At 49.9% G+C, this 138,714-nt stretch overlaps 7 protein-coding genes and 1 pseudogene across 28 annotated transcripts; 2 read left to right on the top strand and 6 right to left on the bottom strand.

Moving 5' to 3' along the window:
- Positions 1–33,970: 33,970 nt before the first annotated feature.
- On the top strand, positions 33,971–34,213 carry LOC109457859 (cytochrome c oxidase subunit 7B, mitochondrial; annotated as a pseudogene).
- Positions 34,214–50,295: 16,082 nt separating this feature from the next.
- On the top strand, positions 50,296–81,224 carry SLC6A9 (solute carrier family 6 member 9). Of its 5 annotated transcripts, none has more exons than XM_019751060.2 (14): positions 50,296–50,530; positions 56,452–56,566; positions 68,116–68,272; positions 68,862–68,993; positions 69,366–69,636; positions 74,932–75,064; positions 75,292–75,426; positions 75,525–75,628; positions 75,986–76,223; positions 76,312–76,446; positions 76,553–76,652; positions 76,729–76,829; positions 79,676–79,846; positions 79,962–81,224. In XM_019751060.2, exons 2-14 carry the CDS (start codon positions 56,537–56,539, stop codon positions 80,154–80,156), a joined length of 1,902 nt encoding a protein of 633 aa, XP_019606619.1. In that variant the 5' UTR covers positions 50,296–50,530; positions 56,452–56,536; the 3' UTR covers positions 80,157–81,224. The 5 variants fall into 5 exon arrangements, with proteins under 5 accessions (XP_019606619.1, XP_074190694.1, XP_019606622.1 ...); XM_074334593.1 differs by lacking the exon at positions 50,296–50,530 and adding an exon at positions 50,683–50,701; XM_019751063.2 differs by lacking the exon at positions 50,296–50,530 and adding an exon at positions 51,298–51,319.
- On the bottom strand, positions 81,181–85,612 carry CCDC24 (coiled-coil domain containing 24). 5 transcript variants are annotated; one of them, XM_019751069.2, is made up of 9 exons: positions 85,202–85,612; positions 84,874–85,046; positions 84,477–84,652; positions 84,218–84,334; positions 83,422–83,499; positions 82,810–82,864; positions 82,046–82,115; positions 81,859–81,937; positions 81,181–81,776 (listed from the first exon to the last, which is right to left on the bottom strand). In XM_019751069.2, exons 2-9 carry the CDS (start codon positions 84,997–84,999, stop codon positions 81,545–81,547), a joined length of 933 nt encoding a protein of 310 aa, XP_019606628.2. In that variant the 5' UTR covers positions 85,000–85,046; positions 85,202–85,612; the 3' UTR covers positions 81,181–81,544. The 5 variants fall into 5 exon arrangements, with proteins under 5 accessions (XP_019606628.2, XP_019606626.2, XP_019606629.2 ...); XM_019751067.2 differs by having other exon boundaries at positions 81,181–81,772; XM_019751070.2 differs by having other exon boundaries at positions 83,422–83,496.
- A 145-nt stretch (positions 85,613–85,757) lies between these two features.
- On the bottom strand, positions 85,758–95,721 carry B4GALT2 (beta-1,4-galactosyltransferase 2). 4 transcript variants are annotated; one of them, XM_074334597.1, is made up of 8 exons: positions 95,344–95,481; positions 94,933–95,138; positions 93,449–93,804; positions 92,990–93,225; positions 89,781–89,971; positions 89,479–89,601; positions 89,263–89,367; positions 85,758–86,631 (listed from the first exon to the last, which is right to left on the bottom strand). In XM_074334597.1, exons 2-8 carry the CDS (start codon positions 94,938–94,940, stop codon positions 86,481–86,483), a joined length of 1,170 nt encoding a protein of 389 aa, XP_074190698.1. In that variant the 5' UTR covers positions 94,941–95,138; positions 95,344–95,481; the 3' UTR covers positions 85,758–86,480. The 4 variants fall into 4 exon arrangements, with proteins under 4 accessions (XP_074190698.1, XP_074190701.1, XP_074190699.1 ...); XM_074334600.1 differs by lacking the exon at positions 94,933–95,138 and having other exon boundaries at positions 95,344–95,721; XM_074334598.1 differs by lacking the exon at positions 94,933–95,138 and having other exon boundaries at positions 95,424–95,563.
- A 912-nt stretch (positions 95,722–96,633) lies between these two features.
- ATP6V0B (ATPase H+ transporting V0 subunit b) lies at positions 96,634–99,976 on the bottom strand. 2 transcript variants are annotated; one of them, XM_019751071.2, is made up of 8 exons: positions 99,800–99,976; positions 98,985–99,033; positions 98,669–98,752; positions 98,462–98,539; positions 98,197–98,266; positions 98,032–98,083; positions 97,629–97,819; positions 96,634–96,934 (listed from the first exon to the last, which is right to left on the bottom strand). In XM_019751071.2, the coding sequence occupies exons 1-8, from the start codon at positions 99,864–99,866 to the stop codon at positions 96,908–96,910; spliced, it is 618 nt and encodes a 205-aa protein (XP_019606630.1). In that variant the 5' UTR covers positions 99,867–99,976; the 3' UTR covers positions 96,634–96,907. The 2 variants fall into 2 exon arrangements, with proteins under 2 accessions (XP_019606630.1, XP_074190703.1); XM_074334602.1 differs by lacking the exon at positions 98,985–99,033.
- A 1,590-nt stretch (positions 99,977–101,566) lies between these two features.
- On the bottom strand, positions 101,567–106,485 carry DPH2 (diphthamide biosynthesis 2). Of its 4 annotated transcripts, none has more exons than XM_074334595.1 (6): positions 104,525–106,485; positions 104,202–104,314; positions 103,707–103,961; positions 102,854–103,537; positions 102,589–102,765; positions 101,567–102,507 (listed from the first exon to the last, which is right to left on the bottom strand). In XM_074334595.1, exons 3-6 carry the CDS (start codon positions 103,744–103,746, stop codon positions 102,383–102,385), a joined length of 1,026 nt encoding a protein of 341 aa, XP_074190696.1. In that variant the 5' UTR covers positions 103,747–103,961; positions 104,202–104,314; positions 104,525–106,485; the 3' UTR covers positions 101,567–102,382. The 4 variants fall into 4 exon arrangements, with proteins under 4 accessions (XP_074190696.1, XP_019606623.1, XP_074190697.1 ...); XM_019751064.2 differs by having other exon boundaries at positions 103,738–103,961; XM_074334596.1 differs by lacking the exon at positions 103,707–103,961.
- Positions 106,486–106,622: 137 nt separating this feature from the next.
- Positions 106,623–126,724, bottom strand: IPO13 (importin 13). 4 transcript variants are annotated; one of them, XM_074334592.1, is made up of 20 exons: positions 125,750–126,724; positions 123,207–123,943; positions 117,868–118,008; positions 117,619–117,760; positions 117,345–117,511; positions 117,008–117,128; positions 116,777–116,924; positions 116,139–116,320; positions 116,032–116,058; positions 115,728–115,862; positions 115,342–115,485; positions 114,168–114,248; positions 113,288–113,425; positions 113,004–113,100; positions 109,999–110,051; positions 107,744–107,810; positions 107,597–107,655; positions 107,354–107,443; positions 106,887–107,068; positions 106,623–106,795 (listed from the first exon to the last, which is right to left on the bottom strand). In XM_074334592.1, exons 1-20 carry the CDS (start codon positions 125,831–125,833, stop codon positions 106,699–106,701), a joined length of 2,892 nt encoding a protein of 963 aa, XP_074190693.1. In that variant the 5' UTR covers positions 125,834–126,724; the 3' UTR covers positions 106,623–106,698. The 4 variants fall into 4 exon arrangements, 2 of the variants coding, with proteins under 2 accessions (XP_074190693.1, XP_074190692.1); XM_074334591.1 differs by having other exon boundaries at positions 115,728–115,934; positions 125,750–126,691; XR_012497201.1 differs by lacking the exon at positions 109,999–110,051 and having other exon boundaries at positions 125,750–126,690.
- Positions 126,725–130,148: 3,424 nt separating this feature from the next.
- Positions 130,149–138,460, bottom strand: ARTN (artemin). Of its 4 annotated transcripts, none has more exons than XM_074334589.1 (4): positions 137,591–138,460; positions 136,135–136,196; positions 135,663–135,801; positions 130,149–135,586 (listed from the first exon to the last, which is right to left on the bottom strand). In XM_074334589.1, exons 2-4 carry the CDS (start codon positions 136,192–136,194, stop codon positions 135,123–135,125), a joined length of 663 nt encoding a protein of 220 aa, XP_074190690.1. In that variant the 5' UTR covers positions 136,195–136,196; positions 137,591–138,460; the 3' UTR covers positions 130,149–135,122. The 4 variants fall into 4 exon arrangements, with proteins under 4 accessions (XP_074190690.1, XP_074190688.1, XP_074190687.1 ...); XM_074334587.1 differs by having other exon boundaries at positions 136,135–136,259; positions 137,591–138,459; XM_074334586.1 differs by having other exon boundaries at positions 136,135–137,740; positions 137,935–138,459.
- Positions 138,461–138,714: the final 254 nt, after the last annotated feature.

The following is a 138,714-nucleotide window of genomic DNA, read 5'->3' as shown; positions in this document are numbered from 1 at the left end:
TCAGGACGCCCAGGTGACCTCGGGGATATGTGCAGGCAGGAGAGAAGAATGAGCTGAGGACAGAGATGGGCAGGGTCTTGAAGATCCTGGCTGGTAGTTTGGATTTTATTCTAAGTGTGACAGGAAGCCACTGAAGGATATTAAGCAGGTCATTGATGTGATCTAAGTTTTTAAAATAATCATTGGGTTACTTTGAGGCTTATGGATTATAGGGGACAAGATGGAAGCAGGAACACGAGTTAGAAAGCAAAAGGATCTCTCCAAAAAAATATGTCAGTATTTGGTGGAGGTTGGTGATGGTGATTAGAGAATATTTTTAAATTAAATGAGATAGGACTTAATAATGGGTTGGAATGGGAAAGGGCTGGGAGGAAAAGAGGCATCAAACATGATTCCTAGATTATTGGCTTGAGCAACTGAGTGATGACTGCACCAATGGGGATATGGAAATATGGGAAGAGCTTTGGAAGCAGCTGAAATAAGAATTCCATTTTAGATACGTTGGTTTTGAGATGGCTATTAAATATCCTCAGGGAGAGGCTAGAACTGTAAATGTAAGTTTGGGTGTTTTCAGCATAGACATGGTGGTTATAAGGCCATTAGAGTGGATACATATTTCAACATGCCTGTATTTAAAAAAGGGACTGTTGGGCCGGCCTGGTGGCTCAGGTGGTTGGAGCTCCAATCTCCTAGTGCCAAAGGCTGCCGGTTCGATTCCTACGTGGGCCCGTGGGCTCTCAACTACAAGGTTGCGGGATCGACTTCCGCAAGGGATGGTGGACTGCGTCCCCTGCAGCTAACAACAGCAACTGGACCTGGCGCTGAACTGCGCCCTCCATAACTAAGACTGAAAGGACAACAACCTGACTTGGAAAAAATCCTGGAAGTACACACTCTTCCCCAATAAAGTCCTGTTCCCCTTCCCCAATAAAATCTTAAAAAAAAAAAAAAAAAAAAGGGACTGTTTGACTGCATCAAATGTTGCTAAGAACCAGGTGAGTGCCTATTGGATTTAGCACGATGGAGGTCTTTGGCGACTTTGACAAAAACAGTTACAGAGGAGATAGAAGTTAACTGGAGTGGGGAAAAGAAAACAGGTAGGTGCTGCTGAGATGGAGACACTGAGACACTATAATCAACTCTTTCAAAGATGTTTTTCTATGAATGGGGGCAGAGAAATGAGGTGGTAGTTGGAAGGGGGATTAAGGGAGGCTGATGGGGATCCACCAATAACGAAGCAGAGAGAGAGAGAGAGAGAGAGAGAAATTATAGGAGCAACAGTGATAATTCAAGAAAGGACAGGACTCAGGGTACAAACAGACAAGTGGGCCTTTGGTAAATGCAGGGACATTTGCTCTGTTGTAACAGGTTGGATAACAAGAGTCTTAAGTACCTTAGTGTCTCCCGCTACTAGCATGGGGTGGGGCTGAGAGCAGGCCCTTGAGAAATAGTGGCTCTGCCTCTATGGAGAATACCTGCTCGGGTATCACCTCTAGGGGCCATGTCTGATTTCCATTTGATGCCTCTTCCAGTTACCACGCACCTAGTGTTTCCTCCCATCACAGCACTAAGAAAATATTTGTGGAATGAATCATATTTGATACATGGAGCAGATCATTTTTTAACACACCACTCTTCTATAGGATAAAACTACTTTCAAAATTCAAATTTCATATTTTCAAATGATTAGGAAATGAAATGAACAATAATAATGGCCAGAAAAGAAATGTAGAAGTGAAAAATTTTCTTTTACAAAGTTTTATATGTACATTCATGCCAATAAAATAAATAAATAAATACAATTAGGATTATGGTTCAGAAAATGAAAAAAAGTACAACTATTTATTTCCACATCTATCTAATTGTTTGAACTTTGATCCATTAGTTATAGACTGATATAATGTCCTATGTAAATGATCCTCCAATAATTAAAGTGAATTTTAGTTCACAAAACTGCTGAACTGTACCACTGATATAACATTTATTATTTTCCTGATTTATCTTTCATTTTAAAACAACTAACAATATTTAAAGAATAATTTCCGTTTTAAAAGTATGATTTAAATCCAGTAAAATAGTTCATCTATGAACTAAAATTGGCACTTAACCAAACAAAAATATTTTGCCTCTCATTTTGCACTGTTTCACTGTTTTAACCCAAAACTCCAAATGGTTACATTGAATGATAGAATTGAAATAAGTCAAGTTCTGTCTCTTTGCCTTTATAATCACTGACTGTAAATCATGATTGTTTGTTTTGAAGCTACTGTGTAAATGCAGGGATAACTAATAACACTGGGGTTGGAGATATGACCTATGCCTAAAGTCAGCTCCAAACATATGTGGCTGAGTCTGTGTGTGTCCGGGCAACCATAAAACAGCATTCTCCAAATTAACTTCTATGTAAAATACAATGTTTATTAAATGGTCTGTAATAAAAGTATGCTAATGTAAACTTGTACCAATTTTTGTGGGATTTTTTTCTTTATTTTTTATTGAGATATAATTGACATACAGCATTGTATTCATTTCAGGTGCACACATATGTAATGATTAGATATTTGTATACTTTGCGAAATGGTCACCACAATAAGTCTAGTTAACATTCAACACCATGGTTACATTTTTCTGCTGTTGTTGTGATGAAAACTTTAAGATTTCTCAGTGACTTTCAAATATACAATACAGTATTATTAACTATAGTCACCATGCTGTACATTACAGCCCCGGAACTTATTTATCTTTTTTTAAAATTAAAGTTTATTGGGGTGACAATTATTAGTAAAGTTACATAGATTTCAGGTGTACAATTCTATATTACATCATCTATATATCACATTGTGTGTTCACCACCCAGAGTCAGTTCTCTTTCCATAACCATGTATTGGATCCCCTTTACCGTCATCTACCACCTCCCTTATTTATCTTATAACTAGAAGTTTGTACCTTTTGACCACCTTCACTCATTTCACCCATACCCACCCCCTACCTCTGACAACAACCAATTTTTTCTCTGTGTGAGTTCAGTGTTTTGTTTTAGATTCCACATATAAGTGAGATCATACAGTATTTATCTTTCTCTGTCTGACTTGTTTTACTTAACATAATGCCCTCAAGATCCATCATGTTGTTGTGAATGGCAAGATTTCCTTCTTTTTTATGGGCGAATAATATTCCATTGTATATATGTATACAACATTTTCTTTATCCAGACATCCATTGATGGACACTTAAGTTACTTCCCTGTTTTGCACCATCATGTTCATTGCTGCAGTATCGTAAATAATGCAGCAATAAACCTGAGGGTGCATGTATCTTTTCGAGAATTAGTATTTTCTTTTCCTTCAGATAAATACCCAGAATTAGAATTGCTGGATCATACGGTAGTTCTATTTTTATTTTTTTGAGGAATCTCCATACTGTTTCCATACTGACTGTACCAATTTACATTCGCACTAACAGTGCACAAGGGTTCCCTTTTCTCCACATCCTCACCAACTCCTGTTTCTCGTCTTTTTAATGATAGCCATTCTACGAGGTGTGAGGTGGTATCTCATTGTAGTCTTGATTTGCATTTCCCTGATGATTAGTGAGTGGAGCATCTTTTCAAGCACCTGTTGGCCATATGCATGTCTTCTTTGGAAAAATATCTATTCAGATCCTCTGCTCATTTTTTAATCAGTTTTTTTTTTTTTTTTTTTTTTTTTGCTATTGAGTTGTGAGTTCTTTATAATTTTTGGATATTAACCCTTATCAGAGATATGATTTGCAAATATTTTCTCCCATTTGGTAGTAGGTTGCCTTTTCATTTTGTTGATGGTTTCCTAATTTTTATATATTAATAAAACTAAATAAACTCAACAATATCTACAGCGATTATTTAGAATTTGCACTAACAAAAGACTTTTTTTAGAGAGGAGTATTTTGTCACAGACATTATTTAAAGTTGCTAGCCCACAGTAATAATAAAAAGCAGACCAGTGGCCAGTTAGCACAGTTGGTTAGAGCATGGTGCTAATAACACCAAGGTTACTGGTTTGATCCCCGCATGGGCCACTGTGAGCTTCACCCTCCTTAAAAAAAAAACCAAAACAAAAAACAAAAAACAAGCAGACCAATTTTCAGTTGGGTATATTATTTTCATGCTCTCTACCTACGCATTCCCTTATAGCCTGCACCTGGGACAGACTGCTGCTCTTCCCTCTGTTTCTCCCATCTACTACACTTTTTTAAATCAAAATTTAATGAGTGTCTATTACAGGCTGCTCCCTTTTACTCAGCTTGTGGTCACCCCCTTTAGGAAGCCTTTGCTGACCCCATCCCACTTCCAAGCCCTTCTTCCGGAAGTGGTCCTTGGGTAAACAGTAGGGATCAGTTGGAATTTCCATGTGACCACTAACTGTGGTCAGGAAAATTTTCTAAATGCACCATTTGGTTAAGAAGTAAAGTCTGTTCAACAACATGAATGGACCTAGAGGGTATTATGCTATTATGCTAAGTGAAGTAAGTCAGACTGAGAAACACAAATACAATCTGATCTCACTTATATGTGGAATCTGAAGAACAAAATAAATGAACAAACAAAACAGAAACCGATTCACAGATACAGAGAACAAACTAATGATTTCTAGATGGGAGGGGGTTGGGGGATTGGTGAGAAAGGTGAAGGGATAAAGAAGTTAGATTGATGCAAAAGTAATTGCGATTTTTGCAATTATTTTTAACCTTTTAAACCGCAATTATTTTTGCACCAACCTAATACAAATTAGTAATTACAAAAGAGTCACGGGGCTGTAAAGCACAGCATAGGGAATATAGTCAATAATATTGTAAAAACTGGGCTGGCCCGGTGGCTCAGGTGATTGGAGCTCCATGCTCCTAACTCTGAAGGCTGCCGGTTTGATTCCCTCATGGGCCAGTGGGCTCTCAACCATAAGGTTGCCGGTTCAGGTCCTCGAGTCCCGCAAGGGATGGTGGGCTCTGTCCCCTGCAACTAAGATTGAACACGGCACCTTGAGCTGAGCTGCCGCTGAGCTCCCAGATGACTCAGTTGGTTGGAGCTTGTCCTCTCAACCACAAGGTTGCCGGTTCGACTCCCGCAAGGGATGGTGGGCTGTGCCCCCTGCAACTAGCAATGGCAACTGGACCTGGAGCTGAGCTGCACCCTCCGCAACTAAGACTGAAAGGACAACAACTTGACTTGGAAAAAAGTCCGGGAAGTACACACTGTTCCCCAATAAAGTCCTGTTCCCCTTCCCCAATAAAATAAATAAGTAATAATAATAATGTAAAAACTGTATAGTGTCAGATGGGTACTAGACTTATTGGGGGGGTCACTTCCTAAATTATATAAATGTCTAACCACTATGTTATACACCTGAAACTAATATAAAATAATATTGAATGTCAACTCTAAAAAAAATAGTCATGGGAACATATAGTACGGCATAAGGAATATGGTCAATAATATTGTAATAGCTATGTACGATGTCAGATGGGTAATAGACTTATTGGGATTATCACTTTGTGAGGTATATAAATGTCTATTCTCTGTGTTGTTTTGTACACCTGAAACTAATTGTTAAAAAAACGAAGAAGTGAAGTCTAGAGTCAGGACTTGGGTGTGAATCCCAGCATTGGCTTTGGTTCTCAGATTTTGGGATCTGTAATTTAATCTTCTTTATTGTCATTTTCTTTATTAGCTACCAGTACCTGAGAGGATTAGCTTCGTGATTTATGAATGATCCATTAATTCCATTCACAAATAATCCATGTATTCTATCAAACTCTCCAGGGCAAGGAAGGACAGGACAGAGCCAGTACCACCCTTCAGCTTTTTAACCTAGAGCCTATTTTTCTTGTGAACATCTGGAACAGGAGGGGCTCATGGGGAGACAAGCTTACTCGGGGGCCCTGCTTCCTGCCCCAACCTAAAACTATACCCCATCATCTGTTGACTATCCTAAAGAAAGATGCCGTAGGCCTGGGAATGACTCAGGGATAGGCATTTCCTCCTGTTTTCCCCTGTCACCCCCCACGCCAGAACCCAGGACTCTAGTCCTGGGTCAATGAGCTGTCCCCTCACCCACTGCTCCCAAGGAAAGAGGGGGTCATGAGAATCTCCAATCTGTAACCAGTCAGTCGGAAGCACAGGTAACAACCTGGGCTTATTATTGGCCTCTGAAGTGGGTGGATGGTTGCAGGGGTATCTTATAGGATTGAACCCTTACCGTGTGGAATCTGAGGCTGTCTCCAGGTAGATAATGTCAGAATTGAGTTGAATTATAGGACACCATACTGGTGTCCAAGAATTGCTTGGTGCTATGAGGATGTTACCAGGAATGATGTTTTGCCCGGTTCTTGTCTTCTTGGCCAGAATTCAGTCAAGAGACAGAGTTAAGCGAGTTACAGAAAAATAAGGTTTATTAATAAGAAAGTACACTCTGAGACATGGAGCGGACTGACCCAAGAGAGGGAAGCAGCCTTCTTACATTGTGTGAGGGTTGTTATTGCTATGGATAGAATTGTCTCCCTCTCTCCCTCTCCAGTATCTTTCTCTCTTTCTAGTGGCCTGTCCCATCCTCCCTTCTTGTTCCCAATGTTGTTTCCAAGGACGCAAATATGAACCTGTCAATTTCCCATGATTTATTTGAGAAGCTCATTTCAAAGGGCAAACTGTAATTGTATGGTCCTGAGAAGCAGTATGTACCTTTCTTTTTTTTTTAACTTTTATTGGGGAATAGTGTTTTTGTGTGTGTGTGTGTATTTTTTCCCCAGGACCCATCAGCTCCAAGTCAAGTCGTTGTCCTTCAATCTAGTTGTGGAGGGCGCAGCTCAGCTCTGAGTCCCGTCGCCGTTTTCAATCTAGTTGAGAGCGGAGGAGGAAGAGGGTGCAGCCCACCATCCTATGCAGGGGAATTGAACCGGCAACCTTGTTGTTAAGAGCTCACTCTCTAACCAACTGAGCCATCTGGCTAACCCAGTATGTACCTTCTGATAAGCGGAATGTTTTCCCTCCATCTCCGGCTTTTTTTTTTTTTTCCTTCTAACAACATATCTTCTGAAGTAGGAGCAGCGGCAAGGGGCCTCCTAACCAGGCCTAGTTCCCTCCTTCTTTGCTCATTTCTTCCTTTCTACCTACCCTATCATGGAAGCCTCCCCAACATACACACATTGGAATTGGGTCCAGGAAGCTGAAAGAGTGATAAAATGTTTGTACATGATGAATGGTTCTTAATGTCTTACCTCCCCATTCTTGCGCTGAAGCAGAACCAGTTACTTTAGCAAAAGTTATAATAAAGGTGATTGAGGCTGTACCAGGAGCAACAGTGGCAGAGGGGTGTCGGGTGGATTAGAATGTTTGTATCAACTATTCTCTTCATGAGAAAACAAAAGAAATCTTTAAAATCTAATAAACTAAAATGTGGGTTTGTATTATACTCTACACTGGTAAAATCAGGGGAAAGACATGTTTGTTTTTAAAACAAAATTTCAGATAAGTCTGACTTGTCCAAAATTTCTTGCTTGATCACATAAACTTGGGTTTTGTATAAAACTAAAACTGCTTCTGAGCTAGCATTTTCTGTGAGAAAGGGTTTGTTTTGTTTTGCTTTGCTTAACCCGTTTAAAGTGTTAGAAGTTCAGCCTCTTTGTTTCCTGGGAGTTTGGGCAATATTGGATTTATGTAAGCTCTTGTTAGTCTCTATAAACCAATCAGAAAAAAACTCCCTTAATTTGAGTCTTTATAATTGAATTTGTGAATACCCTTAGGAGGTAGGAAAATATTCCACACTTGCACAATGAGATTTAAGGCTTTTCTCATTTACAGTCTTACTGAGTTTGCAGCTTCGGTTTTATAACTTCAGTCACTAGTCGGAGTGGATGCAGAACTATAAAAATTCACCAGTCCAGATCTCCAGACTCTTCTTTCCATTGGGCACAAAATATTTTAAGTGATTTGGTCTCACAAATCAACAGTCAGACAAACAAAAAGAACAAACCAGATTCTCTGTCACCTCTCACTTTGCAAAGAGATCACCTAGCAGAGATTACCAATTGTCAAATTATAAAACCAGGTTCCTGATCATTGCTGCTCCCCATAAAGAAACCTCATCACTCTGCACAAATTAGAATCTTGCATACACAGAATGCTCTCAGCAATGCAGTCCAGCCTGGCCCAGTAGTCTCATACCCTCTTGGAAGGGATGGTTTTCCACCTCCTGAGGAGGGCAAAACCCAGTTCTTCCCTACTATGTCTTTCTTCCCTGTGTGTCCCCTTTACTTTTACACAGAACATGTCCCTTCTCCCCCACCAAGCCTTCGGTGTGATCCAAAAGTCACCTCATTAACACAACAAAAGACACCTTTATGCTCTCATCACTTAGGGAATTCCAAGGGTTTTAGGAGCCCTGTGCCAGACATCTGGATGAAGACCAAATATATATTTCTTTTTATAAATCACAACATCACAGTAGGGAACTGGCAGAGTAGCTTAAGCTCAAACATCTTCCTTGGTGGCCACTGGCCTACAAGCAGCTCCAAATCATAGGAGTACAGGCTGCTCCATGGTCGCACCCTCTTGTTGCCCTGCCATTGCTCTCCAGCTTCCTTTTCTCCTGCTCAACCAGTCACAGAAAGCAGACCAAATCCACTCACTGCACATCCAGCAGGGGAAAACTTTCCAGTCTCCTTCTGACTACATCCAATATCTCTACAAGTAATTCTCTTAGACCACTCCTCTTGGGAGGGGTATGAAATATCCTCCTCTTTGTTCACATGAAAAGGAAAGAAAAGTCATGGCTACTCTCCCAAGGCCAAGACTCATGTCTCTAACTTCCTCTTTCCTTCTTGCTTTTCTTCTGCTTACCTGGCTGGGGGGAGGGGGAAAGGGGTGGGGATGGGTTGGGATGGTGATTAGGGATAGTAGAGCTAGTGGGTTACCTCTTAAGTCCTCAAAGGGGTGGCTAGCCTTTAATTATTGCAGGTTTTTTTTAGAATCTAGTGTACTAAATGATGCTTTGTTCTCAACTTTGGGCCCTCTGGAATAACAGGAACAGTCCTTTTAACATCCTTTTATAACCATTGTCACCAGATTTATCTGACAAGTTGTTCTCTTCTCCAGGTACATATGTGAGTGGTTTTTCCCAGTATGAAGTGTGATTTAATCAGAACACGGTATGTTCTCATGAGATACAGTCATGAATGTTGGAGGGTCTATATTGACTCCACTTGCGCGTGCTCCTTGTATAAAGTGAGTTACAAAATCTCCTAGAAGAATGTCTCCACATGCATGTAGCCTGAGGCAGTCTCCCAGCTCTCATTAAGGGCACTTCTTCCAGACCTTGCTATCCTTCTTGAAGGAGAGTCTGTCTTCAGACTTTAGAAAGTAACATTTCCAAGGAAGACAGTGGTCTATGTGAGGAGGTGCCCAGGGCTGGCTAAACCTCTTGAGCAATGGGTAGGTATGGGTTTCCTCTGTCTAAACTCACACTTTTCCATTAACCAATCCCTACTTTAATACCACATTGTCTTAATTTCAATATATTTGTAATAAATACTGCTCCCTGGCAGTGTAGGTCTACAGCCTTAGTTTTCTCTGAAGGTAGTTGGTAATCTTAGCACTTCACATTTCCACAAATATTTTACACTATTCTCGTAATATTGGAATTTTCTTTGGGATTACATTGAATCTATAAATCCATTTTTGGAGAAACTTGACACATTTAAAGTATTGACTCTTCCAATCCATAAACATGCATTTCCATCTATTTAGATCTTCTGTAATGTCTTTCATTGGAGTTTTATAATTTTCCCTGAAGAAGTTTTGCACATATTTTGATAACTTGTTCCTAGGACTTCATTTTGTTTTTTATGCCACTGTGAAAAATTTTTTAAATAATTTTAATTTCTGTTTCTTACAAGAATGTAGAAATACAATTGACTTTTTTAAATGTTGATTTTATATCTAGAAACTGTTCTATGTTAATAGTTCTTTATCTTTAGATTAGAGGCATACTTAATTTTATTAGCACTTCACTTTATTGCACTTCCCTGATATTGTGTTGTTTTTTACAAAACAACGTTTTACAAAAGTAAGACCCTTCACCAGCAAAAAGATTATGACTCGCTGAAAGTTCAGACGACAGTTGGCATTTTTCAGCAATGAACTATTTTTTTAAATTAAAGTGTGTACCTTGTTTTTTTAGACATGATGCACCCTTAGACTACAGTGTAGTGTAAACATAACTTTTGTATGTATTTAGAAACCAAAAAAATCATGTGACATGCTTTATTGTAGTGGTCTGGAACCAAACCTGCAATATCTCTGAGCTGTGCCTGTAGTTAAAGTTTTTAAATACATATAATCATAGTATCTACGAATAATGCTGGTTTTATTTCTTCTTTTCCAATCATTTACCTCTTATTTAATTTTTGTCCTTTTTATAAATTGTAGGCTATGACCTCATGGACAATGTTGAATAGCAGCGATGATTGCAGATACCCATGTCTTGTTCCAATCTCAAAAGGGAAATCCAGTTTTTGATCATAAAGGGCAATTTCAGCTATTCTTTATTGGTTGATACTTTATAATTTTTTAAAAGAATGATTATTAATAATTGCTAGCAACTATCATAGCTTCCCCCCCTTATTAAAAAATGTCTCAAGTGCTTATTGTTTCTTTAGCCTAAGTAAACAGACTTTTTTCAAAGTGGAGAGGAACCATTTGGTTGCTTATGTTGAAATTAGCAGAAATCCTAACCTCTCATTCTTTTATCCAGCACCATACCCACCAGCCATAGTAGAGCCGCTTAAACAACTTGAATCTTGCCAGCTCTTTTTTTTTTTTATTAAGATTTTATTGGGGGAGGGGAACAGGACTTTATTGGGGAACAGTGTGTACTTCCAGGCCTTTTTTCCAAGTCAAGTTGTTGTCCTTTCAATCTTAGTTGTGGCTCTTTTAAACACTTTCAATATCTCAAAAGCTTTGAGTCTGTGAATGGACAAACAAAATGTGGTATATACATACAATGGACTATTATTCAGCCTCAAAGAGGAAGGAAAGGGGCAGGGGGTGGGGAATAGTATGAAAGTGGTTAAAAGGTAAACACTTCTAGTTATAAGATAAATGAGTACTGGAGATGTAATGGACAACATGTTGACTTCAAATTAATCTTAACTGCTGTTAAGATTAATTTGAAAATTGCTGAGAGAGTAGATCCTAAAAGTTTTTATAACGAGAGAAAAAAAGTGTTTGTAGCTATGTAAGGTGATGAATGTTAACTAAACTTACTGTCCAATCATTTCACAATACATGTATGTCAAATCATTATGCTGTACACCTTAAACTTATGCTGTATGTCAGTTGTAGCTCAATAAAAATAGAAAAATTACATTAAATTTTAAAAGCAAGGAAAGTCTGACATGTGCTATAACATGGGTGAACTTTGAGTACATTTATGCTAAGTGAAATAAGCCAATAACAAAAAGACAAACAGTATATGATTCCATTTCTATGAAGTATCTAGAGCAGTCAAATTCATAGACAGAAAGCACAGTGATGGTTGCCATGAGCTGGTGGGAAGGGAGAAATGGGGAGTTGTTGTTTAATAAGTATAGAATTTCAGTGTTACAAGATGAAAAACGTTCAGAGTTTGGTTGCACAACAATGTGAATATACTAAAACTACTGAACTGTACACTTAAAAATAGTTAAGATGTTAAAAAGAAACAACAAGCCCAAAATGGAGTCACTTTTGGTCATCTCCACCAAGACTCAATACCTAACCAAAATTGGTTTCAGCCTCTTCCAGGAATAGAATTTTAAACCAGTTTGGAAATAATTCACTCTTTTAACTTCCTTGTCCCATCCTCTTTCTACCTATAAAAACCTTCCGTTTTGTACAGCCTCTCAGAGCACCTTTCTGCTTACTAGATGGGATGCTGCCTGATTTATGAATCATTGAATAAAGCCAATTAAATCTTTAAGTTTACTCGGTTAAATTTTTGTTCTGTCATAGATGGTAAATTTTATGTTATGTGTGTTTTACCATAAATAAAAATAATAAAATAAAAAACAGAGTCTATAGTTGTATCAATGCATCTGGCTGTTGGTTAATAAATCAGGTGTTTGGATTTTTTTTTTCCTTTTGTGGCATTATCCATATTTTTTTAAAGAAACTAATCAATTTTTAAATAATGACAGCTGCACTTACAGTATAACAGCACTTAGGGGTATAACAGCTAAGCAGTACAATAGCACAGAAAATCCTTTGGTGGTAGGAGATTTACAACTAAAGATGAGGATTTGAGCTCTGAGCTGAATGCAAATTTTATCAGATTCTTTGGGGGCAGATTCTTTGGGGGTAGTGTTTCTCTAAGGGATGAATCAGGAGGTCATGATCCATCTTCAAACTCTTTTCCCACTCATATCCACGTCTCAAACAGCTATCTTAACCTGGACAGCTCCTCTCATTGTATTCAGGGTGAAATCCTTATGGCCTGGCGCAGTCACTAATGTAATAATTTGGTTTCCTACTTTGTTATATCCATCATTGCTTCCTTTTCCCTATCTTTGCTACTGTCAACTGAGACCGAATATGTGAACAAAGATTTGCCAGCCTTTTGAGACGGCTGTTCATACTTACACACAGTTCTTTTGCTTATATTACCCAGAAGAAGCCAATGGCCCATCAGTGACATCATCAACCAGACCTATGGCCACCAGGTTGAACAGCTGATATTCCTCTTAAACTTTCTCCAGTTCTGCAGGAACAAACAACTCTTACGTCTTACAACAGGATTTATTCTTCTTCATGTTAAATTCATGGCTGCAGTATTCCTATTTTCTTCATTCTGGAACCTAAATAGGTAAAGCAGCCTTTATCTAAGACTTCCTACTCATGTTGCAGAAGGCTCAATGGTGGAACCACACAATGGCTCCTAAAGCTTCTACTCAAGTCTTTTGACAACATGGATAGACCTAGATAGTATTATGCTAGGTGAAGTACGTCAGACAGAAAAAGACATATGATTTCACTTATATGTGGAATCTAAAGAACAAAATAAATGAACAACAATAGTGATTCGTAAGGGTTCTTTATAATATGCCAAAAGGAAATATGAGTCTCTATATGGTACACACAGAGATGCACCACCAACGTGCCCATTCAGGAAGAACTTGTTTTCCAGCTGCAGGGACTGCAGTAGGCAAACAACCTCTACCTGTCAGGCTATTTCAGGACCTGCCACATCTGCAGAGAGCTGCCTGCCCAAGGTCATACACTTGCCAGTACCAAAGGGCGAGGGAGGAGACTTCAGGACCTAAAGGACCAGATATTTTGGCCTAACATCGAACACTTTTATGTGCAATATGTGCTCCAGAGCGCCCTGCAAGGTCAGTTGTGGCTTTGTAGGACCTGCAGCATCATTCAGGTTCTTCCTCTGCCCAGTCCTGCTTCCTCCCCCTTCCTTTCATAAGTGTCCATCCCTAGTAAACAACCTCAGATTCCAACTCAGCATCTGCTTCTGGAAAATCCATCTGTGATATGGATTACAAATGTCTTCCTCTGTGATTTATGATTGGTTATGCTGCAGTTTTATCCCAGTAGTCCTGCCTCATTGCCATGATCTATTTACTTTAAGTTTTTCTCCCTCTTTCCTTGGAGATTTGACTCACACATGGCTCACTGTCACTTTCTGCAACACTACTCCTGTGATAATTACTAATAATTTCAATATGCAGATATCTTTCTTCTAATGCTTTGGCCTCTCAGTTCCTTAGCATCTGCTCCTCCAGTGTTCTTTTCATCCATCCTATTTCAGTTGTTGTTCATTCCTATGGATATACCCTAGATTGTGTCATTACAAATGATGGCAACCCTTCTATAATCCCAATTTCATACACTCTACTCTCCAATCAACTCCTCCTATATTTCTAGCTCACACCTCCTAACACTCCAACTCCAGTGATCCTTTGGTCTAACTGCTACCTACAATCCATTAAACTTACCACCTTTTCACTGTCCCAGACCCTGTCATATACATCCTTTCTTCCTGTCATGGATTGAATTATGTCCTTCCAAAATTCATATGTTGAAGCCCTAATCTCCTAAGTGATTGTATTTGGAGTCTTTAAGGAGACAATTAAGATTAAATGAGGTCATAAACTTGGGGCCCTAATCTAATAGGAAATGGTGTCCTTATAAGAAGAGAAAGACCCTATGCTGTGTGAAACAAGTCAGACAGAGAAAGACAAATACTATATGATGTTGCTTATATGTAGAATCTAAAACAACCACAACAAACAAACAAAAAACCAAGCTCACAAATACAGAGAAAAGATTAGTGGTTACCAGAGGTGGGGTGGGGGTGGGGGCAAATGGGTGAAGAAGGTCAGAAAGTACAAACTTCTGGTTATAAAATAAGTAAGTCTCAAATATATAGTGACGGAAGGAGAACTGACTCTGGGTGGTGAACACATAATGTGAGATATAGATGATGTATTACAGAATTGTACACCTGAAATCTATGTAATTTACTAACAATTGTCACCCCAATAAACTTTAATTTTAAAAAATGTCTCTTCTCTTCTTGCATTATTTTTATATACTTTATGATATAATAAAACAAATACTACTTTTTGCTTCAAACTGGGAACACACTGCTTTAAGTTCCAGGATGGTGTTTGAAGATGTAAGTAATAATTGGAGAGCAAAGGGGAAAACTATGTCCCAAAATAAAGCTTACAAATCTTATGTGAAAAAAAATGTAGTTATATCACAACAACAACAACACAACAACATAAATAAATCAATCAGTCCTGGGGATGTAATGTACAGCATGCTGACTATACCTAATAATACTATATTGCGTAGTTGAAAATTGCTATGAGAATAGCTCTTAAAAGTTCTCATCACTAGAAAAATTTTTTGTAACTATGCATGGTAAAGGATATTAACTAGGCATACTGTAGTGATCATTTTGCAATATACGGGGTGCCAGAAAATGTATGCAAGTGGACACTTTGGTCAACATTGCTCAAGCAGTAATTTGCCATAATCCAAAGTGTCTGGACGCTGGACATTAACGGTAACTACTTTGAGCACCTCTTGTAATTGCAGAGGTCAAATATGACTTGTATTCATCTTTTGTTATTGGTTATATTTAGTATTGCAATTTTAATACAGTTTTCCTTTCTTAAAATGTGTATTCATTTTTTTGGCACCCTCTGTATACAAATATGGAATCATTATGTTGTACACCTAAAACTGATTATGTTATATGTCAATTATACCTCAATAAAAAGTAAGAAGAGGAGGAGACACCAGATCTCTCTCTCTCTCTCTCCGTCTCTCTCTCTCTCTCTCTCCATGCACATAGCAGAGGCCATGTGAGGACACAATGAGAAGACAACTGTCTGCAAGCCAGGAAGAGAAGCTTCACCAGAAACCAACCCTGCTCGTGCTTTGATCTTGGACTTCCAACCTCCAGAACTGTGAGAAAATAGATGTCAGTTGTTTAAGCCACCCAATCTGGGGTACTTTGTTACAGTAACCTGAGCTGACTAATACATTTTCTTACCCAGTTTATATTCTTTGATCAATCATAGTCAACCATTCCAAACACTCTCAACTTCCTTGGCCAGATCTTAGTTTGTGTCACTTGCTTGGCAAAACCTAAACCTGGGTGAAATCCAGTTCTCCCAGCTACTCCTTATCTGCATCAATGCTGCCAGATATGGCTGAAGACAAGCAACTATGTTGACTGGACTACTTTAAATTCATGACCACTTATCTCCAGTGGGCACTTAACTTCCCAGCAATTATTCTACATTTTTCTAGTCCATTAACTCTCCTTCTCTCTTAGTTAATTATTTCACATTTTTTCCTCCCTTTTCATACAGGTTCCATCCTAACTCCCTGCTGATGACCTTGCTTCTTATTTCACTAATCAAGGCCACCAGGAGAGAATTTCCACAGCTCCTGCTATCAATTCCACCAATCTACCAGCATCTATCCACAAGCACTCTGCTGTCTCTCCTGGGCTGCCTGTGCCCTCGTTTTTGCACCTGCAATTTCCCTAACTTTCCTATAGCACGAATATTCGCTCTCTAATGGATAATTGCCACCAGCATTCAGAGATGCTATCTCCCACCTCCCCCCCCCCATAAAACCCTGAAAACAATAAGGCAAAGACTTCCCTTTACTCTATTTCCCCTTCTAACTATTGTACTGTTTCTCTGCTCCCCTTTAAAGCAAAAACCCTCAAAATAACAGTTTGTGCTCACTATCTCCAATTTCTCTCTATCTGTTCTCTCCTGAAGCCACTTCAGTCAGGTTTCACCCGTGTTGCTGCTCCAGAGCTGGTCCACTCTCTGCCCTCATTTTACTCAACTACCAGCAACATTTGACAGAGTTGGTCAGCCTCTTCTCCTTGAACACATTTTCTTTACTTGTTTTCCAAACCAACACAGTCTCCTTTCTTTCTACCTCAGTATAACTTTTACTGCTTCCTTCTCATCTCCCAGATCTCTAATAACAAGAATACACCAGACCATTTCTCTGTTTTTTAATGGAACTTAGGTGTATAGAATTTACTAATAATCTTGGAAAGCTCTTCCCTTAGATGTCCACATGGCTTCCTTCTGGCTTTACTCAAAGATCTCCTTCCCAGTGAAGTCTTGCCTTGGACACCCTATCTCAAATTGCAATCCTCTTACCATCTACCACATACATACTTTCTATCACCTTCCTTTGCTTTATTTTTCTCATCAGCACTAAGTACTACCTAGCATAATATATATTTTGCTTCTGTACCTTGTTTGTTTTCTGTCTTCCCCACTGGAATGTGAGCTCCCTGAAGGAAGGAATGTTTGCCTTCTGCTAGTCACTACTTTGTCCCCAGCATCTAGAACAGTGCCTGGTACATAGCAGGTGCTCAATAAATATTCACTGAATGAATGGCCAGTAATACCAACTTGCCCATAAATACAAGTAGCTCATTCTCTACCTCAAGGACATTTGCAACTATGTAGGTTATTTCTACCCATGCAAAGAAATGTTCTTCATTTGATTACAACTTGGTAATTCACCTATGGTTTTAGACCAGAGAGAAACTCAGCAATGAGTGAACGCTTACACAGTCACCATTAATCTAAGACTTCTAAAGAGCTTCACTCCCAGGTTTAGGCAACTTCCTCCTTCCACAGTGATCAGGACACTCAGTTTTCAGGTCAAATTGTAAAGGAAGTATGTAAAGCCTTATTACACTAATACTGTCACTGCTCTTATCACCCATGATTAGCTCAGGACGGTAGAAAGCCAAAATGAGATTTTGGAAAGTAAATTGGCTAAATGTAGAAACCAAAAATGGCCAGATGTTTTGCCAATAATACTCAAGATCAGGAGATCTATAGCCAACAGAGGAACTGGATAGGCTCATGAAACTCCCTGCGGTTATCCACTTGGAAAACATTTACATATTAAATGGCATTTTGCTACATTATTACGAAGCATTACTGAAGTGTGTCAAAACTTTGTATTCACAGGAACAAGAAGCCTAAACAATTTCTCTGGTAAAACTGAGCTATAATCTACAAACTGAAAATTGAATACACGTTAAGATTCATCAGAGAAAAGAAGCATCACTTGAACTTCACTGGAAGGGACCATCTCAGTTTGTACTTACTACTCATGTATCCTGGTCCATGTTTCCCATGTTAAGAAGACATCTGCCCCAGGGACATGGCAGCTTCTTATACCTATTTCATGGACTTTTAACCTTAAGAACAACTTGGTAGATACTTTATATTGGCTCATTATTTGCCCTCTGGAGGCCAACTGGTACTTATCCTAACAAAGGAGACTGGCAGTGGGCCAGTTTGTGAGCAACATAAGATGTTACAACTTTAAAGAGAATACTTCTGTCACTAATCTCTCTTCTGCAAGGAAAAAAGCTTAAGAAAATTAGCAATTTTTTTCCCCACTGGACAGAAAAAAAAAGTCCTTGCTTGATTCTTACCTCAAAAATTCAGGGGCGGCAGGATAGCTCAGTTGGTTAGAGCACCGTGCTCTTAGCAACAAGGTTGCTGGTTTGATCCCCACATGGGCCACTGTGAGCTGCGCCCTCCACCACCAGAATGAAACAACTACTTGACTTGGAGCTGATGGGTCCTGGAAAAACACATTTAAAATAAATAAAAAGTTAAAAAACAAAAAAAGTTCAAAGACATAGTGAGTGTGCTGGTCCCCTCTCCTCTGGTGAAGAGACCGAATGATGAGGTCAGCTCCACCAGGCAGTTACCACGGCATCTCCAAGTGTTGGATCAGTTCCTATGGGGACACCCTTAATACCAGTTTCCCTCCTCTAGAAAAATTTTTGAAGCCTAAGGACGCAAAAAAAAAAAAAAATTATTTTTGATTGCTGCTGGAACAGAACCAATAAAACCTTCCAAATGCACCCTGTTCCCGGTGTAATTTCCAATACTTCCATACCCTTTCCACAAATAGCTATCACCATTAAAGGGTTTTAATGTTTCATTCAAAATGGATTAGTTCCTGTGGCCAGTAGCCAATGTAATTATAATGAATGTTGTATTAATTCTTACGATATTTCCCTGAATTCAATACATCACTGTATCTTAATCTTCCGCTATTCAGTTGCTCAATTGCCCAATTAGACTGTTGGTGATCATTTATGGGGATTTATTTCATCTGTGGTACATGAGCTTACTTTTGGCACCCAAGGAATTGGTCTGGCGTATGTGATTATGGGGATATTATCCCGGTTATGCACCACTTCTAGTCTCTCCCCTAAGCAAAATTATAGAACCTCAGAGAAATAACTGAAACGGAAAGGCTCTGGACATTAACTTTCCCAATATATGGTGTTGCCAGGTCCATTAAGAAAAATCATCTAACATTTTAGAACAAGTTGGTAATGTCACACACTAGAAGATATTAACACTCTAGAAGATATTACAGAAAAAAGACTTCTGCTACCAGCAATAAAGCCCTCCTGCTTAAAAACATACTGATACTTGATACATTTCAAAAATATATGTTCATACACTTTGCTAGAACTATGGAAAATCTCAAGATGCCTAAAACAGATAGGAAAAGCTGGAATTAGTAATATGCTAACCTGGAAGCTAGGCTATCATGAGGAAATTGCCAACACCAGAAACCTAGAGCTTTTGGTGGTAAATAGACATCATGGGAAATGGGAGGTAAGTCTTGGGCCTGTATGAAGCAAAGTGATAAGAAAAACCTGTCTGTCTCTATTGTGACTTTGAGTGAAAAATCATAATAATAATAGCCTTCCTGGAGAAGTTTTAATCATGAACCTGTCCTCTCAGGAGTTTGGGGTTCAAGTTTATATAATCTTAATCTTACAGATTGTTTAGCCAAATGTAAGCAAACAATAAAAAAGAAAATTTACCACATAAAGAAATAAACTACCATAAGACAGAGTCAGCAGAAACAGCAACAACAGATTTAGGGTTTAACATTTGAAAAACAATCAATGTAATTCATCATAGATTAAAGAAGGAAAAATAAGATCATCTCATTAAAAGTAGAAAAAATCATTTGAGAAAAATCCAACATAATTTTGAAGAAAATGAAAAGGTGGAAGTATACGCTTTACTAGATACCAAGACTTATTATAAAATATGACAATTAAGACATGCAGGCATTAGTGCAGGCACCAACAAATAAAAAAAATGAGATAAAATATATATCCTAGAAACAGACTCAAGCACATATAAAGTGTGGATATGTGACAGAGCTGTCACTGAAGAGCAATGGGGGAAAGATGGTCTTTTCACTAAGTGTTGCTGAGACAGTTGGCTCTCTGTATGGAAAAGTGAAGTTGGACTCCTATCTCATACCATATACAAATCATTTCCAGGTAGATTATATACTTAGTCAGGGTTAGTCCCAGAGAGCAGTTTCCGGGCTCTCAGCCTCCTGTGGAAAGGTGCTGGCTCAAGTAGTAGATGGCCATCAGCTGTAACTGGTTGGTCATCAGCTGTTACCGATTAGCCATTAGCCACTGATAGAACTGCCGTGGCTAAGCTAGCAAATACGGATTGCAGTTATGAAGTGGGGTCGGTTGGCAGAGAAGCTGATGGCAGATTGTGGATAGTGTGGCTCCTGCTTCCTGTGTCTCCAACTCAGCCTCCAGCGAGAATATAGCGGTATGACTCCCCTATCTATGGCTCCGTGGGTGTTTCTTTCTGGACTCACCATATCCTGCGTTCTTATGCGGGGAGCAGGACCAGAGACCCCACATGACACCCCTTATGACAGGGTCCTCTCAAGCAAAAGAAACCACACCAGTAATTTGAACTGGGAAAATTTAATATAAAGAATTACTAACTAGTTACAGGGGATTAAGTACTTAAAGGAGTAGACAACTCCAAACAAAATGGGTATAGCAGTTGCAGGAAGCAGCCACCGCCTCTATGGCTAATGCAGAGTAACTAAGAAAGGAACAAATTAGAAAAGTCAGCCCTCACCCAAGGCTGAGATGCAGACCCTGTTAGAGACAGTGTAGCTGGGCTCCACTGTGAGTGCGAGAAGGTGCCACAGATCAGGACTGGCAGGCAGGAAACTGCCCACTGGGGTGGCTGGTGAAAACTGCTAGTAAACCATCTGTCAGGTGCCAGCAAAACTCAGAGAAGCCACCTGATGACCAAGAAGCCACTTACTGGCAGCCATGCCATTGGAACAAGTAAAAGCATCAGAACTTGGAAAAGTACCCTCCTTTTACAGTATCCCTCCAGCACCCTCTTCTGGCAAGAACTACCACTGTGTCAGAACCATTTATAAACACCAGCTCCAGTAGTACACAAAGAAGGGTAGAATTGGAGATGAGCAGTAATAAATTGATAACTACATAAATACCTAAATGTGAAAAGCAGAACTGTAAAGCTTTTAGAAGATACTATAAAAATATAACTTCATGGCCTCAGTGTTCCTAAGACAACTATAGCACCAACAATAAAGGAAAAGATTGATCATTTAACTAAACTAAAATAAACTTTTATTCAACAAAAGACATCAAGACAGTGCAAAACTAATTCTGCAAATGGTGGAAGAAATTTGCAGAAATATAATTAATGAAGGACTAATATTCAGAAATACTACAGTTCTAATATAAAGAACTGTATGTAGCAGATGTATTTTCCAAAGATTGCATCATCTCCCACCCCATGTGCTCCTGTACAATCTTTCTTTGTACTCCTCCATGGAGAGGTAAGGTCTGTGTCTCCTCCTCTTTAGAGATTGCCTTGTAACCAACAGAATGCAACAGAAATGATGCTGTATAACTCCAAAGGCCATTCCACTCCTGCTGGGTCCACTTGGGACACTTAGTGTTGGAGCCCTGCACTGACGTAAGAATTCTGATTTTCTTGGGGCCTGTGTGTGAAGAAGCACAGGTCACGTGGAGAGGCCCCATGAAGGTGTTCATCCAACTTCCCCAGCTCCCGTCCTAGTCAACAGCATCAACCACCAGACATGTACATAAAGACACCTCCAGATAGTTGTGCCACCACCACCACTACCACCCCCATCACTGAGTCATTCCCAGACTTCGAGTCCACAGCTGAGGCCCAAGACATCTCAGAGCAGACACAGGCCACACCTACTGCGTGCCGTCCAAATTCATGAACTGTCGTGAGCTTAGTAAAACGCTTGTTCTATTCCACTAAGTCTTGAAGTGATTTTCTATGGAGCAATAATTAACTGAAACATCTTACAAATCAATAAGGAAAAGACAAAACGATCAAGCTCATAAATACCGAGAACAGATTGGTAATTGCCAAAAGCAGGCGGTGGGGGTGGGAGAAGTGGGTGAAGGGGGTCAAAAAGAAAAAAGAAAAAAGACAGACAATTCAATAGTAAATTGGGTAAAAAAATTTAAACAGGCACTTCACAAATGAGGAAATCCAGTGGCCAATAAACATATGAAAAGTTGGCCAACCTCATTAGTAATCAGGAAAATACAAATTAAAACCATAATGAAATGTACCTGATAGAAAGACAAAATTTTTTCCCCCTTCTTCCGCCTCCACCCCCCAACTCCAGTTCAAGCTGTTGTTTTTCAGTCTAATTGTGTAGGACACAGCTCCCTGGCCAATGCTGGTATTATGAGCCTTGTGCTGCGCCCCCACCCCCCACCCTGCTGAGGCAGTGGGTCACCAGTCCTTGGTTGGCCACTCACAGCAGCTCACGGCAGCACACAGCAACCTACGGCAGCTCACGCTGGCTGCTGGTGACAAAATTTTTTAAGTCTGACAATTTCAAGAGCTGGTGATGGATGAAATGGGGTAATGGGAATTTTCTTAGCCTGGACCCTCTAGAAAGCAGAGCCTGAGACAAGGATTAAGATGCTTATGCTTTATTTGGGATATGCCAGCTGAGAGCAGTAAGATGAGGGAGGAAGAGAAGCAAGGCAAGGAAAGATAGAATGCAATGTGACATGTCACTGTGCTGATTATTGCTTTACAATGAGCTTCAAAGAGACATAGCAGGTTCTTCATTAAAAATGGCCATTCTTCATGTGGGAAGGGTTGCAAGGAAGAACTACACTTCAGAAGAGAGAAAGGAGGCTCCTGGCTCCCTCCTATTCCTGTTTCCATTAGTAAAGGTTTATGTCACGTGACGTTACTCCCTTTCACTCCCAGACTGCTTCCCATGGCTCTCTGGCAGATCTCCATGGTGAGGGACTTCATACAAAACTGGAAGTGGCCAGGTGGCCAGGTGTAGTTCGGGTGCTCAGAAAGAGAAAGAGACAAAAGGAGACGGTTGAGGGAATCTGAGAAAGCACATGAGGTTTGTGTCACAATAAAAAAACATTCATATACACTGCTGACAGGATAGTGAATTGGTACGACCACTTCAGGAAGACGTTTGGCAGTATCTGGTAAAGTTAAAGATGTCCACACCATGCAACCTAGCAATCTACTCCTCGGTTCATACCTTTTAGAAATCGGTGCACATGTGAACCAGATCACATGAGAAAACTTGTTTATAGCAGCATTATTTGTAGTGGTCAAAAGCTGGAAGTAACCCAAATGGCCATCAACAGGAAAACCATTTGTTGTTTGTTCTTACCGTGTTATACTGTACACACTGAAAATGAACAAACCACGATTACATATATCCATATGGAAAAACTCAAGAACAAAATGTTAATTGAAAAAGAGAAAATCACTGAAGCATACATATATATGACACCTTTATATACTACTCAAAGATGCACAAAATTTAACAATATTTTTTAAGATTATGTACATAACAAAAAGCAAAGGGATTATATTCACAAAATTTAGAATAGTCATTATCCTTACAGAGGAGGGAGGGGCATGAAGTTGGGAAGGATCTTCCAAAAGGCTTCAAAATTATTGGTGAGGTTCTACTTCCCAACCTGGATGATGGGTACATTGGTATCCGTTTATGCCTTATATTCCTTATACATTATCATTCCCTATAGTATTATTATTTGTTATATTACTCTTTGGGATGAAAAAATAATTTGTTTAATAATTTATAAGAAAAGTCTTTTCATTTGAAACCTATATAACTTCACTAACCAATGTCACCCCAATAAATTTAATTAAAAAAAATTTTAATATGTCAGTCTGAAGAATCTTGGTTAATATGGACCTTGAACAAAATAGGATGCTCAGAGATGGTTGTTAAGTGGGTGATGCTTACTCAAACATTTTGCGGAAGAGAAAGTGACGTGGCCTAAGGACTCTCTGTACTTGATCGCAGTAACAATGTATCCCTGCTTTAGAAATCATTTATTAGATCCTGATTCAAGCAAACAATCTTTTACATCAAATTTATATACAACAGTAATAGTAGCAAATTCAACCATGGTTTTTACAAAAACACGTCTATTGACTTTATTCTAGTCAAGGAAAAAGGAGTTTGTGCCCTTACTAGTAAAAAATACTACTATACATTCCAGAAATTTTCAAAGAAAATGTATTAAACACCAGACTGAAAACTGAGACCTATGATCTTGGGTTGGTATCTTCCTTTTTTTTAAATTAAAGTTTATTGGGGTGACAATTGTTAGCAAAGTTACATAGATTTCAGGTGAATAATTCTGTATTACATCATGTATAAATCCCATTGTGTGTTCAGTTCTCCTTCCATCACCACATATTGATCCCCTTTACACTCATCTACCACCTCCCGGTATCTTTATTTTTTACTGGAGTGACATTGGTTAATAACATCATATAAGTTTCAAGTGTACAGTTCTATAATACATCATCTGTATATTGCATTGTGTGCTCACCACTCAAAGTCTGGTCTCCCTCTGTCATTGGGTTGGTATCTTACTAAGAGAACTAGAAATAAAAGTACATAAGGAATAATAATTATATTGGGAGTAATAGTTTTGTTAATGACTTGTATGTTAATATGTGACAGTGAGTTATATGTTAATTAATTATAATACATAACTATTATAATATCTATATATATTGTATCATTCATGCATTCGTGTATGTACATATTTTTGTCCAGCCTTGACTAGAAGGAAATTCTAGGTCACAAATTGGTACGGGGAAAAAACTTACAAAGCGAGTACAAAAATCTCAAGAACCTGAGAATACTTTATTTATACAGGTGCTAGGGACTGATAATTACTCTTGAAGATAAGATAAAGAAGGCTACAGAGTAATTATAACCCAGTGAGCAAGGCAAAACCTTGTTAGCCGACTAGTCAGTCTGGGAAAAAGGCAGAAGTTCCAAGTGAGATTCAATTTGAGTTGCTCTGTTTTTATAACTTACAGATACTCTCCCAGTGTTTCCTGACATTAGGAATTAAGAAGAAAAGGGCCCGCTGAGAAGTCAGACTGTTTTTACTACACAGATTTTCTTAATCTCTCAGGCTCAGAACCCCTAGTCCCAAAGCTTGTGAGAATGCCAATACTTGTAAAATATATTTTAGAAAATTTCAGAAAGTCATTTATTATGTCTATTGTAGGGAATAGTGCCAGTTCATAAAATATGCTTGTTAATATTTACTTAAGTCACTATGAGGAGAAGCCGTTCCATATGTCTTTCTTCCCACAGCTGCTTGTATTAACCACAGTGTTGGCAGTTTCTAACTAATACACAATGGAAAGCTAAATTTCTTACCCACGGTGATAAGACAGATTAGGTGATGATGGTGATGTTGATGGGAAAAAGGAATGGGGAAATGATAATGATAGAAATGGAGACTGCATATTGATGGCAAGAGAATGGAATGGGAGAGAGGTGGAACAGAGATGGTATTGGCAATGGAAACAGGAATGAGGCTAGCCATAATGATAGGATCAAGATGAGGAGGTGGGATGTGGGTGGGGATAGAGATGAGACTGGGGTTAGAAGGGGAATTAAGAGGGGGTTAGAGGATCTAAGACATAGATGAGATGGGGATGGATACACACAGGATAAAGACAGTGTGGAGGAAGATGGTATCAGAATGATGGAGATGTCAATGGATATGAGACTGAATATTTTCTTGGGTGAATGGGAAAGGCGAATGGGAAGAGATGTGGGTTATAAAAGAATGGGATAAAAATAAGAATGGAATGAGAATTGAGTGTGTTGCAATGGGCATGAGTGAAAGATTCGCTACTTCCTTCATCCCCAAATATTTACTGAGCAGCTACTGTATGAAGAACTATTCTTGGTGCTGGGGATACAGGGATGAACAAGACCAAGTCTTTCCCCACATGGAACTTATATTCTAATGATGAAGACAGAATATACATAAATTTTTTACATAGTATTATTATGAGAAGTACTACAAATGAAAGTAAAGCAGGATAAAGCTTGTGGCAAAGGAGAAGCTCCAGGTAGCTGCATATTACAGGAGCAGAGAGTGGGTGGCAAATAGTGAGAGCTAATGCTGAGGTGGTATCAGGAACCAGAGTGCGGCAAGTCTGAAATGCTACTCTAAGGAGCTGGGGTTTATCCTGAGTCAATGAGGAGTCATTGAAGCCGCATCAGACTGGCTTCAGCATGGAGAATAGACTGAGCAAGTAGAGACAGGGGAGACTAATTTGGAGGCAATTGCAGTCAGGTAAGTGACAGATGATGATGACTTGGCCTAGGGTTGTGGACATGGAAATAAAGGGAACAAGTAGGCAAATTCAAGATATTTAGTAGATAGAATCAACGGGACCTGGCAGTTAATTGAGGATATGGGAGACAGATTTTGAGCTGGGGGACTGAGTGGATGATGATGCTTACTCACTGAGAAGGAAGGCTTTGGGGAGGAGGTGAGAAGTCAAGTTCAGACTTGATTTTAAGTGCCTGAAAGTGAATTTAAGTGCCCGAAAGAGCTAAGGAGCTATGGCTGAGCTAGGGAAAGCTATCTGGATGGTAATTGAAGCCATAGAGGTGGAGAAGCTAGCCCAGGAAAGATGTGTAGAGGGACAGAGAAGGGGAAGACCCAGCTCAGAACTCTGAGCAACACAAACATTTCAGGAAGAAGGACCCAGAGGAAGTCAGAAAGGGAGGGGTTTAGAAGTAGAGGGAGAACCAGGAGAGCAGCTGTCCCAGAATCCATAGGAGAGCTTTGCAAGACTAGAGGAGACTTCTGCTGACATGCCCATCAGGTGTATCAATGTAAAGGTCATTGGTGACTTTGGCAGGAGCAGTTAGTAACTCAGTGGTGTCTGAAGCCACACAGGGTTGAAGAGCGAGAGGTGAGGAAGAGGTCTGGCTACAGGGCTGAATAAACACCTTTACATGATTAGGGTTCCCATCCCTCCTATATGTGATACAAAATACATTTTCTATTTCAAAATAATGTAAAACTTACATGTATGCTAAAATTCAAGCAAGCCGTTTCTAAATTACTTTAAATGCAAAGGTAGTTTATTGCCCCTTTTCATTGACTATGGCTTCCTGTTCCTATCACAATATTCTCTGTGAGACTCCTCTTTGCTGGCACCTGAGGCGTGTGCTTGGTCCAGCAGGGTCTGGCTCTGATGGAGATGAGGAAAGGGAGAAGGGACAGCATGGGGCAGGATATGCGATGGAGGGGGATTGGGGACTTTTTTTTTTTTTCTTAACGAGGGAGGTTTTCGTGCATTTGTAAGCTACAGAAAGAAATCCACAGACTTGGAGGCTAAAAATGCAAGTCAGAAAGATTGATCAATAAAACAAGAAGGCCAAAGGTGGGGCTACCCAGAGCACAAGAGGGACAGAGGATGTGAGACCCCACCCATGTACTACTGGGGCAGAGGCACCCCCTAACCACTGTGGCCACAGCTGTGAAGGATGGTGGGGCATTGGGTCTGGAGGAGGGGGCAGGCATTGACTGTGGCCAGGCCAGGAGCTAAGGCTGGGCAAGAACAGGAAAAGAGAAAGGAGGAGTTGGTGCCTATTGGGTTGGAACATGGTGCTGACCCACCCCAGTAGCCAGAGGTAAAACTAGACACACGCTTTTCCTCAGCACCCCCAAGACGAGGGCTAAGGGGAGAAGGAGAGACCACCAACCCAGGCAGAGCTCATAGAGCCTCCTCTGGCCAAGGCCCCTCCCCAGGGAAGTTCTCCTTCCTGCTGAGGCCCTCCACACACACACACACACACACACACACACACACACACACACACACACCCTGTCAAGATGTTTTCTATCCGTCTGCTGGAAGGCTCTGGGAACTGGATTGTCCTGAAATATCTCCCACCCAGGCCTGTCTCAGCCTCTGAATTTCTGCCAGTAGGGTGTGCTGGCTCTGACTTCCTGTGTGAGTCCTCATTCTGATATACATTTCTGCTGGAGGTGGGCACTGGTGCCTGAGAGGAGGGCATGCTGCTGGGGAAGGGGAAATGTGTACAGAAGGCACAGGCAAGGCCACTCAGTTAGTGATGTCATAATGGTGATTCCAGAAAGTCTAGATAGAAGGGCAGAGGGTAGCAACTATGTTGGAAAGAGGTATGGGCTGAGGGCACCCCAATTTTAACTCAGATTGTTTCTTAGATAGCTTAGGTGAGAATGAAGAAGTATATGGAGTGTCTAAGGCCCCTCCCAAGGCTCCCTTTGGTGCCACCCTGGAGAAAACAATTTCAGAATGCAGGGTTCTGGCCTTGGAGAATCATACTAGCAGAGCAGGGGTTAATGCCCTTGGTCTGCCTTGCTACAACAAAGCCAGAATGTTCCATTCCAGATTGAGGCAGGCAGCTTGGGAAAGAACTGCCCATCACCCAATGAATCAGACACCACATTGAATAGAGCACTCTCAGAGCCTGAGATCAAGGCCAAGGCAAGAGCGGGGGAGGGAGACGGAAGGGGCAGGTTAATAAGAGAGAAGCCTCAGCTCTCTCTCTGAGTAACAGGGAGAGTGACCCTGATGACCGGGGATGGGGTGATGAGGTGCTTGGGACTCGCTGGAATGAAAAGCTAAGGAGAGGTCTTGGCCTGTCCTTCTCGTGTCCAGATGGGGAAGAAAGGTCACTGCTGCATGAAGCTAGGCCTCCAGGGTCTCAGGGAACCCAGGCTCATGCTTCCAAGGTTCACTGACAGCCCCACGAATACACTCTCCATCCCATCAGCTCACCTAATCCTGATCCTACTCCTCGTCCCAAGTCACCCCCACCCTTCCCAGTGGGGTCTGGTTGGTACTGGGTCACAGCCCAACCGGAGCCGCTGTGGGAGATGGTCACTCCTCCTTTGAATAATATCTGTCAGCCACAGGAGAATCAAACCCCCAGGAGGTTACACACCCTCCCAGGGGTACAACGTGCTATCCATTCCATGTGCCTAAAACAGGAGCCAATTCTGCGGTACAATTCATGCTCCAAGGCTCCCTGTGGAACCAGGCTGAAGACAGGCTCCAGATGAAACCACATGCACAGCCTTTCTTAACTTTCCTCCTCTGTTCTCTCCTGCTCCCCTCGCTCATCTTCTCCCGAGAGTACTCCTCCAATAAATCATTTAAATCAGAATTTCCATGGCAGGCTCTGTTTTAGGGACCCCAGACTACCAAAGCCTTGGGCCACTCATAACCAGCCTCATCCAAGACCTCATGTTAGCCACCATCCATCATCTCTCAAAATTCATCTTTACCCAGTACCTAGTACCTTGTAATAAATCCCTTTTTAAAATAAAAATGAGTATTGCAGATTCTGTGGCTTGCAACAAAGAACTGTGAGCAATACAGAGACTCACATCAGAAATGGTTGCAGCCACTACCCTTCCAGGGAGTTGGAGTCTGACCTAAGACTGGGCTTGGTCCTCTGACCTGGTTGGGTTTTAAGGCAATGAAGACCCTATTAGCATTAGAGATGAGACCGTGAGGACTATTTACTTATTTATTGTTTTTATTTTTTTAAATAACATAGTGAACACCCATGAGTCCAACATTCATCCCAAGAGCTAAAATATTATCGGTAACTTGGGTCTATCCATGTGGGCCTCTCCTCTCCAGTGCCCAAGAGGTCACCAGTGTCTGAGGGTTTTATCACATATGTAGTTGCCTAAGTAAGATATTGTTTTGTTTTTGTTTTCATGCTTTATGAAACGAATAGTCTTTTATTATTATTATTATTAGTTTCAGGTGTGAAAAGAATAGTCTTTTGAGATTTGCTTTTTCACACAAAATTATGTTGCTAAGATATCCATGTTGTGGCAGGTAAAAGAATATCATTCATTTTTACTGCTGTGTAGAGTTTCATGTGTGAATATATACCACAATATATACCACAATCTATCCATTCTGTGGTCAATGGGTATTTGAATTATTCCCTTTTTTTCGTTTTCTCTTACAGGTAGTGCTACTGGCAACATTCTTGTCACATGTCTGCTGATGAACATGGCCAAAATTTCTCTTGGGTATGTACCTAAGAGTCGAATTCCTAGGTATGTGATTATTCAATAGTGTAAGATAATGCTAGCTTGTTTTCCAGTATAGCTGTTCAATTTGCACACCCATTATTAAGGTATAAGAGATTTCATTGATCAATGTTCTCTTCAGGTGTTGTCATACGTAGTTTTTGCCAATTGAATGTATGTAATACGGTATCTTATTCTGGTCTTGATTTATATTTCACTGATTATTAATAAAGTTAAGCATTTTTCATCAATTTATTGACATACATGTTTCCTTTTCTGAGGATACATTTTGTCAAATTTTCTACTGAATTCCTTCTCTTTTTCTTAATGTTTTATAGTAGTTATTTATATATGCTAAATATTAATCCTGTGTTGGTTATATGTTACAAGTATCTTCCCCATGCTTGCGATTTGTATTTTTTTTTCTTCTGAGGTGCCTTTTAATAAACAAAAGTAAGACAGCTATTAAACATTATTTTGATTAATGTTATGAATACTATTACACCAAACAATTCTCCAAAATTGAAATTATGATAAAATCTGATCACTGGTATTCTGATTTGTATTATTTAAATGGTTATAAACAGTTCTTGACTTTAAAAAATATAAAGTCTTCCTAAAGACACGTAATTAGCATACTTTCTCTCAAAAACTGCGCTGTCAATCTATTTCCATATTTAATCATTTGAAAGCTCTTAGTCATTCTTTTTGTACACAGAATTTGCAGCTTTCAAATCATCATTATTATAGCATTTTACTCATAAAACATTAAATATTCATTTTTACTTCAACTGACAGAATTTCAGCATATAAAGCAAAGAAGCACATTTTTCCTGAGTTACATCTTGAATGGTTATCTATTTTTGAAAGTTAATATTCAGATCTTAATAATAAATCTAAATAACATGGCTTCCTTAATGTACTGATATTGTTATGTTGACGAGATGTGATACAAATCTATACGGTCATGATGGTGGATCACACACAAGTTCAAATATGTCAGAAATGATACTGAAGTAGGTATTTGGCTATTGAACTCTCTAAGGACTAAAGCCAAAGCCACAGCTGAAGAGCAGATGTGAGCCAAATACCCAGTCTGCAGCTATACTTTGGCACATCGTACATCATAAAATTATTTATATCTAGCCTTCTATATATGTTTGCACAGGCATTTTCTAGAATGATGATGAGCAAATGTTGAAGATGATTATTTTTGGGTAGTGGCATTTAGGGCAATTTAAAAAACTTTTCTAGTACTTTCTGTATTAATTTTTATGACATGTATATATCCTTTATGAGAATTTATTTAAGGATCTTTCCACAATCACAATATAAATAATTACTTAACAATAGATTTTACTGGTTTTGTTGCTCATTGCTGTGTTCAGAATATTATGCCTTTCTTGTTTTTCAGGTTACTTTTCTCATTCATTGTTTTATTTGGCTGAAGTACCTCCTCTAATAATCATTTCAGAGAGAACTGAGGGGCAGTTGTGCTGGATATTCTCCATTTGCTGCTTTTGGTCCACTTTCTACCTTTTCCCACCCTGCTCTGTGTTCCCTGGAGGCTGACCTCCTGGAATTGCATCAAATGTCCCTGCTTCCTAACAGAATCCAATGTAGAGTTGGCTCCTGCTTCTCTAATCACTTCTCAGCACAAGCCCAAACCCAAGTCTCCTTTACTGAGATAACCCCAAGATTCTTTGGGGGTGCATTCTCCTTGCCACAGTAAGCCAAATGAACCTAACTTTGATTAAATACAGGTGTGTTCCCAGTGGTCTTTTGCTGGTGGGTTTGACATACTACACAAACTCATTCCCCCTGAATCTATGGCTGGAGAAAATAAAATTGCAAATTAAAAGCAGGGTATTATTACTCTCAAGCTGTGTCTAAACCCCACAAGCAAAGAGTCAGAATACATTCAAGTGATGATTCCTAAAAAAGAAAGAAAGAAAGAAAAAAATCAGGTGGTAACTGCCAAATCTTATGATTAATGAATTCTGGAGTGGCCTAAAAGAAGAGTACTCACAAATATTACAGAAGAAACAGTTTGGTTCTCCCCTTTCTTACAACATGTCTATGAAAAATGGTATTTTCATGTTACACTGCAATGTCAACTGAATATAGGAGAAAGACTTAGTCTACATTTGACATAAGGATATGACTCAGTAACATCGTTCTTAGTAGTAGGCAGCTGTTTGATTTTTTTCCATATTATTGGTGTACAATTTAGATACAGTAAATTGTACAAATCAACTTTAAATACATATACCCTCATATAATCACCACTCAAATGAAAAATAGAATAAGTTCAGCCTTCTAGAAGATTCTCTCGTGTCTCCTGCAAGTTAGTACCACTCCTGTGGGTAACCTCTGCCTGGCCTCTACCACTGTCAATTAGTTTTAACTTTATACAATTGTAATCATATAATATGGACTCTTTTATGTCTGACCTCTTTCAATCAAAATATGTGAGGCTCACCCATGTAGCTGTACAGTAGTCCCCCCTTATCTATGTTTTTGGTTTCCATGGTTTCAGTTACCCATAATCAACTGCAGTCTAAAAATATTAAATGGAAAATTCCAGAAATAAACAATTTATGTTGTAAATTGCGTGCTGTTGAGTAGTGTGACGAAGTCTTTTGCCATCCTGATCCATCCCATCTGGGATATAGATATAAATCATCCCTTTGCCCAGCATGTCCACACTGTATATGCTACCCAACTACCTGTTAGTCACTAACTAGCTGTCTTGGTTACCAGATTGACTGTCGCGGTATCACAATGCTTGTGTTCAAGTAACGCTAATAGTATAGTAACCTAAGATTACGTCACAAATCCTCACTTCATCTCATCACATAGGCATTGTATCATATCATATCATCACAATGAGAGTGAGTATAGTACAATAAGATATTTTGAGGAAAAGTGACCACATTCACATAACTTCCCCCCCCTTTTCTTCCACCTGCCCCCCTCACCACCACCCCCCGCCCCCCACTCTGGTTCAAGCCGTTGTTTCTCAGTCTAGTTGTGTAGGACACAGCTCCCTGGCCCATGCTGGTCCTACAGCTGAGGCAATCGGTCAGTTGGCCGCTCACAACAGCTTACGGCAGCTCTGGCTGGCGCGCTCACGATGGCTGCAGGCCACTGTAGCACACAGCAGCCCAGGGCAGTTCATGTCAACCTCCCGCTGCTCATGGCAGCCCAGCTCCAGGGAGAGCTGTTGTTCACAATCTTAGCTGTAGAGGGCGCAGCTCACTGGTCCATGTGGGAATCCAACTGGAGACCTCAGCATTAGGCGTACGGCGCTCCAACCACCTAAGCCACTGGGCTGGCCCACATAACTTTTATTATAGTATATTGTTATCATTGTTCTATGTTATTATTAGTTGTTAATCTCTTACTGTGCCTAATTTATAAATTAAACTTTATAATAGGTATGTACATATAGGGAAAAACAGGATATATAGAGTTCAGTACTACCGTGGTCTCAGGCATCCACTGGGGGTCCTTGGAACATATGCCCATGGATAAGGGGAGACTACTGTATTATCCATACTTTGTTCTTTTTTATTGCCATGAAATGTTCCATTGTATGACTACATCGCAATGTATTTACCCATTCTACTGTTGATGGACATTTCGGTTGTTTCCCGTACAGGTTATCATGAATAAAGCTGTCATTCACAGTCTCGTCCATGCAGGCAGAGGCACTCATTTCTGTTGGGTATAAATCCAGGAGTAGATTTGCTGGTGATGGAGTGTATGTCTGTTCAGTTTCCCAAAGTGATTGTACCAACTTACATTCTCACCAACAATGTAAGATTGTCCTGGTTTTCCTCATCCTTGACATTAAAATATATGATTTTTAAAGGACTGAAAAATAATGTTATCACTTTTAAATTTCAAGAGTATATGTGTGTATAAAATAAGAGATGTCTGACTACTTGTATATTTGATCTTAATAAAATAAAAACAATCTCTCTAAATTCTGTCTTACATTAGAGTTAAAAATACATTCAATTAAAATTTTGATCAGGTATTTGACGCAAAGTTCCAACAAGCCAGCCACTGCATTTGCCGCAGTTCTGTCGGCAGGCTTCAGCTTCTCGATGTTTTCCTTGGCCAAAAATGCACTAAGTTGTCTCCCAGCTCAAAGCATTCAGCAAGCAATGGCAAGGCAGATCCACCAGAAATGAACACCTGATTTCCATGACAAATACGGTAATGCTGTATTAGCTAGTGGAGCCACTTTCTGTGTTGCTATGTGGACATATATAGCAACACAAACTGGAATAGAATGGAACCTGTTACCTGTTGGCAGAGTCACCCCAAAGGAATGGAGTGATCAGTAATCATCCCAGCTAGTGTAATACTGAATTGTTACAAAAGCAACTCATAACTGATGCCAAGTAAAAGCACTATGTACCCATTAAAATACAGCATGATTGGAGAAATAAAGTGCATTTGAAACCTTAAAAAATGCTTTTTGATCAAAAAACTTTTTTTCAACAAAATGCTTTTTAAAAAATATTACTATTATCTATTATTGTTATTTTTTTTAAGGAGGGTGCAGCTCATGGTGGCCCATGTGGGGATCGAACCGGCAACCTTGGTGTTATTAGCACCATGCTCTAACCAACTGAGCTAACCGGCCACCCTCGATCAAAAAATGTGTTGATCATTTCCTTTGGGGGGAGGGGATACCAACAATACCAAGTATTGGAAAGCACATACAATCTTTATGATAATGGATATTGGCAGCGGTACGCTGGTAACTAACTATTTAACAACTGAGAAAGAAATCCTGATTTGTAGAAATTGCCTGTTTCTGTGGAGTAAATACTTTTACTATGGCTGAACTCTCATACATTGCTGGTAGGAATGTAAATTGGTACAACCTCTATATAAAACCATTTGATGCTCTCTAGGTATTAAAGTTGAACATATGCATATGCTGGGAAATAGCAATTCCACTCCTAAATATGTGCATCAAAAGATTTATTTTAAAAAGAGAATGGAGATCCATTAAATATTTTTGAGAATGAGAATGATAAAAAAAAAAGATTTACATTATTTATAATAGTCAAAAACTGAAAAAACTAGAATGGATAAATGATTGTGTATTAATGCAATGGAATACTACACAGCAATGGAAATGAACAAGTTGGTACTACACATAACTACATAGGTGGATCTCAAATACAGAAGAGTGTATTCCATATAATTCTAACTATATAAAATTCAGAAACTGGCAAAACTATTACATGAGGTTAGAAGTCAGGATAGTGGTTGCCTTGGGGAGAATAGAGAGGGTAAGTGACAGGAGGCATTTTTATGGAATGGTTGTTTGTATAGACTGAATGTTTGCATCCCCCAAAGTTCATATGTTGAAGCTCTAACCCCCAATGTAATTGTATTAGGAGATGTGGCCTTTGGTGGGTAATTAAGTTTGATGACATCATGAGAATGATGTCCTTATGATGAGATTAGTGCCATTACAAGAAAAGACCAGAGAGCTTTCCCTCCCCCCTTCCTCTCCACCATGTGTAGACGCATCAGGAAGGCAAGCCAAAAAGAGTGCCCTCACTAAGAACTGAATCTGCCAGCACCTTGATCTTGGACTGCCCACCCTCCAAAACTGAGAAATAAATGTCTGAACTACGAGCTACCCAGTCTGCGGTATTTTGTTATAGCTGCACAAGCAGATTAAAACAGTTATGCTTACACTAATGTGTTCAAGTTGTAATGATATATTAAGCTATATATTTATGATTTATGTACTTTTTTGTGAGAGTGATTTCAATTAAAAGTTTATATGCATATTTGCACAAACAAAATGAAACAACTTAACATCATAATCAGAATAAGTCAATTTTTCAATGTCTCTAATTTATAGGTAAATCTTACTGTATTCATAAATTAAATTATTATTAAATTGTACCATGGCCAGTCAAACACAAAGATAATTTCACCAAGAAAAATTTAGGCTCACAATAAAACAATTCATTTACATACTTAGGAGAAGCCATTCAAGCAAAAATAATATTTTCTAAATCCCCAAATGCTAATTTTTAACTAACTAGCTCTAAATCTAACCATATCAAAAAAAGTTTCAGTCTCAAAACACAAAGAGTATAATACCTTCTTAGAAGGAGAAAATGTTAAACACAAATTTAAAGACAAAAACATTCACTGTTAAGAAGATACCTCTAATTCACCTGCTTTTATCTTCCCTCCCCCTCCAAAACCTTCTATTGCCCCGTTCTGACAAACATGTCGCTTTATTTAACTGTGGGTATGATATTTCTTGGTCCTCCATCTGCTCCGGGTGAATTAAGGGAATCAGTAGAATCAGAGTATTTCTCAGCTTAACTGGACATCCAGAATCACCAGGCACACATCCAGTTCTGCTTGGAAAGTTACTGGCTATGCCTTCGTATTGAAATCACCTCAGTCTACTTTAGAAGAGGGGGAAAGTTCCTATCTCCAGAGCCTTCAGTTTTCTTATGTTTTTTTGTTTTTTGTTTTTTTTTAGTTTTCTTATGTTTTTAAACAAAATCTTTGGGCTATTGTCATCAGCTACTCCCACATTTTGCCTCTATAACCATTTCCCTGACTTTTGCATGAAGTTAGGAGAAGCCATACAGCTCTCAGCACACACACACACACACACACACACACACACACACACACACACACACACAGATCTCCTATGGGCCTGTTTTCCAAACACTTTGAGGCCAGCCCCCTGGTAAATAACCTTGCCCTTGATGGATTTAGCCTACATTAATTTGCCCCATCCAAAATCTGATATTGCATAAATTCCAAAAGTGGCCGCTAGAGGGTACTATAACCCCACCTCTGAGAGCAATTTGTTGTAGAATGGCTTCTCTGGATTCCCAGGGGAAGGTTCCTCTTCCTATCTAAGCCACCCATATTTTTCTATCTCATTATTCCTTATACTAAGCACCTAAGGAGGAAATAGGTGACATGAATAAGGAAGGAAGTAGCACCCCTATCCGTGCCCCTAGTCTCGCGCCCTTGGTTCCAGGGGCGAGATAGTCTCAAGATCCAGGCATTCTTTTCCTGAAGATGTATGTGACTGATGGCAGATGTGTTATTAGTAAGGTTGATCTGACTGTGCTGGATATTTGTTAATGCTCCAAGGAAAAGTCAAAAGGCTGAGTTGGGTCTTGGGTCATCATCCAAACATAAAGGATTTATCAACCATGGTAGTACCATCTCCTGACCAGGCTGGGTCCTATCTAGACTAGTTCTGGTCACCGCCACTTCCCTCCTCTGCCTCTTCCTCCTCCCTCCTACACCCCCACTCATCACAGAGCCAGATTTTATTGCTTTCTCTCCCCAAGCTTGTTATATCAAAAACCGTTAACTCACTCAGAGGAATGGGTGACTTAATGCTATTAGCACAACTGCTTTATCTGAGCAAAAACAAAAATGAACAAACTTTTGTAATGAAAACGTTTCTATGACCAATCCTTGCTCACTAATACAACATTATTGTACATTTAAAAATCAAAACCAACATATCTAAACATAAATATATTCAAGATGGTGGCGTTGACAGGGCCTGTTTTTAGGCCACACTACCTTGAATCAAATCCAGGGTTTGCGATTTATTAGCCATGTGGACCTGGGCAAGTTATTTAACCTCTGTGCCTCGGTTTCCTGTTTAAAGAGGAAAGTAAGTATCTACTCCACAGGGTTGTTGTAAAGATCAGAAGAGTTACTATATACTTACATGATGAATTACTAGATTGCTGCAAAAGTAATTGCGGGTTTTGCAATTATTTTTAACCTTTTAAACCGCAATTACTTTTGTACCAACCTAATAATATATAAAGTGCTTAGAACTTATCTCGTACTAGTAAGTACTCAGTAAGTGTTGGCTATTGTTATCCCTTACCAAATCTTGTGAAAAATTCCTCATACATAAACCGACACCTTTTTATTTTTCTTATACTCCAAGGTACGTGCATCCTAAATGGAATATTAGTAACTTTTCTACATACAACAGGACTGGGTGACAATGAATTACGTAAGGAGTGTCTGGATGGCACAAATCTGTGTCACATTAGCTAGTGATGACATTGGGTTATATGCAACTTGGTAAGAGTGATTCTGTGTTGTTGATGACAGTGTCTAGAAAATATTGGATGGCAAATGACTGTGGGAGATGCACACTCTGGATGGAAATGGGTTCAGGATTAATTAAACTGGGATTAAAATAGTTGCAGGACACCACTGGGTTGTATGTGAAATTAGGTTATAGTTGAGGAAGGATTTGAGTGACATAGGGTTGTTTGGATGAAGACAAAATCTGAATAAAACCATGTTTTCGAGACAATGGTACTGGGCAGTGGTGTGCTGGTAACTGTGTAACTATTGTGTCTCCAAGAAAAACAAGAAACTCTGATTTGTAGCATTTTCATATTCTGTGGTGTAAATACTCCCATAATACCAATTTAAAGTTTCTGATGAGTCATCATGATGAGCCATTTAAGAAGAGCTGACAAAGAGGAGAGAGGCTGGTGTTGAGCTTTGACCACTTCCACCACTACCAGACTTGGTAGGAGAGAGGAAAACAGCAAAGGAGACTGAGAAATTGCTACCAGAGGGAAAGGAATTAAATTAAGAGACTATGTTGTCAAAAAAAGCTAGAGAAAACAGTGTGATAAGAAGGAGAGTGGTCAACAGACTTGACTATTTCTGAGATGTTAAGACAGATTAGGTAGTTACAGTATAGTCACGGAGATGTAAAGTGTAGCATAGAGAATACAGTCAATAATGTCGCAGCAACTCTGTATAGTGCCAGGTGGGTACTAGACTAATCGGGAGGAACACTGCATAAATTACATAAATGTCTAACCACTAGTAAATGTCTAACCACTATGTACACCTGAAACTAATATAAAATAATATTTACTGTCAACTGTAACTGAAAATAATAACAATAATAAACAGTTTAGCTCACAGAAGCCACTGTGTACCATGATGTCATCCATATCCTTATGGATCAGACGCTGTGTCAGCTCAGGTTCACCCACAACTGGTGAAGGGACATGTGTCATCTTGGCCTACTCAGCAGCCCTTCCCTCCTTGGTAACAGCACCCTCTCTCCTGCAGAAAAAAATTTCCTTCCCCAATCAGATGATTCTGATCTCAATCGTGGTGCCCTGCAAAACAAGGGTGATCACATGACCAAAGCTGAGCCAATCAGAGCCAGCCTTCTGAATTTACAAGGGAAAAGTTTATGTCTTGTCCTCTGATATCACTAAGCCCTGCATGACGGAAGCTTTTTGTAGCTGCTTTTGGCCATGTGGTTTCGTGTAATGGAAGAAGCCTGCCTGAAGTAATAGCTGTAAGGACAAAGGGAGAGTATGTCTGAATCCCTGAATCTAGCTCTACGGTTCTCCTGTCCAGAGAGGAGTCAATAAACAGCACTTATTATGTGTCAGGCACTATTCTAAACACTATACGAGTAGCGACTCAGTTATCCTGACAACCTTAGTAAGGTATTGAGTGCTCTGTGTTAGAGATGAGAAAATTTGCCCAAGGTTGCAGAATGCAAGAGCCGGATTTCCACCTGGCCAGTCTAGCTTCAGAGTCGGCACTCTACATTTGGGCCAGCTAATTCTTTGTTGTGGGGACTATCCTGTGAGCCGCATCCTGGCCTGTTCCCACTAGATGCTAATAACACACCTTCCCCCCAGTTATGACAACCAAACATGTCTGCAGACATAGCCAAATGTCCCCAGGGGGTGAGAGGCAAAAATGCTGCCAGTTGAGAAGCACTGCTGCCGCTCTACTGCCTCCCAAATTCCGAATGACTATCATTGAGTTACTCAGATCCTGTGTTAGCCACAACTCAGGGTCACCCAATCTGCGTGTCAAATACAAATAACCCAGTGTTCCTCAAACCCTGGATCACCCACAATGCACAGCCACCTAGACTCCGTGTTGTCTACAACCCCATGTCACCTACGAGTCTGTGCCCCAAGACTCCCTGTTACCACAGTGCTGTCATTGAGATCTGCATAACCCATTACCCAGTGGTCCATACCCTATGTCACCAACCACAGTTTCACGTAGTCAGGGCCACAGAGCTCTTCACAGAGACAAGTCACAAAAAACACACAGAGACAAGGAGACAGAAACAAAGATGCACAACGCAAGGCAGGGAGGGGCAGAGAGACCCATAGAAGCAAAGACTCAGAGACAGAGACAAAAAGAGGCCTCAGGCCAGGGGCCCGGTGGCTCAGGCAGCTGGAGCTCTGTGCTCCTAACTCCGAAGGCTGCTGGTTCGATTCCCACATGGGCCGGTGGGCGCTCAACCACAAGGTGGCCGGTTCAGCTCCTCGAATTCTGCAAGGGATGGTGGGCTGTGCCCCCTGCAACTAAGATTGAACACAGCACCTTGAGCTGAGCTGCCACTGAGCTCCCGGATGGCTCAGTTGGTTGGAGTGTGTCCTCTCAACCACAAGGTTGCCGGTTCAACTCCCACAAGGGATGGTTGGCTGCGCCCCCTGCAACTAGCAAAGGCAACTGGACCTGGAGCTGAGCTGCGCCCTCTACAACTAAAACTGAAAGGACAACTTGAAGCTGAACGGCACCCTCCACAACTAGGATTGAAAGGACAACAACTTGACTTGGAAAAAAGGCCTGGAAGTACACACTGTTCCCCAATAAAGTCCTGTTCCCCTTCCCCAATAAAATCTTTAAAAAAAAAAAGGGCCTGACCCCTGACAAGGCCACAGCTAGTTACGCTAAATGGGTCACTGCGGACCCACCAAGTTCCCTCCCCCCCATTAGACCTGGGGATGGGGAGGCTAAATTCTGAGGGTAAGGAGCTTAGACCCAGCGTGACAGCTAATCACCCACACAAGGCGTCTAAGTCACCAAGCCATAAGCAGCCTCACCGCCACATTCACTCTTGTATTACTCCATCAGGCAGTGCACCGATAAAATCTCATTCCTGATACACCACGTGGGGTGGGGAATAGCGGGAGCGAGAGGGCATACCCTCCCAGCCTCCCCTCTAGCCCTGCTACCTGCATGCTAGGAGGAGGTAAGAGACACATACCAGCATCTAGAGTGATGGGGGGGCGGCTTGGGGTTCCCTGGACAGAGAGCTTTAATTTCCCATTAGATTGTCTCAGGAAGGATCTGGCTGAGACCAGAGAAACATCTGTGAGTTAAGAGACATGGTGGAAAGAGGATGGTCCCTCCTCTTCTGGACCCCCTAATCCACAGAGCACGAGCACGCGCGCGCGCGCACACACACACACACACACACACACACACCTGAGCATTACCAATATGAGAGAATCAGGCCTATGTTTGGGGGCAATAAAAGACTTTAAAGTGCCCTCCCCCCAAGATGGCCTGGCCTGGTTGCCATGGTGATGCCCCAGTTGCTCCAGAAGCGGCTGTTAGTCCTTGAAGTGGGGAGTGGTGGGGACAGTGGATCCTTGAGCTGAGGCGGGTTGGGGTGAGAGGTTAGCACTGTCTGGGAACATTCCTGACCATGGAGGAGGGGGAGCTAAAAGCCCATGGTTCATCTCCACTCCTGCTTCTCTCAGCTCACGCCCATCTCCACCCACCGCCCTCACCCTCCAGGCTCCTCAGCTGCTCCCTGAGAGGGGCTCTCAGAGTCTGAATCCCCCTGTAGCTCAATGCTCAAGTGCAGGGTTCTGGTGTGAAGGCTGATCAAGGGGCTCAGGTATGGAAGCTCAGGTGGGGAGCTCACGGATGTTGCCCCAGGTAAAGGCTCAAAGAGGTTCCAGTGGGGAGGATGGGCTGTGAAGGTTTAGCATAAAGGTTCTCAGAAAAAATCCAGGCAACACACCATGCAAGCGTTCAGGTTTGGGGCAGACATGACCTAAACATGACTTGGGCTTCAGTGGGGGTTCAGGGGCAAGGGCCCAAATGTGAGGGCTCAGGTGGGGCTCCAGTGAGGACTTGTGCTGGTGTTTCCTTTTAATGGTAACTTGTTACTAAAAACAACTGTTAAAGTACCAAACTTTAGATAAATAACTTTTTGAATGTATAAATTAAAAGGCATTTAAGGTCAGTTACAGTTCTAGAGGTTTCTCTTAACCTCTCTGGGGTTGAGTTTTCTTATCTACAAAATAGTACCCAACTTGTAGAGTCATTGTGAGGATTAAATGAGTAAATGAATGTAAAGTTCTTGACACAGAATGTACTCAATAAATAATAGCTTCTTTTTTTTTTTTTTACAAGTGTGCTTAGAAACAGAAGAGATGAAATGAAGCAAGAACACCAGTAATTGTGTAGAGCCCAGCCAGCCAGCGATGTTATCAGTCCTGGAGGCGGTAGCTACTGAGGGATCAATTTTTCTTCTTATTAGGGAAGGCTAGGCTCAACAGGAAAAGGTGACAACATACACATTCCACAAGGGAGAGAGAATGCCTGCAGCCTCACTGGGAACTGACTGAAAATCTGTAGCTTATATGCATTATAATGTAAGCAGTAAAACAAGCTTATTATCCAATAGTACCTTAATAATAACAAAGGGCCAGGACAAAAAAAAGTAAACGCTTTTTAAAAATTGAGATATAATTGACATATAACATTGTGTAAGTTTAAAATGAGCAAAATATTGATTTGATACATTTATATAGCAATATGATTGCCACTGTAGTGTTCGCTAACACATCTATCTGGTGGTGGTAAGAACAATTAAGATCTAGTCTCTTAGCAAGTTAAATGTTTATAATACATTTTTGTTGTCTTTTTGAAAAAATAAAATTCTAATTCAGTAGTTCTCAAACTTTTTTTTATCTCAGAACCCCTTTTACACTTTTAAAAACAATTGAGGACCCAAAGAGTTTTATTTAAGTGGGTTTTATCTATTGATGTTCATTGTATTTGAAATTAAAACTGAAATTTAAAATATGTATTAATCAAAATAACAATATAAATTGTATTATATGTTAACAAAAAAAAACACACATTAAAAATAGCTATGTATTTTCCAAAACAAAGGCTTTAGTGAGGACAGTGGCGTTGTTGTTGGTGTGGACACTTTTGTAAATCTATTTAATGTCTGGCTTAATAGAAGAGAGTTAGGTTCTCATATCCACTTCTGCATTCAGTCTTTTGCAATATGAGATTTTGGTTGAAATATGTGAAGGAAACTCAGCCTCACAATGTATGTAGTTGGGAAAGGAAGAAGCATTTTAATAGCCTTCTCAGTTAATTGTGAATATTCATCTTTGATACTATACCAAAACTTGACAGGTGTAGTTTCTTTCTTTTTTTTTTTTTTTAATTTATTGGGGTGACAATTGTTAGTAAAATTACATAGATTTCAGGTGTACAATTCTGTATTACATCATCTATAAATCCTATTGTGTGTTCACCACCCAGAGTCAGTTCTCCTTCCATCACCATATATTTGATCCCCCTTACCCTCATCTCCCACCCCCCACCCTCCGAGAGGTGGAGTTTCTTAAAGGTTAGTTGCAGTATGGAATCTGAAACTGTGAATTTTCCATATTCTGTTACATTAAAATCCATTGGTCAGTCATGCCCTTTGAATGGACCTTTTATTCATGCATGATTTTTAAAATATCATGTATTAGTTATTTGGTGCACTGAAAAATATTGGTTCACTGAGTTATGCAATCTCCCAAATACTGAACCATTTCATTTAATAATGGAGAAAAAAACAAGCCCACACATTCATTAATGTTGTTACCAATCTCAACAAATTTGGGAAGTTTTCAAACTCATGGTAGCAGATAAAAGTTTTCCAAATTCTAATCTTCACTTGAAAGCTCTAATTTCATCATTGGCAACAAACATTGTTTTTCCTTAAAGTGACAGGCTCACTTCATTCACTTTCCAGAAAATCCAGTTCTGAATAACTACTTTTTGTCATTCATTCTTTTAAGTAAAGTTATCATTCAGTGAGAAAAGTAACTTTCAGCTCACAACTCAACCATGTAAATACTTTCCTTGAGATAACAATCATACTTAAGTATGCAGCACACACGCTTTATATATACTTCTCATTTGTCACACAAAATATTAAAGACATGTATTCAAGAGTTGAAAGTTAATAAAATTAATAATTTTACTGCTTCATCAGGACATTTCTAAGTGAAATTGGCTGTTTTTTTGTTTTTGTTTTTGGAGGTTCTTTTTGTTTTTTTGTTTTTTTAACTGTGCACGCATCCTGGCAGAGACAAGTACCAGGATTGCTAGCTCAGCTGGGAGCCACGCCTTGATTCCTACTTGGGTGTCAGCAGCCTTACCCACTGCAGCTCTTGCATCATCAGCACAAGTAACTTGGCAAGTAACAATTTAGTATTACTATGAAAATGGTTTTTGCTTTGTGGATCCCCTGTAAGGGTCCTGGAGACCCCCAGAATCTGTAAATACCACCCTGAGAACAAATGAGAACCAATACTCACATTCAAATTAAAGAATTAAAATAGCCATATTTACTTTCCTTTTTAAATGACTTTTTTTTTTTTTTTTGAGATATCACTCAAAGGTTTGTAAAATGCTTTCACAAATATCCCATGGAAAAAAAAATGAAAACCGACTCCATTTGTGGTATTATTTGCTTTACTTCCACAAAAAAAAAAAAAAAAAAAAAAAAGAGGTGGGAGAGGGGAGAAATAGGGACGGACGGAGAAGGCCCGTGGGAGTTCATCAGGCATGTGAAGCAATCCATCATGTGTGTCATAGTGAGCAGACACAGTCCTGGGACTGCAAAGGCAAGTGGTGCTGGGAACTCAGGGCCCTCTGTCACCTTCCCCCATACAGTCCCACTAGCCACACACCCCTACACCACACACACACACACACACACACACACACACACACACACCCATGCTGATGAATGAGCCACATACTTTGCCATGGCTAATTTCACACAACATAAATGGCAAGCCCAACCACGGTTATACTCACACAATGCAATCAGAAAACCACACGAAGGCTACACAAAAAGTCCCAATAGTCAAACATCAACCCTATTGTGCTCAAAACCAATTCAAACTGTTTTATGACTGTGAAGCTGGAGAATTTCAACGGCCATACACACCCAATCATAGTTTCACTCAAACTATCAGTCTGGCACATAAAACCTCACATCGACTGGGGTGCCATGTGACTATGTATTTATATTGTTCACAAGGTGAGAGCGTAGATTTTTGGAGACAGCCCAACCTGGGCTGAAGTTCAAGTTCTATCACTTACTGGTTCTATAACCTTGGGCAAATGATTTAGCCTGAATCTTAGTTCTAGAAAATGGAGATAATTCCTACCTTTTAAACTTGATGTGGGGATGACACACAATAACTAGTTAAGTGACAGCAACTTGTCTGGCCAGACGTGCCCTGGGGATCCAGCTGTAACTGCCATGTATGGCTTTTGTCACCAGAGGGCACCAGGGCTCCAAAGGGTCCGTGGAGGTTTCGGCAGGAAACCGTGCTAGAAAGGCCAGGATTCCTGGAAAGGATTCCTAAAGTGTGTGCAGACTGGGAAGGTGTGGGGATGTATGTGGGGCCATGTAGCTCCATATACTCACCCCCAGTGAGACCCAGGCCACCCGAATGTGCTGCTGGGTAAGGTGGGTACCACCTAGGGGGCATCCCGATCTCACCTAGGAAGGAAGACGAATACTTCCTCCACACCAGGACCTCTTCTATGCCTACTTCACACATACTTAATCCTCACAACAATACTATGATTGATAGTCACTACTAATAGTATTTCTACTGAGGAATATTGAGGAAACCAAGGTGCCAGTTTACCCAGCTACTGGGTAGAAGACCTAGGATATGAATGCAGGCAGCCTGGCTTCAGAACCCATGTTCCTAACAACTGCTCTACATTGCTGTCCCAGGGACCCCTCCTCTCCCTCTTCCCAGGGCTCTGCCAGCACTCTCTGACCCCGACTGTCTGCCCTGGAGCTCAGCCAGCCCCAGCTGACCCTTTCCCCTCTTCCAGCCTGCTCCCTGGGCCAGTCCATGGTAAGAGGCTTATCAGGCATGTGTGGGAGACAGACAAGGTAGGGCCCTCGAGCATGGTCTTATCCAGCCCCACCATCCCCAGCTGCTGGGAGTTGTGGGGAGGTGCCAACAGATGGAGCCCCACCCATCCAGGCAGCCCTACACCAGGAGCCTGGTGTCACTCCCTGTGAAGTCATACTTCCCGATGATGTCATAATTTGTAGTGACGTCATTGCTCTGTTCCTCTTTCAAATCTGTAGGGGTTACTTAGATAAGAGTTGGGGAAGTAGAGTCAGACAGGAGCCTACCCAGGCTGCAGGTCAACAGGCCAGGTTGAGTACATTGGGAAGAGGGAGGTGTCAGAGGACCCTCCCCAGGGTGCATGGCTATTTTTGGTGTTGGCTGCTCCATTTATAGCCACCACTCTTCCTGTCTTCCCAAACCAAAGAAGCTTCCGGTCCAGCAGGGGCAAGGGCGGTGGGAGGAATCTCCAGGCCTGCTGCAGGGTGGCTCTGGGGGTCATCCCTCCGCTCCCCACAGGGAGGCCTGAGCCTCAGAACCTGGGGGGCAAAGGGAAGAGGGGCCTTATAACCTATCCCTTGGAAACGCAGTGAGGTAGGGAGGAGTTATAAGGATGGCCAGACAGATGGACATAGTCAGACCCGCTCGGACAGTCACACGTGTCAACTTGCTGACACAGTCTGTGCTCACAGCCTCACACCAACCCCATTATATGCCAACAGCCATTCATTCTCACAGTCATGACCTTAGCCACACACGGGCCACAGATGGCAACAGGCTGACCCCCGGCGACACATAAACAGGCACACTGTCGCACGACTCATAGAAGAGCAGGATCCCCTTTTCTCTCATGGTGGGATTCCTAGGGGTTAGCACAAGACCCAGCACACAGAACTGGTGAGTAAACGGACGTTCATTACACAGGTCCCATGACACGGGTAGAGCTGAGGCTGGAGGAAAAGCCTCAGATCCTCTTGACCTTTCAAGGCTCAGAATGGGAGTATCAAAGAAGCACTGGTGCTGCTTCCAGCACCACCCCCAACCCCAACCTCATGGATGGCCACTCTCCAGACAACACCAGTCACTGAAGGGACCTGAGTCATGCAGGGGCACCACTTCCTCCTCTCCAGGTTCTTTTCCAGTGAATCGGGACACTGGCACTCTGAAAGTTCGCTGTTAAGAACATTGAATGGTCTAGACGTTGAGCACCCTGGGCATTAGGTCTCCTGGGTGTTGGGCACTGGGGGCTCTAGGTATCGAGGACTCCGAGTTTGGGGTTTTCTACAGTGTGGGGAGCTCTGGCACCCTTGGCATTGGGAATTCTGGACTTTAGAATCTCGAAGGTATTTAGGTGTCTGGGCACTGAATGCTCTAGACATTAGGGCTGCCCGCACGCAGGGCCAAAGTCAGTGTTTCCCACGTGTATGCCTAATTTTACCTGGAACCACTGAGGGCCAATCTGGAACTTTATTCTGAGCCCCATGATTGGTTCGTGATGCCCCCATGGACCAGGGCCAGGGAAAGCACAACAGAGTGGGCCGAGAGGCACATGGGGCCCCAGAGACAGCTCTTGGATCTAGACCCAATCTCACCTGCTCCTCCAGCGGGAGCAGGGGAGAGAAGGTGCTGGGCACTGACCACTGTGCTCCAACTTCCAGGGAGGAAGAACCTGACAGCACAGACCAGGGGGCCACTACCAGCTCCTGGGGTTCCAATGAGGTGAAAACCACTGGACAGGCCAGACTGCAACTCAAAGCAATGTCCACCCTCCCCCAACTTCTCAGCTGGGTCCCTCAGCACCCCTCCACCAAGGTGCCCAAAGCTGCCAGCTCCTATAGTGCCCTCCAGAAGTGGCCCACATCTGGCCTGATCCCTAATCCCTCCAGACACACTACACTGATTCTGTGAGTCCCAGCAGAGGCTTTGATCCTTCAGGCTCTTGACAACAACTGAGGAAACCAGTCAGCTCCGGGGGATCTGACGCAGCTCCGGGGGATGCAGTCCTCCCAGGAAATAGCACTGTTACTCGAGGCTTTGAGACAACCTTAGATCACAGCAGGTGGCGCCTCGCTGGCTGCCTGCCCCAGCAGAAGCGACCAGAGGGATGTCTGACCCCAGTAGTCCTCCTCCTGTCCTCAGGCCTGAGCCCCCTACTCTCCCACCCCGTGGCCCAGCTGCCCAGGGCCAGGAGTGCACAGCTAGGGATGAAGGCCTTTGGAACTCTGACCTAGGCTCAGCCCAGACCTGCCTCCCCTGGGACATCGTTCTGGTTGGGAAAAAAACCAGCTGCTCTAGTCCCTGTCTTGTGGAAATATCTTTTCAAATGAAATCTTTTCTCCCAAGCTTCTCGGGATTCAACTCATTGTGTGGTTGCCTCAAGCCCTTTCTGGGTCAACATGGGTAAAATACACACATCCGTAAATCTATATGTATACAAATACACTTTATGTTTTGCCATCTGTTTGGCTAATAAACCCTCATGGGCAACATCTCTAACTTCCCCAAACATCCCAGAGAAAATCTCTTTCCCCTACCCCAGGGGCTAAGGTGCTATGCTGCCTGACTGAACCCAGATTAATCCTAACTGTCTCTCTTCCTAAGGGCTGAATCCTGAACACCTGCCCCACCTCTCCTGCGCCGAGGGCCTCCAGGGAGTCTGGCTGTGAGCACACTGAACACCTCTCCTGCCTCCCTTCATAGTCTCTAAGGTAAGGTGGGAAGTCCCACTTTCCCTGGGCCATGACAATTCTCAGAACCTTCATTGACATTCTCAGTGTCTTCTTCTCGGCCCACTGCTACCCCCAGTCTTCTACTTTGAAGGGGAAGGAGGTCATTGTCCCCCCTCTCACCTTCTTCCTTGTCCCTACTCCTCTACCCGGGGCCTCTTCCAATAGCCTCCTTCCTGCCTTCCCTGTGTGGTGGCCCTTTTTGACAAGCTTCAGAGGGGAGGGAGAGACCAGAAGCAGAATTCATGTCCTGGCAGGAGAGGCTTGGATCAGATATGCCCAGTCCCCAGAATTTGGCACATGCACCACTTATACAGAGCGGCTGCAGTGCACACACAGTCCCTCTTCCACACACACAGATCCACCTACACAAATCCAGACATAACAGACTGCTCAGGCAGAGGCGCAAGCACGCTTGCAATTCATTCATAGGAGAACATAAATCCTGAACATGCTATATCTGCTAGGTTTGAGGACAAAGTGAAAATGAAAATAATCTTGCTGATGAGACCAACACATGTTCCTAGATCTGATCAAGTCTCCAATGTGAATAGATTGTAAGCTCCAAGATGGTAGGGCCCTGGGGAAGACCTGGAGAGTACACTGTGTATGACCTGAGAGTCCCATCAGCAGGAAGCATCTGTGCCTGATACCTGCTATCTTGCTCATTGCCTCTTATTGTAAATTGATAAAGTGGACTCTCACTCGTCGATTGATCTTGTGCTAGTTTGGCATGTGTGCATCAGTTTCTTAGAGGCTGATTGTCCCCAGGGAACAAACAAAACCTGTTTCCTACCAGACAACAGTGAGGAATGGACTCAGGATGCAGACGGCCTGTTCCCAAGGATATGCCCCACTCAGGCTGGGACAACAACGGTTCCTCTGGCAGCCAGTATTAACTGGCCCTTCTCCCTGAAAGCTGGTGGCTCTCACAAGGTAAGCAAATGTGGGAGCCTCTTTCCACCACTGCCAAGCTTACTGCCTGGAGGAAGCCTGGAGCTATGTGTTTCACATAGAAGTATCTGCATTACCTTAGCTCATCCTCTCCATTTCTCAGGGGAGGAAACTGAGGTTCACTAAAGCTCCTTTTAATAAAGTCTCCTTTAGCTGGTATTGGAACTCCGGTCTGTCTCCCCAGGGAGAGAAGAGGGGGCCCAGGGTGGTGTCTGCAGCCCCTGTAACACGATGGTCAGAGTAGGGTTGACCAAACCAGTGGTCAAAGTAGGGTCCCTGGAGAAAGGATTACCCCCAGAATTCCAGTTCCAAGAAGTACGACCCAGGCCTTACCCATCTGTGCCCACAGTCCCTAGCTGCGCTGCTCCAAAGGGAATGGAATTTACTCTGACTTCTCTCTAGGGGGAACGCAGGCGCAGAAGGCCGGGGGCCTGGCAGGCTAACTCGAGACCCAGCCCCCCGAAGTGCCCCAGGCCTTCTGGCTTCATTCCAGCCTAGCCCAAAGGGGACGACATCTGCTTTCTCCAAGGGCCCCAGCTGGAGGAACCGAGAAGGGGGATCCTTTGTGGAGCCCACTCCCAGGGGTTCGTGAGGGATCAATCATCTGAAAGCTGGAGCGACTTGTAATTTTATTCCCTGGGAGGAGGAGCCTGAGAAGTCGGCCAGGAGGGTGGGGATGGGGGGGTTGGGCAGCCAGGGGAGCTGTTCAGGGAGGGGAGGGACTTGGCTAGGTCTCCCAAGCCTTCTCCACTCTCCAAACTTTCACCAAACTCTTGGCCCCCGCCTCCCCGAAACCAAAACACAACAAGCTCTGGACGAGCCGCGAACAGCGCGGCGGGGCGGGCTGACTCCGGGCGGCACCGAGCCTCGGGAGGCTGATGCAACTTTCCCTTTAAGAAAGCCACCTGGGCGCACCGCGGTGCGGACCCAGCACGCCTGGGCTGGGGGCTGCAGCATGGTAAGGGGGCTGAGGGAAGCGGGCGCTGCGGCCCGCACCTCTGTCTGTCTTGCCGTCGGTCTGGGTGTTTGGTGGCTCCGCAGGACTGAGCCCCAGGACTAGAGTGCGTGCGTGCGTGTGCGTGTATGTGTGTGTGTGTGAGAGATCGCGCAAGCATGCGGGCATCTGTGGGTAAGAGTGTGGGTGCATGCACGGGGATGTCTGTCTCGCCGCAAAGGTCGGGGTAGGTGCGCGCGTCTGGGTGTCACCACTGTCACCAAGAAGCCGTAGCAGCAGGAACGGCGGCTGAGGGTGGGGGGCCGCTCCTGGAGTGGGGGCGCTGCGTGCCGACGCCGGCTCGGTCGGGGGCGGCGGGCGCAAGGCTATGCTGGTAGCACCGGAACCAGAGTGTCACCGTCCGTCTGAGGCGCCAGTGGGTCTGCGCGCCGGGGTCTGCGGGGGCCGGGAACCCGCAGGCCGTGTCTGCGCCCCGAATGCGGGTTCCGACTCCATCTCCTCGCACCGCCGGCTGGCCTGGCTGCCTATCTGGCCCCTGCAGCCGGCCTGCCTCCCTATCTGCCCGCCCACTTGCTGGCCCTCGCAGGTTCCCGCGCGCCCGCCGGCCCCGGGAAGCCGCGCCTGGGGTCCTGGCGCCCTCGGGTTCTCTTTGTCTGCGACTCCCGGCCACGGCTTTGGACAGAGACTATGGCCGTGGAGTTCTCTGCGGGCTGCTGCCCTGGGAAGAATCCGCGCGCTCCCCAACCCAACCTTTATTCTGGATGTTTGTAGGGCGGGCCTGGGCGGCCACAGGTGAGGGCAGAGGCCTAGCAGCCCGGGGCGCCCACCCCCAGCTGGCGTCCGGCACTCCTAAGCCTTGGCGGGGCGGGAGAAGGCGGTGGGGCCAGGGCCAGACCGGAGGGGGGTTTGCCCAGAAGGCCGGGAGGGGCCGGAGCCGGCCCGGGGGCGGGGCAAGGGGGCGGGTACCTGGGCGCCCCGGTACTTTTCCACGGCAGGGGGCGGGGGCGGGGCCACCGCCTCCGCACCAGCAGAGAGGCCTACACGTGGTGGCTGATGTGACGCCCGCCCCTCCCATACTCCTTGCACCCCGATTAAAGCAGACGCGCCCCGCTTCGAAGAATCGGGGCGCTCCGGGTGGTGCCGCAGCCCCGAAAGCGACCGCGCCCCTCCCTGCCTACCAGCTGGGCCTCCTCTCAGTCTGCGGGCCGCTTCTTAAAGGAGCCGCGCCTCCTTTCAGGCCTGCTTTCCGCAGACCACGCCTTCTCTCTGGTCACTCTTAAAGGAGCCAAGTCCCCGGCTCTCTGACAGCTCCCGCACAAAGCCTGGGTCTATTTGCTGAAAGAAGCCTGATGCTGCTGCGGCTGCTAAATGATAAAGGTTGGGGGGCGAAGAAGGTTGGAGAAGGAGAGAAAGACCTGGAGATTAAAAACTCCCAAAGTGAGGGAGTATCAGAAGGTTAGAGAGTAGTGGGTGAGGGGACTGGTTCTAGGGACTAATGAACGACACTGAGCATGCCCAAATGTTTATAAGGACCTCAGAGAAAACGCCCCCTTACTTGGCTTATGCTGCAACTGTGGCGGTACCGTTCAGTGCCCATCCCTGGGGACACAGAAAAATCACACCCCTGCCCCGGAAGATCTCTCCAGCTGGTGGGTGTAAGGCTTGCTGGGAGATAATAAGGCTAAGAGAATCAGGCGGGTTGAGAAAAGTGAGTGCTTTATTCTGCGCTGCCGGGCGAGGTTCACCGGTCCGCAGACAGGCCGGTGAAGTCAGGCCCCGGCAGAGCGAGGGAGGCATATATGCGATTTTTGGGGTGGGGGTTGGCTGAGTGAGGTGGCAGATGAGCAGGCCCCCTCCCCCCAGTACAGAACGGGTGCGAGGGGCTGTATCCGGAGTTGTTTATCGCACCAGGGTCTGCTGCCTTTTCGGGGAAACGTCAGGGGCCCCAGTTTCCATCTTGCGAGGAGGGGTCTGACTTGGCAGAGGGGTATGACTTGGCTCCCGGCGGCTTTGACCATGCCCGTAGCTGACCTAACAGTGGGGAGCTACATTTGGATACAAGTAACCATGCCTAACACTACGTGTGATGAGAGTATTAATCAGATGTACAGCATGCCTTGGGAGTACAGTGGAAAGGTTGCAACTGGAAGGAGAAAAGGCGGCTTCTTGAAGATAATGGCATTGGGACAGGTTTTGAAGATGGATAGGATATATACAGATGGAAATGGAGACAGGGGTGTTCAAGGAAGCGGGAACCACCGCAGCAAAGGCATGGAGGCAAGAACCCTCTGGGAATGATGAATAGTCCCACATGGCCACAGGTGGCCATGGGTAGCTGACCTGGGCTCCAAGCAGAACCAAGGGCCCTTCCCTGCTCCCACAGTCCCTCCACTCCCTACATCACAATGAATGGAGATTATGCTTCCTCCTCTTTCTCTTAAAGTGTGAGGTCCTTGAGGGCAGGGAAAGAGCCAATCCCCTTTCCATCCCCAGAGAGGACTCCAGGGCTTGGCCCATGTGGACCTTTAAAATTGATTAACAGTCCTGTTTGCAGGGAGAGCAAAGACTGAGCAATGAGACTGTAAAGGTGGTCTGGGTTCTGTGATTACCCTCTCACCATCGGCCCTTGGGAGGCTCACAAGCAATTCAAACCCAACTTGCCCAACACAGTTCATCCTCTCCCCACTGTCTCTGGGACTCGCACTGGCTTCTTCCTATTGCACCAGCAGAAACCAAAGACCTTCCTCTTCTCTCACTCCCCAAGTCCAATTCATCACCAACTCCTACCTTCTATATTTTTCTCAAATCTGTATACCTTTCCCTACCTCATCATCGCCTTCCTATCAAAGCCCCCTCATCTCTGGCCTGGCCTATTCCTAACTGATTTCCTCTCTTCCGCTCTCCCTTCCCTCCAGTCCTTTCTCCATGTTCTATGTAGGGTGTTTTTAAAATACATATCCCACCAATTGCTCCTCACAGTTACAACTCTGCTTTAGAGCCTTCAATAGCTACCATTGCCCTCAAGATAGAGACCAAAATCCAGGCCCCAAAGGCCCAGACCCTGCTTCTTTGTCCGCCTTCAGCTTGCGCCACTTTCTCCCTGGTTCTCTGAGTCCCAGCCTCTGGGTCTTTCCACTCATTATTTCATGTGCTTGAATCTTTCTTCCTCTTCTCTTCCTCACTATTACCACATTGCCTAATTCACTGCTTCTGACCTTCAAATATCACTTCCTCAGGGAAAAGCCCTCTGTACCCTCAGACAGGTCAGACCCACCTACTGTGGCCTCTCACAAAAGGATCTTTCTCCTTCACACCCTTTATCTCACTCTTTAATTATATGTATTTAAGACACCAGTGCCACTGTCCTCCCTGTCCTGTAAGCTTCCGGAGGGCAGAGACCAATGAGTTCTTGGTGCTAGCATAAGTCTGGCCCAGAGAAAACCTGAAATAAATATTTGTGGAATAAATGAATTGAATTGTGGCCAGCCTCAAATGCCTGCTAAACAATTTAGGCCATATCCTGTTGGTTGTGGAGAACTGTTGGAGACAATCAGGGCTTTAGGGCTTTGAGAAGATTAATGGATTTGAGGGGAGGAAACTATGGAGAACTTGCAGTTAAGTCAAAAATGAAACAGATGCTTCAGAATTTACAAAGGAAATATTAGTAGCCCCATCTTCCAAACTGCGAACACTGAGGCAGTTCTTAAGTAACTTGCCTGAAGTCATATACCCAGTGAATGGCAGAGCCAGAATTCCAGCCCAAGGCTACCAGGTCCCAGAGCCCAAGCTCTTCTTCACATGCTGACCTGACTCCTGCCCGCTGCTTGGCAATGGTGGCCCCTATGTGGGTTAGAGGCAGGTCTGGTGCCTGGGTAATGTGGATCTCCAGCACCTAGAAGAGAGCCTAGCATGCCATGGGCATTCAGTTGATACTTTTTGAATGGACGGATGGGGCCATTTAATAGTAATATCAGAAGCTGGAGAAGCAGCAGTTTTATGCCCAACTCATTCTCCTAGAGTGGCCACCAAGCAGTCTTTTCCCCACTAATATGTGAGAGCCTGGAGGGCATGGACTGCATTTGCAGTCAGTGCTCGGGGAAACTCTAGGTCAGAACACTCTGTAGCCTAAGTTCTAGGGCAGTGTCCTCAGTTTACTCACCCTCACCTGACCAGAGGGCATAATGATCCCCAACCCATGAGGTGCCTCTAATGCCATCTGTTGTTATTACTGTCAACACTGTCATTATTTGTTGGTTGAAAGAGGGACAGCTTTTGGGGAAGTCAAATCTAGAGCCTACAGCTTGGAGGGAGGGGTGCGGTGAGTGAGGGGGCCACGGCTATGTATGATCTTAAGGGAGCACTTAAGATCACACATCAGCACTTCTCCTGACTGCCCCAGGAGACCGAAGCTGTGAGCAGGGACCTCTTTAGGAGGACACTTTGAGAGGCAGAGAGGCCAGCTTGGTTGACAAAAGGCAAATGGTTACAAGTTACATGCTCAGCTGCCCCAGGCCATGCAGGAGACCTAGTGACCAGGGCAAAAGCCCAAGGAAGCCAAGGTTGATTTGCATAGGCAAAGAGCTTCTTCCTGGTCTCTCCTAGCCTTCCAAAGGCTTCCTGGGCCTGTGGGTGAGAGGTGGCCCTTGACAGGTGGCTATGGGTGGGTCAGAGTGATAAAGAACAGCCTTTGGGGTAAAGTTTGCTTCCTGGGAGGGTAGGGAGGACCCAAGAAGCACAGCCCAATCCTTCCTGGGACCAGGCCCTATGGAGGTTGAATGTTCTTGTCTATCTGACCCAGCCAGGTTTTTCCTCCTCTGAGAGAATTCTTCGAGGCTCCCTAAAGGTTGATTTCTTTCCTGTGGCCTGTCAAAAACAACCCTCTTCCATCTGCGTCTAACATTAAACCTGTATACACCAGCATGGCCGTTTGCCTGCCCCTGCCGTTTGTTTGCTTCCCCCTTCAGCTCACCAGCACCATATTGCCTCTCAGATGCTTCCTACAAGATCTTGGCTGACCTGGACCCTCATTCCAGTGGCTCAGCCTTACCCATTTCCCTTCAATTCAGTTCAACCCATACTTCCTGTAAGCTGAGCACTGTCCTAGGTGCTGGGCACATAGGGATAAATGAAACACAGCCCTCAGATAGCCCACAGACTCATGGTTGACAGCCTTAAATGCAAATCAGTCTAATATGAGTTGATAAGAACACTAGTAGAAGTCTGCACAAAACAGAAAGGAGGAAGCAATTTGTTCATTCTGCTGAGGGAGAATGTCAGGAAAGGTTACAGAGAAGAGGCGACACTTAAGCACAGTCCTAAAGAATTTGTAGAATTTCACCCGGTGAACAAGAGGGAAGGTATTGCAGGCAGGGGACAGCCTGAGCAAGGGCAGGGAAACATGCCCGCACATGGTGTGTTTGGTGTGTCCAGAGCTTATGGTCCAAGTTAGTGACATAACAACAAGCCCGACTGCCCTGGAGCCCAAGCTGAGTGGCACCAGGATAAGGAAGGACCATCCTGGCTGTCTGGCTGCTGTAAGTATGCTGATCCAAGCAGACTCCCCTTCAGGGGAAAGGTTGAAGCCATTCACACAGATGATGAAGGAATTGGACCCAGTTCAGTTCTGTGTTCATTTTTCATCTTTTATAGAATTGGGCATCTGGAGAGTCAAAAATAGACCTTTGCCCATTGGGACAGGAAAACTAGATGCAGGGGAAGGGTTGGGAGAGGATCTAGGGACGTCCAGAAAGGAGCAAGATGAGAAGTGGCTTAGCAGAGGGATGGCCAGGGTGGGAGGAGGTGAGGCCTGCCAGCCAGTGGTCTGGACCCTACACTACCTGTTCTGGAGAGCCCTGAGGGCCACACATGTCCTGTCCCTGCCTGCCCTGGCTTGGTCCTCACCCCATTCTCTGCTCTCTCCACAGCTCTTGAGTTCTGTGGCCTGAAAGGTGCTGGAAGCAGAGCCTGTGATTGTGGCCTGGGACTCCAGAGCCCCAACCCACTGCCACCATGGTGGGAAAAGGTGCCAAAGGGATGCTGGTAAGTACAGGGACCAGACTGCAGGGAGGAAGGGAGACATGAGCGCTGCTCCCTCTGGGGCCTTCTTCCAGCCGCTTGCCAGGACAGGAGAGCCTAGGAGGCTCAGTGGGGCCCTGAGTCTGGCGCTGCCAGGGTTCCTGAGTGCTAGGCTTATCCCAGGCCTGGGCAAGCAGCTTCTCCCCTGGCAGGTTACACTGCCACAGCTCCGAGCGCATAGCAAGCCAGATTCTGCCACACAGCCTGCTAAGGCATGCCAGGAGGCAGGAGGCCCACTCAGCATCCTGTCACAAGAGACACCCTGGAAAGAAGGCTGCAGCTGTTCCTGCTGGGAGGACAGTGGGACCCCTGGGGCTGTCCTGGGGCTGGGATACCCCCACCCCCACCCATTGCTCTGCCTGCCGCAGGGAGTGTTTACTTTGGGCTGATCAAGGGGTCCTCTGTCCCTGTCAGGTTTTTCTCTACTTCCATTCTGAAAAGTAACAGAGAACATTTCGTTTGACTCCTCTCTTGAGTCCTCTCAGAGAACCTCCCCCCCTTCCTCCTTCCCAAGCCATGGCCCGTTCTTTGCCCACTGCCTCAGAGCACAAGAGAGGCGGTAGTGAGGGGCCGGGAGAAGCAGAGGGCAAGAGCAGGGCTTGCTGAGTGCTTTGACTCACACTGATGGACGGAGCAGGGCAGCACTGGCAGCAGGAACCAGGGAAAAGATGCCAGATCCTACTCCAGGGCAGCGGTTGTGTGTCTTCTCTTGGGATCTTGCCTCGGACAAACTAGGCTGGGTGCTGTCAGAGGAGGAAGGCAGTGACTGAGCACCGCACCTCCCTTGGCCCCTCCCTTTCCCACATCAATTTCTTGCTGCTTTTCTCATTTAGTTAAAGGTTGATTGGCCTAGGCTCTCTGCTGAACCCTCCCAAAACAAGCCATCTAGCATCAAACATTTCTGGGACTCAAAGTACCTGGCCCACAGAAATGGTTTGGGGGAGGGAGACAGGCGGTTCTACTCCAGGCTCAGTCCCCTCCATCCTGCCCCTTAGGCCTGCTCTAGTCTGGTCCCATCCTGGTTGGAACAAGTCTGAATGAACCACTAAATACTTCTGAATACTTCTGAAAGTATTCCTGAGACGTCTGGATCTCTAGGTGCTCAGAAATAGGCAGAGATGGAGGTCTCATGACCTAAACACTTGCTAGGGGTGGATGCTGTGATAGAACCAAGAATAGCCTCCCCTTTCCCAGAGAAATCTTGGAATTGCCATGGGCCTATTGAGGAAGTGGGGTGTGGCTCTGCCTCTTCCTACTTGGAGATTATGAAACCTAAGAAACCCTCTGTGTACTCCCTGGCTGCGCTTCTTTCTCCAGAGTGACCCTGAAAGCACTGGGGCGAGCACGCAGGAGAGACGTGGGACCCATGTGGGCCGTAGGGAGCATGAATCACAATGTCGCAGAAACCCTGCCGGAGCTGAGTTTCCCGGAGCCTCAGGCCAGCCGGTCTGTGGAAGGGAATGCTGCCTTGGGACTCTGTTCCCAGCACCAGGATGTGCCTAAAGATAGCTGGGGCTCGCTGTCCTCGTGCCCTCTGCCCTTTGGCTTCTGCCCGCTGCTGCTGCACTTGAGGCTCATAGCAACTGTCCCCTGGGCAACCCCGTGGTTGCTCGACATTCTGTTCTTGCCTCTGTTTTAGTTCTGCTGATAACCTTGGGCTACGCTATTCTGCTATTCTTGGGCCCAGTTTGGAGGTCTCAAGCTGTATCCTACACTGCTTGTCTGTAGGATACAGCCTCTGAGGAGCGCTATCTCTCCTCGCTAAGCTAGGTAGCTCGGCCAGAACTTTATTAGGTACCGTGTTCTCCTAAGAACAAATGGCTAAGGATGCTTCTTTCAGACATACCCCTTCTCTAGATGCCATGGTAAGGCAGGACAGAGGGCCATGCTTGGAAGCCAGTGACACTTGGACCATCCCAGGTCTGTGGCTTCTGTCACTTTGTGCCCTGGTAGGCAGGGGGTAGGCCTCACTGTGAGGATGGTATCTCATTTCCATCCCCCCTGACCCCAGGTTTGGGTGTGAGGACATGGCCCCCCCAGGTCTCTTCAGTGTTCACAGATACCCTGTGTTATCCTGGGAGCTTCTGCCGGGCTTTTCATGTGCAGGCGCCCCATGGAGGAGCAAGCCACTTCCCAGCACGTGCCCAGGCCCACATGCCTGTTGCACGTGTCCCTCCCCCACTCCCAGCCCAGATGGTCTCTGCCAGGCCAGCTCAGCTGCCTCCCTCACGCCTCAGCAGCTCCTAGGACCAGGCTGTGCGAGAACCCAGCTGGCCAGGGTGCCTCCAAGCCTGGGAGCAGCTGGGATGCTTAGGGGCACCGGGGGTGGGTGGGGTGGTCCTTCCATGGAGACCTACGTAATATCTCCATGTGGGGTGGGGCTGCCAGGGGCTCAGAGAACAGGAAGCTGGAGGAGAGGAGCCCTGGACAGGAGAGCCCCACTGAGTCAGTTTTAAACCTCCAGCCTTACACCAAGTGCACAAGCTGGGTGGCTCAGTCCCCTCCCCCATGCTCACTCCCCACTCATACAGTGTCTTGGGCAGCAGAGGCCTTGGTGAGCCTCTTCGGTTTCTCTCCATGTCTTTGAGCTCACTGGTTGCTTCTGCACTGGGAAGGCTCGTGATGAATAAAAGCAGAGTCACCTGGGCTAGGGCCATGAATGCCAGAGCATTGAAGTCATCCCAGAAGGCTTTGCAAGCACCACAGGCCACCTGGGGCTGCCCCGCCCTGACCTGTTTGTTCTATTCTGCTTTGACATGAAGACTTGGACGTCTTTTGTCTGCAGCATCTATTCCAGGGCCTGGCACACAGTGGGTGCTCACCCAGCCCAAGTCCTGGCATGTAACAAGTGCTCAACTAGCATAGGCTTAGCACATATTGGGCGTTCACCAAGCACAAGGCTTGGCACACATTGGGCATCCCTTGGTAGAAGGTCTCACCTACTAGGCACTCACCTAGCACGAGTTCTAGCATGTGGCAAGTGCTCAGCTAGTAACAACTTGGCACACATTGAGCACTCCCTTAATATAGAGCCCAACTTGGTGCACAGTGGGCACTCATCTAGCACAGTGCCAGGCACACAATGGGCACTTACCCTACTCAGGGCTAGGTAGACATTGGGTCCTCACCTGACATGGAATTTGGCATACGTGGGGCACTCACCTAGTGCAGGACCTTGCACACCACAGGGGCTCACTGGCATGGAGCTGACACACAGTGAGTGCTTTCTCAGTATAGGTCCTGGCACATACTGGATGCTTTCTTTATGTAAGGCCTAGCACAGAGGGGGTACTCTCCTATCCAGGACAGCCTAGATGATCCTCGATGTACAACCCCCCTTCCCCAGTGAAATGGACAATATCTAGATCCAAAGGATAAGGCCCAGCCTTCCTCAGGCTTCCTCTCTGGACCAGAGACCCTTCCTGCCCTTCCCCTTGGTCTCCTTCCCCTCCCCACTCTCCCTGGAGCCCACCTCCTCAGTTCTGTGCCCTCCCAACCCCTCATGCAGCTTCCCTGCAGCCCTCCCCCAATCCCCAGAATTCCTAGCTCAGCAGGACCTTCCCCCAGAGTCACAGGGCACAACAAGCCCCTCGACTCCTTACCCCTCTGGAAGCATGCCCACTCTTATTAAGAAAAGTCAGACGTGGGGGCTGGGGGAGCCAGCCTCCCTAAGTGGGGCTGGAGCAGTTGGATCCCACTAATGAGGCCTCATTACAGCCAGGGCCCAGCTGGGCTGCTGCCGCCTCCTGTCCCCATGGCCAGAGCCAGAGAAAGCTGTCCAGCCAGGGCTGCCTGTTCTGGGCACCCAGCCCAGGCCAGGGCAGCCAGAACCCAGAGCCCACCCTGGGTGGGAGTGAGCATTTGGGCATCATGGGTGACTGGGCCTTCCTGGAGCCAGTGGCCGAGCCAGGGCCTTGGCCCTCAGTCTGTGCCTGCAGGAAGTCAGCAGAGCGTGTCTGGGGAGCTGGCTGCACAAGGCTGGCCCAGTGAGTGGCTGAGTCAGTGGAGTCTGAGGCCATTCTTAGAATACTTGCTTGAGCCAAGGCTTGCCCCCCAAAATGAGGATAATATATCTACCTCAAGGGGTTGTTGGGAGAATTAAATGAGTTAATATATATAAGATGTTTAGGAGAGTATCTGGCTCATAGTAAACATTTAATATGTGTTATGTGTTACTATTATTACTAATGCTCACTAGATTCAATAATGGGTGGATATTATTCCCATTTTAGAGATGAAGAAACAAGACATGTTAAGTGACTTGCCTAAGGTTATCTATGGTGGGAAACTGGCAGAGCTGGGCTTTGAGCCCAGGCCTATCTGATTCTAAAGCCTGTGCCCTTTTGATTTCAATGTCATTCTGCCATGTTACCTTTGGGATCTCCACCTTTACCAAACTTGCAGGAAAGCTGTTCTTACGTCAGAATTCATGCATGCTGCCACTTGATGGGTGTCCTACCATGTACCAGGCCCTCTGCCAGCCTATCGATTTCCAAAAACAGCTATGCCTTCCCAGGACCAGACCACTCATGCCCACCTTCCTGACCACTAGCTTGTGGTGTCTCACCAGCAACTGGACACTAACTAGTGAGTGTGGCCTCAGAGAAGAAGGATTGAGTAGGTCTGAGTCACTTCTCACCCAGTCTTGGTGACACCTGCTGGGCTGTACACAGCCTGTGCAGCGCACACACTCCCAAAGCAACACCTCAGGTTCTGTGCAACAAAGTACAAATCCCCAAGGGTCCTTATTTTGTGGGTCCCCCTTTGTCTGGACTCTGTGGCGACCACCTCTTGGCTAATGCCGTCTTTCTTCAGACAGGTGAAAGCACAGTTCACTAGGCCATAGCTTTCTTTGCACAGACAGTCACATTCTCCTACAAGGACTGGTTGGGGACCCCCAAGTCTAGGGTGGGGAGACAGCTACAAGGTCCAACATCCCCCAGCCCACTCTAAGAAGTCTGAGATGCTTTGGTAGTGACCTGGGGGCTGCCCCCTTCTCCTGCCCTTTCACCATCTCTAGTGACCAGTGGCACCTGACCACCCTATCAGGAGCCTACCAAATGCCAGGCCTAAGGGCTCGGGAGCATCGGCCCTGAGGCTCAGCTCTGGGAGAGAAGTGAACTGCCCTCTTACTCTCTCCCGCGCCTGCTCTGCTTCACTCTATGGTTGTGAGTGTGTGTGTTTTTTGTTCCAATAACTTGCTGGGAACAAGGGAAAAACACAGCAAACCCCATGCCTCACTCTAGCTCTGGAGACTCACACTGGGCTGCATGGGGACTGGCCGGAGGGGGAGGGCCAGGGGAGGGGGGAGGCAGAGCTTCGGGAGGAGATGAGGTGAAAGTAATTGACGCTGCCCAGCCGGCAGTGGGAGAGGCAGGGGATGCGTCAGTGTCGCCTGGAGCTGGCAGAGGTGTGAATGAGCGGTGGGGACACGCGTGCTCCTCTCAAAGTGCTCACCCAGGATGGCTGCAGCTCATGGACCTGTGGCCTCCTCCTCCCCAGAACAGGTCAGTCACCTTCCAGAAGGTTGAGCCCCTTTGCTGGTGCCAGGCAGGCTGGGAGGCTGGGCTGGGGGTGGGGAGAGGGGCTGAGTGGTCGGTGCCAGGGAGGGGCAGGCACAGCCAGCCAGTGAGACAGACACCAGCCAAAGTGACCCAGAAAGTTGCAACTGTGCGAAGGAGTGCAGGAAGACCTAGCTGTGTGGTGGGGGCACGGGGGAGGCGGGTGGGGGTGTGAGGGCTCCCCCAGCTCAAGGACCTGCTGAGAATCTGCTCTGTGTATCAAAGCTGCATTGTCCGAGCTCCCGGGGAGACGGGCCGGAGGTGCCCAGGAATTGTACTAATCAATACAGCCCCATTGTGCCAGGGCGGTTACTCCTATGGGGAGAGTGGGTGATGGGGCAGGGGGCATGGTACATGGGCTCAGTGCTGAGGTGGGGGAAGGGGAGGGGGGACATGGTACATGGGCTCAGTGCTGAGGTGGGGAAGGGGAGGGGGCTAGATTCTCAGCTGGAAGGAGAGAGATTGACAGAATGTTCACTAGTGCCCGGGGCAAGTGCCCGAGTGGGGTGGGTACTGGTGTGCCCTCATCTCTGGAAGCGGGAGATGGGCAGGGATGTCAGGCACAATGGGGCTGATGGCAGTGAGGGTGAGAGGACCAGGAAAGCCACCCCTCTCCCTGTAGGGCATCCTAACTTGACCTTCAGAAGGCAAGAGAAGGAATGTTCCTTGGGGAGACGTAGGTTGGGTTTGGGAGAAGCATTATGCAGGGCTGCCTTCAAACCTCAGGACTGCTAGGGTCAAAAACCCAAGCCACTTCCCAAAGGGCCAACCTGCTGCCAACTGATGGGTAGAGACTGCCCATGGCCACTACTGTGCAAGGCATTCTGCTGGGCTTCTCTAGGGCAGAGGCAGGGCCCACCCAATGTCCCCCGTCGGTGCTCCACAGGGCCTGGAGCAGAGCCTGGCATGCCTGTGGGGTGGGTCTTCTGTCTGCGAGCCGCAAAACTGGCAGGTCCCTCTGTGCCAATCATGCCTCTAGGGTGAAATAGCACAAGGCATGTCCTTGCCTCCCTTACCTGTTGTATGAGAGCTGGGATACCTGACAGGTGCCCAGAGATTACTCTGAGGTTTTCCTTGAGGCAGGAGGCACTGACAGCCCTGTGTACTGAGCAGGCGTAGATTTTCCCATGGTCCTACTCCTCCAGCCATGGCCCTGACTCTTTTCTATGTCTGGATAAGTGAGACCAGGTGAAAGACAGAAGACTGTCATTGCAGGACAGGTGCTACCTAAGGGACAGCTGGGCCCCTGGACTGATGGGAGAAAACGGGGGGAACAAGAACAAGAACCAACGGGTGTGAGGAGGTTGTGGGCTCTTCTTCTGAGGCAGCCACAATTTACTGTAATGGCTGTTCTGCTTAAATTTCCCCCTGAGGCTCAGAGAACGTTGCCAGCGATCTGGATTTGGCTCAAGGTCAGTCTGGGATGTGGGGTCTTGCCCGTTCTCCTCCGTAAAGTTTGTCTTGGATGGACTTCATCCCATGAGCAAACCCTGGGGCTGCAGAATCCCAAACAAGAAGCCTGCTAGATCCCAGCGGGGTCTGCCCAACGAGGCAGCTCCAGGATTCCTTAGTGTCCATCGAGAGCAGGAGGAGGGAGCTAACAATTCACAAAAATATCTAGTGGACACTGATCTCAGGGTTTGGGAGTCAGGAGCCAGAGCAGAGTCGTAGCCTGGGGTAGAAATCTGGGCTGTCTCTGAGTCCGTGCATGGAGAAAGGAGGGGTGCATCCTGTGGTGGTCGCTTTGGGAGCCAGCTTTGCAGCTTTGTGTCCTCTTTTACACTTTGCTGTAGTTTCCAGTTTGTGTGTGTGTGTGATAAGCTTATAATGTTTTTATAATCAGGAAAAAAAGATAATAACATTTTTTTTAAGTAGTCTAGAAATCTAGTGTGAACTAACGGAAAATATAGGAGAGAGTCAGAAATAGCAAACTTCTAGGCAAGGCAGAAGTACAGAATTTTAGGTCTATTGAGATTGTCTAGTCTCTCCTCTGATTTCATAGATAAGGATGCTGAGAAGCCAAGAGGGGAAGTGACCTGCCCAGGGTCACTGGGGGAGTGGGCTTCAGAACGCCAGGGTTCTAACACCCAGCGCTGACTCCCACCCTGCTAAGCCCAGGGCATGGTGGGAGATTCAGCTTCTGCCCTCAGAGCTGAACAGCCTTAATCCCAGGAGCTCATCCAGAGCCATGAATAAGTGGGCAGAAGGCTATGTAAAGGACTTATGCAAGTGACTACTGGGGGTGGGGAGTTGTTAACCTAAGACAGGTCACAAATCCTTGTGCAGGGATGGACACTGCTGCTTCAGTGACTACTTCTATGGAGAAGGGGCATCTGAGGGTCATGTGTGTGTGCCTATGTATGGTGGGGGTCACTCAGCTGTGGAAAGAGAGCTCCAAAGCCTGCATTCTGGCCTGGGGGAGGCTCAGTTACAGGGCAGGGTAATCCTCATCCCAGAGGCCACCCACCAGGCCCATGGCAGGGGAGTCAGAGGTAAGGCTAGGAGCTGCCCAGGAAGCCTGGGGAGGAGGTGCCCACCAAGAGGGGCCCCAGGCCACTATGGTTTAATTCACCACCGAGGTGTGAGCAAGGGAGGGTGGGAGAGCATGATGGGTAGGCAGTGGAGGCCTGGTGATGGGCAGTCAGCAGGGTTGAGCTGGGTTAGGCAGCCGGGCCACCAGTCTGGGGCAAACTGTGAGCACAAAGGGTTCTTTTGTGGGCGCCTCACAGAAGCGACCACTGGAAGGACAGTTAAAAGCAGTGACACAGCCATCCACCCAGCAGATCAAGAAAATGAGAGGCTTAGAATATGGACGATTATGCAAGAAGAAAAAAACTATGCAGCCTTGAAAAAGGCTCTCCAGCCTGGACCTCGCTGCCCAGGAAGGAAGTGGAAGGGCGTTTCAGAGGGGGGCTAGAGAAGGAAAGGAACTAGAGTCCCTATAACACCCCCCACCCACCCACAGAGCATTTGGGAGCTCCTTTCCTCCTGTGTACTTGGAGAAAGGTAGGCTTGCTCTGTCCTCTGCTGAGAGCTAAGCCCTCCCTGACCAGCCAAGCCACCTGAACATAGCTCGAGCTGGAATGGAAGTCAGAGGCCTAGCTAGAGGTTCCCACCACGGGAGGCCTCCCATCCACAGCTCCCACAGTTGGGGCACCACAGTGCTGAGATTCGGGGCTGGGAACAGAAGGCGTGTGCAGCGTGTCGTTTCAGTGACTTCCAGCTCCTGCACAGCAGACTCCTAGTATTGTGGGTAACTTCTCACCAGAGCACAATCCCCAACCCCCAGTTCCAGACCCCTATCCTGGGGGTGTGGGCTCCCCTGGGTGGGGGCCAACTGGTTGAATTGGTTAGCGCATGCTCAGTGGTGTGCTGCTCATTAGCAGCGCGCTGGCTCTCGAGGGCTCGGTGGCGTGGCTGCCTGTGGTGCATGGCTGGGGGCATCAGCACCCTCCTTGCCCCCTCCATGCCAGGGAAGGAGCAGATCACAGAGATCCAAGTCTGTTCCTGCTGCACTTCATCGGATGGCTGGGGCCAGGAGAGAGGCCTCAAATTTCAAGCCCTGGGGAACATCTTTCTTTTCTAGGGGCCTTGCCCTGCCCATGAGGCCATCCTGGACCCTGGGTTGTCTCTTTTAGAGCTGTAACCGCTGCTCTGTGGCCCCACCCATATACTCTGCAGTTGGCACAATCCCCCATTGTGCCCCTAAGCAAACAAGCCTTGGACAGAATGAAACTGTTATTGTAGGGTCGATCTATAGGAGCCCTATTTGGCTGGGATTTGTTTGGGAAGGAATAAACTACCCCAAGCAGGCCTCACACCCTCCAAAAATATCCCTGACCCTGCGGTATTACTAAGTCTGTCCCAAAGGAGGCCCTGGGAGGTGGTGACAGGCTTAGGCTGGATTCTGTAGGGGCCTGTCACAGAGCGCACACTTGGGCTATAAGCCACCCTCTCCCAAGCTGGCCTTCAAGCCTCTGCATCAGAGCGGCCTTCCCCGACCTCACCCTGCTCCCACCCCCACCCCTTGCCTTCCTTCCTGCTGCTGTTACTTGAGAAATACCCCTTTGTGGTCACATTGGAGTTGCATATAAAAATTATGGTATTTGTTTATTTCATTGATGGCTTGCTCCTCACTAGACTTTTCGCTCTGAGTAGGTGGGCTGTCCTTTCTCTGCTGAATTCCTAGTCCCTGGTGCAGGGCCTGGCACACGGCAGGGGTTAATAAATCTCCACGGTTGCATCAATGAATCAATGCATGAATGGATGCAGGCTCTTTCAGCCTGCCAGTTGCTCTGGGTGCTTCTTGAACGGGGCCCTGTGGCTCCTGGGGCTGTGCCCCCAAACCTCCCAGGAGGATGTAAGGGTTGGTGTCTCTGCTGGGGACGATACTAGATTAAGTTTCTGCACAAGGCTGTCTGTGCGGTAGTGCCCGTGGCGTGCAAGCCCAGAGGGACCAAATGTGCCCACTATGCAAGCAAGGGGTGCATGGCTGGGGCCTCCACTGGGCGTGGGGACCTTCTGTGTCTGCTTTCCCAATGCCTTTGCAGAAGGCGCCCAGGTCCCCAACAGGCCATTCCTCCCCTCTGTGTTTGTCAGTCAGTGTCAGGGTCCGACAGCATTTCAAAGCACCAGGCCTCTTTGTTTATTGGCCAGCATGACAATTGTCCTTGAATATGTTTCTTTCAAGCTGAGGGTCAGCGTCACTGCTGCTTGTCCCTCAGAGGCCATGCTGCTCTGTCTCTGATCCTGGGTGTCCTCCAGGGACTCCTGTCTGTTTCTCTCAGGAGAATAGCCCATCTCTGTGAGGCTGTCTCTGTCACTCAAGGACTTTGTACTTTTCTGTTGATGACTCTTGGGGTTCCTATGTCTCTTGGTGAGATCCCTATGACCCCTCAGGCTCTGGCTCAGGATAGCTTGATTTCCTGCTCACCTGGAAGGAGGTGGAAGGGCCATACTCGTACTCATAAAGGGACTTGCTCAGCCAGTTGCAACTATGGAAGTGGGGTTCCGAAAGGGGCTGCCCTCAGCGGGGTCTCAGTCCACCCAGCCCAGCCCTGCAGCTCCCCAGGCAGGTCTGGCATCCTTCCCTTGGGGCAAATCCCCTCATCACCCCCTCCTGACCAGCCCCTCTGCAGCTCCCCCTTCTCAACCCAGAGACCCTTTCCTGGAGTCATACCCTCTGTTTCCCCTAGCAGAGTCTGTCCCCTAAGCCTGGTGTGGTGCCTACAACTCTGGTCTCCCCCCTCAACTCATGGCCACCACCACCCAGCCCAGGTCAGCTTCTGCACAGCCTGCGCCCCAGCCATGGGCCATATATAGATGGCTCCACTGGGTCCTCCCATCCTGAGTCCCAGAATGCCCTCCCCAGGTCTGGCCCAGCTCAATTGTCCCCCTTTCCCTCACTCCATAGCCCTACCTACCCTGTGCCCCCAGGAAAAAGACTTCAGCTGGGGGAGGGGTCCAGCATCCCTTCCTCTGGAGCCGCCTGTAGTGGGCAGCGTGCTCAGCCTGGTGATGTGGTGGCGGCCGGTGGGGGGGCTGTCTGGACACAGGCCCCTTTGTGCCCAGCCTGACTTGGCTGCTTGGTATGAGGCTCAGCTGCTCCCAGATTCTCACCCAGAGGGGAAAGGGGAGGCTTTGGAGGGGCTGGGCAGGGGGCGGAGGGGGCTCTCGATTCTAGCTGCCTTTCAGTGTCCCACCTGTCAGATGTTGGCAGCAGCTCCTCAGGTGGGCTGGTGCTCCTGGCATGGGGTGTTGGGGGGCTGGTGAGGGAGGCCCCACTTGGCGTCCTCTGGCAGCCACTCCTCCCTGCTCCCCTCCTCTGCCAGGCAGGCATGCAACTCCTGCCAGCAGAGGGGGGTCCATGGTGTCCTCGCTGGGGGAGGCACAGAGGGTCAGGCTGGGAGCTCAAATATCTTGCTGATGGTAGCTTCTCTCCTGTCCCTACAGAATGGTGCTGTGCCCAGCGAGGCCACCAAGAGGGACCAGAACCTCAAACGGGGCAACTGGGGCAACCAGATCGAGTTTGTACTGACGAGCGTGGGCTATGCCGTGGGCCTGGGCAATGTCTGGCGTTTCCCATACCTCTGCTACCGCAACGGGGGAGGTACCCAGTGGGCACAGGGCACGGACCACCCCCTTGGATAGAACCCACCCTTCAGGGCCTGGGCCACCCCTTCCCTGGCACAGACACCACTCCAGATAAGCTGGCCTCTGGCCCTGATCTCCTTTGCCCCCATCCTGGCTTAGGAGCCCTTTACCTAAGGCACAGACCACCTCTGACACTGGTGGTCTGCTGTTTTGGCCCTGACCTGCCAGCTTGCTCCCTCACCGTGAGGAGAGGTAGAGAAAAGCACTGCAGTCTCCTGAGGTTCCCTGTCTTCTATTCCCTGTCCTCTATCTTCAACAGCCCCCTAAATAGTTCAGGGACATTTGAGGATCCCATGACTTATGTTTCTGAAATTGCTTGGCTAAGCCATCAAATCCCACCTAAACTCAGTGGCTTGAGTTCTGCTCAGAGCACACTTCCTGGGAGCCTCTGTCAAGATCAAAGACAGGCCATGTGCCTCAGACCCAGTGCGTAGCACACCCTCCTCAGGTCCTAGCCAATCACAAAGGTTTGCTGGTGGGTTCTGAGCAGAAAGAGGGCGGGATCTCCCAGCCTGCCCCTGAGCCAGCCTCTCCCTGCCGGCCAGGTGCCTTCATGTTCCCCTACTTCATCATGCTGATATTCTGCGGGATTCCTCTCTTCTTCATGGAGCTCTCCTTCGGCCAGTTTGCAAGTCAGGGCTGTTTGGGGGTCTGGAGGATCAGCCCCATGTTCAAAGGTGAGGCCTGGGTGGTGCGTCCGCACACACTCACTCACTCACTCACACATACACGGGCTTCTGGGGGCTGTGCAGGCTCACCCATCTGTACAAACACTGCCAACCCCTATGGAGCCCTGGTGCTGACCCCAAGCTCCACATCAATGACCAAGGCCGTGGACGCATGCTGGTATCCATGTTTGCCTGGCCTCCACCCTTCCCTCCTACCATGTGTATACACAAAACCCCTTCACCCCCCAACCTGCCCCTCCCAAAGCCTTGACCTGTCCCTTCTGTGGCCCTCCATGAAAGCCTCCCCCTTGGGCCCTTTGAAATTAACCTCGCCTCCTTCAGCCAGATGTGTGAGGCTGCTATCCTCTCCCGCTCCCCCAGGTGTGGGCTATGGTATGATGGTGGTGTCTACGTATATCGGCATCTACTACAACGTGGTCATTTGCATTGCCTTCTACTACTTCTTCTCATCCATGACACACGTGCTGCCCTGGGCCTACTGCAATAACCCCTGGAATTCACCCGATTGCACTGGCGTGCTGGACGCCTCCAACCTCACCAACGGCTCCCGGCCTGCCACCCTGCCCAGCAACCTCTCCCACCTGCTCAACCGCACACTCCAGAGGACCAGCCCCAGCGAGGAGTACTGGAGGTGAGGCCCCCTTTGTGCTTGGGCTGGGGAACACCTGGTGCCAACCCTCAGCCCTCCCTCGCCATCAGAGCCATCAGACAACTAACTGTATACAGACTTGGTAGGGTGCGTGCTGCATGTTCCGCCCTCTGCGGGGCACCAAGCAGGGCAGAGGTGTGTGAAGAGGTATAAAGAGCTCACAGCCTGTTCAGGAGAAGAGGCTGACACACAGAGAGCAGTGGAAGAGTTGGAGTCCTTACAAACTCTTGTGAAGTGAAGGAGGGCTCCAGCAATCAGGCAGGTCTGCAGAGGAGAGTCAGGAAATAGGGCGATGGTTTCCTGATGAGAACAGTCTGAGCAAAGGCCCTGGGGCTCAGATGAACCACAGCTGGTCCTGAGACTGAGGAGAACCTGTTCTGATGAGAGTAACAGGTGTGTGGGGGAACTCATGGGCTGTGAGGCAGCGTAGGAGGGGCACAGGCCTTCTTGGAGCACTTATAAGAGTGAAGCCTAGCTTTGATGCTGCACAACACAGCATTTAATGCTGCAGCCCTGGAAGTTTCCTAAGCACAGGGCTGTCATCGTCAAGCTGTGCTTAGGAAACACAGCCTGTGCTCTGTGGTAACAGAGACTGGAGTCTCAGCTGGCTGGAGAGCAGCTGCTGCTGGAGATGTTCTGGAACACCTTGTCCCAACTGGGTGGGTATAACACAGCCGAATATCCTAGAGGAAATTCCCCATGTCCTGTGGGGAAACCCATAGGCAGAGGCTCATTCATTCATTCCACAAACATTCGCTGCATGGCCCTGCCAGTCCCTGTGTGCCCATGGGGTATGAATGGCATACGGCTCCTGCCATGAGGAGTTCACAGTCCAGTGGGGAGACAGGTAGCCAATCATATCAGGGGTAGGTGCTTTGGTGCACATATGCACAGGGCTGTGCTGGGGGCACAAAGGGGGTAACAGTCAGTTCTAAGGGGATGGAGACAAGAGCAGGCAGCTAAGAAGGCTTTTCAGAGGAGGGAGGGGGGAGGTGGAGAAGGGATTGGAAGAGACATGAGGCCAGGAGGTGGCAAACTGGTTTGGGAGCAGGTGGGACACTCAGTATTAATACAGAAGAGGCCAGCAGGCATTATATGGTACAGGTTTTCCCAGGCCAGGCTAAGGGTTTGAGCCTTTCTCCACTAGGTGATAAGAGCCATGGGAGAAAAGGCCCCAGTGATACTTGGAGTTCTAGTGGGTTGCTATCCTCTCAGCCTGGTCCCAGAGCTCAGACCCTGCAGGTCCGGCTTCCTGTGCCAGCCTCTGCTGGGCTATAGACATGCAAGGATGTGTGTGTGTTGGGCGGGGTGGCTTCCCAGTGAGGGGCAGGCAAAATGACCTCTAGGCAAACTCAGTCATTCAGTCACTGGACAGATCATTTCTTGAGCACCTACCAGGGACGAGGCACCGCACTCAGAGGTGAGACCGAATGGGGAGTAAGACTCACAGACACTGCTGTCACGGAGCTCACATCTAATGGGAGAGCTACGCAAATAAGTACCCACTTGTGTGTTTTACTGCATTTGAGGCATGGTGTGGACTGGGCAACTTGATTTGGACTGTGGATGAACCCCAGGGATGTTCCAGAAGTGCTCACCCCAGGGCTGTCTGCCAGGGATTCCCAGCCCAGTTGGGACACCCTGGGCAAAGCTCTGGAGATTTTATCCAGTGCAATCAGAGAGAAATAGCCCTCAAAGAAAACTAGTCATGGGTGGGGGCTCCACTTGGTGGCCAGTTGAACTCTACTTCTCAGTCAGGACTAGAGCCAGGCCTGCCTACCTAGGAGCTGTGCCAGGCAGTCTTTCCCTGCAGGATGGCTCCCTGCTGCCCCCTCCTGGAGAACCTGAGAAAATGACCCTTGAGAGGGTTGCCCAGGCTGGCTTCAAAAGGAAGAGCAAGCACCCCGTTTCTTGGGCACCTACTATGTGCCAGACATATTATCTCATGTAACATTATCCCTATTTTTCAGAGGCTAGTGTTCAGAGGTTAGGGAACTAGGCAGCAGTGCTGTGTCAGGATATGTGCTCCCGGGTCCGTCTGACTTCTCTGGACCTGACGCCTGGTGCCTGGTGTGAATCAGACCCGTGATCCTCAGCAGGAGTTCTTGGTCCACACTCCTCGATGCCCCCTTGGAAAGCTGCGTGATCTCATTTGAGCCCTACAACAACCCTATTAGCTAGCTTGTGCAGGTATTATGAAATATTCCCATTTTACAAAAGAGGAAAGTGAATCAAAAGAAAGATTAAGCACCTCCTCCAAAGTGAGAGAAGCCCAGAGGGCAGATTTCTGAGCCCATGCCTACCTCTGCTTGCCCTTCTGGCCCATGGTCCTCCCTCCCTCACTGACTATTCTCAGTCTTGTTTTGCAGTCCTGTGTGCCGGTCTGACTCTTGCTCGTAGGCCCTAAGCTTACGACCCGGCCCTCTCACCCCACCACCCCTGTGGTGCCCAGCACAGCACCCGACACCCAGTGGGACTCAGATCCCAGTACCCCTCTCCCAGTGTCTTCGTGGCAGCTCTGGCATCACACAGCCCTCACTCAAATCCCAGTTCTGCCATTTACCAGCTGTGTGGCTTGGGGAGGTCACCAAACCTCTCTAAGTCTCAGCTGTTCATCCATTAAATGAGGGTGCTTACAAAAACTACCTTATTGTTATAAAGATGAAATGAGATAATGCAGCATAAATCTCTAAGAACAGTGACAAGTGCTCAGTGAATATGATGATAGCCACTGCTGGAGAGGGAAAGAACTAGATTAGGACATCCTGTCCTCAAGGCGTTTATTTTACCATGTGTTAGGGAAATTTAAAAATAATGCAGAATGATTCCAGAGATGTTCTGCATCAAGAACAAACTTGTAAATACATTGGGTTCCAAAAATTCTTAGGTTAATGTTGGATCTCAAAAGCACATGGTCCAAGCACATGGTCCAACAACAAAAAACTAAATATGGTGCCATAAAAACAAAGGCAGAATTCATTATTTGTTCCCAGGTTAGCCTTCTAAATTATTTAATTCCTAGTATTGTAACGCTATATTCTTGCTTAAAAAAAATAGTATAAAATGCTGCGAAATTTAACATATATAATTAAGTTTAAAAGAATCTTTTGAACAAGCAATGGTTTGTTTACTGTGAATGCTGGTGTTTGAAGTAAAGTGACTCTGAGTACTCACAGTAGAAGGACCCTACTGGTGGGCAGAGCTGGTGGGCAGAGCTGGTGGGCAGAGCTTTTCAACATGGATGGGCCCCCAGTAGGTATGCTAGTCAGGCAGGGCCTGGGCACCCCGGAGTCACCAGCCCAGTTGCCTTCAGTTGTGAGTGACCTTGTCTGTTTTCTCCAACGAGCCAATAAGAAAAAAAGATTGGAAAGCCCTGCTGAAGGGGAGCAGGAGCCTCTCCTTGGTGGTCCCACAGCTTCTGTACTTCTCCCTTCCGTTAGTCTTTGGTTTTCCCATCGACTAAGAGCCTGGAGAGTAGGCCTAGCCCAGGGCCTGGGTCTGATGCCTGTTGAAGGAACCATCCCAGTGATGGGAGTTGGGCAGGAGAGGGAGGTGTTGGACAGCGCCCTCAGCAGGTCAGGGTGTGAAGGGTGACCTGGAGGAAGATTTGAGACCAAGAGGAGGTAGGTCAAGGGGCTTGCAAGTCTAACAGGCAGTCAGGCTGGCCAAACGAATCCCAGATCCCAGGGGGATATAACAGTGAATAAAACAGACAAAAAAAAACAAAAACTCTGTCTTCACAGAGGACAGATGACAAATGAAATAAATAGGTAAAATTTACAGTTTGATAGAAGAATACATGTTCTGTGGAAGAAAATAAAGCAAAGAAGGGGGTAAGGATTGTTGGGCTGGGGCCAGAGCTGCAATTTTTAAGCAGGGTAGCCAGAAAAGGCTCCTTGGCAAACAGGACACCAGAGGAAAGACCTGAACGCAGTGAGGAAGGAGGGAGCCATGTTGACAAGCCCAGCTGCCTAATTTGTAGAGCCCAGTGCAAAATGAAAATATGAGGCCCCTTGTTCAAATGTATTAAGAATTTTAAATGGCAATGGCAGAGCATTAAAGTAAGTACAAGGCCCTTCTAAGTGTGGGGCCCTGTGTGACTGCATAGGTCTCACACCCATGTGTACATACGGATATGTGGGGAAAGAGCACTCCAGACAGAGGGAATAAAATGTTCAAAGGTCCTGAGGTGGCATGTCTGGCATGTTTAAGGAACAACAAGGAGCCTTGTGCAACTGGAGCAGGGAACAAGGGGGAAAGTAGGAGGGGATCAGAGAGATGGCAAGTAGGGAGCAATGGATCACGTAGGGCCTCATAACTACTATAAGGACTTGGGCTTTTCCACGGCCAGAGATGGAGCTGCTGCAAGGTTTTGAGCCAAGGAGAGACCTGAGAGTGCTCTTATAAAAACCTCCCGTTGCCCTCTGGATAAAATTCAGACTCTCAGCCTTGACTTCATAGCTGTCATATGAGCTGGTCCCTTACTATCCCTTGTCCTTCTTTCTTCCCTTTACCGTCTCTTTCAGCCTTTCTGAGTTACCAAGAAGCCCAGCTGGGCCATGGTATTTCATGACCCCTGTCTTGCTGTGGGCTCTTTCCTCAGCTTGGCACATACTTCCACTTCTCTTCACCCACCTCCTTTCCATTCCTCAAGCCTTAGCTCAAATCTCACCTCCTGTGGGAAGCCTTCCAGTGTGCCCTTCCCTATGGGGTTGACAGCCCCTCCTGGCAGTACCCACAATGCCTGATCCAGGTGTCTATGCCCCGCACCTAGCACAGGGCCTGAAACATAAATGTCCAGGTGAATGAAAGCACAGTTGGCGTGGCACAGGGCGTCAGAACCATGCATACGGAGAGGAGAAATTCAGTCCATGTGCTTTACTTAGCACTCTGCTGCCTCTCAATTCATCAGAGATGGAGGAGACCAGGGTGGGTGAAAAGTTCACAGAAGGCTTCCTGGAGGAGGTGACACTTGATTGAATGTGGGCCTGAGTGGGGAAAGGGAGACCCCCACACCCCGGGGGCTGAGAAGGCTGGCCCAGGCCTGGGTTATGGCCTCCAGAACTGCCTTTGGGATTCTGGGAAATGCTGCAAGCAGTGGATTCCCCAAGGGCAGCAGGCAGAGGGGGCTGGGTCCCCACAGTGGCTCCCATCTCACGAGTGGGCTCCCGAGACCTTGTGAGAAAGGAGGGAGCTACCAAGCTGGGTCCTGGGCCTTGGGAATTTGTTGCTGGGCAACAGGGCTGGCCCTCAATGACAGAGTATCCCCTTCCTCAGGCTCTACGTGCTGAAGCTGTCAAACGACATTGGGAACTTTGGGGAGGTGCGACTGCCCCTCCTGGGCTGCCTCGGCGTCTCCTGGGTGGTTGTATTCCTCTGCCTCATCCGAGGGGTCAAGTCTTCAGGGAAAGTAAGCACCCCTCCTCTGGCAGGGTCTGTGCCCACCCAGGAAGTTCCTGTATTCCCTACCTGGTGTGTGTGTGTGTGTGTGTGTGTGTGTGTGTGTGTGTGCAGAGGGGATGATGAAGGGACATGGGAGGGGACGAGGGCCCCGAGGGACAGTGGTGGTTGGGGACCAGTGAGGTGGCTCCCAGGGTGGGGAGAGCCCAGAGGAGTCCAAGGACCCGTCCTGTGCAGGTGGTGTACTTCACGGCCACATTTCCCTATGTCGTGCTGACCATCCTGTTCGTCCGCGGTGTGACCCTGGAAGGAGCCTTCACGGGCATCATGTACTACCTGACTCCACAGTGGGACAAGATCCTGGAGGCCAAGGTGGGATGTGGAAGGTGATTCAGAGGGACGGGGGGGCAGGGGACAGAGCCATGCCTGCCTCTGACCACAGCGCCTTGCTGGTCCCTCCCTCCCTGCAGGTGTGGGGAGATGCTGCCTCCCAGATCTTCTACTCACTGGGCTGTGCGTGGGGAGGCCTCATCACTATGGCTTCCTACAACAAATTCCACAACAACTGCTACCGGTGAGACTCTCCTGCAGCCAGAGCCCGCGGCCGGAGCTCGTCTCCCCCCAACCCAGCAGTTCCAATGTAGCCTCCTGGCCCACCAGGGCCCTCCCTTCCATTTGAGGTTCTGGGAGGGCTGGGTCTGGATCCAGTTACTGGAAGGTGGAAAAAGGACCTTGGCAGGAGAGAGAAGAGGGAGGGGAAAGTGATGCCCCTGGGGTCTGTAAGGATTCGAGGGCTTCAGGCCCACTTAATAAGGCCCAGAGCAGACCAGAAAAGAGAACTTGCCCTGTGTCCAAGTCCGCTCCTGGCCCGAATCAGACAGAGGGAAGCAAGCTGCATGCCCTGAACTCAGCCTGTCTTCCTCTCCATCAGGGACAGCGTCATCATCAGCATCACTAACTGTGCCACCAGCGTCTATGCTGGCTTTGTCATCTTCTCCATCCTGGGCTTCATGGCCAATCACCTGGGTGTGGATGTGTCCCGTGTGGCAGACCACGGCCCGGGCCTGGCCTTCGTGGCTTACCCGGAGGCTCTCACGCTGCTGCCCATCTCCCCACTCTGGTCCCTGCTCTTCTTCTTCATGCTCATCTTGTTGGGGCTGGGCACTCAGGTATGAGGTGCGGGACATGGGCCAGAATTTTTGGGGGGCGGGGTAGGGACAGAGGTCATGCCCCTGCTCTGATGGCTGTATCCTGCAGTTCTGTCTCCTGGAGACGCTGGTCACAGCCATTGTGGATGAGGTGGGGAATGAGTGGATCCTGCAGAAAAAGACCTATGTGACCTTGGGCGTGGCTGTGGCTGGCTTCCTGCTGGGCATCCCCCTCACCAGTCAAGTAAGAACCAAGGGGAAGGATGGGCTGGAGTTCCAGGGTATGGGGGGCATAACATACTGGGAGCCTGGCCTCTGCACTCCTGACTCAGCTGCCCACTGTCCTGTAGGCAGGCATCTACTGGCTGCTACTAATGGACAACTACGCAGCCAGCTTCTCCTTGGTTGTCATCTCCTGCATCATGTGTGTGTCCATCATGTACATCTACGGTAAGTGCCCCGCCTTCCATGGCCTCCCAAGTCCCAGCCCTGGGCTGCCCGGCCCCGCTGACCCACCTCTCTCCAGGGCACCGGAATTACTTCCAGGACATCCAGATGATGCTGGGATTCCCACCGCCCTTCTTCTTCCAGATCTGCTGGCGCTTTGTCTCTCCAGCTATCATCTTTGTAAGTCCTTGGGCTCGCCTCTCCCTTCCCCTGCTGCCTCCTGGCAAGTGTCCTTCTCTTGGGAACCAGCAGAGGGAGAGCAGGAGCCCATCCATCTGGCCAGAGCTTCCTTGGGGGCTCCACAACTCTGGCCCTTGGTAGTCTGAGGGAGGTTGCATAGTCAGACAGGTATATGGAGACTCAGAACCACCCAGGCCCTGGCCTTGGGTTAGGAAGGGAGCACAGAGCCCTGAATTGGACTGAAGATAGTGCCCAGTCTGGAAGGGGAAAGCAGGCTGGTGGCAGCTGAGAGTCGGCCCTTCCTTCCTGGCATTCCTGCCTGGCATCCCCAGAAGGGCCTCAGGAACCATTATGATATTGGTGTCAGCCTCTGTCGGCCTCACTGAGCTCCTGTCTCCAATCCATTATAGCCCTGGTGTGAATGTATACGTGCTCCAGAAGCAGGCTGTACGAGTCAGATGTCAGTTCAGGATCAGGGGCAACCTGTAAGCCTCCCAGGCATTGGGGTGAGGGGGCTTGGGAGAGGGAAGTCTTGGTTTCCACCTGTATTCAACACCTGGGAAAACCACCTCGGAGCTGAATTGGTGGGAACTCCCACTATGGCCAGGAACCAAGCACTTTCTACATGCTGTTCACATATTAACTCGTGTAATACAACCTTCAAGGTATTATTATCATCCCCACGTTACAGATGAGGAAATTGAGGCACAGAGATGTTAAGTAATTGACCCAAGGTTGCACAGCTAGTAAGAGGCAGCATCACCACTGGAGCATGTAGTCCGATCTGAAGCCTGTGTGCTGGGCCGGTGCTACACTAGAAACCCCCACAGGAAAGAGGAGTGGTCCATGGACTAAAACCGTCTGATTCTGCTCCTTTATGCTCAGGGTGGGAAGCGGGGGCACAAAGGGTGTGACAGTGTGATGGTCACTCCACAGAGAAGAGGCAGGGCCATTTCTGAGTGGCAGAGGCTTCAGCCCAGTAGGAAGGGCCATGTCCAGAGTCATGCCCCTGTCACACCAGCTCCTCTGTGCCACAGGGATCTTAGCTGGGTTTCCACTTTGGCTCATGTTTCTGAACAAAAGGCCCCTAAAGGCTGAGGCCTCCACCACATGGGGTGTGGGATTTTCCCTGAGCCTGGCACAGACACCAGCTCTGGCCACTGGCCCAGCTTTGAAACAGGAGGAGCGGAAGTCTCTTCTAAGTGGTGAGAAGCCAGGGAGTGCAGGCATCGCAGCCAAGCACTATGCCCTCTGGGGGTGGTGGGTGAGGCCCAGGTCCTGCCTGAGCGGAGCTCATCCCCACAGCCCTGAGGAAGCTGCCACCGTGGGGAGAGACCTGGGGCAGCAGCCAAGGCAGGGCAGCAGGCAGGAAGGAGATGGACACAAGAAGGGATTATAGGGGCAGTCTCGGCCTGGGGCCAGTGTCTCTCAAGAGAGTAAGGCAAAGTGGGCAATGCCCTCTGTGCGCTGGAGTTACTAAGGTGACAACTTCAGGCTCTGTGGACACGTGTTTCTGGGCTGGCATGTTTTTTGGGGGGGTGGAGGGTGGGGGTCTTCTTTATATTTCTGAAAAGCTCTTTTTGACAAACTCCATCCTTCTGTCAGTTCAAATAAGGGATTTGAGAATAGATCAGGATCTAGGTTTATTCAGGAAACTTGTTATAGGGTCCTACTATGTGCAGCATCCCAGGAGGGGCTCCCGATGGATGTGGGTCTTGACCTCCAGACTTTGGTCCCTGGGAAGGCTAAAGGAGCCTGCACTCCAGGACGCAGCTGAGGGCTCAGGGGGCAGATGTTGAGCCCTCCTGGGGAGTGGCACACACACCCAGGCAATCTGGTGGCCCACGGGCCACCTGCCCATCGTCTTTCTGCTTTAGTTTCTTAAATGTATTTTTAAATTATCGTTGACATACAATATTATATTAATTTCAAGCGTACAAAGTGATTAGACATTTATGAACGTTATGAAGTGATGACCCCGATAAGTCTAGTAACCACCTGACACCATACAGTGATTACTTCCTTCAGTTTGTTTTGTTGCTGCAGCCCCAAGCTTTATTTCTCATCTCACTCATCTCTTTCCAAGGCGGCTCCCAAGAGCATCCCCTGTCTGACACCATTTCTAGCCTTTGGAGCCTCCACAGCCATAGAAAGGCAGGGCTTTGCCCTCCCCTCGCCCCCATCGCTCCCACCTCTTTGCACAACTCAGTGTCAAATCAGCAAATGAGATTGTGCCAGGCTCGGTGCTGGGCACTGGAGACGCAGAGCTGGTGCAATCCCAGGAGCTCCCAGGTCTCTGGGGACCATTAAACAAATGCTTAGCAGATGGAAGATACCTTTCAGGAGGAGACAGGAAACCTGGAGAGGCTTTTGAAAGAGGTGGCATTTGCATAGGGTTTGCCAGAAGATGCAGGACGATTCTCTAGAGTAAATGAAGCAAGTGGAAAATGCTGGGTGTAGTTGAGACAAGGGTAACATAGCTAGAAAGATAAGCTGAGGTCTCAGTGTGAGGAGAGAAAAGCCCCAAAGCCCAGGGATTTGGCCTTACTTCAGTAGGCAATTGGGAGCCTTTGAGCAGAACTGACTTCCAAAGGTGAGGGCAGCTTACTTGTTCCCTGGCTGCTTCAGGATATGGCAAAGACAGACCTCTCCCCTTCCACAGTGCCTATGTGCCCATCATGCCCTGGACCCCTAGTTCCATCTGCTTCTTCCAGTACCCAAAAGTTGACATTGGCCCTGCCCTCCCCCAAATGCCTCTTGAGAGAAAGTGGGTACTGTTAGAAGGCCTGAGGCCTGGGTGGGGCTGCGTGGGCCTGATGCCCACTCTTATCCCCCACTCTCTGCAGTTCATTCTCATCTTCACGGTGATCCAGTACCGGCCAATCACCTATAACCACTACCAGTATCCAGGCTGGGCGGTGGCCATCGGCTTCCTCATGGCTCTGTCCTCTGTCATTTGCATCCCACTCTACGCCCTGTTCCAGCTCTGCCGCACAGATGGGGACACCCTCCTCCAGGTGAGGGGTTGGGGCAGGAGGCAGCCAGATGTAACTGGATGGGGTGGATGGATGGGGCTTAAGGGCTCCCTTCTGACATGCCCTGCCCCCGACCCCCCACACCTCTCTCCTGCAGCGTTTGAAAAATGCCACAAAGCCAAGCAGAGACTGGGGCCCCGCGCTCCTGGAGCATCGGACTGGACGCTATGCCCCCATCCTACCGCCCTCTCCTGAAGATGGGCTTGAAGTGCAGCCACTTCACCCGGACAAGGCCCAGATCCCGATGGTGGGCAGTAATGGCTCCAGCCGTCTGCAGGACTCCCGGATATGAGCACAGCTGCCGGGGAGTACCCCAACCCCACCCTGTGCTCCCACCACAGAGACTAGGGAGGCAGTGGACAGGTGTCACCACCTGCCCCCGCCATGCCCTTGCCAGGGCAGCTGCTGTCACCTTGGCCACCACTGCTAGCGCGGTCATTCGTGCTTGTGTCCCCAGTGTTTACAGGTCCTTTGGATGCCAAGATGGCAGCTTGGGGGAGGGGGAAGGCAGGGTTGCCCAGTGGGGGGGCCAAAGCACTTTGAAAGGGCCTTGGGCTAGGTCCCCAGAGGCCTGTTGGGCTTTATGTGGCCTATGATGCCGCCACACGCTACCCTGAGCTGAGGTTCTGGGTGGGCCTCCCCTGTCCCTGTCCTTGGGCCTTCAGCCTCCTGACCAGTGTCCCTACCCTCAGAGCAGACCCCAGCCTCTGCCCAGGCAAAGACCCAGGGGCAGGGTGAAGGGCTAGGGGCGTGCAGTATTGTCAGGCTGTGCTCCCAGCCCTGTTTGTCTGTGCAATGATTTTTGTAAAAATTGTGTTATCTGTGGTTGCCACTCCCTTGCCCCCAGTCTCGGGCTCAATCTGTCTTCCAGGCCTGACTGCACCTCACTCAGCTGCTCTGGGGTTTCTGTGCCTCATGCCAGCCCTGGCTGCCAGGCCTAGCCAGCAGAGGCCCATGACTCAGCAGCCTGCCCAAAGCACTAGTTTCTGGGGGCTCGGGGGTAGAGTGCTGCTCAGCAGGAGGTCTGAGCCCAGAGCCCTGGGGAAGAGGACCCTACATGACACCGCCTTGCCCTCCCTCCACCAGACTAAAGGCCCAGTCTTCCCAAATTGGGCTGCTCTTGTTCACGTGCCAAATGGCCCCAGCCGCGTGCCCCATCCCTTCTCCGGAGCCAGAGCTCCTACCCCCAAGCCCTGCAGTGTCCATTTGTCCATCCTATGTGCCCCTCTGTGCAGTGACAGCCCCGGCAGAGCTGCCTCTAATTCTCTGTAGCAATAATGGTGCACCGCCTACCCCTGTCCATCCGTGCACCACTAGGATTTTAAAGTCCATAGATTTTAATGAAATTTCTATTCCTGTCTCTGAGCTGCTACTGTGCTTTGTCTGAGTCCCCCAGAGGGACAAGAGTCAGGGCTGGGATGAGACCTCTATACTGTCCACACTCAGCAGGACTTTGTGGAGGACTGGGAGGAGAAAGGCCAAAGGCTATGATGGTCAGGACCAGATACCAGGGACTTGGCAAGGGGGGGGTGAGAGCCAGCCAGCCAGACAGCCTTGGGGTCCTGGTGAGGGCCCGTCCAAGACTAGATCTGAAGCGGGCGGGGCTGTGGCCGCTGAGAGGTGACAGCAGCAGATGAGGAGAGTTCCAGCGAAGCCAAAGCCTACTTTGTGACGAGCCCATCAGGTTGGGGCCTGCGGCGCTGCACTGGACATTGGGGTAGAAGCTGGTCTTTTCCTGGGGCTGCACTGCAGCTTCCGTCCCCAGCGGCAGGTGGCAGCCAGGCCTTGAGGCCTGCGTTCCAGAGGAGGAGCAGGCAGGCAGCAGTGGGAAGGCCCAGCCTTAACTCCAGCAGCCCCACGGAGGTAAGGCAAGGGTCTGAGGCCCTGGCTGGAGGACCCCAAGGGCTGCTGCCTAAACAAGAAGGAGTAGCCATGAGAAGGTCATAACCTGACCCTTCACCCACCCCGTCCAGCTGTCTATCTCTCTGGTTTACCTGTGGCTGGTGGAGACACAGGAAGGCATCAGAGGCTCCTGTAGCTCCTGCTGCATGGCTGCTTTCTGTTCCTTTAGTTCTGGAGGAGAGGTGTATCTGAGATGAAGCACCTAGCTCTTCTAGGGTATGTACAAGAGTGGGGTGGGGAGCAGGAGACGGGGGACTTGGGCCTACTCAGGGGCCTCACCTGCCAGGGTGGGCTCTAAGGTGGCCTCAGAGGGCTGGGGTGCCCCTGTGTACTCCTCTTCCAGGCAGCGCTGCAAGCAGAGCTGGCTCAGTGCCCCAGCCTCATGGCAGGGGTGGGGTACGGCAGGTCAGGTACAGAGGCCAAGATCCCCATGGCAGGGCCCAAGAACCAGCCTGTGCCAGCCTTCTCATCCCAACCACCTGAGGGCAGTCCCCAGGGGAACATCACTTTGGTGAGGTGGTAGCAAGCCTAGACCCACACTTAGGGAAAGGAAGGAGGCAAAAGCCTGGGAAGCAAATCTAGCAGGTTAATCTAAAAGTGCTGACCTTGGACTTAGAGCAGGGGTGTCCAAACTGCGGCCCGCGGGCCAACTGCGGCCCGCAATCCATTGTTAATTGGCCCGCAGCAAATTCCAAAAATATATTTAGTTTACTTAAATAAACCAGGCGAGGCAATACGTACTTCACCTCGAGTGAGTGGCCCGGCTGTTTGTGTATTTTACCGCCTACGGCCCTTGGTGAAAAACGTTGAAAAAAGTTTGGACACCCCTGACTTAGAGGCTCAACCACAATCTTGGGCTTCTGGATTCACACACACAAGAAATGCACACGTAAGAAACGGACACAGGACTCAGCGTTTACATGCATGTACACACACAGACACGCATGTATGTGGGCTCATACACCAGGTGAGAGGTGGCTGTGTCTACACTCAGCGGAAAGGCTGAGGTGGGGTGCAGAGGCAGGCTCAGAGTTGCAGCTCACCTGCAGGATGGGGATCTCTCTCGCCAAAGTGTGACACTCCTCCTCCAGGAGGCTCCTGGGTCACAGGGTGTGCAGCAGCCAGAACCAGCGCCACAGGACCAGGTCTCAGCTGAGTCCTCCACACAGCCCCACCCTCAAGCCTCACCAGGAGCCCCCTCCAGGCCCTCTGCTGCCCGGGTGCTGCCCAGTACAGCCTTCCAGCTCCTGCCTAACTTCTTCCTGGGCAGAATGTGTCTACTCTTTGCATATCTCACCATGTCCACCCCGGCAGGCATCATTTTTCCTTCTGCACTATGGCACTGGGTCTGCGACACTTCCTGCCTCCATTCTCCTCCACATCACAGCGCTTCCCCTACTTTAAAACTCTTTTGTGGTTTCCCCCATCCCAACCTCAGGATAAAAGTCATCAGGCCATGGCCCCTGCTGGCATCAGTACTTGGCTATTTCCAGGCAGCAACTTGACCAGCCCTGCAGCAACATGCCCTTTCTACCTCTCTGCCTTGCTCTCATGGCTCATCTCCCCCCACCCCCACCCCCAGGGATGCTGCCTCCCTTTCCTCTTTCACAGTCTCCTCCCCGTTTCCACCCCCACTACACATTCAGGGGCCTCACCGTAGGTGTCCAGCAACCTCGTCAATGTTGCACATGTTCAGCTGGTCCTTGATGACACTGAGGTCTCTGTGACTGCTGCTGGCAGATGAAGTCCACATCACTCTCCTCATGTTGCCTCACCCCAGGCCTTCATGACACAAATGCCCCTTCTAGACAATTTCGTGTCTTTTCTCACAAAGGCAACATGATACAGTGCAAAGAGGAGAAGTTCAGGAGTCTGGGTTTGCAAATGGGCTCTGCCACCTTTCACTGTGTGTGATCTGGGGCCTTTCTGAGCTTTAGTTTCCTCAACTGGAAGATGGGGACATCACCCACCTTATAGGGCTGTGTGAGACTTAGAAATAAGTTGCTGCCGTTCACTTCTTATGAACACACTCCTGCTCGTTTATCTCATTCAGTCCCCATCCCTCTCTATCCCAGCTCTCGTTCCTGTTCTCTAAGCCTGAGGAACAAGTGACTAGTGGACACAGCCTCCTTCCCTCCCACCCATGTTTGAATACAGTGCTCCCTCTTTCTGCAAAGCTCTTCTTTTTTTGGTCTGCCTGGAAATCTGTTCCTCTACCCCAAGACCCAGATCAAACCTATCACTTTCTCCAGGAAGCCTTGCCTGCCCCGAGGCCTGGCAGATGTTTCCTGGGCTTCTGCAGCCCTCATGTACCCATGCCTACTACAAATGGCTGTAGAAGTGTCCAGCCCCAGATCAGGAGTTTCTGCATGGAGCCAGGTGGGACTCACCAATTAGCTGGGGCTGTCTGCCAATCAGGGACAGATCCCTCCTCTCCTATCACCACTTTACCTGGGTTCACCAGCTGTCGTCTGGAAGATCTCCTGTTCTGTAAAATCACACCTGGGCTCCTTCAATGCAAAACGCAGGACTCTGGGGCTGTACTGGACCCAAGCCTGGGTCTGGTCCCTGCAGAAGGTGTGCACACGAGGGAAACTCAGGGGCTCCTTCTAGGGAACCACAGGAAAGGCCACCCCGGGCCCCTTGTCAGGTGCAGGACTAGCCCATCTGAGTTCTGGGGACAGCCCAGGCCCAGGTTTGAGGCTCTCACCTGCCCTCATAGATGGCCTTCTGACGGAGACCTTGGAGCAGCTGCCGCAGTTCCTGGCGCACGAGGTCTCTTAGGAGGGGCGGTGGAGCCAGAAGGGAGGATGGGTCAGAAGTGGGGCGGGAGCCCGGGGTTTGGGAGGCTCGAGCCTCTTGGAGCAGTGACCTTAACATCACCACCTGCAAGGAGAGCTAAGATAACTTGCGGCTGGGGTGGGAAATGAAGGGAGTGAGAGCGGCTGGGGGGGTGAGGCGGAGTCAAACAGGAGAGGGCTGGGCAGACTGTGAGATCCGACAGGATCTCGAGTTATCTGGTAGAGCTGGGGACCGGAGGAGGCGGAGGAAATCACCCGAGTCGTGGGACCGGTGTGGGGTGTGGCCCACCTTCCCACTCCCCCGACCTCTGCCCGCAGCTCCAGGCTCAGGTCCACCGTTGTCTCCCCCAGAATCCTCTTTACTTCGGGCCGCTCCGGGAACGGAACGTGCTCCTCCACCAGCTCCCACAGCGACCGAGAATCCCCAGGCATGGCCAGCCGGCGCCGCGACACCCGGACGCGCGACCCCACGCTCAGACCTGCGGGACAGACCGCTAGTGGTGTCGGGTCGGGCCACGCCCACGCACGCCCCGCCCCCTTCCCACCTCGTAGGCCACGCCCTCAGCCTGTAGCGCCCGCCGTCCTCTTCAAAGTATCACCCTTGTTCTGCCGCTGGGCCTCCCGACTTAATTACCCGGTCCGAAGCTGCCAGGCTTTGGCGATGTCTCTTGTGCCAGTTCTTGCTGACGTTCCCGGGCTCCGGTTCCTGGTCACCGTCCCCAGGAGCCGGGCCCTGGAGACCGGGACCCAAGCCCAGCCTCCTTCGCGCGGCCGTCACCCGGGAAACTGCACGCTACCCCAGGCCCCGCCCCCGCCCCCGCCTATTCCAGGTCTGGAGGCTCCAGTTTACCGAGAGTCCGACCCACAGCCGAGGTAGGTGGTTTTGGAGTCCCAACCATCCGTGGGTCCCTGACCCCAAGTACCTTGGGCTCATCCCTGGGCACCTGTCGGTTTCGGGACAGGTGAAAGAACCAAGAAGTTTGGGCCCACTGGATTTATTACTTCGTTGCCTCTTTTGGCCTGGAGGCAGTGTGGCAGGGAAAACGTTTCCCCTTGGAGGGGCCTGGGGAACTGGGACAGACTGGGCTAGACCTGGCCAGAACAATAGGTTGGGCTAGGCGCCCTCCCACAATACTTTCAGGGTCTGGGTCCAGGGACCCAGATTCCCATCCCCAAACAGACAAAGGGGCTGCTCCATTAATGTTTTTTACTAAAGCACCCACACAAGTTTCTGTGCAATATACAAACACGAGCTGGCCCTGGGGCTAATGCCTTCCCTCTGAGACAGGGAGGCGGGAACCATACTGATCCAAACCCCACCTGCCACCCATGCAAATCCCAACCCCAAGATCCCAGGCAGCGACACAGCACCCACTCTGGTCCCCTCCTGAGGCTGCTCCTCAGCAGGGGGCCACCAGTTTGCCCCCTACAATGTTGAATGAAAAAGGTTTCCCCTCCCCTGGGAGCAAGGGGGATCCCCATGTCCGACAATTCCCCCTGGAAGCAGCACTGCCCCCTAGTCATACCTCCCACTCTTCCAGGCCCTAGGGGACTCAAGGGAGGGGAAACTGAGGCACAGAGAGGTGGAGTGACCTAGCCCAGGCCACTCGGTGAGGCAGTGCAGGGGCTGGCCCGACCCTGACAGTGAGGGGGGGTTGGGATGGGGAGGGGCAAAAAGGAGGGTTGACCCCAGAGAGGGCCACACTTGAGGGGCCTCCCCGGGATGGAAACCTCCCCCCAAAGTAGGTTCTAAAACTTCCAGGTGCAGCTGGGGGGGGGGCCTACTGAAGATCCTCAAAAAACAGAGCCCACAGTCTCAGTCCTGGGGATCCCCCACAGAGCAGCCTCCAGCCAGGCTGTAGGTCAGTCCTCTGGCAGGCAATCCTTGGCACGGGAGCCTTTGTCCGTTAGTGTCATCCCCGAGGGGGCCATGATGGGGGCCGCCCAATGTCCACTGTGATGTTGGTGAAGAGCGGCTGCCGAGACACTTCCAAGACCTGGTACCGCACTGACCCAATGCCATCCTGCTTCATGGTCAGGATCGTGTTTTGAATCTTGGTAAACCTAGACAGAATGGAAATGGGTCCAGATCAGGGCTCACCGCCAAACCCAATGTGGGATCTCTGGGGCCAAGGCGCAAACCATCCTGGTTTCTCCCAGGGGTGAGTCGATTCTCCTTGCTTCCCCTCTACCCTCCACCTGCCTGGAACCTTTTCCTCTTGCATCTACCCTCAAAACAGAGATCTCACCTCCTTGAGTCCAAATTGTGACACCCTTACAAATATTTCTCTCATCTCAGACCTTCCAAGTCTTAGTATCAGACATGAGGCATCCCATAGGCACCTCAAATGCAACGTGTCCTGTATCAGATATATCTTTACTCCACAAACCCATTATCTCTGTGCCATCTTCTCTGTTCCTCATCCTTTAGTCACTCGTTCACCATCTATTTATTGAGCAGTCCCCATAAGCCAGGCTCTACTCCAAGCACCAGGGACATAGCTGTGAAAAGGACAGCAAGGTCCTTCCTTCCTCTTATGACAAGTCTATTCTACTAGGGGAGACAGGTAACAGACAAAAACATGTCCGAGTACTAAGGGAGATAGGAGAGGGAGACCAAGATGACTGACTTGGAAGGGGTGAGTATGTGATAGCAAGCTGACAGCAGGGGGAAGAGCATTCCAGGCAGAGGTAATAGGCCATGCTGACTCTAAACTGAGAATGAGAATTTGCGCAGTTGACTGGCTAGAGCTTACTGGGTCAAGGGAAGAAACAGTAAGATTAGCTTGGAGGTTAGAGCATGTATGAGCAGGGCTCTGTAAGTCAGAGGAAGCAGGTTTTTTTTTTATTATTCTGTGAGAAGACAGAGGGATTTTTAGCTCAGTTTGGGGGGAGGAAGGGAACATGAACTATAGAAGGGCAAGGGGGAAGCAGGGAAACCAGTGAGAGGTCATTGCAGTAGTCCAGGCAAGATGACAGAGGCTGCACTAGAGAAGAGTTCACAAAGGGAAAAGTGGATGGGATCAGATATGTTTGGGGCGTGGCATTGATATGACTTGCTGATGGTTGGGTCATGTAGGATGAGGGGAAAAAGAATCCAGGAGAACTCCTAAATTTGAGGCAAAAACAGGTAGGTAAATGGAACCACCATCCAGAGTTTCTTTAGCTAGAATGTCTTGTTGTCTTGCAACTTCCCCACCCAAGGCAGGTATCACTGATGATGGCTATTCCTAAAACAGGACCAAGGCTCCTGGCATTCTAGAGCTCCACTCCCACCCTCATCCCAACTGTTTGGATCATCCCCATCCTTCTGAGCTCACATTCCTCTCTGCAGCCATCCCCACACTGAGCACTCTCTCTCAGATGCCCTAAAGCCTTCTTCTCCCAGTCTCTCGTCTCTTCCCTGTTCACCGTGGTTTTTATCTGAACTGCTTTTTCATCAGCTCCCTGGACGCCCGGTGCTTCACACTCTGCCAAAGATCAACCCTACATCAGTGCAGCAACCTCCCTCCCCCACTCTTACACCCTGGGTGCAGAGCAGAACAACCCCACTGTTCCAGCTGGGGCATACCAGCCTCATGCCCAGCACACCTCCCGGGCCCCATTGATCTTTCAGGACTGGTGGACTTCCCTTCAGCGCCACCCAGCTGCTCTGCCAGCCCTTCACCTTCTTCAAGCTCAAAGGGTGATCCTTCTAAACTCCCAAATCTGATCCTGCCACTTCCCTGCTTAAAGCCCTTCCATGACTCCCCAGCACCCCTGGGACAAAAGTAAAACTCCAACCTGGGATTTGAGACCCCCAAACACCCAGCACTGACCCCGTCTACTGTCACTCCCAGCCCTCAGAAATTTTAATACCTGAGAGTTTTACCCTTGGTTTTACCAGGCATGTTCACATTCCAAACTCCTAGACATACTATTTCCTCTTCCATTAGCCTGGTGAATACATCACTGTGCCCAAGGTAGGTGTATGACAAATATTTGTTGAATGAATAACACTTTTCAAACTCCAGTGTAGTATCACCTCCTCCAGGAAGCCTCCCACCATCACTCTGCCAGGACAGCACCTTGCCCTGATCACCTTATGCTGTAACTGCCAGTCTCCCTCCCTAGAGTGAACTTTAGGTGGGATATCCAGCTCTGGAGCCCTCTAGCCCCAAGATTTGGCACCAGACAGTCCCAAGCACTGTCAGGAAACCCTGGTCTACATTTCACATGCCCTTCGGCACACCTCCCAGCCAGCATCAGACACCAAATGTTGCTACATCCTCAGAGACGGGAGCTGCCTGCTCCAATCTCAGAGGGGCCAGTCCTGTCTTTCTGGTCCCCGCCCTACACTGCTCAGGCCGCCTTTGCTGGTCCCCAGGACCAGAAGCTAAGCCCAGTGCCTGCTACATCTCGTCCTATCGGCTCTGGCACGAGGGAGGTCTGTGAGGGCACTTATGTGAAGACAATCTACTCAGTGATGATCTGAGCCCTGCCTTTATTTAGTCACCTCGAAGAACCGGGCCAGGGGTGAGAGCTGTCTGAGGTGAGGCTGAGCTGGGCGGTGGGAAACGGGATCAGCGGTGCTGAGAGTCATCTCTGAGAGCCAAGGCTCAGGGGCCTTGGAATCCCCTCTGGGGATCCATGGTACTGGGGTCACGTCAGGGAGTACGGGGTTAGGGGCCCTGGGGTCAGGGGTGCTGGGGTCACCTCTGAGGGTTGGGCTCGTTATGCTTGTCCCGGTCGTGCTTGATCATTCGGTAGCGGCCTATGCGGATGTCTGGGCGCGAGATCTTCATCCCAGTCAGGGAGATCCTGGGGACGGGGACAGACGGACTAGAGCAGGCACCAGGAAGGGCAAGGAGCCCCGCCCCCTCTGCTGCACCCTCTCACACCCAGTCTGCTCCCCACCCAGTCCCTACTCACCGGTTGAAGATGTCGTCATCCTCACCACCCCAGCCCCAGTACTCATTGGGGAAGCCATTGATTCTCAGAAACTGGGCTTTACTCAGGCCCGACACGCCTCCAAAGTAGCCAGCATAGGGCAGCCTATGGCATGGGAGGGCACGCGTCAGTGAGGGGCCTGAGGGGATTCCCGATGGAGGACCCGAGATGGGGTGGGGGGAGAGTGTGCCCAGGAGCCAGGAGCAAGGGCCTGGGTGTGGTGAGGGGAGATGGGGGTGGTGGGGGTGGGGAAGTCTGGGTCTGGCTGCAAAGGGAGCCCTCACCGGAAGCCGAACTTGTCCACAGCAATGGCAAAGTGGCGGGGCTGGTCACCACAGTGGTACAGGTTGCGGTCATCCATGGGGACCAGGTCCACGTCACTGAAGATGAAGCAGTCGTAGGTGGCGTCCTCCTTCAGCGCCTCTAGGAAGCCTACATTGAGCAGCTTGGCCCGGTTGAAGGTGTCCTCACCATGCTGGGGTTGGTAGAGAGGACAGGTTAGTTCTTGGCCTGAGACTGGCAAGCACCTGCCACTTTACCGCTGTCCACAGCAGTCCCCTTGGGCCTACTACCCAACGCCAACCCCACGTGGCTCCTGCAGACTCTTAGGATTAAGTCCAGCTCCTTAGCCTGGACCAGCCTTCCAAGGCCTTCCATGATTTGGCTCTAGTCTTCTCTCTGGCTGCTGGCTTCAGACCCCAAGGCCCAGCTCCACTCCACTCCTCAGGGGCCCAGAACATGCCAGACTCCTTGCTTAAGCCTTGGTGTTAGCAATGCCCCCTGCCTGGAACGCTCTCCTCTGCTTGGCAAGCCCATCTAGAAGGTCTCCCTGACCAAACCTCCTTGCCAAGTATTATTCTTTATTCCCTCCTGTGTGCTTCACGTGTGCCAGTGGCCACTTAAACTGTGATTTCGAGGTATTCCATTCGTTCCTTCACTCAGACACACCCTGTGGCCCTGTCCCTTGTGCTAGGTGCCGTCTTTGCACCACTGGGGATCCTGGAGATGGGCGGCCCTGAGCACACTATCCCTGCCGAGCACAGTCATGAAGTGAGACAACAAATGCCCCAAATGACCAGTGTCTAAGAGGCAGAAACCACAGGGACTGAACTACTGAGCCTTGGCCACCGGACCTCTCTGGCTCATATGGATCCACATCCAGTCTCTGGGCAGCCTCTGAGGTCAGGACAGGACTGGGCTAGATTCTCTTGTCTCCCAACCAAAGGACAAGCATGGGCTCTACAGGCAGTCATAGTCCAGTGAGTCTGGGGTCCTCCGAGAAATGGGGCTGCAGGGCCAGATCTCCTTGAGGCTGGGACCCTGGCCATGCAGGCCCAAGCTCCAAATTCTGGCCAGAACAAAGAGGATTCTATGGAAGGAAGTGGCCCCTGAGCCCCCTGCCCCAACACACAATCTCTAGGCTGGAGCCAGAGAGGTTCCTGGAGAAGGGGTCTTTGAGTGGGCCCTTCTGGAAGCATGGAAGGAATAGTGTCCCTTCCTCTCCACCAGCCAGCCTGCGCCCAATGGGACGGGAGTTGCTCCCTTGGAACCCTGAACTGCCCAGCCCCCCTAGCTCTCTTCTCTCCTTCCCCTGTACCTTCTCTCCCACCAGTCCATTTTCTCCTGGCTCATCAGCACTCCTTTCTAACCTCTCTCACCAGCCAAGAGCCCTAAGTTTCTCCCACACAGCTCATAAACATGCGCAATTCTCTCCCATCTGAAAAAAACCTCTCTCTAGCCACCGCCCTACCTTTTGCGTCCCTTCTTGGCAGAGATTTTTTTTTTTTTTAAGGCGTTGTCTCCAATTGGCTATTTCCATTTTGTCAAATCTGATTCCTTCCTCAACCCACTGCAATCTGCTTCCGCCCCCACCATGCCCCTGAAATGGCTCTCGCTGGGCCCACCTTGTTGCTAAATCCACTGGCCGCTTCTTGGTCCACATCCTTCTTTACTCCCCCAGCAGCCCTCATGCAGCTGCCATGCTTCCTTCTTGACACTAATTCCTGGGCTTCCAGAACACCACATTCTTCCAGGTATCCTCTAACCTTTCCAGCCAACCTTCGCAGCCTCTGTGCAGTCTCTCTTTCTCCGCCCATCTCTCATGTGCTGGCTTTGTCCTCTCAGGTCCCATGCTCCCTGGGCAGCTTAGACGTTGTTGTTTTTAGGGACCATCTACATACAGAAACCTCTCTCCACCTCAGACCTCACTCCTAGGTCGACTCATTTGTCCAGCTGCCTGCTAAACATTCCTCTGACACTTCCCCCAGGCACTCAAACTCCTCACATGCAGAAAAGAATTCAGAGTCCTGCTCTCCCCCAGACCTTGTCCAGCTCCTGTGTTCCCATTTCGCTCACAGGCACAGCCATCCACACAGCAAACAGCCAAGACAGAAGCCCTCGAACTGTCCTGGTGTCTGCCTTTCCTTACTCTGCACTGTGTGTCCCACCACTCTGCCCGACTCATATGCATGTTCACTGTCTCCTTTCCCCACTGGCTACCCTGCCTCTTGTCTCCCGTTCCATCCCATTCTCCACATGCAATCAGAGCGATCTTTCTAATAAGCGAACCTACATTACTCCCCCTTACAACCTTACAGTAGCGCCCCACCTCCTTCAGTGCATTTCAAGTGCTCAACATGCTTCCGAAGACCCTCTGGATTTGGCCTCCGTCAGCTCCTCTGGCGTCATCTTTGTTACTTCATGTTGGACCCCACACGTCAGCCAATAATTCTGAACACACCAGACCAGTTCTCTTGCTGGGGCCTCGGTCCTCCGGGTCCCTCTGCCTAGAACACCTGCCTCCTCCGGTCCCTCTACGAGCTGATGCCTGTTCATCCCTCAAAACCCATCTCAATCATTGCTTCCCAACCCCAGGACAACAAGGCCTCTTGCTGCTCCCAGAACCCCCTGCTCCAACTCCAGCTACACACCATCGTCCTGGAGTCTACAGGGATCCAAGTCCAATTCTGGGAGTTCTCTGTGGAGAAGAGGTCCTGCGTCAGCTCCTCTCTGGGCCCCAGTAGCCAGCCCTGGCCAGGCCCATGGCAGGGCTCAGATGGTGAGCTGAGTTCCTGGGCCTAGCTGTGACCAGCACTTGGCCCTAAGGTAGATTTCACCCCTCTTTCAGAGGCTAACTCTCCCTCTCCTTGGGGCCCTCAACATCTCACAGCCAGCCGACCCTAAGCCGCCAGTGCCGTGGGGTGCGGCCCACCACGGGTGGACAGTGGGGCTCATCACCACTGAGGCCATGTACACACCTGCCAGTGTGCGTGCCAACACTCACACGCACATACCCCCCCTTCATGCACTCACACATACCTTCCTACGTGCACACTGACACGCATGTACCCCCACAGCTACCTTCACATATCCACACAACCATGGCAGACAAGGACCCACGAGCGTCCCCAAACCCACACATACACCAAATAGATACACGGGCCCCCACACCCACAGGTGCTCATGCCCAGCCTGGGGGTCACGAGCAGCACACCTGGTTAATGACATAGATGCCATAGCGCAGCCGCTGTCGCCTCAGGATGGGGTGCAGATAGTGGAGCCAGTAGCGTAGGTGGTGCTCCCGGTGTCGAAAGGGGATGATGACTGCCACTGTCTGGGCTGGGGTGCAGTCAGGCGGCGTATAGCGGCCCCCCAGGAGCACGCCTGGATTCTCCCTCTGCACCCGCTCCAGTGGCATGGGTGACGTGAACTCAATCAGCAGTCGGCCCACTGCAGACAGGACGGTGGCAGGAATCAGGCCTTCATCAAAATCCAGGGACACCAGCCCTCTCCCTCAGCCTGGGGGTGGGCAAGGGCACCCCAGGAATAGCCCTCTTACAACAGACCTGAACCTTTGGCATCCCCGTGGGTCAAGACAAGTCTCCATTCCCCCAGTCAAAATGGTGAGGTCCTCTGCCCACCCCTCTAGGCAGGCCCTACCCTGCAGGCTCACCAAGACCAGGTGGCAAGTCAGGACAGGGTGGCAGGATGGGAGCCGTGGAGCCGGGCCGGACACTGGGGGCCTCAGCGAGCCCAGAGCTGGGGGCAGTGGTGTTGGGCCGGGAGCAGTTGGTGCTGCTGCTGGCAGCTGGGTGAAGGGCACGGGCAGTGCCACGGGCACTGAAGCGGCTGAAGAAGGCCAAGTGCTGGGCGTAGACGTCAAAGTAGAGGATGACGGCCACGAGAAAGTGCAGCAGGCAGAGAAGGAGCACAGCCTTGCAGACGCGCTCCAGCGTCCCCCCTAGCAATCTGCTCATCCCGCAGGCGACCTCCGGCCCACCCAATGGGCCCGGGCATCCAGCTGCCGGCCTGAGCAGGGGTAGGAGAGAAACCGACCCAGCAGGTCAGGCCAGATGGGCAAAGCTACCCCCCAACTCCCGCCCACTGCTCACACTTACGGACCCTCATCCGCACACTTACCTGCTTATACCCTCTGACACTCATGGACTCACATTTGACCTGCAAATAGGCACACAGACAGTCCCTGGCAACTCACTGCTCACACATCTTCACACACCTGAGCACTCATCTACATACACCTGCTTTCCTCAGCCTCGCTGACACACACACAAGCACAGCCTCACACACCCTCACACTCAGGTACATGCCCTTACTGCCTGACTTTACACATACACATGCCCATGGATTCCCAGGAACGTGCGACATGCGACCTCTGACCACACTGGTTCATACCTAAACATGGAAACACGTGTACCTACAGACCCACACGGGTACCTGTGCCCCAGAGAATAGACACCCCCCAAGGCAGCATCCTCAACCCAGGACTCATGATGTGAGGAACAGAGACCATTTACTGAGTAACTACCATGCAGGAGCGCTTTATAGTCATGACTTCACTTAGTCTTCCCAGGAGCATGGTGGGCGGTGGTTTGGCCAGACAGGTCTCAGTGGCAAGCAGGCCAGGCCAGCTGGGATCAGGTTGGGAAGCGGCCCTCAGCATCCAGTGGCCCAGTTATGGACAGGATGTTTATGGGATCCCTTCCTTCTGGAGCAAGAGGTAACAATACAAGGTGGGGCACAGGACACCCCTCCCCTAAGACCTCCAGGATTGGGATGAACTCTTTGGGGTCTGCCCAGCACTGATGGTTCTGATTCCCAGAAGGGGGACTACCTGGGCCCTGGGGACAGATATACGGGACTCAACATGGCAGGAAAAGGTCTTGCCTGGGCCATGGCTCCAGCTGTGGTTCCAACAGAACAGCAACACTTCTGTGGGCACTTCTAGCAGTGCTTCAGGGAGCTGGGTGCACCTCACCCACAGGTACACAGTACCAGACAACCTCACAGACACCCTGGGTCCCAGCTATAGTCACCTGCACTCAGACACAGAGAACTACAGAGAGTCAGGGACACACCCGATGACAGTAACACACAGAGTTACACACTCACAAACAAAGCCGCTGATACTGCACTTACCCAGCCATACCTACAATCTCCCGGGTAGCTCACAACACCCAGCCCCACGTGCAAGCATCCCCACACCTCCTCGGGGCAGGCAGGGGTTCTGGGTCAGGCTGACCGCCAGGCTACGAGATGCGTTTGGGCGGGGCTGGAAGGCTGAGCCGCTTGAACACGTGGCACCCGGGACGGAGGAGGCAGCAAAGACCCGGTGGGTGTGGAGCCTGGGGTGGGGGGGCGTGGATGTGGGGCGGGGGCTGAGGCAACTGGGAAACGTGAGTGGAGCGCCTCCCCGCTCCACGAGGCCGGGGCAAGCAGGGACAATAAGGGAAGCTGGCCGGGGGCGGGCAGAAGAGCCCACGGGGAGCCGAAGGATGGGGGTAGGGTGGGGTAACGCTAGGCCAGGGTCTGTCCGCCAGCGCCTCTCACCAGGTCCTGGGCGGGGATCGCAGGACCGGGTCTGGAATCTCGGGGCCCTGGACTGAGGGACGCGCGCGCTTCCCTCTCACCCGGCGCTCGGGGCTCAGCAGGGGGTGCCGCTCCGGTTGGGGCTGGCTTCCGGGCTCCGGCGGCTGCAGACTGCTCCATCCCCCATGGCCCGGCCCCGCCGCCTCCCGCCGCCCGGTCAGCGGCCCCTGGGCCGCTTCCCGCCGCCGCCGCGGGCCATGGAGCGGAGCCGCCCCGGGGGGGCAGGGCGGGGCCGGGCGCCCGGGCAGACCCACGGAACCGCGGACAGTTGGACCACAGTGCCGCCGCCTCCCTCCCGCGCTACGGCGCCTCGGAGGGGCAGGCTCGGCCGGCGCGCCCGCGCGCGCGCCCCCGCGGCCCCCGCCTCCAGCGGGCCCGCACCCGCTGCGCGCCTCCGATGCCCGCTCCTGCCCGCGACCAAGTGCGATGGAGCGAGGGGACGGAGGTGGCACAAGACCAGGAAAGAGCGGAAGAAATCAGGCTCATCCAAGGAGGTGCATTCGAGGTCCTGACTGGGGAGGGTGTGGATGGGTCAAACCCGTCTCGGAGGAGCCGGGTCTGGGTTGGAGCAGGAACTTAGCCAAAGAAAGGTCCTGGAAGTTAGGCCGACTAGGGCAGGGAGGTGAGGGATTTGTCAGCTCATTGATGGAAGCATAATTCAGGGGCGTCCAGCGTCCAGCGGAGGGGGCTGCTAATGAGACAGGACCCTTAAACGCGCGGATAGAAGTGTGTAGCAGGGGCCTGACGGTGACTGGGGTTTTAGGGTAACAGGAGATTGGGTTAGAGATTGGATAGGAGTGGGAGGAGCTGGACGTAGCCCTAGGGAAAAGGAATCAAATTAGTCACTGGCAGGGGCTGCTGCTGGGATGGGGGCAAATGAGTTCCAAGCTCCACAAGGCTAGGGAGAGATGGCATCTGAAGGTAGAGCCAGGTAAGTAGATGTGGCCGATTTGGGCTTGGCAGACAGAGCCCCAAGGACATAGGACTAGGAGGACACCCTCCTCCCTCCCCAACACAGACATCTGGGACTATAATCCCAGACTCCCTGTGCCCTTCAATAACCATGTTCAGGGCAGCGAGTCCTCAGTCCAGCACCCTTACCTCCCCACCCAGGAGCCAGCTCTGTCTAGAGCAGAGACTGTGTTATGAGTCAGAAAGTGGCAAGAGCCTGGCATGAGGTTGAGGCCTATAGGCCTGTTTACTCTTCTTCTCTGAAAGGAGGTGACGAAGGAGGGCAACAGAAGCGGCACGACCCAGACAAATACCACATTTATTTCACAAACACTGGGAAGATGGGTTGGGGCTGGAGGTGGGACCTGGGTGCACAGCTGCAGGCATCAGCAGCCCACTCCCCACACTGAAGATCCAGCCAGGTAATGCCTTCAATTCGACAGGCAGCAAGAAGTGAGCGCAGGGAGGGCTCTGAACACCAAGCCCCTTGAAAGGCTAAGGGGCACAGCTCCAGCTGTCCCAGGAAAACCACAAATAAATAAGAGTGGGGCACGGCCCCACCCACACAGATCATCTAGTCACCCATCTTCACTGTGGAGGTCTGCAAAAGAAGAACAGGAGAAATCAGGTAGGGACAGAGGAATAGACAGTGACAAATGACGGAAGATCAGACCTAACTAACTCATGGTAGGATGGACAGACAACAGATGGATGACTGGACCAGGATGCAAAAGCAATGACAGACACAGATGAACAGGAACAACCGCAGTTAGGCTGTAGGACATACAGATGGAGAGAAGTGGCATATGAACAGTGCCAATCACCAAGAGTCAACCCAGTCAGGCACCCACAATCACTCTCAGACCCTCACTCAGGCTGATTCTCAGCCACAAACTCACACATTGTCAGACAAGACACAATTCAGACACGCTGTCCTACTGACAGCACAGATACACAAAGGCCATGAGAAACGGTGAAACACACAAGACAAACTGATAAAGATAAAATCCCAACCCAGTCTAGACTACAGAGAAATAAAATAACAGAACAAGAGAGACTAAATGAAACATATATACACAAAGTAACAGAGAGAAAAAACAGGACAGTTGTCAATGTTTCCAGATTGAAGACAAAATTAAGTTGAAAGTTTCAAAAGTGGAAAACAGGAAGATGGGAATGAATTGGTGAAGGCTGTTGAGGGGTTCAAGTGGAGAAAGCAGTACTGCCGCTCCTCTGGAAGGAAGGTGAGCCTGGCTTAGGGTCAATGACAGAGGTTCCCCAGGAGGATTCAGCACCTGAAGGATTGCAACAATGACCCCAAAGAGGCCGATGGCGCTGCCAAAGATCTCCACGATGAGAATCTTCACAAAGAGGCTGGGGTTCTGTGCGTCAGCCAGGGCGGCTCCACTGCCCACAATGCCCACGCAGACTCCACAGAAGAGGTTAGACAGGCCCACTGTGAGGCCAGCTCCAAACATGGAGTAGCCTGGGGGATAGAAAGGGAGTACTGAGGCCGAGCCAGACACAAGGGGAGATGAGGACAAGGGCCCCATGTGGACTAACGGGGCCAATCACCACCCTGACTTTGCAAAACAGGCCAAAGTAGGTGACAGAATATCAAAATGAGGAGTCTAAGCTTGGGGTATGACGGGGGAAGTAGGTGTGAAACCCCAGCGTTTTGCCTTCACACCCACCTACCTGCATGATAGTTTCGATGGCCAATGGCTTGAGGGTCAGTGGCACTGAAAGGCTAAGGGAGGCAGAGGAGTGTCAGAAAATACCCTTACACCCTTCCCCCACCATTGCTAAGCAAGGTACAGAATACACTGAAATGGATGCCCACCCCATCCTGGTCCTCCATACCTCAGCCATGTTGCTAATGACAATTGCCATGATTATGCCATAGATAGCCACAGCCTCACAGAAGATGATGCTGGTGGGCAAAAGGAATGGAGAGAAGAAAGAGATGAGAAAGAAACCCAACTTTCCTCCTCTAGAGTCCCTAGCCACCTTTCCCCCACTAGCATCCACCCCTTTGGGAGGCTGGTCAGGAGCAGCATGTCAGGTCAAACACACAGCAGTTCCCAGTGCAGATGGTTCTTCCAACTTTCCAAGGGCCCTAACTTACCTGACCAGGTTCTTGGTCTTGATCCTAGGGGCCTTCACCCCTCCCCCAATGATGGATGAGCCAGTAATATAGATGCCCCTGGTGGAAGGACAGAAAACCAATGAGCAGAGCCCAAGCTTGTCACTGCCCCCAGGGTAACTAATAACCCAATGACACCACCTGCTATGACTCAGCCCCTCCCCCTAGTCACACCACCCCAACACTCACCATGCTGCCCCAACCACAGACAGGGAGATAGCTAAGCCAATGCCCAGGTTTGACCACATAAAAGGGGAAGTCTCGGTCAGGAACCTGGTATGGAGACAGGAAAGCAATTCAGCCCTGGTGGAGAAGTGGGCACAAACCGCCCCCCTTCCCCAACCCTACCAGTTCTGGATGCTAAGAACAAAAGATTTCGTATCTCCCAAGGTCCACATCCCAGGCAGCTGGGGATGGGGTGGAGGAAGGAGCTCAGGTCAGAAAAGGAAGGCTGCAGTGAAGCAGCTCCTAGGGGAATCCTCTCCCTCCCCTCTCCTTCCCTTACCATGCAACATCAAAGCGGAAGCCCAAGTCAAAAATGGTGTAGCAGATTCCTGCAGCAGTGAGAAAAAAGGGGTTAGGGGCTGCTCTCTATAGAGATGCTCCCCAACTTAGACAAGAAGTTGCTGCCCAGCTGATGGGCCACCTCCCGAAATGTCTGCCTATTCCTACGTCAAGGGAGCTGCACGCCCTCCACTCCGCGCGAAACCATAACTGTCTATACACATTCCTCTGCTCAGGCCTCAATTTTCTGCTACTCCCTCAGTAACATCAGTGACACCATGGTCTCCCTCAGTGACACCACCTCCTAAACCAAGACCCTTCTCGTGCAGCTGCCTGCAGACTTGAATATCCTGGAGGAAGGGTGAGAGCAAGGGCCCTGGCCAGGCCCCACCGGATCCTGCCGGCCCAGTCCCAGTCGCTGTTTACCCAACAAGCTGGGGGATGGAGGACACGGGAAGGCTACTCCACCAGGAAAAGAGGAACTGGAGCAGCCGGCTCGTGACCCAAGTAGGCCGGTCAGGAGCAAGAAGAGGACGACAGCCGTGAGACGGGGGAGGGGGACGGGAGCGACAGAAAGCGACCAAGGCTGCTCTCGCGGCCCCCACCTATCCCCTTCCGCGCCCCTCCTAAGCGGCTGGAGATCCGGGTCTCGTCTGTCGGGGTGTGAGGCCCCGACAGGCGTAAGGCAAGTCCCGAAGCCCGAGGTACAGAGCCTGCGCTGGGACCCAGTATTCCCGGGATCCCACGTCCCCCGCTGGGCTCCAGCCCGGCCAGTTCGGCCCAGATGCTGGCCCGCCCACCAGGGCCCGGCCTCACCCACGACGACCATGCAGGCCCAAAAGGCTACGAAAACCCCGGAGTAGAGGAGCGCTAGCCCCGTCATGGCGGCGACGACGGCGGGGCGCGGGTCGGTGGGGCCAGAGCTAAAGCTACGTCCCTGCGTCCACCGTCCGCCCCGCAGTCCGTCCTCCCGCCCCGCACTGTCACCTGACTCGCCCACGTGACGCGCCGGCACCACGTGACCCCGCGCCGTGCCCTGCGCCACTGCTGGTCCAGAACTTGGCGACGCCGGAACTGTAAGCGCTGAGGATTGTGGTTGTTGTAGTCTCACGCTTCGGCAGAGACTCCGGCTCTAAGTGTATCGACATCTGACGGGTCCCGCTCGCGTCTCTCCAAGCCTTCTCCTGCTCAGCCCCGACACTCCGCCCCGTTTCAGCCCACCAGCCATGCTTTACACCCAAGCCTGCTCTTGGGCTTCCCTAGCTTAGCCTCCAAGCCACGGGCCTCCGCCCTTCCCTTCCTACTCAGATCCACGAGGGTGTCCTGCTCTCTTCTTCGCTCAAGCTGCTTCCTCTCCCTGAAGCACGCTTCATAGTTCTCACACTATCGCCTAACAACTCCTGGTCCTCAGAAATCATTTTCCCAGGAGGCCTTCCCTAACACACAGGCAGGGTGACGCACCTGCTCTGGGCTCCCCTTCTGCCCTAGTGATCCTTATGAAACTTCAGCAAGATCATGTCACTCTGTTTAAAATGCCCTGGTGGCTCCCATTTCACTCTAACGCCACAGTCCTTTTAAAGGCCTACTAGTCTTCTACCAGTTTACTCTGGACTTCATCTCCTAATACTCCCCCACTAATTCTCCTCTGGCTTCACTGGTGTCTTTGCTATTCCTTGAACACACCAGCCATACCCTCCCTCACCACACTGACCTTGTCCTTGTACCCTCTGCTTCTAATTATCCCTGTGGCTCACTCTGTAACTTCCTTTTAGTCTTTGTTCACCTTCTTGAGAAGACTGTCTCTGACCACCCTGTTTAATAATGCAACCCCCGTCTCCCTTAACACTCCCTTCCCAGCTTTATATTTCTCCATAGCACTTACCACCATTTGGCACACTGAGTGTTTTGGTTGTCCATCTCTCCTTAAAGAGAATGTAAGCACCATGAAAGGATTTCTGTTGAGCTCACTGCTGCATTCCAGTGCCTCACACACAGTGGCTACTTAATACATATTTGTAGAATATGTTTGTTACCCACCTTGTCCCAGTTACCACGGTCAGTTCACAGATCTGCCTCTACCATAGACTGGGCCCTCCCTAAGGGCAGGGACCATGTCTCCCTTGTTCACCTGTTTCTTCAACACCTTGGACAATACCACTAAGCCAAGATTCTCAGCAAATGTGGGGAATGAAGAAGTGAGTTGTTTTATTTCACCCCTCTCAACCTTTGGGATCTAGCAACTCCACACTGCTTTAAGCACCCACCATGCTGGTTCATGCCTGTGTGTTTAAGCCTGGTGTATCCTTTGCCCAAATGTTCTTTTCTCCTGATAATTTCTTTCTTTCTTTTTTTGTCTAAGAGATTCAGCTTAGGTATCACCCCTTCTGGGAAGCCTTCTTTGGGCTCCAGCTACCCCTGGAGGTCTCCCTCCTCACAGAATACTGTTTCACCATGTGGTAATTGCCTACTTAACTGCCTCTCTTCCCAATTACACTGTAAGGACAGGAATCCAGTCAAATACACTTGAGATCTCCACCCGCAGGGTCTGTGCAGAACCTGCAGTATTTGAATAAAAAACGGAAGGAGAAAAAGTATCTGGTTTATTCAAGTTTCTGTGATCTCATTGAGAAACAAATCAGAGTCTAACAGAATTTTCTGTGATAATGGAGATACCCTATAGCTATGCTGCCCTCTCATGTGGCTATTTGAGCACTGAAATATGACTAGTGTGACTGGGAAACTGAGTTTTTAATCTTAAATTTATGCTTAAATAGCCACATGTGTCTAGTGGCTGCTGTACTGGACAGCACAAATGTAGACCAGTGGTTCTCAACTGGGGGCAATGTTGCCCCCACAGGGGGCATTTGTCAATGTCTGGAGATATTTTTAGTTATCACAATTGGGGAAGGGTGCTACTGGCACCTAGTGGCAGAAACCAGGGATGATGCTAAACATCCTACAGTGCACAGAACAACCCCTCACAACAAAGAATTACCTGGCCTAAAATGTCAATAGTGCCAAGGTTGAGAAACCCTTGTCTAAACCACCTATACCTGCCTTTGACAATGGCAGACCCTCAACTGCACACCAGGACCTGGGATTGGCCAGAGGTCCTAGACTGCTCCCAGAAGGACAGATGGGCCTGGAAGGCTTCAGGAAAGCCCCAAATCAGTCCCCATCAGTCAAACAACAGGCATTTATTAAGCCAATATATGCTAAGCCTTGTGCCAGTGCCAGGACAAGACAAGGCTAGAACCTATCTTCAGTGAAAGGCGGCCTGCCCTCCCCTCCATCCAGGCTTCTTCAAGGATCCTGGCAGAGGGGTAAGGTTGGTGTAGGGAGCACCAAAGTCTTAGCAGTGATTTTTAAGTCCATTTGTGTCTCTGGCCCCACATGGTGTCAGCTGCTTCCCTCGTCTTCGTAGGCAATGGCAATCCCTCGTCTTCCACTCACAGCTCCTTTCACTGGTGTCTGACCCAGCTGGGGCTGCAGCCCTTGCCAGCTCCGAGAACTAAGGAATGAGGCTGCAAAAGGAAGGAATTGAAGATGAGTGGGCAAAATCTGGGGGAAGAGTTCAGATGGGAGTGGAGACTTGGCACACTCACCTGCTGGGCTGCTCTCAGCCAACTCCAGCTGGGGCCGCAGGGTCAGAGCTGAGCATCCAGAATCATTTGATGGCTTCCAGGAAGGTGGGGGTCGGAGCTCCCCGGTAATGAGTGACACATCTGGGGTGTCCCACAGTTCCGATTCAGGTGGGGGGAGGGGCACATGGAAGGGAGAGCCTAGGAGGGAGAAAGAGGATCCATACTGGCCCCTTGATTCCATGCCCCAAGTGTTTCGAGCTCAGGCAGTGCCCCACCCACCACTCACCAGGCAATAAGTCTGCGTAGTGTGTGAGGTAAGGAGCCAGGCCTGGAGGTGGCCAGGCGGGGTTGCAAGCAGCCTCCAGCTCACATGGTGCCAATACAGGCCGAAAGAAGCTGCCAGAAGGCCAGGGAGCTAGGGCACCAAGAGGACAGGCCAACAGCACAAAGACGTCCACCTCAGGGAAGTTGGCAAGCTTGGGAGGTGTGGGCCGCCCCAGAGCCAATACATAGCTACGCTTGCCGGCAACCTGAGTCAGGTTCCGCAAGTGTGCTAGCGCCTCACGGTGCCGGGCCACACCTAATGTCCCCACCAGCAGCCCCACCACTCGGGCATCTCTGGCCCTTTCTATCAGGTAGCGTCTACGTGCCCTTAGCCTCCCAGCCCGGGCACCTTCATCCTGAGTCCGCCCTGTGTCTGGGCAGCAGGAGGAGAAGGGCCGCCCTGGTGCCCAGCCCAAGAGCAGTCGGCTCAGGTCAGGGTCAAGGTCAGGGTCAGGGCTGGCCTCAGAACCTCCTACATAGAAGGCACCATACTCTTCTAGACACCTTCCGGGAGCCAGGGGAAAGCGACGCCCAAAACGCTCCAGGAACTCAGGCTCTGGATTGAGGGAGCCCACTGGCACGGGAAGAGCTGGGCTGGAGACCAGCAGGTCCAGGTACCGTGGGCGCAGGAGAGTGGCCAAGGCCTCTGGAAGAAGAAGGCAGTGTCAAGGTTGGGGCCTGGCAAAACAAGAGCCCTCTCATCCCCCAAAAGACTGAATGTGACCCAAAAGCAAAGGCTGGGGTCAAGCCCTTATTGAGAACTCTATGGGAATGTACTGAAATGGGGAAATTAAGACACAAAGTCGTTGACCCACCCTTCATGCGTGCACAGGCAAAACCCCTCACCCAGGGCATGGGCGCAGGCCGGCTCACTCAGCAGCACCACAGGCGCTGTGGGGTCTGGGTTCTGGGCCTCAAAGGCTCTGGCACAGAGTTCTAGGACCACAGAACGCTGACCAAGGACGAAGGCAGTGGGCAGTGGGCGGGCTGGAGGGCTTAAGCAAGCAGGACCAAAATGTACAAGGGCCTGAGCTCCTGCTTGCTCAGCACCCAGAACATCCACGCAGCAGCTGCAAGGGAAATACCATTAGTGAGAGGGGCTCTCAGCAGGAAGACAGTTGCTGTCGTCAACGGGAAATGTGGTCAATGAAGAAAATGATGTTATGAAAAGAAAAGGAGCTGTACCAGGAGAGCAGTCACCATCAAGGAGAAACGCGGCCACTGGGGGCAGACACTGTCACAGTAGGGGAAAAGCAAGCCCAGGATCACTAGGCCTATCCTACTCTCCATCCTTCAGCTCAAGCTCGCACCTGCCATAGGCCGTGTCCCCCAGAATGAACATCTTCGACTTCGTGCTCTCCTCCAGTCGTGCGGCCACGACCCCAGCATCTCCCAATAGGCGGTCAGGGAACTGCAAGGCCACCTATAAGTATAAACCACGGAATCAGGAATGGCTTCTCCTTCACCGAAGGTCTCTTCAAGGAAAAACTTCTTGGAGTGCCTACACACTCTTCAAAGCCCTTCGTCCCTGAGCACACCCCACCACTTCCCTCACAAAATTACCCCAAGACCCCGATCCTTTGGGCGACCCATCCCCAGAGAGGTGAGCTACCACTCCTTAATTTGCCCTCACCCGTTGACACCCCAGGCCGCGGACAAATCCGACGACTCGTTCCAGCTCGTATACTCGGTCCAGATCCGCGAGAGGAGTGACCAGCCCCGCGGCGCCCGCCTCCCGCTGCAGCGCCGCCTCTGCGGGACTGCTGAATGTAGACTCCATGAGCTTGGGTGGCGGGAAGCAGCGGTGACCTCCTTCGGTCAGCTTCAGGCCTCACGTCCTCAAAAGGGACCCCCAATGAGTCAGTCAGTCAGTCCGCGCCTCCAAACTGAGGTTTCCCCAGTACACATGGGCCAACTGGAGAAATTACTTCCGGGTTTTTGAGGCGGGGCTGATAGCAACTTTACCAATCCTAAACCAGCACGGCTCCCGCCCTCCAATCCTTGCCACCAAACCGCCCACGGAGAACCAATGGTTGGCCTCAGAGTCCGAGGCCAATCCGAAGCGCCTCAGGGGGAGGCGCGAAGCCTTGTGGGAGTTGTAGTTCTGTCCCTCCTCTCCAGGAGCTGGGAGTTTTCAGGTTCAGCCCACCCTCGGCCCTCAGAAACACCAACTCCCTGAAAATAACTACTCCAGTTTAAGTAGCTCCAACGTCTCCATGGTCGTTTCCTCATCTGCAGAATGGGTATTGTAGCAATAGTCTAATAGGATTGTTGGGTCAAAACAATTTAGATATAAAACCTTAAAAAGTAATCCTTTGCATATCCCATGTACCGAAAGCATTGCTATTATCCTCACAGCAGTCTGTCAGTTAGGCAAACATTGAGCACTTGCTGTTCACCAGACACTACATTCTTAGTTTATAGTCTTTAGACTAAGAACTGTCTCATTTTACAGGTGAGGAAAGCAAGGTTAAAAGAGGCTAACCACCTGTCTAATAAGATACAGCAAGTCAGTGGCACAATCAACCCCAGGTCTGATTTCAGAATCCGGGTTTTTGATTCCTCATTCTCTTAGCTTATATGTGCTACATTGGTCATGGAGGGGTGTGGGGGTGGGGGTGGGGAGGAAACACTTGGATATGTAGTAGAACAGGTCTAAGTGAGAAATCAAGAGTAGGGTGAGAAAGGTAGGGGAAGGGGGCCAGAGTGGCCTCAGATGATGGCACATGAAAGGCTGGTATGGGAAGAGATCGAGCGAGAATGAAGAATGGAGGACACAGAATTTGTGCAAAGGCTGGGAAAAGAACAGGGGAAGGAGACAAATGTGGGCATAACCAGCTCTATCACCCTAAGGAGACTCAGGCTCACAAGCAGGATTGAGGAGAACCCAGACCTGATCGTCAGCTCTTACTGAGAACGCTGGGGTACCTGAGAGGCAGCCCGGGAAGAAAGGGAGGGAACCCTACAAAGGGAGAAGAGCAGCAGCTGGCCAGGAGCTGTCCCTGGTCCTGACCAAGCCCTGACCACCGTGTGCTGGTCAGGTACCTAGAGGTGGGGAGTTACAGGTACACGGACAACAGGAGGCCCTGTCTTCCTCTTCCTCTGGGGTATGCAATGCCTCCTCCCGCACATGCACAGCCTTACTTCCTATACCTGTCCACTATGTGCAAGTTTGGGTGCTCCCATAACCCCACACCAGAAACCCATCCAGGAACTCAAAGCCACTCTCCCAAATGGACCCAGCCCCACCTCACCTTCAGCCCAAGGCCCCAAGTCCTCTACCTCAGAAGCCTCCCATTCCCATCAGAAATGAAACTTCCTCCACGTAGCCTTCTTTCACTGGTCCCATTCTTCCAGCTTGGCATGGTAGCTATGAACTAGATCGACCTTTGTTTAGACAGAACAAGGCAAGGCAGAACTAGGGGCCTAGTACTCAGCATTATTGATTAAATAAATGTATGCACTTATGAACATTGGGACTAATTTAATGGGGGAGGTTGCTGATACCACTGCAATCCCCACCCCACCCCAAGGACAATGGCAGTATTCTGAATGGCTCCAGCCTAGGAGCAGCTTGCTCCAGCAGTGCCCCTTCCACCCTAGGAGCTAGAGGTTGGCCCCACTACTCCCTACCAAGGCCTGGATCCAAGCATCCTCCCATCTTTCCCCCAGGCCTTTTGGGGTCACCCAGTTAGGCGGTGGTGGAAGCAGAAAGGAAGCAGAGACAATAATGCAGTGAGGGTCTAGGTTTACTCTTTGGGGATAGGGAGGGGTGACGAGGAGGTGTGGGTGGGACAGGAGCGCCCCTCAGTAGTCAGCTGTGTAATCTGTGCCATGTAGCCCCCGGCACAGCAGTGTAAACTCCTTCACCATCTCCTTCACCCGCCTCTTGTTCACTCGCTCACTAAAGGAGAGAAGGGAGCGCAGGTTAGCACCATCCACCACTACCTCTTTCTCCTCCAGACCTGAGCCCAGGCCCCACCAGCACTGCTCACCGAAGGATCTGCTGGCTGAAGGTGTCCTTCTGTTCAGGGCTGAGGCGGGCGGAAGGAAAACCAGGTGGCTGCAGTGCCTCCTTGATCCACATGCTCAGAAGGCTGAAGCAGTGTTTGTTCAGAGCAAACAGGATGTCAGCAAAGCAGTCCATGAGGCTGCGGGAGGCCTGGCCCCCGATGGCCTGAGGAAGACGGGTTCTCAGCACACCAGAGCCTTGGCCCTTCTGCAGCAAGGGTGCTGAGCCACGACCCCTCCGCCTCAGCTACACTGCACATGGCAAGTGACAGCTGCTTTTTGAGAGCCAGCTGATCCTCACAGCAACCCTGACAACTTCCAGCCATTTAAATGAGGAAGAAACAGAATCAAAGAGCTTAGAAACCAAAGGCTCAAGACTCCTAGAAGGTGCAGCTGCTTCAGCAGTGAGGGTCACTGCACCCCCATCAAGCCCCCACCTGCTCCATCTCACCTCCAGTACTGCTATGAGCAGCATACGGCCGTCCTCCTGTACTACCTTCCCCACGGGTTCTACTTCCCCACATCGAGGCAGTAGCTCTGTCTGCAGAGGATGGAGAGGCCTGTCAGTCCCAGCTCCTTCCCCCCTCACCCCGGAGACAAAGCCTGCACACCACACCCCTACCCTCTGGAGTCCTGGGCAGAGTAGGACTGGGTGTAGGGGTGGTGGGTGTTCAGGGGTCAGCATGGGACTCACAAAGAAGCCACAGGAGGCCTTGACAGTAGGTGCCTCAGGGAACTTGAGGGCCAGCACAGCTGTAGGAGAGGCAGAGGCAGATCAGATGGGGCCTAAGGATCTTCCCGAGGAGGCCCCAGGCCCACCTGTCCACCTGGCCCCACTTACCACACTGGAACACAGTTTTGACATCCAACCGTTCACACAGGAACAAATCTGGCTTCCGCTTCAGAGCCTGTAGGAGGTGGAGCTGGTAAGCCCAGCTCCAGCCAGTTCCAAGGACTATCCCCCCCCCCCCACTCATCTACCACCTCAGGCCCCAACTTCACACACCACAGGTAGAGGCTGCCAAAACCAGCTACCAGCCATGTCTGGGGGACCCGACCACCCCAGCGCTCAGTAGGCCAGGAGAGAAGTAGCTCAGGGATACTATGTACATGTATGTGTACATGAATGCATAGGTGTATATGAGAGGTTGGGAGGGGTCATAATGCAGAAAGCTCGGTTCCCAAGTCACTCCCTGAGCCAATACCTTCCCCTCTCCCCTCCCTCAGGGCCAGACCTCCTGCAGGCTGAGGTCACCAGCAGTGACTTCGCTTCGATTCACAGAGGCAGTTGAGGCCCCCTGTATTTATTATTAACAGAGCAGCAGGAAGAAGAGATGGCAGCTGGACGTGTAACACAGTCCAACAGCCCCTTTCCGCGTCCCGCGTGCATTCCTCAGACACCCTCCAGTTCAGGAAGAGGAAAAGTAGGGTAGGAGCCTTGGAGCCATGGCCCCACCTTTCACCCAGGGTACCCTGTGTCCAGGCCCTTGGCAGTCATACCCAGCCCAGGAGCCACACTGCCATTTGGGGGGAACAGATGGAGTATGGGGGGCAGACAGCCCACCCCAAGTGGTACCAGGACACGACTGGCACATCTTCAGGTCACAGGAGATGCTCTGCACAGCTCCAGCAGTCATAAAACACTGCTGTTTCTCAGCAGCCCCCCCAGCGCATACCAAATAGACCCCTAACCCTCCAGCCCCTCACATACCTTCCACTCCACCATGTTAACTCACGTGCAAACACCCCCAACATGCAACCTCACTTGAAACGCCCTATTTACCCTCAAACACACTTCTATCACATCTTTTACACTCACTCTCCCACATTTGCAACACACTCTCACTTCATAGTCACACCCCCAGAATTCCCCACATCCCGAAACCATGTCCATGCCCACACCCTCAATCTACCCAGGCCTCCAGCACATGTACTCGCCCATTCACAAGTACACACTCAAAGACCCTCACCCCTAAGATACACCCTCGCACATACCTCTACACACATCCACCCAGGCCGAGAGCTCACTCCCTCCCCCCGCTCCTCTCACCCTGTCCCCTAACTAAAGTGTAAGTTCCAAGAGAGTAAGAACTGTGCGTGCTTTGCTCGCTATTATACCCTCAGCACCTCGCAGAGTACCAAGCATGTATTACATACTCAGTAAATATTTGTGGAATGATTAAGCAAATAAATGTACTAGTCACTTTACCCCACAGGACCGCCAAAGCACAGGAACCCCCTAACACAGAGCACTCCCATCATACTAATCCCACATTCCCACAGCCCAACACATGTATCTTCCAAAAAATACACACCCTAATATAGACATACCAATTCCACAATATGTACTCCTGTCCTCCACAACACATTCCCACAGCCCGCCATGCACAAGCCTCCAACACACAGCAACATAAAGCACGGATCAACGCACATGTGCACACTTCTGCTACACACGCACCCAACACCCAATACACATACTACTTAACAGCAGTTACGTGAGTTCTGTTCCCTTCCCAAACCAAACTCAAAACATACAAAGTAAGGTCCAACACACTTGAACACACACCAAACACAACCCCACTTCCCAGCAGCAACACAGCCTGTCCAACAGCCCAACTATGGGCTCCCCCGCAGCGCATTCATCTCAGCCCTCCCTGCAGAGCTCCTCCCAGCCTACCTCTCCAGAGCAGGCTGGGGCACTGAGGCAGGGAGTTCCCGGCAGGAGCACGGGAAGCCCAGGCCCTTCAGCTCCAGTCTTACCCCTGCACTTCTCGGACACTCCAGCCACACAGGAGCTGCTGGGAACGGTCCCCACCCCGCCCCCCGCCCCCACCCCCACCAGGCCAGCCCAGCTCCCTCCCTTCAGGATTAGCCTCTCCCTGGTCTTTGGAGAAGACTGAGCTAGTTGAGGCAAAGGGGCTCTAAAGGAGGATGTTGGGTTGTCAACTTCCACGGAAACAGATGAAGAAACTCTATTCAACTGAACAGAAAAAAAATTTGTCAACAGAAAGCTAAAAATAGGCTTAAATTGAATTTCAACATAAGAGAAAGAGAAAGAGAGAGAACAGAACGTGAATGAATAAAACTAAAACACACCTGTGCCAGGAGTTGCATAAATGAATCAACAATATCAGGATGATCCCTGGGCCCTAAAATATAATAAAGATGGAACTTAAGAAAAAATTATACAAACAGCAACTCAACCTCATATAGTTATGTGGGACTGAGAGCCTGCAGGGAGACAGCATGGGGGCACATGAGCAGCAGGAAGCAAGATAAAGAAACAAAACATACAAAAACCATGAACGGGGAGAAGCCCAACAGAAAGAGACGGCAAAGTGAAGGACGGGCCTGCCCCAGCTCCCTCCCAAGGGGCCTTCCACCTACTCCCCACTCCTCCTCAGGTCAATCCCCCAAGGGATCCTTTGGGGTTTGAACACTGCTGGATTCCACATAGCTGAAGAAACAGCCCCCACACTCTTGTTGCAGCCTCCAGCAGACTAGGGTGGCCCTACACTGCTTCCTAGCAGTTTACCTCCCCGTCACTATCCATCGAGGAGTTGGGCAGGGCTGGTGGGAGTTTGGTTCTTGTACCCCCTTTGGAGGCCTGGCTGAAAGCCCTGAAATGGCCACGGTGTCAGGGCCTGAGAAGGTGCCCCTTCACTTTGATGGCCTTAGGGCTCTTGGTCTGGCCAAAGAAAGGAACCTATTGGGTCCACTTAAATCAGAGGACTCCTTCTTGGATAGGACAGTGGCCAATATGCTATGAGGCTGGCCAGGCAAGCCATTGGCAGGGCCTAGGGAAGGAAACTGCACCCTGAGGCCAAAACGGAAAGCCCACCCAGCAAAGCCCCTCCACATGGACACGGACCCAGCAGAGAACCAAGCTCAGGGCTGAGGACCAGCTCCCATCAGGACACACGACGAAGGAGGGAAACCAGTCAATGTGTCACCCCATGGTGCAGGGGGAGGGCAGAGCCTGAGGAAGGAATGGCAACACTGGGACAGCATACAGGTAAGGGGGCCGTCCTGTCCAGCAAGACAACCAACAAGCCCAACAAACAGGACGTTGGACATGACTCTGCCTCCAGTTCTGATGACGCCTGTGGCAAGGACGAGGCATGCGCCAGGAGCTCCTGCCCGGGCCACTCCACTCTCGGGCGAAGGCACTGCAGGAGTATCTGCCTGAGACACCACTAAGGAGCTGTGTGATCTTGCGCAAGCCACAAACACTGTTTCCCACTGTAAAACAGATAATCGTCTCTTCCCCGCTTCCTTCTCCAGGCCATGCGGAGCCACTGATAAAGCCCGTCCCTTTCACATCTGAGCCACAAGTTACTCAGGTCTGGGAAGGTGAGGCCCAATGTGCCCCGTGCCTGGGTCCCACTGTAGACAGCAGGTTCGACATTCAACAGCCACCCTGCTAGCAGTGGGAAGAAAGGTTCCAAGGGCAGGGAGCCCTCACCCTCCTTTCTGCAACAGCGTCTGGTGCCTGCTCTAGGCTGGCCTTGCTTTGGGCACTGGGGATGCATAAGAAGAGATCCAGCCCTGCCCTTGATGGGCTTAGTCTTGGGAGAGGGACAGACATGAAAGCTGAATTTAGTGTAATCAGTGCTGTATCAGCAGTGCATACATGATGCAGATTGGGCACAAAGGTAGAAGCACCCGATTCTGCCTCCGGGAAGCTTCTGAGGAATGATGCATGGGTAAGTCATGAAGTGAGCACTCACCCAGCAAAGGGCACAGGGCACTCCAGTCAGAGGAGTAAGACACAGGGATCAAATGGGACACGGGAAGAGAAACGTCAGTGTGGCTGGATGGCTGGAGTCATGGGGACGCTGGCAGGAGAGGACACCAAGAGGTATGCAGGAGCTACATCATGTGGGGGGGAGTGGGGCAATAACCCGAGGACAATAGGGGAGGAATGAAAGGGTTTTAAGCCAGGGACGGAAAATGTTCAGTTTTGTGTTTTATAAAGAACATTACAGATTCAGGGTGCAGAATGGATCGGAGAGAAGGGCAGATGCAGGAAAACCAGTCAGAAAATTGTTGAGGTAATGCAGACACCGTATACTGAGACTGTGGCCATGGAGGGGGGAAAAAGTGGGCAGACTGAGGGACAATCAGGAGCCAGGACCACCAGGACTTGTCCCCACCTGGATCTGAGGAGTGGGAGAAGTGGAGCTGAACATGACCACGCCTGGGTTCTGGCTCAGGTTTCTCCCCACTTTGGTCCTACCCAGAGCCCATGAGAGCAGAGGTCAGAGTCTTGGGACTGGACACTGAGGACGTAAGCACAGAGCACTCCAGCTCCAGCTGAGACCCCTGGTGAGCCTCAAACCTACAACCACGAATCCAGGCGAGACTCAGAAGGCTGGCTGAGCAGTGCTGTTTCATTTCCGAGTTAGAAGCCCTGGGTTAGACAGCAAGGGAAGTCTGGAGGCCCTGGCTCCCAACTTTCTCAGGCAAAGGGCCACAGTGAATGGGGACCTGGGACCACAGCCAAAGGCTTTTGGCATGGAAAGGAATAAACCTCGATGCAGGGAAAGGAATCAGCACTCCTGAGTACTTTGTGTGCAAAAACCACAAGTCATGGGTCCAAAAGATGCTACTTCAATGTCTGTAACAATCCTATCAAGTATAAGAAATCTCCATTTCACAGATATGGAAACGAAGGCTCCTCAAAGGTAAGTGACTTGCCCAAGGTCACACAACTAGTTGGTGGTGATGAGCTTAGAATCTAGGTGGACCTGACTTCAAAACCCATGCTCTTTCCACTTTTCATTATACCCCAAAGAAAAGGAGCCAGCCTGATACCCCAAGTCCCTCAGAGCTTCTGGCTCCACCTTCCCCGACATCCAGACTGGCCCTGAGCCCAGCAGGCCAGTAGCAGACATCATTCACTCTCTTATCCACTTCCACCTAAGGTGTCAACTATTTGTAAGGTGACAATTATGCTGTGCTTTATCTCATCAGTCTCCCATCAAGTCCCATGTGCAACTCAGGGGACAGAGAACAGAGTGGGCAGCTTTGGCGCCCCAGTCAGAGAAGCAGAGGCAGTGGCAGTGGCAGCAGCAGCAGAGACCCTGGTCAGGACCTACCTTGCTGGAAGAGAGTGAGTGTGACGGAGGTGACGAGCAGGAAGAGGGCCTCGATTGGGGGAAAGTGGGCAGGCTCATGAGCAAAGATGTGGACCAGCTACAACAAAGCAGGGATGCTGGTCAGCTGAGGCCCCGTCTCATCACGACAGGCCAGCATCCCTGGGATGCAGGTGAGGACCCTGCCAGAGCCGCCACCCACCCCTTCCACCCACCTACCCCTCCCTGAGTCCCATCTCTGACTAGGATGAAATCTAGAATGCTGCTGTCCCAGTCAGGAGGCCCACCTGCCGCGTGAGGTCAAGCGCAGAGGCCTGGGGGATGGTGCTGTACATCCGACCCAGCATCTCACACAGCTGCGGCACCATGGGGGCAAAGTCGTCCAGCAGCGTCTTAACAGACTTCTCGAAGATAGCGCAAACCGCCTGGGAAAGAAAGCAACAAAACACAATATTGTGTTATAATCCTCAAATTAGCTAAGAGACTAGATCTTAATTATTCTAACCACTAAAAAGAAATGATAATTAAGTGACGTGATAGAGGTATTATCACCATAATGGCAACCATATTATAACATATAAATGTAGCAAATAAACATGCTATACACCTTAAATTTACAAAACTTTATATGTAAAATGCATTTCAGTTGAAAAAAAGAAAGCAAAGGGGCCTGGTCAGCAAGTCACGAACAGCTTGAACACAACTGAGGCCTCACAGAGAAGGCCTAAGAAGGGGCCCTGGCCTGGTTCTGTGAATCAAGGGAAGTAAACAAGTCTGGCCCTTACCCTGCAAGGCAGGAGGCAGAAAGGCCCTTCTCAGAAGGGCACAGGATGGAACTCTGTAACTCAACTCTTGCTACTTACATCTCCACCATTTCCTCTCAGGGAGCAGCCCTGAACTGAAAAGAGACCAAAGGCAGGTCTCTGCTGTTAAAGTGGGTCCCTGACTGTCACTCAGCCCCAACATCACAGTCCTTTGGTCGAGAGCTTCTTGCGATACTGGGAAGTTCTGAATGTCTTCCCAAAAGATTCCTTGTATGGACAGGACAGAATGCATCTCCTTTGCCTCCTCCACGCCATCACAAGCTTAACTGGAGTGGCCACACCTTCCTCCTGTCCACCTCTGAGCAGAGTCACCATGGGGCAAAGAGCAAGGGTTGGGGCTCACCTCCACCACCTGGGCATCATTCAGCCATTTGCTCAGCACCTTCTGGATAAGCTGGAAGACCTGCTGCAGCACCACCACCACCTGGAGACACAGGATGAAGATGCCCCCACCACCACTGTCACCCACCGAGAAGGACCTGGTAGTAGGAAGTAGACCAGAAGTTCAAACCTATCACCCCAGACTGCGTATCGAGGATCCTCTCAGAAGCCTCAAACTGCAAAGCAGGGATATTATGAGTGCTTCATAATATTATTAAAATTTCGTAACTTTTTAAAAATCACTCCCTATCAATTTCTGCTCAGTAAAACTCTTAGTGCCAAAAGCCTATGGGCTAGCCCCCGGAAGTGGAGGTGCTGTCTCACCCAGGCAGGCTTAAGGTAGACAGCCCCAAGCGATGTGCAAATCTGGGCAGCTTATGAAGGAGCAGAGAGCAGACTGAGGTCCTGGGGGTGAGGGAAGGCAGGACGACGCCTACCATAGAAGTAGAAGGGGCTCTGTGGGGGAGGTATGGTCTGGAGCCAAAAGGAGAACTGGGGTGTGGAGTTGAGCAGAGGAGCCAGGATACCGTGGCTTCCTTTTGTCCAGGAGAAACACTGGAGCAGGTACTGGTAACAATGACCAAAGCAGTCCCTCACATTTGTACAAAACGTCACAGTGTGCAAAATACTTTCACTCAAGACCACATCTACAGTTCCATGAGGTGAGCAAGCCAATAGTCTGATGTTCACAGTTTTGAACGGGAAGCTGAGGCCCGCCCCAGACCAAGCAGCTTGTAAGTGGCCCCCTGCCCCTGTGCCCGAGCTTAGCACAGCAGTGTCACCTGCTGTTCACAGGTATTTGCTCTAGACTGGGGGCAACTTGAGGGTAAGAACTAGTACATGGGGAAAATGTAAGCATCACTTAGGGGTTGGAGGATAATGTCAGTGTCCCCCATGGGCGGAAGAACCACAGTGACATCACCCCAGTTGGTCCAGGACAAAGACAACACCACCCACAGGGTGAGACAATGCTATCACTCCCTCCCCAGTGAGGGGCGACGGTCAGCTCATTCACAGGGTGAGGACCAGATGCATAATGTCCCAGGGAACAATGACAATATTGCCCACAGAGTTGGGGGCGACAATGACACTCCCACAGGGTTGGGGGGTGGGGGGGCAATGACAACATCACCCACGGGATTGGGTCCCTGTGGCACTGGCAGCTTCCGGAGCTCAGAGCCTTCGTGATCATCCTCATGGTGACTGACATCCAGCGTGGTGAAGAGGTTGGACAGCAGCCCCAAGATGTGAACAATGGCCAGCTTGTTGGAGGGATTAGGCTGTGGGTGGAACGAACCAAGTTCTGGATCGCCCGGCCCCTTGGGCCCAGCCCTGACTGCCAGCTCCAACCCCAACCCTCAGCAGCCACAGCTCACACAAAGGGACACCCCTGTCCTGCTCCTCCCTGGAGACAGACAGACAGACAGTCAGACACATATACCCCTACCACCAGCCCTAGAGTCCCACCCTGCTCTCTCCTGGGGAGACACAGACCCCCACCCACCCGCCCTGGCTCACTCACGATCTCCTCGGCCAGCTTCTCCAGCTGCTGGATGTAGGGCGAGATGAGCGAGTGCAGGTTCTTAAGGATCTCCTCCACCTGCAGGGCTGACAGCAGGAAGCCCAGTGCCTGCATCAGCCACATGCACTGGCTCGTCTGTGGGACACAACACGGAGTCAGTCCTGGACATATCTGGTTGTGGTGCGAAGGATGAACCAACTGGGTAAGCTTCCAGGAACAGAGAACAGGGGACAAGGCAGAAGACAGAATTTCTGTGGGTTCCTCCAATATCCCTAAGGCGCCCCCTAGAAACCTGTGCGCTCACCTTGTGGATCTGTTTCATCAGCACATCCTGGGGATACAAAGGTGGAGTAGGGATCAGAGCAGTGCCGACTGCGCCTGCGACCCAGCTCCACCCGGGCCCCTGCGCACCTGGGAGACGGCCACAATGTTGGCGGCGTAGGGCGGCAGGTCGTACTTGCACTCTCGGCAGATCTTCTTGAGGGTAGACACAGAAGAGACGGAGAGCTCCGGGTTACCGAGGGCGTGCAGTACAAGGGGCAGGACGCTGTTGATCATGACGGGGTGGTCAGCCAGCCATTCAGACAGAGCTCCTGGCGGAAGAGGAGAGAGGGAGGACCTCTGAGGCAGGCCATGTCCCTGCAAGGCAGGCAGAGCTCCTGTCCTGGACAGGGTCACGTTGCAGCCCCAGGATAGATCACTGCTCATTCAGAGGGTGGAAGAGGCAAATATGCTTGCACGCGATCAAACATGCTCATTACAGCTGAGAAGCAGGAAAGAGTTGCTCATTAGAGGCCCAACGCTGCTATTCCATTGGCACTGACGTAGCTTCACCGAATTGCAGCTCAATACACTATAGGAAGGACCCCTAGACATGCAGAAGGACCCCTAGACGTGCAGAAGGACCCCTAGGCAGCCAGCTGGCTGCCACGCTGACTGCATGTGTGGGCACGTGTGTCTCTCCCACTTGGGATAGGACCCGGCAGGCTGGCGGTGGCTGGGTGCCTGTGGCCCTGGGCATGTGCCTGTGGGTGTGTGCCAGGTCTCACCAATCGTGAACATGACAGTGTCCGCCAGCTGCACGTTGCTGATGCTGATCCGAGGGATGAGGCCAATGAGCCCAGGCACCACATCAGAATAGTTGACATCGATGGTCTCTGCGATGGACTGGAAGCCATAGAGCAGGGCCTCTGTGTGCTAGGGAGAGAGGGTGCCACTGGCTTGGCTGAGGAGGGTGTGACAGATCTGGGAGGGCTGAGGGAATCAGGCTTGGAAGGTACCTGCCAGGAGTAGGGCTCCTCTGAGCTGGTGAGCAAACGGCCCAGCTTGTCATAGAGGTTGCTGAGCAGCTCGGCCCCCAGCATCTCATAGACATACATAAGCGTGTCTGAGATGTCCACCCTGAGAAGCAGATGAAGGCCTTATACACTGCCAGGATCCAGGATCCTGCCCCCAAGCCCAGGAACCCACCCTGGTAACCCATAACCCTGTTAACAGATCCTAGAGAATAGAGGAAAGAGCCCCAGGATTCAGGAAGCCTGGCCTTGGGCCCCTCCTCTTATTGCCTTCATTATTTCAGGGCTCCATTTAGAGCTAAGATTGGCCTGCTAGCATCACCTGTAAATTCGGAACTGCTCCTTCTCGTCTGAGGACCAGAATCCATATTCCTCATCAGAAGGGAACTGGGCCTTGTGCAGAAGCACATCCACCAGCTGGAAGTAGACCGGCCGGTACACCTGCTGGTACACGGCCTGCTTCTCTGCCTCGAAGGACAGAATGTCATCCTGCAAGAGCCAGGGAAGAGTGTGAGCCACGTCACCGGCAGCCACAGAAGCCCATGACCCACCGTCTTCCATCACGACCCCTCCTACTGCAGCTCACACAGACACACCTGCAGCGTGTACCAGAAGGTGAGGGTCAGGGAGCTGGTGGTTTCGTTGACAGGATAGTGGCCAGGGATGCCCGTGCAGAACATGATCATGTTCACAAGGGCCAGGAAGCTCTGCCAGTGCTCCACTTGGTCCAGCAGGGCCCTGGAGGGGGAGACACAGTCAGGTCGCACCACCGCCCCCAACAGGGCTCCATAACGCCACCTCCTAGAGGGCCCTGCTACCCCCACCCCAGCTGCCCCACTCCTCACCGGGAGTGGTTCTCGCCCAGGGCCACAGCAATGCGACAGATGCCATGGGAGGTCTCCATGTCCCCACTCTGCACTGCCTGTCGCAGTTGATCCTGCAGTCCCAGCACCAGCGGGATGAGTTTCAGGAGTGTGTTCACATACCTGGAGGCAAGAGAAGAGGACACCCGTCAGAGCTGCCTGCCCATCGCTCCCTATCTGTGAAAGAAAAGCACATTCTCCCTGTCTTCCGTCAAAGACCCCCTCCCCACATCAAATCCAAAGCAAAACAGAGGTCAGGGCCTACAGGGCAGCTCTGATGCTGCCATGTTAGGAAGAACCTTAGGTCAGAGACCTCCAAGAGAACTCTGGAAAGGAAGTGCGAGGTCAGTGTTATGGGTTGAATTGTGTCTTCCAATTGGACTTAGAGTTGATGCTGGAAGGGGCTAAGACTTTTGGGGAGGTAGGGATGAAGTGAATGTATTTTGAATATGGGAAGGACATAAATTTGGGGGAGGCAGATGGCAGACTGATATGGGTTGAATTGTGTCCCCAGTGGGTTGGATCATGGGCTTCTGTGGCTGCCGGTGAGGTACCTAACACGTCCCTGGCTCTCGCAGGATGACATGCTGTCCTTCAAGGCAAAAAAGATATGTTGAAGTCTTAACCTCTAGTACCTCAGAATGTGACCTTATTTGGAAATAGTCATTGCAGATAAGGTCACAGAGTAGGGAGACCCCTAAAACAATATGACTGATGTCTTTATAAGAAGATATCCATGTAAAGACAGAGTCCTCCAGGGAGAAAGACATGTGACAACAAAGGTGGAGATTGGAGTTATACAGCTACATGCCAAGGAACACCAAAGATTGCCAGCAAACCACCAGAAGCTAGGAGGAGGCAAGGAAGGATTCTTCAACAGGTTTCAGGGGAGCTGACACCTTGACTTCAGACCTCTAGCCCCCATAACTGTGAGACAATTAATTTCTGTTGTTTAAAGATACCTAGTGTTTGGTCCTTATCATAGCAGCTCTAGGAAACTAACAGAGATAGTGTTCAAGGAGCTTGAACAAGTACGGGAGACAGAAGAGTTAACACAGACTCAGGAGCCCTGGTAAAGACTTTAGAAGGCAGCAACAGCTCCTAAGAGCATCAATCCCACCCTCCACTCTACCTCCTACCACCGAATCCTAACTCCTAGGTACTCTGGTGGCAGTAGGAAGGGAAAGTAGGTAATGAACTTAGAGAGAGCTAACAGGCAAAATGGACAGGACCTGATGATTGACTGGACGTGAGGATGGGAAAGTCAGGGACAACTCTCAGGTTACTGGCCAAACAACTAGGTAGATAGTGGGGTTACTTATTGAGACCTGGGGGGTGGGTGGAGGCGGACAGTAACAAATTTAATGGGAGGCTGGAAGGTGATAAGTTCAGTGTTAGGCATGTTGAATCAGAGGTACCTGGTGAGATATGCAGGTAGAAGTGTCCAGAGAGTTGGATACAAAAATCTGAAGCCCAACAGAGAGACATAGATTTTTGGAGTCAACAGTGAACAGCTGGTAATTGAAGTTATAGGAGTAGATGAGAATTGCGCAGGAAGAAAGTGTAGAGTGAGAGAAAAGAAGAGGGTCCAGGTCAGAGCCCTGAAGCACAATGACCCCTAAAGGAAGCGTAGTACACACAGGAGACGGAGAGAAGGCGAGCTCCATCCCACTGTCCCCTCCCTAGTAGCCTGCTCTGTGGAGATCAGACTAAGCAGAGGAAGTCATACTCTCAGGGGGGATCAGATGCTTGGGACCCCTCTGCTGTCAATCATAGTGTCCCCACAGCAATCTATGGAGAGGTGGGTGGAGTACTGAGGGTCCAAAAGGAGTTCTATCCAGACTTGCCCCAACCAGGGTGCTAGGTAGGTAGCCTCCTAACCTTCAGGGTAAGACGAGAAGGACAGGCCAGAGGCAAACAACCCAAGATGTTGGCCTTCTCCACATTCCCATCCTGGTGAGATAAGGCATCCATACCAGGCTATCCCCAGCCCAGAGACAGCCCCAGAGGGCGCTGCCTGGAGACAGCTGAGAGAGTTTCAGTCTCATGCCCTGACACGGGCTGTACCACCAGACAATGGGCATCTTCAGGCCAGACTCTGGCACAGAGAGCAGGGGCAGGGCCAAGGCCGTGACCCTCAAGCTCCCCAGGGGTTGAGACGGGGGCAAGAGGTAGTGCCCTATCCCCACTGTATTCCAAAGCTCCCTCACACCTGCCAAAGTTCATGTACACAGTAGGTTCTCAGTGAAGGTTCTTAATTTGTCTTATCTGAAACTCATAAGATAAATCAAGGACAATATAGTTCAGAAGGGCTCAGAGTATCACCCAAGGTCATCCAAGGTCCAACCTGAATTTCCTCAAAGGATCTATACAGATCCCTGCCCATCTCAAGTCCTAACTGATGGGAGCCCCCAAGGGCCTGTCTAATTCACTTTCTCTCTTCCCTCAGTCACCAGTGAAAAGCTTTTCCAGGATAAAAACATATTATAGGAAAAAAAACAAACCATTTCGGAGGAGAGAGGGCCAAGCAAACAGAACAGCCGTGGAGGAGTGGGAAAAGGGTGAGTTGAGTACAAGCTTCGCCAAGGGGAGGGCCGATGTCAGGACGCATGGGTAACACAGGAGTCAAAACCACTGAAGATGACTTTCTCAAGCCAAAGCGAGGAAACTAAACTACACAGACCAAGGCCCAAACTTTGACTCCAGGCTGGGTGCAGCCCACCCATGGGGGAACTCTAGCACAGATTTCCTACCACCTGGGCACCTGAGACTTGTGAGGAGATAGGAGAACAGGCCGCCTGAGGCACACCAAGAAGTTTCTAGGTTTGAGGGAGAGAGATAAGAGGATGTCTTTAGGGTGACAGCTGAGACTGGGTTCAAGAGGGTTGATTCCCATTGGCCAACTTGAGCTGCTGGGACTCCTTGGCTGCCACTCACACTGAGCTCAGCCCAGACCTGCAATTAGAGCTCTAGGAGCAGAGCTGAGAAAATGGGGAGAGTTGCTAAGCAACAAAGGGAGCTGCAGCCAATGGGCGCTCAGGAGGCTGTGGGTTCCCTCACTGGCTTCTTGCTCGCTCATTCGTTCAGAAGAGAAGAGGCATCAATTACCTACCAAAGCCCTGGAGACTGGCTGGGCGGGTAAACCTGGGTGTATCCAAGGACACCCCACATCACCCATGCACTAGCCCTGGACAATTCCCCTTAGCCATTAACTGTCTGAGCCCAGCCAGCACTTGAGATGTGGGTTGCCAAGAAAAGCCTTGACCTGGGACTTGGTACCTACCTTAAGTTGGAAAACCTGGGAAACCAGGGGAAAGGCATACTAACTGCCAATGTACTAATGATATGAAATAACAGCAACTGCCATTTATGGAGTGCACAGGAGCCATGCTAAACCTCTCGCAGACATCCTCTGCAAAATAGTCTTTATAGAATACCAGGGGCAGGCCCTATGTGCATTATCCTATTTAAACCACTAAAACTCTCTGAGGGTGATATGATCACACCCAATTTACTGATGAGGAAACTGAGGCTTAAAAGTGGCTTACCCAAGGTCTCAGATCTAGTAAGTGGACCATCTGGAATTCAAACTCTGATGTGATCAATGCCAAGGCTAGAGATCATTAACCACTCCCCAGTGCTGTCTCTTTCAATGTTTTTCCCCCTCCGACTCTCGAGGTGTTCTCAAAGCCAGGTCTCTGAAATGTGTCAGGCCTCCAGTCTTGCCCTGGCCAATCCAAATTATACCAAAAAGTCATCATTTTCTCTGCCTAAAATCCTTTAATATCTTTACATCATCCTCAAGATGAAGACCAAAATCTCAAGCATGGCCAACAAGGTCCTACTTGATCTGGGCCCTGATCTCCTACAACTGGCCCTTAAATCCTGCTGTCTAATCACACCCACTCGCAGGCTCTCACACCCTTCCCTTGCTCAGGCTCCTTCGTCCTTCTGAAATGTCCTCCCCATATCCATCACCCCATCTGACTAACTCACACAGCCTTCACAGCATAGCTCAGTTGTCACCTCCTCTGGGAAGCCTTTCACAATCCACAGATTGGGTTAAATGCCTCCTCTGGGCTCTTAGAGCCCTGCTCTCTCCATTAGAATATTCACCATGTTGACTGTCCTTGTCCACTCATGCATCTACGAGGTTAGGAGCTCCTGGCTTGCAGAAGTCAACCCATTCACCTTTATGCTCTTCGTACTCAGCACAGGGCCCAACACACAAACAGGTGTGGGCAAACACCTCACTACACTCACCTTCTTTCGGGTCCTTGAACGCACCATGGTGCCGGCCACCACAGGCCTTTGCACCTGCTGTAGCTCTTGGAGCCTGCAACACTCCCTCCTCCCCCAACCTTTCCCACGCCCGCTCACACCCTCACCACTCAGGCAACTCCTACTTTTCATCCGTTCAAAAAACACTGAATGCTACCAAGTGCTGCCAGGCACAAAGTGACAAAATAAAATGATAGAGTGCCTGCCGTCACCGAGCTGAGAGACTAATGGGGAGACGTACATTAATTTATAATGAAACCACCTTATGGGCTAAGAAGGAAAAACACTGGAAACTCTGAGATAAAATAACAGAGAAGACCAAACTTAGTTTTAAAAATCATGGAGGATGTGAAATTTAAACTGAGGCAAAGTACATGTACAAGTACATGTAACGGTTCAGAGCCTGAAGGGAGCATGGAACATTCAAGGAACTGAAAAGACGGTGAGAATGAAGACAGCAAGGAACATGGCATGAGATGAGGCTGGATGTGCCACATTGTGTAGCATCTCTGCGAATCACATTAAGGATTCTGAACCTTATCCTAAGAGCAGTGAGAAGCCACTGTAGGGTCCTGAGCAGAAAGGAAAGATTAGACACTCATTTTCAAAAGATCACTCTGGTTGCTGGGTAGACAATGTAGGGTACAAGAGTAAAAACCAGGGTGAGAGAGCTCTGGGGAAAGTAATCTGGGGAGAAATGATGGCAGCTTGGACTAGAGCGGTGGCAATGGAAATGGAAAAAAAAAAAAAGATCTGCAATATGGTCAGGAGCAGAATTGCCAGAACTTGGCGACTGACTGGCTGAGAGAAAGAGAAGAGTCAAATATTTTAACTGAATAATTCATTGGATGGTTAGTTTAATGTCTGTCTCCCTCTTTGATTCATAAGGACAGGACCATGTCTTTTTTGGTTCCTTGCTGTATCTCCAGCACAGGACCAGGTACACAGTAGGCACTCAGTGTTTACTACACAGATGGATCAGTGGACATGTGTCTGGCCATGCAGACCGTCCCTCTCTGGGAAGGTAGGGACCAGCTCACCTCTGGGCATCAGGCTGTGAGATGGCGTTGACAATGGCCTCCACGCTGCTGTCGAAGAGCTCGGAGTCCTGCAGAGCCGTGAAGGCGGCCTGAATGAGCGCCTCGCAATCCTGCAGTGGCACCTCCAGCTGAACCCAGCTGGAAAAGCACTTGAGCACCTTCTGACGTACACAGCTGGGTGAGCTGGGCTGCTGGAGCAGCTGCTCCAGCAACGGGAAGACAGCCCCACACTCCACAGCCAGGCTGGTCCGCACCAGGCCTTTGCGATACTGGGGCAGGCGGCTGGTCTGAAATTCCTCAGGCAGCACTGTCAGCAGCTCCAGCAGAGCCAGACAGCGGCCCTGGCCATCCACTGGCGAGTCCTCAGCCTGGAAGAGCCGTACCATGTCTGCCACAGCACATGGCCAAGCGTCAGGCATCATGCTGAGAGCCAGGGAGGCCAGTGCCACACACAGCCGCGTCAGCACAATCTTGGAACCACTGGCGAAGCGGGTGATCTGAGTGAAGAGCTGTGCCTTCAGACTTTCATACTGGTCGGTGGGGATGTCACTCCAGTAGCGAGAGATCTTGATGTGCAGGGCACTGGCCCCAAAGTACTGGATCTCAGGCACCTTGTCGGGCTGCAGTAGCTGCCAGCTGAAGTGCCAGGCCTGTGGGGAGACCTGGGCCTGCATCAGCCACTTCTGAGCCAGGTTCTTGTTCTCAATGTTGGGGTCGTAGTAGAGCTGGTGCAGCGCCTGCGGGACAGCACAGGACTGAGCAGGTCCTGGAGACTCTGGACCCTGCCCAAGCCCAGAAATGGGGGCATGACTTGGTCCTGCAAGACTGCTCTCTCTTTCTGACTGGGGGGCTGAGCAGGAAGGGAGAGCTGAGGGCTCTGCAGTTTCATGAGCCTAGGGTCCTGCCGATATCTTAAGAACCTGAACTTGGCCCATGCTCTACCATATTCTCTTCTCCTTATAGCAAAACGTTATGGGTTCAAAGAGTGACTCTCCACAAGAAAGCAAGTAATAATAATAATAATTATTATTATTATTTTAAAACAGGCGGCTGAGCTCGCCAAAGGGGAGGGGGCACTTGAGGTAAAGGACAAGGCCCAGGTGGAAGGAATGGTTCCATAGGAATGAAGCTAAGCCCGAGAAAAGCATGGAAGAGCCTGAGGGGGACCCCCCCCCCGACCCTCCCAGACACAGCTGCTCCCATCAACTCCAAAAGCTCCATTCAGCTCCCCCAGGATCATCACTAGGTCACTCCAGATGCTGGCACCAAAGCCAGTGTGAAATCTGAGCAGGATTAAGACTTTGCCAGGCAGCCCTACGACAGAGACATACTGGAGAGAAGGATGAGAACACCCCTCAGAGAGCACACGTAAGGGTCAAAAAAGTTGGTCCAGAGAAGTCTCGATCTACAGCCCTGGCAAATGAGAGCCTGGAGCTCTCAACTAGCCGAATCCCCAGGGTCCCAATTCCACTGCGACCTCACACAGTAAGAAAACAGAGGTTTAACTCCCCGGTAGCACATGGAACAGTGCACCACCATGCCAACACTGCCCAGCCCCAGGCGGTGGAAGAGTGAGGCCAGGACTCTGAGTCCCTAAGCAGTCTCCATCCAAGTAGGCTTAGGCCACATCTGTCCCCTGACGGCCAGTTATGGTCATTGTCCCTGTTTGGCCCCTCAGGGATGCAGAGGCAGGCAGAGAACAGAAGCAGAAGGGATGCATCCTCACCATTTGGTATGGCAAACAGGGCTCAAGAATAACAAATGATGGGAATACCTTGCAGCAAGGTAGCCCCATCTCCCCATTCACGGGTGGGGGTGGGGGTGGGGGGGATGCATTTCTACACCTCTGCAGGTAAAACCCAGAAGAGAACAACCAGAAAAGCAGTTTTCAAAAACGATGGCAGTGGGGGAGTCTGGGGGTTCCATGGCAGGAAGCCATGTGGACAGGTGAGTAGGAAAGAACCCCGAGACTGCCAGCAGGACCAGGTCCCTTGGGCCCAGCACAAAACAAAGGGGGCCAGCCCTACTCCTGCCTGCCCAGGGCTGGGCTGGCCTCCATCCAATAAAGGACCTTTCTCCAAGAAAGAGTGAAAACATAATCCAGATTGTTTTAGTCCCAGACTATTTTCTGAGACCCTTGGCTCAACAAAACATGTCCAGGATGGTTCAGCATCAGTATGGTTCCTGGGGACTGAGCTGCAGGTCTCCTGGGTTCCTGGTTTCTTACTGCACTGCTCATGCAGTTCTCACGGAGCTGGAGAAAAGCCAGTCTGGCTGGAGGTCTAAGCCATCAGCACTCTGGAGAGACCATCCCAAGACCCTAGAGTATCTATCCACTGAAGACCAATGTCTAAGGAAAGCCATAAATAGCCCATTAGAAATTGTAACACTGCTTTCCTGCCTGCCCAGAGAGACAGCAAATGCCAGGTGTCCTGGGGGCACCATCCCAGCGGGCACTCAGCCCAGGCCTGGGCCTTGGCATCAGTGTCAGTCCCCAGAACTTCTGCTCTGTCACTAGAGTGCCCACCCCAGGGCCCTCGTACCTTCTCCACGTTCTCCACAGTGAAGTCCAAGGCTGGTGCTTCTCCAGCCCCAGCAGCCCCCCGCTGCTCCTCCCGCCGCTCCATCTTTGCTTCTTCCCCAGCAGGGAGGTGGACCCTGACCTGTTTCCTGCCCCAGCCCCTTGGCTGCTGGCCGCCTGCTAGACCCCGGCTTGGGTGCCCAGGGAGTGGTGGGGTGACAGGGGACCCAGGGCGGGCATGGCTGCCGAGGTCTCCCCACCTCGGTTGGGAGTGAGGGACTTGCCAGAAAGCAAAAGGGGTACTCTTGGGAGGAGACCCAATGGGAGGGACTCTGAGGAGGAAGCCGTCAGTGAGTTCTCAGGAGGGTCTCCTAGTGGTAGGTCACGGCTCTGTTCCCAGTATCTGTGAGGAGGGAGTCATAAGGGAGGGAGGCCTATGGGGGAAACCGAGCCCCTGGCCCGTGAGGGGTCACAGGGTCGATGGCCTGTACCCACAACACCCTCGTCTGAGGGAGCTCCTGGGTCCTATGAGGAGGTCACGGGGGTGGGAGGTCACGGGGGAGAGAGCCCTTCGCGGGTTACGGAGGCGTTCCAACGAAGCGCAGGGGTGCAGCTGCGACAGTCTGGGGCGAAGAGTCCGTAATGTTGAGGGGCTGTGGCAGGTCCCCTCCGCTCGGCCTGGCCCGCGCTCTTCTCACCGCCCGGCTCTGGCCCCGCTACAGCCTCTGCCTCCGCCCCAGTGACTGACAGGGAGCCGGCCCGGCGGGGATGGGGAGGGGGCCTCAGCAAGGCACGGGCTGCCCCGAGCGCCTGTCCCCGGCAAAGCCGACTCAGGCGCCGTCCCTCTCCTACGCCTACCCTGTCTGGGTCCGGCACAGCCCGGCACTGCCCAGCGGAACTGCGCGGAAACTCATTCCGGGTCTTCGGTCCTGTCCTCGCGCCAGCCGGCGCGACCCCGAGCAGGCGATGGAGCTGCGTGCCGCTCGAGGCCTTTGCCGAGCCAAGGTCCCGCCGCTGCGCACCCTGGGAAATGTAGTCCGTATTGCGCCTAGCTGGGTGGGGGGCGGCGCCTTGCGACTGAGACCGGAGCACGTGGGCTGGTGACCCGCGGAGCCCCGCAAGTCCCAGGCTGACTGAGGCATTCCCAGTCAAACCGTCGGGAGGAGCTGCAGAGCAGCTCCCTAAGAGTGTGTGACTCTCAAGGGACGGGTGGAGGGAGGTGGGAGCCCAGACTGGAAGATAAGGTGTGTGTGTGTGGGGGGGGGGGGAGGTATCACTCTAGTGCTCCGCTTCGGGTACATCCTGGGGGCCGTCTGGGAAGAAGGCGTCAGCACCACTGAGAAGAACGGGGGCTTGGCGCGCCTCAAGAATAAAAAACGACGGCTCTCAGAATCACTCACTGAGCAACCAGGAAACCACATACCATGGACAGTGCTCGGAGAATTCCATAAGTTTCTTGGGAGCAACTTCTCTTTACGAGTAATTAGAATAAGAATAGCTCACACTTAAGTGCTAGGAACAATACTTTGCATACCTTAGGTTCAATTCTCTCAACAATTCTGAGGTGGGTATTTTTATTCACCATTTTCAGATGAGGAAACTGAGGTTGGGGAAAGTTGAGCTTATCTTGTCCCTGGACACTCAACTAGGGTATCAGAGACCAGCCACAGATCTGGTCGGCGGCAGACCCCCCAGCAGCCCCTTTCTGGTACCCCTCCACTTATCATTTTATTAACTCTTGCCAGCTACCCCAACGGGGGTGGGGTGGGGGTGGGGAAACATCTAAAGGGAAAGGACCTCTGTACTTGTGTTCAGTGGAGGAAGCCGGCATTGGCAATAGCTGCTGAGGCCTGAGAAGGTGGATACAGGCTTTCCTGAGGAGAAGAAACTTGATCTGACTTGAAGAATGGAGAAACTGGGGCGGACCGGGACTCGATTAGCTTATAAACAAAGTCCAGTGGGAATTCAGTCACTCAAGAAATCTTTATCAAGAAAGTGAAGTACAGCTAGTAATTTGTGTTCAGGCTAAGGGGATAGAATATATGTGGGGTGAGGAAGGGGGAGGGGATGAGTAACAGGTGAGGTTGGAAAAACGTTGGGAGCAGTAAACTCTTGAAGGAGTTTAGACTTTATCCTAAGTGCAATATGAGACCATGATGGGGATTCAAGTGGGCACTGATGACTAGATTTGCATTTTAGAAAAGTCTACTTGTAGTATGTAGGATAAATTGAAGGAGGAAAGAGTAGAAGCAGGGGAGATTTGGAAGGAGGAAACAGGAAGCCAAAAAAAAGTAACTGATTCCAAGTCTGCGCTTAGAGCTGTGAAATGACCTGGCCCTGATAATTAACAGGAGATTTTACTGTGGAAGGTGGGAGAAGAGGGGGAGGGTTAAGACTCTTAGGCCATGTTCAAAACCTGTCTGTACTTCTTTCTAGCCCTAATACCTTCACTTCTCCTGAAACTCACTTTAAAAATAAAATGAGAACAGTAATTTCTCCAATGAAGGACATGAAATGGTGTATGAATAGGGCTGGGCCCAGAGACCACCACTTGGTGAATGTGTTTTCTTTCTGCTTCCAATCCAAGGCTTCTTCTTGCCCCTGGGGGTTCCCCTGGCAGAGAAAGAAGCCAAGTTTCACCAACAATGGCTCCTGAACATGCTTCACAAACATCACCTAGGACAGACGGACTGAAATAGGCCTGGGGAGGGCTAGGGCATTTCTGGGTACCAGATCAAAGGGGACTTCAGGAGATGTGGATAGCAATCCACGATAACTTAGAGCCAAGTCAGGAATGAATCTTTGGGAGCTAGTTACAAATGGGTTTTTCCGTCCTTGGAGTGACAAGAGTAGGATATATAGGGGCCAGAACCTGTGACAACTCTAGGAGGGGGTCCCCCGTTCAGGAGAGAGCATTCCAGAGCTCAGGAGAGGAGGAGAGGGAGCTTCTGTTGGTCACCTGGAACCACTAGCAATCCATAACTATGACAAATTAACTTCTTTGAAGGTTTGAAGATTTGAAGATTTTCAGCCTTCCAAAATAGTGTGGATTTAGTTTGCAAAATCAAATAAGGGCTGCTTGTAATTAAGTATTTTGGGGAGGTTTTCCCCACGTCCACTGCACCAAGGTGAAATGTGAGCAATTTTCTCTGTAGTCCCCTGGTTTGAGGGAGAGAGGTTAGGTAGAAAAGGGGCAGGATTATTTCTAGTTCATCCTTAAGTGTGATAGTAGCCTTTGGGGTCCTGGTCTTATGGAGAAGTTTCCAGGTAGGATTCCACCATAAACTCAGGAGCCCTCACAAACCAATGCTCAGGTTCAGCAGGTAAGGCAAATGCCCTCAAGGTGAAAGCCAACTACTTAGCTTCGCTTACCTTTGTAGCTTCCTGCTTTCACTTATTTTTTTGGCCTGAGTATTTCTTATGTTTACCAGCTCATGGATGCATTTAATTTTTTTAAATATGTGTTTCGTCTAGTACTTCTAGTTTTTAGCAAGAAGGTTAGCCTGAGTCCCTAGGTTACCTTGTTGCAAGACAAGCCAATGGGCAATTTCAGCCCTTATGTGGCTTGATTTTACTGCTGCATTTGGCCCTGTTGACCCACCACTCCCTCCCCCTGTTCTGTTTTGGTTTTCTCTACTACTCTGACCACTCCCATTTGGGCCCCTTCACAGGCTTGCCCCTCTTCCTTAAATGTTGGTTCTCCAGGCCTTAGCCTCGGCATCTCTTCTTATTCCTCAACATCTCACCACTTCTTTGGCTTGGAGCTGTGACTCCCAGATCTCTCTAGTCCAGACTGTTCTGAGTTACAGCTGCCGGAGAGTCCATGTCCTTGAAGGCACCTCAAGTTAAACATGTACAAAAACAAACTCATGACCTCCCTCATACCTTATCCCCATCACACACTAAAAATACTACATCCTCTATGTTCCTTACCAGCCACCTACGCCAGAGCCCTGGAAACCTTCCCTTTCATCAAGTGCTCACAACCAGTTTGTTACCAAGTTCCGTTTATTGTGCCTCACGTCTCGTCTGTCCTTCCACACTGCTTCTGCTCTAGATCAAGGCCAGCATTTATTGCCTAAATGGCTCTGACTGCAGCGGCTGTAACTGGTGCCCGCTGCCTCGGCCCTTCTAGTCCATATTAGATACAACAGCCAGTGATCCATCTGAAACGTCTCTTCAGCCAGTCCTGGGTAAAACCCTTCAGTGGCTCCACTCAGGATACAGTCCAAGCTCCTTGGTATAGCATTCAAGGATCTTTACGATCTCTCTAGCCTAGATGAGGCCTCCCCCTAATTCTGCATGAAATTGCTGGCTATCCTGGGACACACCAGGCTGTTCCACACTTCCCTGCCTTTGTTCATGCTACTGCCTCTGCTTAGAAGGCTGTGTCAGGCTGGGGCCAATCAGGAGAAACCACATAGTAAGCACACAGAGACAGTTTAAGATAAGAATTTTGAACTGTAGTGGGATTGAAGTAAAGAGTGATTGGCTAGTAAGAAGTGAAGAGAAATCTAAATGATTTAGGAGTAGCAGAGTTCTAGGGATGAGATAGAGAGCCCAGGAAGAGGCCCTCACCCCCAACCCCTGCCCAAGGCTGAGACCCAGACCTCGATGGACAGGGCATGGTGAGTGAAAAGGGTGAATTTCACGCTGACAGATAAGGAAGGTGATAAAGGATAATCAGTACAGGCCCAATGCCCCGCATTCACATTTGGCAAATATTTCACTTTTCAAGCCTCAGTTCAAGTGTTGCCTCCCCCATGAAGGCTTTTCTGGCTCTTCTTCCCCTTCCATCCAGGTAGAACTGAGTCCTCTCTCTCTGTGAGTGTAGAAAGTCTTCTCCCTCCCTGACACACATAACTGTACCCTAGTCATACTTCTACTGGGGGCTTATGATGGTTGGTTGCAATTTTTGTTTACTTGTTTACTCCCATTTAGGGTTGCCAGAAAAAAATACAGGACACCAAGTTAAATTTGAATACCAGCCATTATTGCATGAGACATAAAAATATTTGTTGTTTATCTGAAATTCAAGTTTAACTGGATGTCCTGTATTTTCATTTGCTAAACCTGGCACCCTTCCCCCACCTCCACCTCCAACTATGGTCTTAGTGGCAGAACATGTTTCTGGCTGACCTCTGAATTCCCATAACTAGCCCAGTGCATGACAGTTAGTGCTCAATTAATGATAAGAGAATATTGACTTCTCTGGCTGCAGGGTTGAGAATGACTGGAGGCAGTTGAGACCTCAAAGAGACCAGTTAGGAGGATGACCAGTTTGGGGAATAAACCATTCCCCAAATCATGAAGGCTTCCACAGAATAACATTGGGAATAGAGAAAAGGGGATGCACTTGCAAGATTTAAAGATTTGAGGACCAATGGGTAAGGGAAGTGACTGAGCTTAAGGAGTCTGGAGTGTTGCTCACATGTCTGGCTTGTGTCATTGGATGGAGGTTGGTGCTGGAGAGCAGGCAAGCTCGTTGACGTGTGGCTTAGAGCAGGGTAGAGAAGCATGGAGAATGGATCTGAAGGCGCGAACAGTACATTCACAGGACAAATATGTTAAGTTTGAAGTTTCAGAGGATGTGCAGATAGAGGTACGGGAGATATGGACTTGGAGCTCAGAAGGAAGGGCCAGGCTGGAGGTACAATGTGTGTACCATCAACATGGAAGTGATAACTGAAACCATGGGAGTAGACAGTGTTGCTCAAAGAGAAGAGTGGCAAGAGACGACGGCCTATCAGAGCCCTGAGGAACACTTAAGAGGCAGTGAGAGATAAAGGAGCCCCCAAATAGTCTGAGAATGAGCAGCTGGAGGGGTGGAAGACAAAACAGGAGAGTATGGGATCAAGAGAATCAAGGGAAAATAGGGTTTCAAGGAGGGTTGATAAAGTTGAATGCTTCTGAGAGTTCAGAGGACTAAAGGCTAAGAAATGGCCTTTGGGTTTAGTAATCATGAGGCCACTGGTGACCTTAGCAAGAGCTCAGATCATATATACATCACAGTGTATCACAGTGTCAGTTTTTTTTAACGCTGTGATATATTTGAGCAAGTTTAAGTGCAGAAGGAAAGGAGAGATTCAATAGAAAAAGGTTGAAGAATGGGGAGGCTTGTAAATAACTGAGACCAAGAGCCCTGACATGGAATCCTGAGTGCAGATGGAGGAATAAATCTCGCTACAGGAGGACATTAATAATAATACCTAGAAAAGAGCATGATACCTCGCGGGCCATGAACTTCTAAGGAATCTCTGAATGAGCTTCATCGTCTGTCTGTGAACCCCCTAGAATTGTTTACCAGGTTTACACATCAGTGTTTTGTTTTTTTTCAGCATTTTTTTGTGTGTGTCGGGGGTGGGGGGGGGGAGAATCATTGGCTTTTATGATTCTCTAAGGACTCCACAACTCCAAAACAGGTTAAGGTGCACTCCTGTGAACAAGAAAGGTAATCTCACATGGCGCACATTCTAGATCTTTGATTTCTGTTTTCTACCCATCCTCTCCTTTTCAAGATGAGACATCATCTAGTCAGCCAGTCCACATGTACTCTGTCATAGGGATCTCTAGCCAGGGGAAATATGGCAATCCCTGGACAAGAGAATTGGCAGGGGCAGGGGGAGCATATGGAACCCCCGACCTTGATTCCTGGATGAAAGAAATCTAGAGGGAAGTTTTGGGTGCTCCCTGAAGCTGGAAAAACCATCATTTCAAAGCCCCCTATAGTTTTCCCTCTTACAGGAGGTGGTGACTTGATGCCCCTTTGGAGACCATACTATTATTCTGGGAAGACCACTCAAATGGGCCATGTAGTTTTGCAAATGTGAAACAAAGACTACAGTAAAAAAATGGGAGATATGAGAGCCACCTGTGGCCCCCAGGTGTGAAGGTGCTCTGCCCGGTGAGGTCATGTGCCAGGTGACCTCAGCTAAGTTGTAGGCAGAGATGTGCAGCTCTGCAGCTCTTTTCCTTTGGGGAAAATAGCTTTATTATTACTTTCTTTTTTTTAAAGAGGGATTTGGGCCGTTGTGAGCTGCAAACTGATACGAGTTCTTGTGGGAATGTGCCTCCTGAAGTTGCTGTTTCATCTGGGGCTTTGTGAGATGTTGGGCACAATCTTTCCGGGGCCCGGAATACAGCCTTGAGTTGGGGGGATCTCAAGGACCAGCAGTTTTGGGGCAAGCCAGCCTCCTTGGCTTGGGTTCTGACCTGCCTCTCTTGCTGTGAGCATTGTCAGAGATGGCTTCAATTCATCGCCTTTAAATGGCTCTGAGAGTGAAGATGTCACTGAGAGGGAGGGGCTGGAGAGTTTGGGGACTCGACCAGGCTTCCAAGTCTTTCCAGCAGGAGCTCCCTAGCCCCAATCACCCTGGAACCGACAGGATGTCCCTCTTCACTCTCATTCAGGGCCAGGGCCAGGCCTTTCTGAGGTGTGTGCAAATGGTATGGCAGCGGTACCACACACCCTTTGGGGGGAGGGTGTGTGGAGACTGAGGATCTTGAATCACTTTGGAGGCAGAGAGAGTGGGCAAGGGTGTGTTTGAGGGCAGCAAGAGAGCACCAAAGTTTTGGGAGCACTTAGGACCGGGGCGGTGAACACAGAAGAGTGGAAGCAGAGATTTGTTTCTCCTCCTTGACCCCGAATGCACACAGCCCTGAGAACTCTTGCCAGCTCCTCACTCTAGCTTGGGTGAAAGGGGCACATGTGCCAAAGCAGGTAGGCACTTCCGCCGTTTGGAAGAACTTTTGGTCAGCAGTGTCAAATGCCTGAGGTATCCCACCCTTAACCTGCCTCACTCTCATGCATCCTGGCTGCAGCTACTGCCTCTGCTCATAGCTGCCAAATCGACCTCTAGCCTAGACCTTCCTCCTCCACTCCAGACTAGCTTACCTCATGGCCTCCCGACAGCCCCTCCGGATGTCCCCCCGTTCCTCAGACTCCGCATGCTTTCCAAACACATGTCCCCATCTTATTTCCAAAGAAGAAAATCATAGAGGACAGAGTCATAGGACCCAGGAAACAAGGTTTCACAGAACATGCAGAAGAGCTCAGAGCAATGGCATTGACTTCTCGGAGATGACTCAGGGACAGTGTGGAAGGCCAGGGTCAACACTAATCTCTTCCTCCTTCCAGATGAAGGTGTGCACCTCTTAGCTTCGTGTCCTTCTTCACACTACTTGCCAAATTGAATTTAAATAATTATTTATGTAATTATTTATTGTCTGTCTCTAGGTTAAGCTTAAGGGCAGAGATCATGTCCCTTTCACTTCTGCATCCCTCGTGTCTAGGCAGTATTTGACATATAAAACGTACTTAATAAATACTTCTTGAATGAATAAATGAATATCTTTGTTCATCACCCAAGATGTAGGGCCCTCTTGGGGCCCTCAGTCTTTTCCTGAATTCTTAACCCTTTGATCCTCTGTCCTTCATCCCCCTAAGCCAGCCTCCCAATGGCCTCTTCAGATGCTCTCTTGCCCTGGGCTGCTTCATGCAATGTGGGTAGTGAGCTCCCCATGCTGGACCATCTGCAAGTGGAGGCAGTGAATGCACCTGTCAGGGTGACCTGGAGGGTAAGGACACTGATCTATGAGGGGAGTGGAGCAATGTGTGATTCTCTGTCTTTACCCATTAAGCAAGGTCCCCAGGATGCCTGAGGTTAAAAGGGTAGGGCTTTCCTTACTGGTAACCCCAAGTCCCAAGTGCTGGGGACGATGCAAGGGGTTGTGAGCTGGCCTGCCAGGACTGGTGTACGCACCTTTGCCACCCACTCTATATTCCATGCCCCCTCGTGTCCCAGAGCTGCTGGCTGGAACAAGCAGTTGGAGATCTGGGTCAGGTCTGCTGTGATTGCTGAGTCAGCCTGCAGTTGGGATGGTCAGGGTGTGATCTCCAGACACCTGCTTCTACACACACAGCCCCCACTGCCCAGGAAAAGATCTGACAAACCACAGAAGTAAATAAATAACTTAGAAATAATAAATAGGGGTCCAGCTCCCAGGAGTGAGTACCAGGCCCCCTCCAGCACAGGCACTTCAGCAATGCGACTGCAATGTATCTCCTCCAATTCTGTCTCCTTGGGACCTGGGCTGAGGCTGCCACCTGAGACACTGCTGGGTTCTTCAGAGGAGGCGTCCTGGGTCTGTGGTCTGGTCAGTGCCAGAGTCTGTGAGAAGTAGGTCCTAAGGTCTCCATAGCTGAGGTCTCTGGTGTCTGTAGGGCTGGGACTCGCAGGGTGAGTACCGTGGGCGGCTTGCCTGGCAGTCGTCCCTCTGTCTGTCCAGGGCTGATGCCCATCACTTGCCCCCATTTCTGGCTGAGGCCCCTGGCCCCTTCCAGGTGGTGAGATCCCCAGGTAAGGGTGCCATCTGCAAATTCTTGGAGAAAGCCGTCAGCCCAAGCAGCCGCAGGCAGTAGCTGAGAGCCGGTCCACGGTCCTCCAGGTGCTGTTGACGTCCATGAAGGTGACGGCCTCATAGTGCGTGGGTCGGCAGCAGGGCTGGCTGACCAGCCGGGAGCCCGGAGGCTGCCGCAGGGCCCTAGCGCCCAGCAGGCTGGCCAGGCTGAGGTCGTGCGGGGAGCGAGCCCGGCGGCAAGAGCCGCTGCAGAAGCCGAAAGACACCAGTTCTTCCGAGCTGTGGCCCAGGCCAAGCAAGCGCACCGGCACCATCTGCGAGCTCAGGCGGCAGTCCCGCGTCCCCGGGGCCCGCGCGCGTCCGCCCCGGCCCCCGGCACGCGCCGCGCGGCCCCCGCGGGAGGGCGAGGGCCAGGGCGACGGCGGTGGGGGCGCGGGCCGGGGCGGCTGGGGCGGTGGCCGCCGGGCTCTTCCGCCGCACCAACGGGCCGCGCGGCTCCCTGGAATGAGACCGAGTCAAGGGCGGGGTCCCGGGACAGCCCCGCCCCCACCCAAGCCCCTCACCCTCTCACTTACCCGGCAAGTGGCCGGCGGGGGACGCCGGGGCAGGCGCGGGGCCTTCGCGGGTGGCGGGGAGGCGGGGCAAAGGGCCCAGGGAGGCTTCGGAGACGCTGCTCAGCAACGCCAGAGCGGCTAGGGTTGGCCACAAGGCAGGCTGCACACAGAGACAAAGTGGAGCCTCAGGGAGGAAGACGGCACCCTGGTGGGCTCAAGGTGGATGGGGCCCAGGGAGGGGCTGGGGCAGTGGAGATCAGAGAGGGTGATGGGCTCCTAGTTGGGTGTGGGGAGCTTAGGAAGGGCTTAGGTTGGAGGATAATGGGTCTGCTGCCTAAGGGAGCCCAGGGGAGAAATCAGCTGAGGGCAGTGGGCAATCACCTTCCTCCAGCCTCCTGGTCCCTCCCTGACCGTTTCCCTTTCACTGCTCTCCCTCCCCAATCAAACCACCTTTCCTCAATACCAGGTGGGAGTCATTGGGTGAGCCACTCACCTGCCGCCTAGGCGGGGGCCAGCAGGGCAGCACAGAAGGGCCTCTATGTCCAGGCTCCATCTCTGTCAATACCAGGAGCTCCCATCAGCCTAGTTGACCTGTCCCCCACCCTCCTCTTGAGGCAGCTTGGAACATTGAGAAATGAGTTATCCTTTGATTAGGTCGTCCCTCCACTTCAGTGTCTCTCCAGGTGAGGAAAAAGGAGGGCCTTAGGTAGCTGGACTCAACCCAGGAGAAACAGCTGCATCAGAAACTGTTACCTCTCTCAGTTCTTACAACTCCACGAGGTAAATGGTCAATTTTCCAAATGAGCAAACAAGGCTCAGAGAATCTCAGCCATTGTCTAAGGTCACAAGGCTAGACCCACACAGTGGTGGGGGGAGGAGGGAGGAGTGTGTGAAAGGGATTTTTTCCCCCCAGGACCTTCCTGGTCTCTGCTGCAGGGATGGTGATGCCAGGACTAGGTGAAGAAAGTAGCTGGACCTCGTTGGTCCCACAGAGAGCTTTCTCTCCACAGTATAGAAGAGGAAGCTGTGGCCTGAAGAATTAGAGTGCTGGCTGGTTGACCTGAGTCGTGGATGACAGGAGGCCCAGGCCCCAGCCTGTGTTACCCACCCAGCACTGCTGCACCTTGAGCCTCTGTGATCTTTGTCTGAACCCAGAGCCTCCTGAGTTCTCTCTTTTGACCATAGATTGTCGGTCAAGAGCAAGCAGATGGTGGAGGTTGATGGACCCTCTAAGAACATGGGGCCTGGGCTCCCTATGGCCAGCAGGGGGCAGTGTCTGCCAAGCCTGCAGACTCAAAGTGGGGTGGGCTTTTCCCTACCCTCAGCCAGACTCAGGCCTGAGCAACTTCCAGGATGGCCAGCCAGGCGTCCACACCAGCCCGGTCTCTAAGAGCTGAGCCACCCTGAGAGCTGGTCCGGATCTGTCTCCCTTCCAGCTTCCTGTGAATCTGACGGCCTGGCCCTGCTCCTGGAAGTTTCCCCCATGAGCCATCCGTCTTGAGACCAGCCAGCCTTTCTGAGCCCCACCAGCTTTTGTGAGCCCACAATGTTTGGCACTCTCAAACACCCCTTGGGGCCCCAGAGCCCTCATGAATCCTCACTAGCTGGCCTGCTCTTGGATCCCAGCTGTCACCTGCACCCCTAACCCCTAGCACACAGAATATCTGCATACTTGTGGGTCAGACCTCCTCAGGTCTCTGCCAGCAGCAGGTCCATCCCACTGAGATAGTATGGTCCATTTCAGGTGTGCTCGACTAATTGAATAGGGCCCCTGAGGGGCCAGGCCAGTGACTATTCTCATTGACGGAAAGGGGGGCAAGGAAGCTTTCAGGGCCCCCTGCGCTAGAGGGAGCCCAGGAGCAAGTCTCTTGAGAGCAGTGAGGCCCTATCTCTCCCTCCTGGTGGTCTGGGGCCACTTGGTCCTCCCCATCTGCCAGCCATATACTCACCACCGGGGTCCTGCGCCGTGTTCTTTTAGGCACCTTTCCTGGGACCAGTGCTGGACTTTCCCCCGCAGCTCAAGAGGCTCATGCCCCGGGCTGTGCACCTGGCAGCACCTCTTTTAGCCAAAAGTGTGGCCTTGGCTGCCAGTCTGTGCCCTGTAGCAGCAGCAGGAGCCTCCCATTACAGTGGGCCGGCAGGGCTGACTAGCGACTAGAGGGACTGAGGGGGCTGGGAGGGGTGGAGAGCTGCGCAGCGGGCCCGAGAGGGAGGATGTGAGAAAGTAGTGGGGGATTCTCCTGCCTGCTCCCGGTGGAGCTGGGACAAGGGGTGGGCCAACAGGTTGGCTTACCGTGGGTCTGGGACGCAGCAAGGGCTTGGGACCGAGGGACCTGCTGCTGGCGGAGCCCGTGGGCTGTGTCTGGGGGCCGGGCCCAACTCCATCTCTCAGCAGCTTCATGCCTGCCGCCGTCCGGTGTCAAATTCCAGCCCCAGCGTCACCGGATCCTGGGGTGGGGCCCAGAGTGCCCCCACCCCGCCCCACCTTTCAGGGCTCACCTGGTCGCTCCACCCGGCAGGATCCGGTCCCCACCCCCCCGGCTCAGCTAAGTCCCCCAAGGTGAAGGGGAGGACGCTGGGAGTGGAGAACGCAGGACTGAGTGGAGATCCCAGGCGCGGAGGCTCGGAAAGTGGGCGTTCAGAGTTTGTAGACTAGTGTAGTAGGGAGTTGGGAGGCTGGGCTGAGGGCGGGAGAGGGAGGGGACAGGCTGGTCCCTGCCTTGGGCTACCGGCCCTCTGGTTTGCATCGTCGCTGGGGTTCTGGCTGGCTGCCCCGCAGTGACTGCTCTTGCCTCTCTGGTCCACCCCTAGTTTCTCTCAACAGACCCATTAAAATCTTTGGGTGGGCCAGGCACTGCCCTGGGGGTTTCACGGTCTACCCCAGCTCTAGCCACCTCACCACTCCCCTCCTGCCTTGCCTGGGGTTTGGAGTAGAGACACTCCTGCAAACCCCGCTGCACACCCACACTGCAAGGACAGTGGGTGCCCAGGGCTGGAGTAGGGGAGGGTCACGGAGGAGGAACATTTGCGTTCAGGCTTGAGGTGGGAGCTGGAGGGTAGTATTTCAGAAGCC

The sequence above is a fragment of the Rhinolophus sinicus genome, linkage group LG06, assembly GCF_036562045.2.
Source record: "Rhinolophus sinicus isolate RSC01 linkage group LG06, ASM3656204v1, whole genome shotgun sequence".
Classification (NCBI taxonomy): Eukaryota; Metazoa; Chordata; class Mammalia; order Chiroptera; family Rhinolophidae; genus Rhinolophus; species Rhinolophus sinicus.
The sequence above is the reverse complement of the archived record's forward strand: the minus strand, read 5'-3'. Positions and strand labels throughout refer to the sequence as shown.

Bases quoted from the DNA above. Each gene is read 5' to 3' on its own strand.
- SLC6A9 (XM_019751059.2), top strand. From the start codon at position 62,065: ATGGCTGCAGCTCATGGACCTGTGGCCTCCTCCTCCCCAGAACAG. The intron at 75,427-75,524 runs GTGGGATGTGGA...CCCTCCCTGCAG, and splicing joins ACAAGATCCTGGAGGCCAAG to GTGTGGGGAGATGCTGCCTC. The intron at 79,847-79,961 runs GTGAGGGGTTGG...TCTCTCCTGCAG, and splicing joins ATGGGGACACCCTCCTCCAG to CGTTTGAAAAATGCCACAAA.
- CCDC24 (XM_019751067.2), bottom strand. From the start codon at position 84,999: ATGCCTGGGGATTCTCGGTCGCTGTGGGAGCTGGTGGAGGAGCACGTT. The intron at 84,653-84,873 runs GTCGGGGGAGTG...CTCTCCTTGCAG, and splicing joins GCCTGGAGCTGCGGGCAGAG to GTGGTGATGTTAAGGTCACT. The intron at 82,116-82,809 runs GTGAGCTGCAAC...CTCTGCTTGCAG, and splicing joins GAGAGATCCCCATCCTGCAG to CGCTGCCTGGAAGAGGAGTA.
- B4GALT2 (XM_074334597.1), bottom strand. The intron at 89,368-89,478 runs GTGAGTAGGGAC...CCCCGTCCCCAG, and splicing joins GATGACGACATCTTCAACCG to GATCTCCCTGACTGGGATGA. The intron at 86,632-89,262 runs GTGACCCCAGCA...CATTCTGTCTAG, and splicing joins AACGAGCCCAACCCTCAGAG to GTTTACCAAGATTCAAAACA.
- ATP6V0B (XM_019751071.2), bottom strand. From the start codon at position 99,866: ATGACGGGGCTAGCGCTCCTCTACTCCGGGGTTTTCGTAGCCTTTTGG. The intron at 98,753-98,984 runs GTAAGGGAAGGA...TCTCCATACCAG, and splicing joins TTCCGCTTTGATGTTGCATG to GTTCCTGACCGAGACTTCCC. The intron at 96,935-97,628 runs GTGCTGAATCCT...CTTCTTTTGCAG, and splicing joins TCATTGTTGCAATCCTTCAG to ACCTCCACAGTGAAGATGGG.
- DPH2 (XM_019751064.2), bottom strand. From the start codon at position 104,671: ATGGAGTCTACATTCAGCAGTCCCGCAGAGGCGGCGCTGCAGCGGGAG. The intron at 103,538-103,737 runs GTGAGGGGTTTT...TTCTTCTTCCAG, and splicing joins GGCCTGCGCCCATGCCCTGG to AGGCCTTGGCCACTCTCCTG. The intron at 102,766-102,853 runs GTGAGTGGTGGG...TCTCCCTCCTAG, and splicing joins CTACGCAGACTTATTGCCTG to GCTCTCCCTTCCATGTGCCC.
- IPO13 (XM_074334591.1), bottom strand. From the start codon at position 125,833: ATGGAGCGGCGGGAGGAGCAGCGGGGGGCTGCTGGGGCTGGAGAAGCA. The intron at 116,059-116,138 runs GTGCGCAGGGGC...TTGTATCCCCAG, and splicing joins ACATTGTGGCCGTCTCCCAG to GATGTGCTGATGAAACAGAT. The intron at 110,052-113,003 runs GTAGGTCCTGAC...ATTATATTTTAG, and splicing joins ACTCACTCTCTTCCAGCAAG to GGCCCAGGGATCATCCTGAT.
- ARTN (XM_074334589.1), bottom strand. From the start codon at position 136,194: ATGGAGCCTGGACATAGAGGCCCTTCTGTGCTGCCCTGCTGGCCCCCG. The intron at 135,802-136,134 runs GTGAGTGGCTCA...CTCTGTGTGCAG, and splicing joins GGCCCCCGCCTAGGCGGCAG to CCTGCCTTGTGGCCAACCCT. The intron at 135,587-135,662 runs GTAAGTGAGAGG...GTCTCATTCCAG, and splicing joins CCCCGCCGGCCACTTGCCGG to GGAGCCGCGCGGCCCGTTGG.